The sequence below is a fragment of the Pelecanus crispus genome, chromosome 5 (genome assembly GCF_030463565.1).
Source record: "Pelecanus crispus isolate bPelCri1 chromosome 5, bPelCri1.pri, whole genome shotgun sequence".
Taxonomy (NCBI): Eukaryota; Metazoa; Chordata; class Aves; order Pelecaniformes; family Pelecanidae; genus Pelecanus; species Pelecanus crispus.
In genome coordinates this window covers 22495331-22629936 of record NC_134647.1, presented here as the reverse complement: position 1 = coordinate 22629936, position 134606 = coordinate 22495331, and the positions used below count along the sequence as shown (strand labels likewise).

Genomic DNA, 134606 nt, shown 5'->3' with positions numbered 1-134606 from the left:
TTTGGACTCCTATGAGACATACGATTAGTTTCATTTTTCCCTTCCAATCTACAGTAGATTGCATATCTTAGCACTGAAAAATCTGTTCTATCTAATCTGGGGAACTTCAGAGAGACCATTTTTTAAAATTCCCCTCTCTTTTCATAAACTGTGCTTTATTCTCCTGGATAATTTCCTAAATGACAGCCTCCTAGATAATTTCAGCTTCTTTTCTATTGCAGAAGTAAACTGGGATGATAAAAAGCAAACATCAGTTTCTTTAATACTTCTCTATTCACTTTTAGGCTACAGTTTCACAGTGTGACAAGTGCAAGAAAATTATGAGTTTGGGGGGATTGTTGGATAAGTTTTTAAAGTTATTTTAATATAGCCTCTTCTGGCAACTATGAAACAAGTCTGTTTGCTATAAGTTTTTTAAAACCTTATTTAAAAATGTATTTAGAGACCCCAGCAAGTCAAGTATATTCAATTAAGTGAAGGTACTTCAACCTTTCTTTAAAAGTGTATGGCAAATAACACTTTATTAGTTACCTACATTAAACATAATGATGTTGCTTTATTAATACATTAATGGGAAGATTCTGATGATTAGTACCACCAGATCGTCTGTGCATACCCTCCGTGTTTGATACCTCCTGGACACATCAGCCATGACAAGTCTTCAGTAACGGTTGTGTGAACAATCTGATCAAAGATTTCTTTGAAGTTGAGAATTAAGTGCTTTGCTCAACACAAAATGAACCGTTTGGCAGTGCTTCTCGTCATGAATATACTATGAAATACTTTTGTGAAGCAGGGTTAGCAGGGCTGCAACAACTGGCCACGTAAGTACTTGTATCAGAAGAGTGAGTTCCTTGTTAATTTTGGTTTTCAAAAATGACTTTGTTTTTTATTTCAAGTACGTTCCACTGGTGTCTCAAACGCAAAGATTAGCAAGCTACTTAAATGCTTGCACCCATTTATTCCTGTATCAGGAGGAAAATCTGTAAAAACATAGAACAATGATCACTTGATTCAGGTGTGAGAATAAGAACGGGGGACCAGAACTAGCTTGAAAGCCAAGAAATAAGAATTCATATCCTTATGTCTGCAAAAGAAACACGACATGGCCTTAGGCTAATCATTTCACATTGCTGTAGTTCTGCTTCCTCTCCAGCTGTTTAACAGGGATAATTTTAGTCTGCAGGACAGGAAAAAAGAATGCAAATACAGTCATTTCCACAGTAAATAGATAGTGTGGTAGTGTATAGTATTACAAAACTGGCAGAGTCCTTCAATTAATGGTCACCAGGATTCTTGGTAATGAGGCCTGAACTTTGGATCCCATGTGCATCCAAACCATCTTTGTCTGGGCAGAGTTCAGGCACCATTTCTAGCTCAGTCTCTCGCATTTTCAGAGGAGACAGGACCTGGCAGCTCACCTCTTCTGTGTTCTTACACGACTCCTGCAACCTGCCAGGACGGCCCTTAGATGTCTTTCTCTGACCGACAAGCTGCTTGACAGGTTTGTTCTCCTACAATATTAGCCCCACGTAGTAACTTGTAACCCTCAGTCATACCAGATTCATGGATCACGGCGAATAGTGGCCCCCCAGGATACTTGTCAGAAGCACTATTATACCAAGGGAAATTGATTCAAATAAACCCCCCACACTCCTCCAGAAGCACATAATCCAGTCAGTCTGCACTTACCTTCCTTCTGAGCTGGATCTGCTGATTGTCTTAGATGAGCAAACTCCTGAAACTGCCCAGCAGCAATCAGCTACTGAGAAGAAATGTATCTCTGAGAACATATCCTTATGCAAGCCAGTTATCACCTACTCTACACCAGCTAAAAAAAGGGAGTTTTAGCTTCCTGCAGCCTAATTTAGTACATGTTTGTGCATGTCTAAGTGCTCAGACCAAGGGTGAAATAAAAGCTGCTGTGATTCTGAGTACCTCAATGAACTTATTTAGTCAGCAGTAGCAATGGGGACCATGAAAGTACTGCAGAGGGTCTCACTTTTCCTGTGCTTCTCTTGCATGGTTTTAGGGGAGAAGAGGGGAGCTCTGCAGAGATCTCTAGAAAGGTGGCATTGGTCCTGCTGCCACTGCTGAGCCTTCCAGGTATGCAGCACATTCCTCTCCACCAGTTGACGCTTGTCGGAACTGACACCAAAGTGAGTTTGAATCAAAAGTCATTCCTTCAGAAGGTGCTGTTTCACATCCTCCCCTTTTTTCTTTCTCACAGTCTTCCTACAGCAGCTGCAGGCAATGTAGCTGTTGGTGTTGCTGCCAAAAGTCACTCAGGAGCCTAATCATTGATTTGCAACACTGATGCTGCTTGACTGTAAGATGTCAAATACTCATCAACAAGCTGCAGCTCATCTGCAGTGATCAACACTGTGACTTGGAGCACCATTCATGCTAGCATGGCATTAAAATGGCATCATGGAATTAAAAAGAAGGGTAATGGGATGGCCATGAAGGAGTTGCTCTTTATAAGTTTGACTACTCATTCTGGGATTTTGGAATATGGAACAGCTGCCTACAGTATTGACTTAACTAATAGGAAGACAATTCTTCCTATGAGGAAGCAATGATTTCTACAGTAATATGGAGGGGCTGGATGTATGGAATCAACTGCAAGATAACTACAGCTTGCTGCTAAATGAAGGTCTTTCAAAAAGGCAAGATTGCCCTTCAATGTGCAGGATGTATCTCTGAAAGCTGGACTGCCAAAAGAAAAAAAAAACCCAAACACAGGAAACTTCCATCTGGCTGATGATACTTATTTTCTTTGAGGCTTTGTTGTTTTATTTTCCTTTTAAAAATGCATTAAAACAGGGAAATCTAAAGTTTGACTTTGAATTCCACTTGCCACACTGTCTTTGGGGCCTGCACCAGTGGTATACCACATGCAAATGAAAGTGACTTCAGTGATGATTCTTTGTCAGTAATGTGTTGATACCAACTTTATAGCAATACATACTATTTTCTAAGTATTTTAGCAAGAAGCAACACTGACCGTTTGCAACCTATTAACATGGGAAACCAATTATAGTTAGTTTTTCCTTCCTTCCTTCCTTCCTTCCTTCCTTCCTTCCTTCCTTCCTTCCTTCCTTCCTTCCTTCCTTCCTTCCTTCCTTCCTTCCTTCCTTCCTTCATACGCTACAGGACAAATATACTTCAGGTGACTTTTAACATCCCTTCAACTTCTTGTATGTTCATTTGGTTTGTTTATTTGTATGAAGAGTGCTTGCTTTTCATGTGTAATAAAACTGTCTCAGGTTTGATCATCATAGAATCATAGAATCGTTTAGGTTGGAAAAGACCTTTAAGATCATCCAGTCCAACCATTAACCTACACTACCAAGTCCACACTAAACCAATGAAGGGTAGACTAGACTAAACCATGTCCCCAAGTGCCACATCTACCCATTTTTTGAACAGTTCCAGGGATGGTGACTCCACCACCTCTCTGGGCAGCCTGTTCCAATGCTTGACTACCCTTTCTGTGAAGAAATTTTTCCTAATATCCAACCTAAACCTCCCCTGGCGCAGCTTGAGCCCATTTCCTCTCGTCCTATCGCTAACTACATGGGAGAAGAGACCAACACCCACCTCACTACAACCTCCCTTCAGGTAGTTGTAGAGAGCGATAAGGTCTCCCCTCAGCCTCCTCTTCTCCAGGCTAAACAATCCCAGTTCCCTCAGCCGCTCCTCATAAGACCTGTGCTCCAGACCCTTCACCAGCTTTGTTGCCCTTCTCTGGACACGCTCCAGCACCTCAAATTCTGTCTTGTATTGAGAGGCCCAAAACTGGACACAGTATTCCAGGTGCGGCCTCACCAGTGCTGAGTCCAGGGGGACAATCACCTCCCTGCTCCTGCTGGCCACACTATTCCTGATACAAGCCAGGATGCTGTTGGCTGCCTTGGCCACCTGGGCACACTGCTGGCTCATGTTCAGCCAGCTGTCAACCAACACCCCCAGGTCCTTTTTTGCCAGGCAGCTTTCCAGCCACTCTTCCCCAAGCCTGTAGTGTTGCATGGGGTTGTTGTGACCCAAGTGCAGGACCCAGCACTTGGCCTTGTTAAACCTCATACAATTGGCCTCGGCCCATCGGTCCAGCCTGTCCAGTTCCCTCTGCAGGGCCATCCTACCCTCCAGCAGATCGACACTCCCACGAACTCCAGAGATACAATACTGGTCCCAGGTGCATTTTTTGATTGTCAGTAATCTGAAGGAAAACTGTTCTTAAAAATAAGACTTGGGTACAAATTGATGAGGTGGTATATGAGCCCATATCCCTGTGTTTCCATGTAATGCTTTATTGCGACCTGGACAGTTCCTCATAAGTCACAGTACGGAAGACATGGGGGCACTAATAATTTAGGATTCTATTAGCTTTTTTCACCCAGACACAATGTGCTGCAAATATTAATTAGGTCTCACTGGACCCCTTTAGGATAGCTCAATACTGTGAAATCAATTCCAATGTATCATAAGAGACATTTATATAGAACTATCTTCAGCCACTATTGTTTTAATATTTTGTTGTAACCATCAGTTAGCACTTCCTCTCTGAAGTATTTGTGCATTGACATGCATCCACTTATGCTAATGCTCATACATCAAGGTGAAAATAGACTGTGAGATTAAAACTGGATAGTTAACCTTGAATACTTGAGGCAGACACCCTCCATATTTTCAGATGTGTGAATTTCTCCTATTTACTGACAGGTTCTTACAAATATATTTTATTGACCATGTTACAATGCATATTCAGGGTCCTTTTAAAATACACATTACTGACAATCTAATTCAGTAGCTCATGTGCTTTATTACATATATCTATCTTTTTTCAATAGCTAGGGAGGATGTCTATGCTCTCATGGCTGAATATAAATGTTCTTTTGGAGCTGACACACATTGTTTTATTTGCAACTAACTAGGGATGCTGTACTGCCATATTGGTCATACAGTTCATGTATAAATATGTACCAAGGACACCTGTGTTAATTCATGTGTGCCCTCAAAACTGTATTTTCCTGATGAGAGAAACATCTTGTCATCTTCAGTAGATGGGACCTGGTAAGATTGAGCCTTATTATCTATGTGTTAAAAACCTAATGGTTTTCACTGAATACATATCTGAGTAAGAGCTTGAACTTAATGCCATTTGGGTCAAATGAAAAAAATCTCCCACTAACTTGAATGTTCAAGGTTATCATGTCCTACAATGGCAAACTTCTATTTAAGGAAAATTACTCTTTTTTTCCCCAGTATAAAATAAGCTCATTGATCTCAATATAGATATATAGCCTGAAAATGTATTTGATTTGAAAATCACTTAACGTAATGTTGGGAAATTCTCTGTATTCTCTCTTCTGTGGCATTGCAGTATTGGATCTATATTCAATGTTTAATATTTTTAATTAGGATCTGATTTCACCAGGATAGATCCTAATCCAGACATGAAATGGAGCATACTGCTGGGAAGAGCTAGTAAAAACACAGAAATGTGAATGGTGCTGCCTCATAGCTGTGGGTGAGTTCCTCTTGCATCTATCCCATTGAATTAGCTTTCACTATGAGTACCTTCTGCATGGAGCTTAGAAGCCCACATGCACACAGAAGGGGAACTTATACCTTGTTCTGAGCAGCTGGTTATCCTGAAGGAACAGCAACTTCCAGCGTATTTGAGATGGAACCTACACGTTTGACTTCGCCCATTTATAAAAAGTTGTGCGGAGGAGATTTCCTATTCTTTTCACATTCAAATCCTTGAAATTACTGCTTGCCAGGTCTGACCTATGGTCAGCAGCACTACTTGCATTTGGCCATCCATCTGGAATATCTGTGCTTATCTTAGTCTCTTTCTAGCAACTAACTTTTGAGCACAGCAGGTACCAAACCTCACTCTCCCTCCCACCAAATATTGTCTTCATATAGGAGGACTTGATGACTTACATCTGGAAGACTGAAGTACATGGGAAGTTAAAGCTACATTCACACAGACTCTTCCTGGGAGCTGGCATTTTCTGCCCACCTTAGGAACAGAGGTTCCTAAGTTTCAGCTAGTTTCCTTCCATTTTGTAGTGTTAGAGGACTGTGTAAGGGACAAAGACATCTTGCATCCCTCTGTTTCCTTTCATGGAAATCACGACAAAATACACCATTGATTACTTTCTGTAATAGACACACTTTTTAATACAGAAATATTTTCTTGCCAAGACACAGAATTTTACTTTTTCACAAATATTTTTCTAATCTTATTGATACAAACTCCTACATAACATCAACTTTGCACAATAGAATCGACTGTACAGGGACAGACAGGAGGCTAATTTTGTTTCTTTAGCTGCTGATGTGCTGCTGTTACCGCTTATCAAGAATTAGTTGTCTTTTCATTTCTTGGTGCCACTGTACAGTTCGGAAAGTCAACACTAAGATGCTTATATATCAAGGCATATGGAATGCCTGAAAAACGTAGGGCAAGAAATCAGCAGATTTAACTTCTCTTGCTTGGAGTAGAGTTTTGAAAACAAAGGGGGAAAGAGATGAGAGGGCAGATGCTCACAGGCTGGGTTGCTAAGGAGAGCTAGCAACAGAGGTGGCTAAATCATCTGTAGTGAAGGATACTTTTCCATCTCACTGGAAAGTTTCCTGGAGAACTGTACTTCACTAAATTAATGTCGTGGTTTAGCCCCAGCCAGCAACTAAGCACCATGCAGCCACTCGCTCACTCCCCCTACCCCGATGGGATGGGGGAGAGAATCAGAAGAGTAAGAGTGAGAAGCACTCCTGGGTTGAGATAAAAACAGTTTAATAATTGAAACAAAGTAAGATAGTAATGATAATGATAACAATATAATAATGATAATAATAATAATATACAACGCAAGTGATGCACAATGCAATAGCTCACCACCCGCTGACTGATACCCAGACAGTTCCTGAGCAGCGATCGCTGCTCCCCGGCCAACCTCCCCCAGTTTATATACTGAGAATGGCATCATATGGTATGCAATAGCCCTTTGGTCAGTTTGGATCAACTATTCTGGCTGTGTCCCCTCCCAGTTTCTTGTGTACCTGGCAGATCATGGGAAGCTGAAAAGTCCTTGACTAGCATAAGCAGTACTTAGCAACAACTAAAACATCAGTGTGTTATCAACATTCTTCTCATACTAAATCCAAAACACAGCACTATGCCTGCTACTAGGAAGAAAATTAATTCTATTCCAGCTGAAACCAGGACAATTAATAACAAAAACTACACAACAAGTAAAAACCAGTCCTACACATTATGTGCTGTGTCAGGTAGAGTTTTACATCACTAAAGGACGGGTTCTTGCAAATAATTCTTCACATAATAATTAAGTAGAATTTGGAAATCCAATGCAAATCACCAAATGCTGTTTTTACCTGTATTTACTTACTGTGAACTCTGTTTTCAGCTATAGTTTGGGCACAATATGGAGCCTCCAATTCCTTGAAAAATAATTTAAAAATCCTCAAGAAATCTGCATTCAGATATACACTCTGTTGGTTTTGGGGTTCTTTCAGACAAATCTGTTCCTCTGTATGGACTAGGTGTTGGTTCAATTTGTCGTCTCAAACCCAGAGGACAGCATTTTCTGCAGTCTCTCTGTCTCTACATGGTTATTAGTCAACATTTTCTGAACTAGGATGACCTTTTCTATTGGTATTGAGGCATATAAAGTGGATAATCATAGCAGAGGGAGACAGAAAAAATCTATTTGGTGAGCAAGTCCATTCTCCTTTAAGGACAGACTGCAGTCCCAGTGATGGATGTATCATTAAATTGTCACTACAATTTGATTTTGCCAGGCATCTGCAAAAATGATTTATTTATGTAAGGGAGAGCTTCAAGTGTAGAAAGGGGAGTAACAGCTCGCTCTCAAAAAACCAGATCACTTAAAATTGTTTTTTCTTATGGATGTTTTAATTCTTCTCTGAAAGAGTTAAAATATTTCAATGATCAGTGGAACTGCAGAGGTTCAGTGTCTCTGTATATCCAGCACAATAAGTACCCAACCAACAGCAGGAAGACAAAATAAGAGATAGAAATGACAGTTAATCAGGGCATAGACAATTAGGAATCTAGTAGCACCACATAATTTTTCTAGGTTAGTTGATCACTTTTCACTATGAGGGAAGAGAAAAATTTCCACCTTTTAGATTTGAATTTTTCTAGGAAAAGCCAAGGCTCACTTAATCTGTGAATTCATTACCGGAGACATAAAGGTTGATCAAAGCATAGAAAAGGAGGACATTTGAGACAGAGTGGAACAGCATATGACTGTCTCCTTGGCATGTTACCATGGATCAAATAGGACCAAATTGGTTAAAACAATAGGAAATACAGCCAAAAGCTTGCCCAAGCAATCACACAGGTAATGATGTAAACTGCCAGGAAATAAGTGATTTGCAGTATGTGATGGCTGCATCAATTGGCGAACTACCTGTTATTATGTAATGCAAGAAAAATATTTATTGAATTTTCCCTCTGTGATTTCAAAGATCATGCATTAAAAAAATCTGTATGTTTTGCACGTAGGAACTCTTGTGATAAAGCATCCTATCCAGTGCACTGTATGAAGTGGTATTTTGCCAGTATCCAAATAACAGGTCTTATTGATTGTAGATTTATCTCAAACAGTTTTGCGCTGCTGTTCTTTTGAGACAACTGCTTTTAACTGCATAGAGCTGGGAATCACTCTTCAGCTCCAGTCTCAGCATTAACTCTGTAAATTTTAGCACTTTATTTTTAGCCAAAGCCTGAAGAACTCACTGAAGAAAACAAGTATTCCACAAAAGTTGTAATACAAGAATGATAGGACTTTTGAACTGCTGGAATAGGGTTAGTAGAATATAAGAAGGAGTGTCAGTGGGTTTTGCAGAAAAAGACCAAGAATTAAAAAAATGTTGATTCAATAAGGAGTTCTGAAATGCAATCTGAAAGTACTTCAATAGTCAAGAGATTGGGTAGAGTCTTCTTCTCTTCCTTACATGCAGCTATAGAGGTTTGTTAAAATTGCAGTGCTTATGAGAAGTACTATGGTATATCTGATCACCAAAGAGACTACAGGATCCTTTTTTAAATCTGATTTTATGGAAAAGTCAGGTGGAGAGCTGGCTACCCTACTGCCTATTTCTTTGTGTGCCTTAGCCACTGTATCATTGTGCCTCCCTAAATTCCCTCTGCAATTTCAACATCAAAATGTAAAGTTCATATGTAAAAGTGCTTTACTGGATACTTTTATCCAAAAAATATAAACATTACATACTTAGAAATTTAATTTAATACATCAAATTCATATAAGCAGTTTTCTCTCCAGTACCATTGGAAAAAGGTATCAGAGACCAACAGCAGAGACGATCTTGATTACATATCTTGATTGCCTGGAGGAGTGCAGAAGGAGGGAGGGAACTACCTGCTTGAGTTCCCAGGAGGTCCCTCTCCATTGCTGTGGAGGTCAGGCAGGTGACAGCCATCTGTCTGCCACCTTCAGCCTTCCTCTAAGGAATCAGTTGATTGGCTCCCAACGGTTTGATTTTCATTGCAGAGGTAAAATGAGCACTGGTCTTAAAAGTAATCTGGGGCCTTGGATTAGTGTGGGAGAAGAATAGCTCATAAAGACTGTTATGACATGATAGATTTCAGGTGAGAAGAGCATCTGAAGGCATTTGGACGCCATCTGAACCAAAGATGACTAGACTGAGATTTGGAAGGGGTAAGAGGCTGGGGAGATACAAATACTTAAGCAGCAACTGGGGGAAGGGGTGTTTAGCCAGCAAGAATCAGCTCTCAGGATTTTAATGGGAAATTCAATAGCTGAACGCGTGACTGTCACTGTACAGGACATAGAGAGGTTGGAAAAGTGCAGCTAGAACTATTGAGTTAGAGAGCGTTATTCCCTTAACTGGGTGTTGAGAAGGAGAATTACATTAGCGCTGAAGAAGGTGCATGCGCATCTTGTATAAGAACCTCACTTTGGTATCACGCTTTGATCCGCTGTGGTCCTATCTGCCTTTTTAAAATAACTGTGTTATGCAGAGCAGTGCCCATCCCCAGGGTTACTTTCTGTTTGCCTTCCCAAATGGGGCCAGTGCTGGTCAGGAACAAAAGAACTGGTTCAGGACATGAGCTAGAGCCTGGGATTCTCTCAACAAATTCCTGGGACATCCCACCCCCAAAAATTGTATTCCAAAACCAAAATGCAGACAAATGGCAAGAGACAGGTTTTAGATAACCTTGGGGGAAGTTATAATAATGCTGATTAAAATAAATACATACCTTCACAACTGCAGTTTTGGAAAATTAAGTGATTTCCATTGTCTCTTCTTTCCCTCACTCTCTCCAAGACGTGAATCATAATAATGATGACTGGAACAGAAAAGGAACTCTTTTTTCTTTTTAAATTTTATGGCAGTCACTTAAGTTGTCATAATGACATTGCAGAGAGATTACCTGGTTGATTCTAAGATTTGTGGCATATGATAACTATGTCAAGGCACTTCTTACAGTAAAAGCCGTAACCAGACTTAAAACATACATGACAAAGAAAAACTGGGGACATAATTTTCAGAGTCAGCATTTCATTAGAAGTTGCTACTTCATTCTCAGCTCCTATTTCAATAGTTTACCACTTCAAGTGTTATGTGGTCCACAATTTCTGCTTTCTGATAGAGGATTTTATTAAGTCACCTAATAATGAAATAGATATAAATTTCAGCTCCATCATCCTAATTTAATCAGTTGCTTTGCCAAGGGACTATTGGTACAATCAGAGAAAATTACAGCCCTGCTCTGTTTGATAGTGCCAAGCTGGAAGACTTTCCTGCTTGTGGCAGCGCCTGGTGCGGTGCTGACACCCCTGTCTCAAAGAGACTGAACAAGCTAGGCAAGGGCATTCAGTGGGAGCAAAATCTAGCCTCCCCATGCCCCGAGCAGTAGCTCCCACAACCACTGGCATATCTCAGCAAGCATACCATAGGAGAGTGGTAATGGAAGGGCTTTTTTTTTTTTTTTTTTTTTTGGTGAATCTGTTTTATATTTGTCTCACTTGCCTGTGCCTCAGCTTGCCCCTTCCCCACAAAGGCAGGAGGAGTGGGCTCTTCTGGGAAGATCCAGGTCTCTCTTCTCCAGTCCTCTGGGCTCTGGGGAGTGTTTGAAGTCTGAGGGTAGGCTCTAGACTGGGGTATCTTTTTGAAGGGAAAATCAAAGCATTAGAATAGTTTAAACAAATCACTCTTCATGCCAAATACTGTGTTTGAAGAAAAACTGTGGAAGGACTTATCTTTTTGGTATGCCAGCATGATAGTGGGGTGGCTTTTTTTACACTTCCAAAGAGCTGTGCAAAACTATTTAACCTCCAAAGTGAATGTTAGGAACAGAAGGTTATAGGGTAATTCCAGTAACTTGCAACTTCTCTGAGTGCCTTCACATTAGCAGTCAATCTGGTTTTGCAGTTCTCTTACAAAAAGCTTCGTTTACTGCACTGTATACTAACCAAATTATGTTGCACATTCATTACGCATGCACATATACACCAGGGAATAAAGCTGGTGTGAATGAATACACTGAAAACTTGAACAAGTAAATCTTCAGCAATTGTCTCTCTGTTTGCTCTTCCTGTCCATTTGAATACAGACATAAATATCCTTTCTGATTAAAGGAAAATGTTTTAGACGGTAGTTCTCAGTACTCAGATTCTGCTGTTAACGTCTAAAGTTTTTTTTTTAAAGACAAGGAAAAGACAAGGAAAGATAGCTTAAAAACATGTGACGTGATGAGAATAGGATAAAGAGCATAAATAAATAAAACAGCAGCGGAGTGAATACACATTAGGAGAAACGTTATGTTGACAATGCAATTTGTGGCTGCCCTTCCCATCTCACCTGGTCGTGTTCCAGAGCTAGGACGCACCAGGCACAGCTATGAACTGTCTGGATCCATAGAATCATAGAATCATAGAATGCTTTGGGTTGGAAGGGACCTTGAGAGATCATCGAGCCCAACCCCCCTGCAGTAAGCAGGGATTGAACCTGTGAACTTGGCGTTATTAGCACCATGCTCATCCCTGTGTGTAATGAAAATTTTGAAAAATTTCACTATAATTACACAAAGGACCACTGACCAGTTTGAGCACAGCAACACAGCTAGTACAAAATGTTAACCTGCATCTGTTTCTCTTCAAATATTACAGCACTTGAGAGGTCCTGGTCCTAAAGTTTAGAGCTCTCTTAGATGTGACAGACCCATGTCAAGGAGCACCACTTCACCTTTGACTGTGGGTCCCACCAGCAGCCCCTATCCTTTACAAAGCTGAACTCGCAATGGACAAAACAGAGTTAAAACGAAGCTGCAGGACTGCCAGGGCCCTGAGTGCACCACCAGGCAATGTCCCCTTGCAGGCGTTTTGCTGCCTGTGCTCATGGCCCGCTTCAGTACAGTGTGGCTTGGCGACCTGGACCAGCCTGCTGTGAGAGCTGTGAGGTGCCTCGCCTGGGGCTTCTGGTCTTCGGCTTGGAGAAACGTGCCTAACCTCAGACCCTTGCCTGAGCTGCAGATTTGCCTGTGCCAGGCTTGTTCCTTCCCCATCCTGACCCTGCCTTGCAGCCTGGACTTCCTGACTCAACCTTCAACCTGCCCTGTCCCTACAGACTCGCCCGGCAGTCATTGGGCTGTCACCGACCCTGGCTGCCATCCCGGCGCCTGCCCCCTCGCCTGGCTGGGGTACTGCGGGACTGGCCACTGCTTGCTGTGGCCACTGGCCCTGCTGCCTCGCTGGCGCCCGCGGCTGCCGGCTCGCCTGCCCTCGCGGGGCAGCCCAGCCTTTGCTGCTCCCTCATAGACACAGCTTGTATGCAGTGACCTTCCAGAAAGCTCCAAGTCTGGGAATACAGCCAATGCTAAAACCAAACACAAGATGCATTCTCCCTTGCACACACGTAACTGCACGTTGGCTCGCCCCCCAGTCTGTGATAAATCCCAGAAATATCCCATGGGGAAAAGTAACTGAGGTATATAGAAGAGTAAGGAGTGGTATTGTAAAGCTATGGTGGGATAAAGATGAGAGATCACATCTTTTATAGAGCGCTGATACTGCTAGAGAGAATAAATGAGCGCTTGAACACACGGACTTTCTTCAGTCGTGGAAGAGAGTCACTAAACCTCAGGCAAAATACAGGTAGGGAGCAACTACTTGGAATTTAAACCCTTTAAACAAGTTGAGGGAAAAGGGTAATTGGCACGTGTGAGGCACAGACACCTGATGGCAAGGAGGGAGGCAGAGAAGCTGTCAGGGCTGTAGGATGTAGAGAGTCAGCAGCTCTGGAACAACAGCAGGCATGGTATGGCAAAAATTATCTGTACTGAATTTATGATTTTTAATAGGTAATGAAATTATGTTTTGCTCTTCCTAGACTCATCTCTGGAAAGCAGCCTGGGATGAGACTGAGAGGCCAGAGCCGCAGTGGCTGTTCCCTAAAAACGTTCTGAAGGCAAGGGGCGTTTCTATCCTTGCCAGCCATCTCTGCTTCTGACCTGCACCCAACTCCAACCTTGCTGCTTCTGCTTCAGAACTGAAAAAGTTGTGACCTAAAAACTTGGCTTTCCTCTTCATCCCCCCAACAATATCAGTTAGAATGATAAGAGATCACTCCCTCCCACAACTGTGTTTCTGAGAGTATGAAGATATATATAAGCTACAGTCTAACAAAACCTCTCTGACTCTGAACAGATTACAGATCTACAGACTACAGTGGAATGTATGCATCCACCTGCTAAAAATAATTCAAGCTTCTGCAAGTTGCTTAGATAGCTGAACTTATAAGCAAAGAGTAGGCAAGCATGGGAATTAAAAATTGACCTACGAATTTAGAACCTGACAGTCTGCAGGTGAAATAGGTCCATTGACCCTGATTACAGAGTGTACCTGGCCCTGTTACCTGGCTGACTGAGTGGCAGCTGCTTTGAAATCAGTTAATTGTCCCCTTGCAGTTTGGGGCTGCTGCTAAATGATGCTCGGTGACATTCTCTGCAGAGAGACTGAAGACTGATGGGGTGGTGGAGTCTGAGACCGTGTTGACTCTGCAGCCGGAGGAAGCCTGGCTGTCTGCCTGTGGTATTACTCTTCTTCCATTAAGCAAGTGGTTCTAGCATCCAGGCTAGCCAGCTTGGCAACTTTCAGGGGCACAAGGTTAAAAATACTTCAAAACTTGAGAAAACATAGGCTCTGTTATGAAATCTCTCATTTGAAAGTTCTTTGGTTTTGTCTGGCTTGCCTCTACAAACGATATGAACTTATAATTCATCAAGAGAGTGGAAATGTCACCTGAACCTTGCTGAAGACTATGAGATCAGCACTAATACAAATCAATACAGGTTACTTTCGTGATTCATAATGTGTGTGTCAGGTTGCAACTCCCCTGGCTGAAGGCAGCCTCCCTGATATATTTATCTAGTACTTGAATCAGTGCCCAGCTCTGCAGGATATAAGATTTCCATTTAAAAGTAATAGTGAGTTTTGAACCCTGAGGCTTGTTCAGAGATCTCACATTGTCATTGCGGAGCATAGGTGTTTAAATATGGTTGGATACGTGCCCTAAGAAAACAGTCCTAATGGTGATGGGGAGTGAGCAGCACTATTTCCAGCTCCGGGTCCACCACAGTCAGCAGGGGCAGTTTCCCGAAGGGTCTCATCATTCATATGCTGATGCTTCACTTGTGCTGATGCCAGTGAGCCTTAGACACTAGGGCTAAGTCCTGCACCTCTTGTGAGTCACCTTTATGTTCTCTGCAAACATACCTAGCAAATGTTTTTTCTTCTTTCTTTTTTTTTTTTTTTTTTTTTAAATCTGAAATATTGGTCAGTTGTGGATAAAAACATTTAAACGGATTTAAATTCTTCCTCCTGCTTTTTGACTAGTTCATATACCAGTGCTGCACAGAGGTTACACAGTTAGATAAATACTTTGCCAAAATTTCTAAGCAGCTTTGAAGAGGACTAGTGCTATCCACAGTGAAAATGCTAATTTAAGCAAACAAAACCGAAACTATTTTATTCATACTGCAGGAAAATCTTGTGTAAGCCTAGAGTGGTTACTTTACTTTACAGCCCCGCATATCAGGCACTAATTAAAAGTATAAGTCTTTATTATTTGATTTAAGACATTTGGCAGACAAGATCTGAATCTAAGAAGTAAACATCTTTTCAATTTCTATCTCTGTCTCTCTATATAGGCTGTTGTTTAATTGTGCAATACAGCATTCATACAGTGAACTCTATCAATAAAGAGAATATCAATAAATATGCACACAATTAGTGTGAAAAGAAACCTTTTCTGTTTGCCACATTAAAAATAGTAGCATTTTACCGCAGCAGAAGAAATATGTCTTGCAAATGTTATAACTCCTACATATTTTGAGTTTACATATTGCACTGTTTCAAGCAGCGAAAAATAACTCTTACATAACTTCAGAAGTATAACAAAGAGACAACATAAATTTGTCCCTTTAAGGGAGAGACAACAAAAAGCCCTTTACATACTGTCACTTGCTGGGCATCTTGGGAGAATTAACAAAAAAGAACTCGTACTTATTCCTTGTCTGACAAAGCAGTGGAGGAAATAATAATTTCCTTTCCCATTATTAAAGGCTACCATGTTTCTGCCTATTAGAGAAAAACTATCAGATGTAAAAGCAAGTATAAAACCTGTTTGGTCTTCCTTAACCATGGTATTAATAGATTCTTGGAATACATTCAGGTATCTGCTTGCTAAAAAGCTTGTAACAGCGAAGGAAGTTCCTGCCCTTCAGTTGAGGTGGTGTAAATGACCACAGGAGAGTCCTTAGCTGATTTTAGTGCTTCAACTTTCTTTCTGGAGAGCATTTAAAATATATGAGTATTTTTAAAATTTCCAGGTGATAAATGAAGCCTACTTAGATGGCTTACAACTTAAAAATTATGCTGATTCTCAGTTGAAATATCACCGCCACTGTTGATATGGAAAAATCATTTGTTCTGCTTCTTTTATGTCAGGGGATTTGGTGGTCTTGCCTCAGTTCTGCAGCAAACCATCACTCCTACATCTCATTCTGTTCGTGTCTGGTCTCCCTCCTTCCTGGGAGCTGGGTAAGGTGCCATATGTTCCTTTCACTGTCGCTGGCTGGAGATGACCTTCTCTGTCATCTCCGGTATCTGTGATGACTTATTTCCATTTTTGTCTTCTTTCAAAGAGGCATTAATTCTTAAGTACTCACCACCTTTGTTATTTGAGGTTTTCTATTTCTTTATACGTTTGCACATCCCATCTTTTCTTCTACCTCCAGCTTCTTCCATTATAAGTATTTGGGTTTGGAGTTTTCTATCAAAAATGTCCGCAGGTTACCAACAATGATTCACTGTTAGAGCTGTTAAATTATACTTTGCACTATTAAATAACAGGATATGGCATCAATGAAACTGAATCTGACACTGTTTCACTAAAATCCCTTTCAGTATGGGTGGTATTACTTTAAAATTACTTTCAGCTATCCCACTGAATTAAGGGAAAAAGACGACCAACTTGATTGTGACCTGCTCAAACTTGTGCCACGTAAACTGCAATGTAGAATATTTATCTAGCTAAACAAGTCTGACTTTGTCAATCAGCTGATTAGCTGAGATACTCCTTTAGCATATCTGCTCTAGCAAATTGAGAATATTTAATTATATATTTCTGCCATCAACATAAACAAGTCTATGAGAGCTTTTACCCATGCCCTTTTTTTTTGACACCAGGACATACTCTTTTGTCTCCACTGAAGTTGTGTCCATGGCACATCACAAGCCTCTACAGTTAATCTCATATCACAGAAGCTACAATGAGGCCAATATAAAATTTTACTAACTCTTTTGTTGGCTTTTTAAATCCACACATAGCCTATAATTTCTAGTACATTTTTCTCTAACATTTTAAAGATCAGCACTCTGCTGTGTTTTAAAAAAAAGTTGACACAGGGGTGGGCTCTTGCTCCAGAATCAGTAAGTGGAGCTGGGCACCTCCTGTCCCAACCTGTGCTAATGGCTTTAACTTTGCAGGCTCTGCTGTTCAGATATATTTTTGGCAATCACAGTCCATGCTTGTTCAAGTCAATCATCTGGTTTTTTGATCCAGTCATTACTGATCCAATCTGCCTGCCTTTTGCTTTTGTTCACTCATGGAAGCAAAGGCTTTCATGGCATTTCTTTGTTTTCTCTATGTTAGGTATTGCCCTCATTTGTGCTGCTACTGTTAGAACCACCTGCAGGTCTTCCTGGATTTTGAGCTCTGCCACCTTTCTCCCCTCAGGGCTGTGCTGGTCCTCAGTCCCACGTGGAGCATCGGGATGCCTTCCACCCTCTGCAGATTTCTTCCTAGAGTGGACAACTTTAGTTGTCTCAGCATGTCACCAAGCTAGCCAAGATTTTGGACTACTGAAAGACTGGGAAAGAAGTTTTTGTTCACAGTTCCATCCACAACGCAACCCACTGTAGGAAACCACAGTAGGTTCCTAAAGGAGCACAGGTTAGACAGGTTGCATATTCCCTTATAGTTCCACTTTCCTTTGGTTAAAAGACATCACACTTATGCATTTCAAATATATGTGTAGCGCATTGCTCAAGTCTTTGTAATACAACTTTGTAGTAAACTAATTCTAAGTAAACAGTGTCTGCTGTGCATGATGTGTTAAAGAGTTTTTAGTTACTACAGGAAATGAGGTGATACTCCAAGAGGGTTTTTTTTCACTGACACTGCAGATTCAGATGAAAGCTCTGTTTAAGTACCTTCCTGTTGTCTTTTGTACAGTCAGATACTCAGTTGTCACAGAGCTTCCAGGCACCCCATTCTTCCCATCAAATACTATTCTTGCCTTTCGGTTGTTACCCAGCAATATTAACCCTGGGCCCTACACATCCCAGAGCGAGCTGTGCCTGCTCCCCTTGCTTGTAGCATCCTCTTCCCATACAGCTCTCTCTGGTGCCACTCAAAGATCACATCCCAGAACTACACCACTTCAGCTGATGCTTTGTGTAAGTGGTATGACCTATACCAGTAAGTACTTTCACACCAGCACTGTGCCATGTGTTGGTGTAATCACCGGCAAGACAGAGCTGTGCCTATGCTAGGACTTGTTTGCCAACAGAGGAAAAACTGCATTTTACTGGCACTGTTTCCAAATATGTTTTCCTGTATATTGGCAAAATTAGGCTTTTATTTCAGTATAATAAGCATCCGTACACAAGCATAGCAAACAGAACTAGTCAAAGTATGGTTTCTGCTGCTATAACTAGTTTTGCAGGTGCAGTCATACTGGCCAGAGTATTGGGTCAGAGCTCTGACTTTGATCACTGTATTTGCAGAGGACACATTACAGGCTACCACAGCAAAACCTGCTTATAGCAGGGTTTCTGATTTTCACGGACAGTTGATTCTACTATTGGTAATGACACAAACAAAATTAGGAGTGCTTTCTTGGCATGCTATACCTAGTGGTATATACTAAATGCAGGGCTTTTATGGGTGCAGCATCTATGAATAATGATGTTTGCTGGGGGTTTTTTGTTTGTTTTAATGATATGCCAGTAAAACTTAAAAATAGGCTGTGCCTAAACTGCCTAATTTCTGTTTCTTGTCTATTAAAAGCACAGCACTGATGAGTTTAGGTTTCTGTCATTCATGGATAAATTAGATTTTTAAAGAAATCATAAAAACAATAAGGGATGCATTAGAAAATAATGTTGTTTATATCGCTACATTTAAAGCCTCCTTTTCTTCAATTATATAAATGGTGCGAGACCCAAAGCAATTATTAAAGGTCTTTTAAAGAAAACTAAAATCTAAATATTTGAGTCAACAAATATTTTTTTTTAATACTGTGAACATTCAAGGAGATTATTACTGTACATTTTAGCTTTTCTTACAGATAGGAGAGAAAGGAATTAGAGTGCTTAGGAATTTTAAATTTCCACATTGTTCTGAGGAAGAGAGATTTTTCTTTTGATTTGAGTTCTATTTTTAATGCCTTAACTGACATTTTAATCTTCCTAGAGTGGAGACTACTCATTTGTCACCAGATTTTTGTTTCAGACATTATTCCATAGCTTGTCTTCGTACCTGGAAGCTTTGTGAGCTTTAATTGATAAATAGGAAAGGATGGCAACTTCTGACGTTTCCCCTGTGGGTAGATTGCTGTATTTTAGCAGTTTATTAGAGTAGAGGGAATTAGAGCAATGGGCAGTTTCCTGAATCCAAATCTGAAGCTATGCTGACAGTACTTTTGCTCCGTCCTGCAACTCTGGAAATTAATGGTGTGTATGGCAAGCACTCCCAACAAGAGAAACACTCGAGACTTCTTGATGCTAAGCCCATGTTGCCAGGGCTCTGAGCACACCAACTGGATTTACAAACTCTTTCCCTATTTCTAGGGGTTTCGCTGTCTGTACTCAAGGCCAGCTCAGACATGGTGCTGCTCCGTAACCTTGGATCAGTTGAAAACAGCCAAGTTGCAAGAAAGAGCTCTAAGAAGCTTTGCCTGGGTCCCCTGCTGTGTTTCAAGCAGTGGTCCTTGCCTGAGCTCCGCTGTAGATATGCTTTGTCCTTGCCTGAGCTCTGCTGTAGTTATGCTTGGTCCTTGCCCGAGCCTACTACATTGCATAGAAACATAGAATCATAGAATCGTTTAGGTTGGAAAAGACCTTTAAGATCATCCAGTCCAACCATTAACATAACATTACCAAGTCCACCACTAAACCAGTTAAGGGTAGAGTAGCAATTTCATGTTTCCTGGCTTGGTGGCTGGATTATTTTTAATGAAAATAAAAACTAGGAATCATTAAGATTGGAAAAGATCTCCAAGATCATCAGTTCAATCATCAACCTAACACCACCATGCCCACTAAACCATGTCCCAGCGTGCCACGTCTACCCATTTTTTGAACACCTCCAGGGATGGTGACTCCACCACCTCTCCGGGCAGCCTTTTCCAACGCTTGACTACCCTTTCCGTGAAGAAATTTTTCCTAATATCCAATCTAGACCTCCCCTGGCACAGCTTGAGCCCATTTCTTCTCGTCCTATTGCTAGCTACTTGGGAGAAGAGACCAACACCAACCTCACTACAACCTCCTTTCAGGTAGTTGTAGAGAGCAATAAGGTCTCCCCTCAGCCTCCTCTTCTCCAGACTAAACAACCCCAGTTCCCTCAGCCGCTCCTCATAAGACCTGTGCTCCAGACCCTTCACCAGCTTTGTTGCCCTTCTCTGAACACGCTCCAGCACCTCAATGTCTTTCTTGTAGTGAGGGGCCCAAAACTGAACACAGTATTCCAGGTGCGGCCTCACCAGTGCTGAGTCCAGGGGGACAATCACCTCCCTGCTCCTGCTGGCCACACTATTCCTGATACAAGCCAGGATGACCTAGGCTGAGGAGCTCTGCCAGTCCTGTGAAAGCACAGCAAGCTGCCCTGAGAGATAGGAGCCTGAGCTGTTTACAATGCTCAAGTTGGACTGGGAATCTTGTTGAATTATGTGAGGGGAAATTTAGCCAGCAGCTTCGGACAGTTTAATTTCTCATTTGCAAGTCATAATGCTGGAAAGAAAGCATAAAATATGAGCAAGGTTTGGTTTGTTTTTAACTGCCATTTTGATTTCCCAGAAAGTGCTGCCCATTAGACCCCAGGTTTTCCATCAGAAAAAAAAAAATTGGAGATTTCAAATGTAATCACAAATTTTTGTTTAATGGTTGGGTTTCATATACAGGCACACTTATGGCATTTAGATTACAAAATTATTTCAGCTTACATCCCCAAAACTAAAAGGAAAACATTTAAAATGTTTCAATCCCAAGAACTCAAGCACTTTATAAATCTTGCTGAATTGAAGTTTGTAGCTTTCCAGTAAGGTATGAATTGTTCCTTCCCTGATCCTATAAATAGAAACTGAGGAAAGGCTAGGGTCATTACTCAGATGATGACTAGCCTTTTATAATTAAGGTATTGGGTTTGGACTTAGTGTCATTCATGACCATCTAACAAAGCTAAAACTGTACTCCTGCTTAAATGGTGGCATATCCCATTCCCTGCCATTGGCCACATTTTTCTCATGTCACTCCTGTTTATCCTCCCTATCACTTGTTTGGCTGCCCAGTCAACTAGCTAATGTTTTCAGCTGAACCAAACCAGGAATCAGCTGTCAGCCAGATTAGGTCCCTGATCTTGCTGAGAGGCTGTGTGAAATCCCATCTTTAGAAAGTATGTGTTATATTCCTAGTTTTGCTACAGACTTCTTGTATGACCTTTAGCAAATCCCTTAAGAGGTCTCTGTTTCCAGTTGTGAAATTGAGATAATTATATTCCCCAGCCTTTTGGTATGTGAAGATTAATTTATTAATATGCATGAGATGTTCATATCCTACAGTGATGAAAGCCATAGAAGTTCCTAGATCAACTCTTTTATACGTTTGAGTTTTATCCATTCACAGCTACAGAGAGTTCATTCCTGCTAAAAGCCTCAGTAAGTCAGACACCCCCACAACATCTTAACGACATTAAACTGGAGTTCAAAAGCAACAATAATCTTTAGTCCACTGTCATCTTCATGGTGACTGTATCCTAAATTCATTCAAATCATCATAGCTGAAATTGTGATTCCTGCAGGTTCCAAAAGGCGTTTGTTGCAAAAATGTATTCTTGCCAATACATGAATGGCTAGTGTGTAAGTATTCTAAATGTATGCACAGTTCTGAATTTTGAATGTTTGAAATGCATAATCATTGGTGTGCCATCATGATTCAGGTAATGAGCCACTGATGCTCATGGTGCTGGAATGAGCTAGTAATTTTTAAGCTGGTGACTTGTTTTGGCTGGTTTGGTAGCAACAGCAAGTTAACTGCAAAATGTGTTCTCATGGTCTCATCTGAAAAACTGGATGGGGAGGATGTGAAGACTTAACTACCTTAACAGTGGTTCCTACCATGCAATGCTAGCTGTGATGCTGAGGAACGAGATCTATTGAGACTGAGGCTGCGTCTGCTCTCCAGCTCTGCAGAGAAGCTCACTTAGGCTCTGTTATTCTTTTAAGTGATGTCGTCAACACGCCTGTCAAGGCCCGGCATATTCAGAGTGGCTGAGACAAAGATCTGAGCATTTCCTAGATCTGTGGCCTGAAAAATAGGCTGGTCAAATAAGAAAATACTTAAGAAAAAGGTTTGGTGTTCACGTGAAAAAGAAAGGCACTTCATTCTGTTTCTCATAGAGTCACTAATCACAGTGGCATGTATTGTGGCACTGACTGTACTTAACAGCAAGGCAATGGAAGTTTCTATTGCAAGGACCGGTAACAGCTTGGGGTATGGCATATAAGGAAATAATTAAAAGGCCCATTTGACTATATAATAAACTCTAGCTTAACGGTTACTGGTTCAACAGTCATTAATATCCAAAACACAGAATCTTCCTATCTGAGTTTAAGGAGTAAATTTGCTGAGTGGAACAGCTTGCAAAGGTTTACAGGGGCCAGGGGGAAGAAAAGAGACAAAGGCATCAAGGCCTTCGACCTAGGAAAAAAATAGAAGTGGTTTATTTTGTAAGGTCACTATGCTCTGACAGACATTAACTTCAGTCAGAGTTATTAAGAACACAGCTGACAGTGACTTCTGAATCAAAGGTTTTCCGGTGTATTAAGTAAGATGCTTTTTGTAATGTGAATTGCCAAGAAGATTCTCATGTCTTCTGCGTGAGCAGAAACTAATCTAAGCTGCAAGCTTTGATGAAAGCAAGCATCCTAGTGACAATAATGGGCATGTTACCTATTTAACTGTACATTCACTAGCAGAGAAAGGGAGGTTGAAAGCATTTAGTCCACTCCCATCAGCATCGGCTGCTATTGTGTCAGCCTTCATATCTCATGATGTCATTTAAAGCACAGCCGTCCCTCACTGCTACCAAATTAGAGGCTTTTAAACTTTACGCACATAATTGCAGAGGGCTGTGCTACACCATGTAATGGTCATAACTGCAATATTAAGCCATTTTTTGGGAGAGAAGATGGTTTTACTTCACTTGTTCCTTTGAGCTAGAAGTGATAGTGGAGAGAATAGTTCCTTCTCACTCTGGTTTAGTCTATCCTAGGTTATATAGCTGTTTAGGTTGCATCTGCTGCCTTTTTAGTCAGAATAAAAGGAGTGGGTGGATGCTATCCCTTGTGCATGCCACTAGTGTATGTACCATTGCTTATGAACCCCAGTCCTCATGCTTGTCTTTGACTTTATATAGGTATGTTAATGTTTAAAGCTAACTAATTGGTCTGAAATACTATTGTAAGCACCAATGTTATTTTTGTCTAAATCCTTCAAACCTACGAATTAAGTCTGAGTTATTTTGCTCTGAACTTTTTTTCCCCCCTTTCTCTCTGCAGAGGGTACTGCTGGGGACTATCGAAATCTCTGAACATTGGCTTACCCCTTCTCCCATGGTGGCCTACAGGGTTTTAAATATTGCCAGTTTTGATTGTAGCCTGGCTACGTAAAGCCTTTTTTCACTTCGGAATCAATCATCTGGTGACTGGACTCAGTGACCCAGACAATCTCTTGGAGTCCTATGTCTTCAAGCACTAGGAAAGGCCAAACCATGTTCAGAGAGGACCGTTCTGAACTGTCTTTAATTCGAATAGTGATTTTAAGTGAGCCCTAGCTCTTTCTCTGCAATCTCCAAAATCCGCAGGTTGCTATTCTTTTCAGTGTCTGAGAAGTCTTGTGGAAGAGCTACTGCCTGCAACGCTTCGAACAGTGGAGCCTGCAGTACCACAGGGCTCTTCTCCCATGTCTCCAGCAGGGGACCTGCTTTTCAAAGGCAGCCTGGCCTGCTGGCATGGACCAACTGCTTCAAGGTCTTGCTGTTGCTTTCTTTTCTATTATCTTACCCGGCTCTGAGGCTCTGATATTTCTCTTGAGTTGTACCCTGAATGCACAGAACATTTCCCACAGGTCCCACTGTTTATAAAATTGCTATCCTGGAAAGTTCTTCCTGTAAAAGCTGCTCATTTCAACAAATTGCAGAGTGCAGGTGCACTCCAGAAATTCCCGGAGTTGTACGATTAATGGGACAAATTGGGACAATAATCGGGACAAAAAATACTATCAGATGTAAAGCAGCAGTTTAGCTAATGATATGGCAGGAGCATCACGGAAATTGATGGCTCAGGAACTAAAACCACCACCTACCCCCCCTGCCACCACCCACAACAACAGAGTACAGATGGAGAAGTTGGCTGGTTTCCATCAATAGTGAGTAACCCATTTTTCTGTGCTGATTGATTTGGCCTGTGCTGTTGCTGTCTTACTATTTTTTTTTAATGCTATTGCTGGCAGAATGGTCTTCTCTACTAACAACAAGTTTGTCTAGTCTTGGCGTTAAGCTTAATATTGAATGACAATTTAATACTTCCTCTTCCAAGCCTTGCTGACCTTTGGTTTTGTGGCTAGATAATTTCTAATGTGTGTATATGAAAATATTTTAATCACCTAGCTTTTAAAAACTAGATTGAGAGGAATCATTAGTTCAGCACAAAAACATGCAATATTTTTTTCTACTACTAGAAGCCTCTATACCAAACTTAACTGTTGTATGTGAGAAAATGGAAGTTCAGTGCACAGATGAGTCCATATGTCCAAGCTGCTGATACACCTTCTGATGAAATGTTAAGCAGTGGTGAGGAGTTCATGCTTCATTCAGCTTCTCAGCAACAGAGCAAAACAGAGGTAACTTGCTTTCCTTTTTGGAATAACCTTCTATTAACTGAAAGTCTTAATTCAAGACGCTACACAAAAAAGTTTAGTTAGTAAAGAGGGTTATCCTGAACCAAAGTACGACTGAATAAAGTATCTAACAGGTTGTCTTATGTGTATCTTTTTATGACTTTAAATCACACTTCATCATACTTCCTAACAATTTATGAGATTCAGTCCTGCTTTTAATCAGTGCTGACTTTGAAAGCTTTCCTGCTCACATATTTTCATTATTACTTCTAATGACCTTAAATTCTTGCTGTAGTAGGAAGGGAGATTTTAAAATCTATGGGAATCTTTTCTTACTACTCTTCCAGATCTCCATAAATCTTAAAATACAAAGCATTCAAAGCAGGAATGAGACTGTAGACTGCACAAATAGCTATTTTATAAATTATTTCATAGTAAAATCCTGCTGATAAAACCAGTGACACTACTAAGAGGGTAGAAAGAAAAAAAAAAAAGAATTCTGTGCTGATATTAACAGCAGAGTTTCATCTAACCACAGATTTTTTTTTTTAATCTCATCTTATGTAATGGAAAGCAATAGAGAATTATCATTCTTGTCTTGAATATTTGTTTAAATCACTTGGTCCTGGTTAGCCAAGGGGAACATTTCTCATCTGTGCACAGTCCTCCTTGGTGGCACGAGCTGAGGCAGCGTCCACGCCGAGGTGACGTGGTGCGGCTCCGCTACCTTCCCCGGAAAGGGCCACTCGCGTCAAGTGGCGACTTAACCACTTTGCAAGACGGGAGCCCTCATCGCTGATGAAAACAAGTGGGGTTTTTTTCCACATCCTCAAATTTAAATACAAGTAATCTTGCAGCAGCGCTCCCGGCAGACACTTGTATACTTCAGAGCTGTGCTCCAGAGATGCCGTGCTTAACGTTACCGGCCTAACAGGTGCTCTCCAGCATCCCCGCCATGGGATGCGGCTTCCTTCAAGCCCTTCCCTGGCCGCCGTGCTCAGCCCTGGCGGGGCCCGCAGGGGCGCCGGGGGTCTGCCGGCAGCGCCGCGGCCTGCACGCGTGCAGCCCCCCGCCCGCCACAGGCCCTCGCAGCGCTTCCAGCCGCCGACAGCCTCCCACGGAGCGGCGGGCCGAGCGGGGAAGGAAGATGGCCGGAGGCGCAGCCAGCCGGCAGGCAGGTTACGAGGCGCTGGGCGAGGCGGCGAGCCCCTGGGGTTAGGCGGGGTTAGGCGGGCCGCCCCCCGCGGCGAGCCCGCGCTTCTCCCTCAGGCGGAGCCGCGTCAGGCGGCGACCACCGCGCTCTGCCGGCGCCGCGCCCCGACACGGGCCGGGGGCGGCCGGGCCCCGCCGCCGCGCTCCCTCTCCCCTCGGCGGCGCGGGGCGAGCGGCCGGGGCCGGCGGCGGCGCCCGCCTCTGCCTCCTCCCCCTCGTGCCCTGCCTCCTCCCTCCGCCGGGCGGCCGGCTGCGCGGGGAGGGCGGGAGGGAGCGCGGCCGAAAGGTGTTGCTGGAAGGGAAGTTTGAAGAAGGTCGTCGGGTGCCTGGGCGCTCCGGCAGCATCATGGCGGAGCAGGGCGAGTCGCCGGTCCACGTCCAGCAGCCGCAGCCGGCGCCCGCCGCCCCGGCCGTCGGCTGGCCCATCTGCAGGGACGCCTACGAGCTGCAGGAGGTTATCGGTCAGTGGAGCGGGAGAGCGGGCAGGGCGGCGGGGGGTGCGGCGGGGCGGAGGCGGGGGATGCCGCGGCGGCCAGCCGGCCGGCCGGCTCCGGGCCTACCGGCGCTCATCCTCCCGCAGGCTGGGGCTCGCTCACTGCGGCGGATGCGCCCGGCACTGCAGTGGCGCCGCCGCCGGCTGCTGCAAACTTTATCCGCCCGGCAGCGGGCGGGCGGCGCGGCCCCGGGGGGCGGCGGCTCCTTCTAGAACCCGCCGCGCCGCGCCCCGCCCGGTGCGGCCCGGCCCGGCCCGGCCGGGCGGGGGGTGCCGCCGCCCCGCTGCCCTGCGGTGCATCGTCATCCGCTGCACCGGCGGCTGCCGGAGCCCTGGCCGGCTGCTTTGCGCCGGGACCCCGGCAACTCCGCAAATGCGCTCTCTGTGCTTTGTGTGTGTGTCGGCTGTGGGTGCACACATGTGCGTGCATCCGCTTAGATTACTCTGCATTTTTCCGGTGATTTCATGGGGGAAGGTAGATCTCACCTCTAGATCTGCTACTGTCGTGGTGACTTCCTTTTAATTTTTTTTTTTAATAGGTATTCTTAAACCCTTTCCTCTTCTCCCTCACTCTTTGCTCTTGCCCCCATCTCCTTGTGCCCCGCGGCCCAGCTCCCCGTGCTGGTCGGTGGCACCTGAGGCCAGCGGGGGATTACAGCTTCCTTTCGCCCCAGCCAGCCTGCTTGTGTCCCGGCTGGCCGTGGGAGGTTTAACCCGCCTGCCGCCCCCCTCCCCACGCCCCCGGGGGTAGGGGGCTTTCTGGTAGGGCGCTTCAGCACTTCGTTCACGTGTCCGGCTAATGCAGATCAGATGTGTTCAGTCCTCATCCCCTATGTTTGGATTGGATTATTTTGAGTGTTAGCGTGTGAAGAGGTGACGTGTGATGGAAAGTTTGTCTCCAGACCTAGATGTTGCTTGTTGCTAATGAATTACTTTGGGAAAACTTGCTTTTATTCGTAGGTAACATTTTAAACCCCAGCAAATACTGCAGATGGCAAAGGCCAGCTCTTAAGATGGTGATTGCTGTTCCTTATGAACGAGGCCACGTACATGAAAAAAAATCCATGAGTCTTGCCTGCTGATGCTGTTGGTTATCTTCAGTATGACACACCAATGGCTAATTGTAGTCAGGCTGATGACAAGCAGAACTACATGTTACTGATCTGAGTTGCCAGTTGTGTGTACTCAGCTTTGTCAGTAAGCTTTTTATTTTCCACAGGCAGAAACAAAATAGTTGAGAAAAGTACTTCTTCCTTAAAACGGGGTGGCTTTCTGTTGCCCCAGGTGGTGCCTTTGTGTTTCTGTTTGCACTCCCTAGGCTGTGGAAAGGGCCTGAGGAGGGATGAGGGTTCAGGTGTTCAGGTCCCTGGAGGTGGCTGGCCCGGACCAGATGGGTGCTCAGTGTCAAGGGAGCGCTGCCAGCGGGGGCCCTGCCATGGGCGTGGGTTTACTGGCCAGAGGACTTTGTCTTAACTCGGTCTGGGGAATGGATCTAAATGAGCCAAGTGGAAGCGATTCTACTAGCATAAGCTATATCTTTGCTGAGGAGCAAATCCTTCTTCTAAGGTAAAAAAGGCCTCGAAGGTGTTGGATTAATCCTTGTCTAGGGTGTGACATGACTCAAATGAGTTACTTAAATAGTAGTTATTTTCTGTTGCAGTACCTGTAGAATGCCTGGGTGAGAGTTTCTAAATGAAACTCCTTTTCACTTTCTCCTTTCCACTTAAAAACTTGCATCTTTTGATAGGTGAAAATGTGTTTCTAAATATTTATATATAAGCACACATCTGTTGTACAGGTGGATGCTAAATCGGAGTAGCAAATACCTCTCTGTAGAGAAACTTTATTGCTAGTTACCTACTGGTGCTATTAAATGTTGATATTATTTCTTTAGCTAAAGTGAATGCCTAGTGAGGAAATTAAGGTCAGGTTATATTGAATGAGATTCTTTGACACACTGAACTTGTCTGATTTCAGCTGGACTTTCACTAAGCTTAGGTTGCTTACATGAGTTTCTCTCAAACTGAGATTTATTTTGTACCACTTGACTTAAAAATCTTGTGCTTAGTCAAATACGTCTGTTTTCGTTAACACCTTGTATTTGTTTGTCTTAACTTACAGGAGACCCACTGTGAGATTCAATTTAGTCTCAATACTATTAAAAATAGTAAAAAACCAAACACCATCCCCCTCCCTCCCCCCGCCACTTTCTCCAGAAAAACCCGCTTATAAATTCTATGCATTTGACCAAATGTGGATGTAATTTTGGAGATGTTGGATGAATGTTGTTCCTTTTAATGAACCTAGTGAGGGACTCTTAAAGCATCTTTTTTATACCTGAGGCAGGGGAGAATAATACAGTCTGAACTTGGTTCAGCAGCAATTTATATCCCTTTGCATCGGCCATGCCAGGGTTAATTGCATTGTGAACATGAGTAGTTACCACTTGCTGAAACAGAGCCCTTCACCTCTGGAAAGCACTACATACCTCTCCCTGAGGAGCTGGGTAGCATCTGCAGGGACGGGTTCAGTTACAACAGCCCTTTGCCAGTTAAATGAGAAAAATAACAACATATTGAAACATCTTTGTGGGCTTTGCAGGAGGAAAGGTACACAGGGTGAGGTACACCAGGATGGTTTATCACAATGCTTCCATCAGAACAGGCTTTGTATCGTATGATAACTTAAACACAGATGCAGAATGACTTCAGTGGCCTGTTTTAGGGGGAATTTAAAAGTTTTGGTGGTGACCATAAAATGAAAATCATTGTTAGTCGAGTGGGCTGTCTTCATCTTGTGGATTTAGCAGGTTGGAGAAGTTCTGCTCTTTTTCGGTGTGAGAACGTGAACTTTTCTTATCGCTCATCTGTGTCTAGCCAAATGCTATTTTGAAAACCAAGGCCTCATGATATGGATTGCAGATGATACAGCGTTTTTTCCTTCTCTGTCCGTTGCTTCCTTCATGATGGTTGGGAGATTCAAGTGCCTGTTAAAATGCTGGCTTTAAGGAGCGCTTCTTATGAGATGTTATTCCATGTTTGCCTTATTTTTAAGGTAGCTAGCCAGTTCTTCGTAAACTTTTGGTGTGCTGTTTCATGATACATTTAGTCTGCTCTAACAGGCAGCTGTTGAAAGGATCGCATTGATCTGACAGAGAACTAGTTCTTCTGCTGGGTTAGTTTTCTGTCGGATCAGGTTCCCTGTTTGACTTGCTGCATGGCTGCGTGATTGATAGAGCTGATGCAAGGAAGAGAATCTTCCTATTAATGCCTACATATGAATCTTTTCTGGAGCAGGAAGAAACCATTCTGATTGCTATCTGTAAATGTGTAGGTTAGACAGTTAAGAGGAAATTCTTACATTAATTCAGATTGATATAGGCTGCCCATACGTGTACCCATTTAGAAGTCAGAAGGGGATTCCTAACTTAGGAGGATCCAAAGCAACCTTCCGGTAGGAGTTACAGAGATAAGAACTGTAATTGCTATTAAGGGAGAGCCAGATTTAATTTAGTGAAGACCTGGGAGATCTCGTTCTGTGATTTTAATGCATTAAGTTAAAATGTGTAGTGGATTTTAATGTATGTGCTGGGGTTTTTTTGTAAGCTGGGTGTGACTTAGATTAAAAAAAAAGAAAGCTAATAAAAGCAATAGTGAGAAATATTCTTACTCAGTTGGGGTTTATAACCAAGTATTCTCAATAAAATAACTGAAATAGATTTCTCTAAATTTATGTCATTTACATATGCGAGGTTTTTTCCTCCTCAGAAGCAATAGAAATCTTCACAGAACAAATATTTAAATGGTAATCAATGTAAAAACCTGAAAATTGAATAGTGTTAAAATTGTATTTGTACTTTCAAATTGCCCTATGTTCATGGATAAGACAAAGCAGCATTAAATCTAGGTTGTTTTTTTGTTTGGGTTTGTTTTTTTGTGTTTTGATTTGTTTTTTGGGGGTGTTTTTGTTGTTTTGTTTTTAAATAGGTTTCTTAAATTGATATGGACAAGTGGCTTTGCCTTGTTTTTGGAAAACTACATTGGAGTTGATGCTCTTCTGCTAGATGTAACTTAATGTTTGTCAGCCTGCGTTGGTAATTTTGGAAGGAAGATTCTGTTACTGAGAGCAGTGGATTATCTCATGATTAGGCTGGGTGCTAGCCTTCATTATAAAATTATATTTTTCATCTCTCCTGCTGCAATTGACTTGGAAAATTATTTGGCTAGAAAACAGCCAGAATTAATTGGAAAATAAAGGGTTACTGCTATGCGATGGATTATCTATATTGGCTGCAACTCATTAAAAAAGTTACCTTAGTTGAACTGAGGCTTTCATGTAGTTTTGCCTTTCTGACTTTGAGCTCAAAAATATCTTGTGGTTTGTTGCCTCATAAGGTGCAGTGTTGCTAAGTCAAATGTGTTGGGATTTTCAGTAGAACAGGTTACCATTCGAGACTGTTCTGCTGATTTTATAGTTCTTACTGTAAGCAGCCTGTGAGACACTCTCGTATTAATGGCTCTGGGGTCTTTGTTGGTGTTTCTATGGAATGTTATTTACTTACTTTTTTTTTTTTCCCCCTCCCCTGCTGCATGTGTATTGCTCATGGTTCTTTGTCTGACAGAGAATAGACTCTCCTATATTTGTGGTTATCAGAGATCTTTGACTCTGTAGAGAGGTCTCTGATTATGATGCTCAGGAACTGATGTTCAAGTCTGTAAGGATGGTGTATGCTGTTTTGAAAAGCCTCTTTATAGTTAGAGGTAAAATTACAGTTCTCTGTTGTTCTGTTAATCAGATGCTTGTGTCTCATTCACACTTTCCAAAATTTCTTACCCCTGTGCTTAATCAGGATTTTTTTTTTGAGTGGAAAAAAACAGTTGAAGGGCTTTCTTTTGCAGTAGTTTTTATGTATATGTTGCAAATTAGATTGGTCTGTGCTCAGTGAAATACCACACCGTAGCAACTAAAGCTATGGTAAACTTTGATATTTGCTCTTGCAGAGATTTATTTCCAAACCCCCTGTAATTCTTGCATAAGAAGCTGCATAATTTGGTAAGTAATACTGAACACTACCTAAGATCGTTATACTAAAACTTTGTGTAAAAAGAAAGATCTGCCTGCCTTAATTCTGCTCCAAAACAAATCCTGTTCCTTACTGATCTTAGCAGTTACCGCAGCAGCCTAAGCATGTTGTAGATGCACATATTAAATATCATAACTTAATACATCTGTAGCTTGACAGGAAGAGTTTATTATTTTGTAAATTAATATTTTACAGTTTGGGAAATAATTGGTCAAGATTTTCTGTCAGCTAATAACCATTTGAAGACACTGTAGAAATGTTAAATCCCCATTTAGTATTTTTATAAGGAGTGGCTTTTAATTCAGTTGTCAGAATGAAGATGGTCATGGTGCAATTTAAAAATACCTTGTAGAACACTCACAGTGCTGTGCTGCTAATGAGGCTGTGCAGAGCTCGTAGTTGTTAATTATTTGCCTTGTCTCCACATGATAGTAATAGTGTTGAGGAAGGGAGCTCTGTCTTGGCTTTTTTGAACGAAAATAAACTTTCTGCATTAGAAATACCCAGATCGGAGACAAGGCTGTAGTTTTCATTGCTTCAAAGAGGTTAGGCTTAGCAAGCGATTCAATAATCAAACTTTGTTACATAATTTAGTGACTTTTTAAAAAAAAAATTAACTCATGCAATTGGCATTCAGGCTTGTCGGGAAGAAGATTAATTATATTTTACAAGAACCTGGATGGTGTGAAAATAAAGAAAATTATGTGTAACTTGATTTGGGTTTGTTGCGATTGCAAATAACCAGCAAGTAAAGCTTGTTTTAAAGTTAATTTGTTAACTGGGAGGGTAAAGGAGCACGTAATCAACACATGAGGCAGCTGGCTGGTGCTGTGTAATGATAATTTACAGAAAGTATGCTACGCTTTCCTGCTCTTGCAGTCTGCCTACCTCCTTTATCCTTAGCCCTCCTGTCCCTATGCTTTCTCTCTCCCCGCATCCAAGTTCTTCCTACAGATAAGGTCCAAAACCTCTATCCTGGCTCCGCAGGAGTTGCTTGAGTGCTAGAAGAGGAGCAGTTCTGCTAGTGAGCGTGTGGAAATTTGAAGGGATTGCGTGATTTTGATTCTTACTAAGCCTTACAACAGCAAGGCTTTGCATCTTCAAAGTGGGACCACTGCTTGTGACCAGCATTGTAAGGATACTTTGATAGCAGGGGCCAAGTTCAGACCTGGGAGAGCAATTTTAGGTTGGGTCATGTGTTGCTCTGAAACAACATTAAAACCGTTTTATTTTTTCTTTCACTGAGGAGTCACTTTCTCATAGGTCAGAGACCAGTTGTGGGTTTTTTTCAGAATCTGCTTGTCAAATGGAGCTTCTCTTTGTTAAATGGAAACAAAACCACATCTGTTCTGACTGGCTTGAGGGCCAAAACCAGTGAGGTTTCCATGCAAAGGAGATGTAGGTGGCTGATATAGTGGCTGCAAGTGTAGGCCATATTTCGTTTTTGTGTGACTCTTTTTGGTTTTCTCTTCCTCCTTCCCCCCTTCCAAAATAATCCAGAACTATAAAGCAGCAGTAGATAGAAGCTGGTTTTATTTCCAGTAATAATAATAATAATAATAATGATGATAATAATAATAATAATAATTCTTGGTGTTTAAAGAATGAACCTTAAAAATCAAGTTCAGTTAAGTTACTCTCATTAACTTCTTGGGTTTGCTGAAGTCACTGGGATACTGCTGAGCAGTAGCAGCAGAGGAGCACTCTGCTTGCAGAACTTGGAAGATAAATACATCACTAGGAAATTTACTGGTGCCCAAAATTAAAAGCGAGGTTTTTAATTTTTTTTTTTTCCCCTGAAGAAAATCACACTTGCCAGAAGTTGGTACTGCTTACCCTGTGTAAATAAATAATTAGCTTTTTTGAATGAGTGGATTTTTACTTATTTCTGCCTTTTGCAGCACAGCCTTGCTGGTAGGATGAAATCCTGGCAGCTCTGCTAGATTTCACTGTTTCTTGCTAAGTTCGAAGGTCTTTGGGTATGCGTAAGGGTTGCACGGTTGAAGCTTGTGGGTGTAATAACATTATCAGTCAGCAGTGGCAGAATGAAGCAAAGCTGGTATGAAATCACTGAGAGAAGAATTTACTTAAAAACTTTTCTTTTTCTTTCTGATGTCAGTCTCGATATGCACCGCACTAGGTTCTGTGTGGTTGCGAGACCAACTCTGTAATTGAAGCAACCAGTACTTGTTGAATGGTTCTCTCTTGCCTTCTTTTGCGGGGTTTGGCTGCTGTGCTCCTCCGCCCTTGCCTACCCTAGGGCAGTGTGGTGGCCATGCAGCTCTTCCTTCTCTCTGCCACCTGCTTCCTCCTGCACAGTGCTGGCTGGAGACCATGCTGTGGTATTTAACATGTGCCTGGGGGACTAGGAGTGCTAGGCTAAAAAGATGTGCAGGGGAAAAAAAAAAAAACACCTGCCCTGGGACAGAAGACATAGTAATGAGAAAAACCAGGGAGAATACACAGGGAGAAACAAGCAATCACGTGGTATCTGACAGTGCAGGAGCAACCTATTTTTTCCTGAAGCTGCTGTCAAGTCAGAGTTACTTTATGAGAGTTGGTTGTCTTTCAGGAGAGAATAGATAGTTGGGGGGTGGCAGTAAAGGGAAAGAAGCTTAATCTTCGTGGAGAAGTGTGCACGCTTCCTGGCATTTAGGTAGACTTCAGTTGACTGGTCACTGTTCTGGAGAAAGTTTCCATGGCAGTGGTGAGATGCTGACAGTGCTGATGAAGGTGGTGGGGTTTTAGAGCCCCTCTGAACAATTCTCAGGTGCAGTTTTCCAGGGTTGCTGTTTGTGACAGTCCTGCACCTTGCTCCCAGGAGAAGCTCAGTGAAAGGTTTGAACAGTGTTGTTTGTTCATTAGCTGAAATACTAAGTTTGTGGCGTTGGTGGAGTTAATATTTCCAGTCCTTTGCCCCTAGGTATTTGACTAAGTATGTGACTTTACTCAACAGTTTGGTGAAACCCCAGTATGATTAATTAGCTGTCTCCATTAATCCTTTGTCTTTACGATTAACAATTTCTGAATCATTTTATTAGCCTAATTATTCCTGTGGATGTCTAACTGCCTCTGAGGTATTCTAATCAGAAGTAAAATGTAGGTAAAACTTGAGGATGTCCTGTAAGGCTGATGTAGTGGTTATGTTACATAGCTTTTAAGCTGAGCTATGCTAATACACTTAAAGAAAAATGAGAACTAGAAGCAGACTAAAAATTGGAAGGTTTTCTGTGTTCCTAGTCATGCTTTCAGAAATAGCGTGAACTGAAAACATATGATCTCAAAGGTCAAAATCAATGTTGAATGTCTGAGGGTTTTCTTAATAGGAACAAATTGTTTTTATAGCTGTAAGCAAACTATGTGCCAAGTATACCTGCTTCTGGGTAGTGGTACAAAAATAGTTAATTTAACAGACCAGAAAAATGTTGTGTATTTACTTGTTGATCATGGTTTCTGTCCTGTTGGAATAATACAGACAAGATCATAAGCTTGAGCTATTGCTTTAGACTTCTGAGAAGAAACATGTTCAGAAGGATCACAACTGACTTAGAAAGTTGCTTTTCCCTTCTCACTTCTTTGGTTTGAAGACATTTTATTACAGAGACCGAATTTAAACTTATAATTTATTCCTGTTAGTGTCTTGTGCTTCCAGCCTCTGAGCCACTTCAGGCTAATAATAGGAACTTCATTAGAATTAGATTAGAATCACCTGATGAAAATTTAATGATATGATAGCACTTATATTGCTCCAGCTCTTCCATTGTTTCATGAGAAGCAGGATGAGAAATAGGTAGGTTTTTTTGCTTGTAGTGTGTGGCCACAATGGACTCAGATTCTAGCAGGCACGTTCTGTTGGGATGAACTAGCTGAAGATGCTTTGTAGCTCAACATTGCAGTATTAATTAGAGAAGCTCAACATTGCAGTATTAATTAGAGATCTTCATGACAGTGCAGTAGCAATACTGCCTTTGTTTTGGTAGATTGCTGTTCTTCATTCTCGGAAGAGAATGATGCACTATTTGGTGACATCCGGAAGACTTGGAAAATATTGCATTCATGGTATTAGAATTGTTCCAAGTGTTTACTTTCAAGCTAAATGAGAAACAATAAAATATGCCAACTAAATCAACACCAGCATTTGTTTATAATGCTGCTTCAGAAATGAACAGTAATTCTCTTTTAACAGCCTTTTTTTCTAGGCAGGGAATCTGGTTCAGCATAGCAAATCTTCAGTTTATCTTGCTTGTGTAAGGTGAAGTGGAATTAAGCAGAGTTCTGTGGAGTTCAGACGATACCCTGGTGAGGTAACTTTTGGTCCCACAGTGAATACCACATATCAAGTTCTTGTGTAGTTATGCAGAGCCATTTCCCGTGTGAGTTTTACCTTCCAGATGTCAGGATTTGTATGCACATTGAATGTATTGATGATGATGAAACAACAGGGAGAACGAAATGATCAAAATCCATGTTTCTTTTCTGAAAATATTAACTAAAAATTAGATCTTGCAGTTTATCTTAGGGGGGAAAATATCTGGCCATGTAATGTAATAGAGTATTTAGAGATTGTTGCGGAACTTACGACAGGAGAGGTGTTCTGTTTTTGTTTTGTACTTTATTAGGAAGAACTGATTCTGTATTAGAAGAGTGCTGGAGAGAGGAGCTTCCTTACATCTGTGAACTTTGAAGGAAAAGCTTTATTTCTGAGGCAGTGTCACGCACCTATATTTGGTATGATAAAATGCCTTTGCTGTTGTAGAGTATGATTCAAATTAACTGCTAGCTTAACTGTTTTCTTCCTTAATACAAAAAGGTAATTTATTTTGATTTTTTTTTTCCTTATAGATCTTTGTTGTGTAGACAGCTGTAGCTCAAAATAGCTGTTTCTTCCAGAGATGTTATTCAGAGCATGTTACTCTACGGCTTTTCTTTGGTATTCTGAAAACTCACAGCTGAATGAGGATTGGACAGGCAGGTAAGAAGGAGATGGGAAACAGTGGAAACCTTAGCCCTGCCCGTCATGTCTCAGCTTGGACAAACTAAACCTGTTCAGGGAGTCTCTCTTAACAGAGATTTTCCTCAGCTTCGTACTTCAGGTGTGAGCCTGCAAAACTTCAGCATGTCCCTGGCCACAGACATGATTAAGGGACTGGAGCATCTTTCATTTGAGGCTGAGAGCTGGGACTATGCAGTCTGGAGAAAAGAAGGCTCAAGGGGATCTTATCAATACCTATAAATACATGATGGGAGGGAATGAAGAAGAGGGAGCCAGACTCTTCTCAGTAGTGCCCACTGACAGGACAAGAGGCAGTGGACACAAAAATGATGAATCTCAGTCTTAACACAGGAAAACTTTTACTGTGAGGGTGATCAAACACTACAACAGGTTGCCTGGAGAGGTTGTGGAGTCTCCATCTGTGGAGCTTCTCAAAACCTGGCTGGACAGTCTGCTTTAGCTGACCCTGTTGGAGCAGGGGGATTGGACTAGATGGACTAGATGATCTCTAGATCAACCTAAATGATTCTATGATTCCATGGTTTGAAACTACATGGTGGTATCTTTGTGTGAAACAGCAGAAAAATAGTTGCTTGGGACGTTGTTCTTTCAAAGAGCATCTTAAAATTAGGAAGTAACTCTGGCAAAAGTGTTCCTGCTAACAGAAAGGCAGATTTGGAGAATATTTGTGGATTACAAATTGATTCCACATTAAAATTTCATGAGTATCTTAGTTATGTCTATGTCTGTACGTTTCTGGTGAAATGGGAGCAGAGAAGGGGAGTTAATCAGTTAATGTTGAGCACTCTACAATGTATTTGAGTTTGGAGTTTTTGAACAAGATACACACTAGTTCTGTGGACCAAACATCCTATCTGTCCTTGTTTTTTGAAAATATGCAAAGACTGGTCTGAACCATTACATCTTTCAGGGGTTAAACCATGTTTCTGCTGGAGCAGAACTTCCAGTTCAGGTTCCTCTAAAAGGATTTTATTTTGCATGCGCAAGAGATGCTCTGCAAAGCAAACTAAAGCTCTGTGAGGAAGATCAAGGAGAGGATATTCACTTCAAAACTGCCCTGTTTGCTCTAAACCAAAATGCAAATGTACAGGCAACCAAATAGTACTAAGTGCAGGTTTGTGCTCTTTTTTGAATTTCCCTCTAATTTCAATTACTTTATTCTCTGTTGGTTATTTCTCTGTTTTTTTTCTACTCTCTTGACATTTTTAATTTCTCTTGTGTCTGATGGGAGACTTTGCCCTTGAGTAAGAACTGCATCCTGATGCATGTATTTCTGAATTGCATTGTTGGTCTTTTTACTACTTTAAGTATTACTGTTAAGATTTTCTTGTGAAACTCTTGTATTGACTGTTCACGCTAGGATAAAACTCTATAGACATTTGAAACAAATTTGGATACAAAATTTTTAAGGGAAGAATGATGTCAGCTTTCCCTTTCTCTTCTAGATAGGCTTCTTTGGTTTAAATTGAGATTTATTACCTGATGTTCTTTTGTTGTGCAGCTGACTGATAAGGACGTTTATTTTAGCAGCTTTTCAAATGAATGTAGAAAAAAAGCTACTTCTTGTGGTGCATGTGTCTGAGTGAAGGGTTTATGCTGCTTCAGATCAGTGAAGGAAAAATGAAATGCCCCTGCTGGTATGCTTTCTGGAGGGCTAATGAGGTAGAGGAGGATCTCTCAGATTTCTTGTAGAAGCCCCCTCTTCTACAAAAGCCCTGGAGATTTTGCTTTTTCTTTTTGGTAACAGATAGTTTGAAGACCATGATTTAAAAAAAGAAAGTGTTTAAAAAAGTATATTGCAAGCAATGATGTGAAAAATACACTTTTGGATAAATCTGGTAAGAACAAATTTATTATTCCCCCAAAATGTGAGCAAAATTCACCTAGTTTTATCAAACCCTGTAAAAACAGAAACTGTCAAGACCTCTTACATATACTTCAAGGTTTTGGGGTTTTTTTCTGTGTAACACTGTATGAATGATGAGAAAAAGTTTAAATAAAAAAAAAAAAAAGTGAGACCTGTTAGGTCGTTGGTGTAGTCTTTGACCTAACTACAGCATATTAAAATAGCAAGAAACTGTCTTTGTTTTACACAAAGGTTCTTTTGTATGGCTTTTGGTTCTGTGACTTTGATTGCAAGTTTTGGTACAACTGTAAATTAAAAAAATCTGAATAAAAAAATTTATGTTACTACCTGAAAATCTGACCTACATTGTGAGGATGAATGGATAATAACATGACAGACAAAATCCATTTTAGTATTTGTAATAAATTCTTAAACCAAGTTGTATCCTTCACTTCAACTCTTTTTCACGCCTTTTGTTGGGAAATGCAGAATGAATAGGGATTTGTTGGATTCATTCACGTCAAGTATAGTACATCCACATTTCTTCTCATCACACGACAGCCCCGATGTGATTGTACAACAGGAGCTGACTCCTGCCTGCCCTGTGCCAGTGGGGTGGCTGTGCAGCACAGCTGTGCTGCTGACCGTGCTGCAAGAGCAGCGGAAGTGGGGGTGAAAAAGCCTGCTGCAAGTTCTATGGCTGCTATTTTTTCTGTTTCTTCTTCCCTACCAAATTTGCAGCATGAGTGAAGTTGGATTCTTTTGTGTTTTGCAGGAAGCCAGTGAAGATCTGATTACAAAACTAATGTTAACTGGAGAAGGGCTCGGGTGCTTCAGGGCTTTTCTTCCCCCTCTTCTGTCTTGTGGGCTAGTTTAACAGATAATAATACATCTTACATATGTGCCTTTATGACCTGTGGCTCAGTTCTTTGTTTCGGTCTTCTCAGGAGTTTTTTCAGAGAACCTTTAAAGACGGTCGAGGCTCCTGTCACCATATTCTTTCACATAATCTAACCTAATGACAACCTAACAGAGTAGGTAGTAACAGAGTAGTCTTCCTTTTTTCCCCCTAGGTGCAGGGCTCAAATGGATTTATTTATTTAGTTAATTATTTTTCATCATGGCCAAAGAAAAGTATTCCTTTAAATCTCTCTAAGGAATGGACTGTTATGTGTAATGGTACTCATTGTTCAGCGGCACACGTATCTTCTAGACCTTAAGTTTGGTGAATTCACAAGTTACATTTATATAGTGATGTGAAAGTGGGAGGCATTTTAGGCATTTATTAGGTGAGTACAGCTAAGCAACCTCTTTGCTCTGAACCAATACATGCTATTTCTTGGTGGCATTGAATTCACAATTCCTGTTCTGCTACTTTTGTAAATAAGAGTAAAACTAATATTGAAACGGAGTATAGCTTATTTTACTCTTATGCATAACGCCTTGTTTAACTTTTTTCTTTTTAACAATGGCAGTTCAGATGGAGGGTAACATGATTGAGAGGCGAGATCATTCCGGGTATAGAACTTGACTTTTCACTGCTCAGTTCAGTTTCATACTCTTTAGTTCATTAAGCTCTTAAAATGCAGTACTTCATATCACTTCATAATCACAGCCTTGGAAAAATTACAGTGAAGGTATTGTAAGTGGACTAGGTATATAGAGTGATGATAAGATACCCCAAGCAGACCTGAAAGCCACAGGACTTGTGAGGAAAACCTAAGTTCTGCAAACTAGACCAGAGATACTTTCTTTGCATTTCACATTTGATGCCCATTCAAACTGATACATTGTAGGTTTTAAGTAGCATATTTTATGAGATATTCAATGTGTTTTGGGGTCAGAACTGAGTGTTTTTAGCTTGTTTACTTGTTTGTTTTAGGTTGAGCTGTATTTATTAAGTTGTCTCTGTGTGTTGGTTGTTCCCCCCCTATACCCTTCTTTTTTAGCACACTTAAGCAGGATAATTTTGCGGTGTGTGAGAAGTAAATTCTGCACCAGAGAATAACATCTGTTTACTCCCAAGAATCTGTTAATCAAGCTCACCAGTTGTCACCCGACACTAAGGGGACAGACAGGTTCTTTTAAGGATCCTTGGCAGAATGATGATGGCACTAAAACATAGTTACAATTAAAGCTTTATTTTCTTAATAAGGTATTATGATTAGTATAATACAGAACTTATGATTGGAACGGCACAGGATTTCTACAAGCAGAATCAGTATAGTACAATTTATAAGTAGTGTATTACAGAATCTATAATACAACTTAACTTAGTATTTCTCATCACCTGGATCCTCTGCAGATCGGGTCAAATCTTAGTACATGGTTTGCTGTATCAGTATAACAATCACAATCTAGACTTGAAAGTCATATAAAAGCATACGAGTCACTCAGTCCTCGGAGGAAGCAGATGACGGTGGAGGCCTCCCTGGCCACCGGGGGTCACGGGTCTCGTTGTCCAGCAGCAGCTCTGGTCCAAGTTCCCCACTTAGGACTTGGAACTGCTTGATTTTGTGGGCAGTGCTCTGTGTGCTCTTGTGCTTCCCTGTCCTGTGACAGGGGCGTCACCACCACTGGGTTGGCTGGGTGCCTGGGACCTTCAAGGCCGGTAAGGAAGGGAGTAATCGGCCTGGTGCCCAGGAATCTTTGAGGCCGGTAGGGAGGGGAAGAAGAAATCTGTTTGGCTTGTCTACTTGGTTCATAGGACCTTCAGGGCCTGATAATGAGGGGAAAGGGAATGAATATGTGACCTACCCAGTTACAAAGAATGGCTGCTTGCCTTATAAAGTGGTGTTAGTTATGCTAACCACATTACCAGGGGTCAGGAGCAGGGGGTACTGGTCACACCAATCTTACCCTGACACCTCCACAAGGCAAATTCCAGTTCAGATGATTGCAAATTCTGAAATAGTGGTGATTGTGGATTTTTTTTTTTATAAACACTTTTTGACTTACAAATGACGCTTCTTATGAAGGTATTTGAGATGTGGAGCAGAGCAAAAGGTAGTGTTTATATCTTGGGCAGTGTTTGTAATATGGGGTTTGCCTAGAACAGTCTAATTTGGGTTGCTATAGTTCCCTTTCAACTTTTTTTCTAGATGACTTATCTTCTCCCTGACTTGTCATTTAAAATGGATAACACCTGCTGAAAGTGGACTGCTTTTGTTTAGGTTTTCCTTACCTGCTGTGGTGCTGACACTTCCTTGGTGCGGATTGCTAACGAATGGGAAGATGCTCTCATACCAGATCTGGAAATGTACCAGGCTTCCTGTGAGCTCCACAGCTAGTGTGTAAGAGGACTCAAGGCCATGGAGTACTTGGTGAAAAGATAATTTTGGTGATGACACACACAGATGGGCATTAAACTGTCTGGATGTTTGGCATCACTCCACTTCCCTTTGCAACACATCTACACCTTTCTTTCAGTGTCAAGTACCAAGGTGTGCTTGGAGTATGTGCAGCTTCCTATTCAAAGGCAAAAAGAGAAGCATTGTCTTTACTGTTTCTGATGCACTTCTAAAAGTTGATCCTCAACTTCATAGCACCTTATCTTACCCAAAAGACTTGAATTCCTCTGTAGGTACCCTCTTAAAAAAAGAGCAGGAATGTGTTTTTGTCCTGTGCCTTTTCTTATTTTTGTGATTGATGGGGCTAAAAGTTTTCCAGTGTTGAAATGCAGGGCTGTCAGGTAGGTTGCTAACCATGTCTCTTGCTATGGTGTTGTCACTTTGAACACTAATCATGATAGTACAGGGGGATAAAACCATGTTCTGCGCTAAATATAGTGTATTGGATTGGAAAAATGGTATGCTATACTACTGTAGCTTCAACGGCAAGACTGTGTGCAGTGTTTGACATGACTGTATGGGGTAACAGGATGTATTTCTCTAGTAGTGAGGCATGGCTTTATTTCTACCAAGCTTCAACAGAAGGTGTGATTTTACCCCCCTAGGCGTTATTGTTTCTTCTATGTGCTTAACAAAAACAGTGCCTGTATTTTTAGTAGTCATTTATTTTACTTGTTTCAATAGCGTTGCACCTGAAAGGAGGTTGTAGTGAGGTGGGTGTTGGTCTCTTCTCCCAAGTAGTTAGCCATAGGACGAGAGGAAATGGGCTCAAGCTGCACCAGGGGAGGTTTAGATTGAATATTAGGAAAAATTTCTTCACGGAAAGGGTAGGCAAGCATTGGAACAGGCTGCCCAGAAAGGTGGTAGAGTCACCATCCCTGGAGGTGTTCAAAAAATGGGTAGACATGGCACTTGGGGACATAGTTTAGTGGGCATGGTGGTGTTGGGTTGATGATCGGACTGATGATCTTGGAGATCCTTTCCAATCTTAATGATTCCTAGTTTTTACTTTCATGAAAAATGATCCAGCCACCAAGCCAGGAAACACGGGGTTGCTACTGTACCCTTAACCGGTTTAGTGGTGGATTTGGTAATGTTAGGTTAATGGTTGGACTGGATGATCTTAAAGGCCTTTTCCAACCTAAACTATTCTATGATTCTAAATAAAAGCTTTCTGACAAGGAAAAAAAAAATATTCTCTCAGGCTGGGGTTTAACATCAGCACTTCTTGTTGGTCTTTCTTGAGAGAGTTGGGATGGGAACAGAGGGAGGGGGCAGTCATGAGGTGGAAGGAGGTAGTGGGCATAGTCTCTGTTTTTCTTTCCTCCCTTTCCAAACTGTGTGCTTATTGCCAGGTTTACTTGAATGCCCTAGACATAGTTAATGCTCATCCTTGGACTTTCCAATCTGATCTTAATGTGTTGATGGCATTGTACCAAGCTGACAAGTGCTGAGCTCTGTATGGCCCTACACAGAAGTGTCCTTACCAAGAAAGTGTCTGAAAGTGAAAAGCCATCACTTAGGCTGATACTTTATTTCAAAGCTCAACACAGTCACTATTAAATAAACCTATGTCTAATCTAAATATATCTGGTTTCACTTTCCAGCAACAGATTTCTTTAATGCCGTTGCCAGTCAGAGTAGAGCTCTTTTTAACCATGACTGGTGGTGATAGCTGATTATTTTTCAGCTAAGACAGACATTTCAGAAGGGTTCCTGCAATATAGTGTGTCTGGGCTCACCGGTGGAAGGAAGGCAGACTTTTATGTTTTCCACATCATTGGTATAGGTTCTCCACTTTCTTGTACAGTATTGATTTGTCTTCTTTCCTAAAGAATTAGTTTGTCATTGGTAGTTATTTGCTGTACTCTGATACTAGAAACCTCTGCATTCAAGAAGGTAGATTGCTGTTCTCATGTGCTTTTGGCAGAGGAATTTCTTTATTCTGTTGTGCAGATTTGACAAGGAGGGAGTTGTAACATAGTACTGCACAGCAAACCTCAAAATATTTCCTATAATTTATCTAGCCAAAACATCTGATATAACCAGTCTTTTTACTATTTTAGTGAGGGTGGGGGGAAATAAAGAGGAGAGTTCAAAAAGCTTAGTCATTCCCTTCTGCCCCTGTTTTTCTTGTATGTAGGGTTTTACTGCTCATTGTGAATCCCCCTCCCTTTTTTTTTTTTTTTTTTTCTGTGTGGAGAATATGATGTCTGGTTAACGCTGAAGCTTGCTGTATCTTAGGCTTAGTACAGGTTGGCTCAACACTTGCACAGAAAATACCTTGTAGATTTTCTATAATGCATAATAGTTTTGATATGGACATTTAGGCTACTTCTCTAAGACTTCAGTGGGATCACAGAAGTGTTTGTAGACCTTTATCATCTTTGTAGAGTTTTTTCTAGATTATTTATGCAACATAGTTTTGAAAAGTAGTATGGGATAAGCTAGACCTCAGAGATTTTGTGTAAGCTATTCTCCCACAAAAAGGTATAAACAACAATTGAATAACCCTGTGATTCTGTAGCCATAATGGTGATGTTTTTAAATGTCCAACTGCAGAACAAATTAATTTTGTATAGCTCCATGAAGAATTAATGAGATTAATTGTTGAATGATAAAAATGCAGAAGTAGCAGTTCTATGTATTTCTCGGAACACTTAGTGTATTTTAAGTGAATTATGTCATCATCCTAACAGCTAGGATAAACAAACTAGTATCTAGGTGAGTTAGAGGGGGGAGATTAGATCCCAGCATGAATTAAGAACACAAAGTGGGCAGGAATTGTTAGTAAATTGTATTTATGTGGTTATCCTGGAGTTCTTAAGAACACAAGCATTTAGGTGGTGTGAAAATGGAGAGAGAAATCATGAGTTCGTTTTCTGAGAAGTTTCTGAAAGATTTAGAGTTTAGTATGGTGGTCTAAATGAGCTTTAATGAGCTGATTTATAACTTAATCAATGGAAGTAATATGAAAGAAAATGAGTAATACTGAAAGATCTTTAGAGTATTGTGGGGTAAAAGCTAGAAACCAAAAGAAATTAAAGGTTCTTCATTCTCTGTTTCTTAATCAAAAGTATTGCTTTGCCATCAACAGAATTGATTCTTTCAGGACTGAAGAGACTAGTTCTGCACAATGCTGCCATGGAGCATGTTGAAGTACTGATCAGTTCATAACACATACATAGTAATGCTGGAAATATGCTACACAGTATTGCATTCAATATAGAACATATACAACATAGCTTTCAAAGCTTCTATGTAAGTGCAGATGCTTTGCATGTTACATAAAAAAACCCACATGTTTTTTATGAGTGGAAACCTAAGCTAGATGGCATTTGTGCAGGCACAGTTTGTGTGCATTCTGCTCTTTGCAAAAGGAATCCTGCAGTTACATTGCATATAAGAATGCATTTAAGCATTACTGAGGTGACTGTTCTTCACAACTGGACTGTCTGAAAGATTAAATAAAAATACTTTCATAGCTTCTTCATCCATTTTCATAGATTTTATTCTACTTAGTACTGGCTTCTTTTACAGACAGTTACAATTCTTGGATTTGAGGCTGACTTAAATTTTTTCTGCACTAATCAGCTACATCTAATAGGAGGTTCCTATATGTTGGGGGAGCAGAAGAGGTGTATAAAAATGCAGATGGTATAGGTTGGTATGTAAGAGTTTGCATAGGTTCTGAGATAACATATTTAGTGTTCTCCAATTACGACTGCTGTCTAACCCTTCAGATAGCAAGAAGACTTACTGTTACCAACAAATTGCATCCTCCTCTTCAGAGATTAGGTAGAAGAACCATGGGGTTGAGGAAGATGTCTTTGGGTAGAGTGTCTGAAGGGACCTAATGAATGCAGAAATATTTAAATGAGTTTTGTGTTGGAATACTGTAGAGTAACACTGAGCTACTAAAAAAAAAAAAAAAGACTTGGTGAATCATTATGGGATAATGAGGTTACTGACTTTTGGTTTTGAGAAGAAAATTGAAAGGAATAGTTCTAGACCTAGAACTATTAGTAGTAGAGTTACTGCACAGTGATGAATGAGTGGAGAGTGTGAGACCTTTATACATAACAGGGAATAAGCATATGACACTTTGATGAAGAAGGATGTGTGCATGTGCAATGTGCAAGTGATATGGTCCAGCCATCTCACCTAACTGCCTGTCTTTTTGAGACTTGACTAGTAGAGGGTAGATAAAACTAAAATGTCAATGTCAGTTGTTGATCTTGCTTGTTGATCTTGCTTGTTCAAAGATCCTTCTTTTCTTTGCCAGCTGGAGACAGGTTCTGCGAGGGTTAAACTCCGGGGCAGGGCGGAAGAGAGAGAAAGAGAAAGAAAATATCTTTATGTCAGATTTAGAACAACTTGAAGGAACTTACTCAGTTAGGCTTAAATCCTGGATAAGTTTTGTGTTTGTGGGGTTTTCATATGCTTTCCGTGAAGCATGTGCAAAGTGGAATGCAGAAAACTGCTTTTACGTTATATCCTTTCAGAAGTGAAGTATGGCCATATGTAATAGCTCTTGAGAAGGTTTCTATTGCATGAACCAAAATAGTTAAAAGCAGTTCTAATGGCTTGCTGCACTGAGGGCACGATGTTAAGGAATGCATGTTTCATAGCATGAAGGAACAGGTTGGCTGTAAGGGCATGCTTACACTAGAGAGAAGGATGGCAGCAAAAAATGTGAGAACAAGATGAAACTCTCTGACTTGATGCCTACTACTCCCATTTCACAATAGGCAACTTGATGTGGACTGAAATTGCATTTTTTCACTGCTAACTTTTGAAATTGGCAAAGAGAACTTGTCTGTAGCAGGAAAACAACTTTTTCCAGTAGTAGAAAAAAAAAATCTTTCTTACAAAGCTGTTGGTTTTTTGAGTCTGACCACTGGTAATCCTTTGTTTTGTTCTTCTGCAGGAGACAGCTGGATGTCAAGGCTTCATAGTTTACCCAACCTGAGCTTTTGTTACACTAGATCAGTTTTCTAAATAGAGACTGGATGCTAAAACCAGTCTGTGCTTTAGCTGTGGTGTAGTTAGTATGCTCTCTGCTGTGAAGGTTAGGTTTTGGAAGACTCGTAAGTAAGGTTCAGCATACCTGAAGAAGTCATGGCTTCTGACAAGGAATGGTTGACTGTAACCTGTTCTATGCAATCATTTCCTGTGACCCTAATTTGTTATGCTGAATGGTTGTCTGTGACAATTTTGTTTTACTGTATGGTAGTGCATTACTCATGTAGTCTGTTATCTGTTGACTGAAACGCTTATCTAAGTTGTCCTGTTTATAACAGATACTTTGCTGGAACACTTCACATTTCTGCTTGTTTAGTAGACTAGAAAAGGGCATCTCTTTATTGACACAAAAGGAGTCTTCTGACCAGATGGGAAAACTGCAGATTTTCCTCATCTTTATCCCCAGTTGTTCACCTTGTGAGCCAGAGGAGAGGGGAACATCTTTTAAGAGGAAGAGCCACTAAGTGCCTGGCTCCTACTTCAGTACTTGAAACTGCTTTTTCAAATAGGTTTTATATGTAGGTCCCACTGAGAAGGCAGGCTGCACAGATTGCCTTTACTATCAAAATACTATATTGTGTAGAGTATTCAAAAGGCAGGAGAAAGAAGAAACCGAGGTAGATTGGCTTTATTCTGAACATAGAAAGCTTTTTACATTGTCAATGTATCATATTCTTGTGGTGAAGAATATCACACTGCAAGTCATCTCTGAGGAGAAAACACAGGGAAGTGCACTGAAAGGCTTTTCATATAAATAAACTTCAAACTCTAGGTTAATGTCTTAAAATCTCGCATCTCGTCCTCTTTCAGTAGGCAGAAGAGGAACAGATCTTCAACTTGTGCATAAGGATAGCTCAGAATTAATTTTGCAGTCAAGACTTTCTAAATAGTAGTAAGCACATAGTCTTTGGTTTGGGGTCTCACAGAACTTAAGCAAGTGATATAGTGGGGTGGGGTCAGGGATGTGACAGGACTCTTTTATAATCTAATTTTTCCAAAATGTTTTGAAGTGTTACTTACTGTCATTTTGCTTTAACTTGAGGAAGCAGTCAGGATTTCATCCTGCCGTTGGCTGAAAAATTTTTCTGTGTGCTTTTTCTGTTTGTCCTTTATATGGCCTTTGTATATGAATCTATTTTGAAAGTGAAGATCTGGTTGTTTCCTTCAAGTAGATAAAACTACTGGCATAGATGAAAAAGATACATCAAGGAAAATCTTGGTCTTTGTTCCTGTATCCTTAATAGCTAAAAATTTGGTTTCTTCCCCTGCCTCAACCTGCAGTTGTGTATCCAAAGTAACAAGAGGATTTGTGTCTTGATGTCTACCAAATGAGAACTTCATTAAAGTGATGTAGATGAGTCCTGTTTGAGCTGAATTGTGCTGACTTGGTGATTCCTTCCTTGGGATGTCTTATTTAATTTTTAAAATCTCTTAATTCCTTTGTTACTTACGTTATTGGAATTTTTAAAGGCTTTGATCTGTAAGTAGACAGAACAGGACATGTCAATATTTGTCTGTGACCGCATCCTGCAAAAAGATGACTACTTAGTCCTGTTGAGACTTTTTTTTTTTTAAGATGAGCTCAGAAGTTTGTAATGAAATTCATACACTGGGGTAAAAAACTTTGTGATTTGAGTGAAAACATCGTGTGAACAAACAATGCATGAAAATAGCTAAGCAAACAGCAATTAAAATACGGACAATAACTTTCAGTCATGAGGTATTGTCGGTGCTGTTTTCAGATGTGCAGAGGCAAAAGCTCTCAATTGTTCTTAAGTCGGCTGGTAACTGAATCCACATTTGTAGAGCTTGACAACAAAAGGCTTTTTGTTCACAGTTTGTATTCATCTAGGATGTGCCAATTACTGAGCATAAATAGAACATAGTGTATGAGCAGGCCAATATAACACGTTGATCAATTTGTGACTTACCAGAAATCTGTAATTTATGTTAAAATCATTAGAATTACAGGTAGAAACTACTCGTTGGGAGATTTTAGATTTCTGCATGAATGAGCAAGATGTGATTACTTGGAGGAAGCGCACACTGCTGTATTTGATGCGGCAGCAAGATGTGCAACCCGGGCAAAACTCTTCCTGAATATTACTTGCAATCATTTCATTAATTTAGTGAGGCAATACTGCCTGGGGCAAAGCCAGTAGGTGCTTGATAAAAGAAGCAACAAGACCTTTACTCCTGCTGTTTGCAAATGAAGCATACTAAAGAAAATTATTCTAATGCTTTCCCCAAAATTTGTTCTATTCCACCAGGCTTTGTTATCAGTGTAGTTGTATGACCAAATGTGATTTGCATCATGACTGACTTTCTCTGCTGGGCTATTCAGCAACATGCATCATCTTATTTTTGTTGTGATACTTATGCCTCCCACGTTTTTTACAAGAATCAGCATGGGTTTTGTAGGTTGTTGCCCTAATCATGATGAATGAGCAGGAATGCAGGTGAAACTTTAGAAGATTTGGCATGTACAATTCTACCGATATTTTTGTGTTCATTGCATAGTGGGAACAAAAACCTGGTTAAACAGGGACTGACCTGAAAGAACAGAAAGAAATAACATTTGATAAAGCTCTGCCCCACTCTAATGCTTTTAATTTTGTGAACTGTGCAAGTCATGTTCTTGATTAAAACAGATGTGTCCCAAAGACAAAAGTCTAATGGTTCCCAAACTATATGAAATGCATTGAGGTGGTGGGTGTGACTTGATAAATAAGCACATGATTTTAAGTTGTTGGCCTGGGAATTTTTTGTGGTGTATGGAACAGAAACTTTTGAGGTTTTTCTCCTCCATTTGAGAAGTGTGCAAGCTGTCTTGCTAGTAGAAAGGTATACGTGTGGAGAAAGCACTGAAAAAGGATAAACGGCAGATTTTAATTTCTTCGTCTGTGCGGAGTTCTTGTGTTGGTTCACTGGTTTAAATTCCTGTTATATTAAGACTCTGTTCCTTTTCTGCCCTTTTTCAGGTAGTGGTGCTACAGCAGTTGTCCAGGCAGCGCTATGCAAACCCAGGCAAGAACGCGTAGCAATAAAGAGGATCAACTTAGAAAAATGCCAAACCAGTATGGATGAATTACTTGTAAGTAAATCAGAGGGGAACATATTACATGGAGACTATCTTCTGTTTTTATTTTGTTTTTTGCTTGGTCCAAGAGTGTGGGTAGAATTTTATACAGAATAATAGTGAGAAAAGGATTTGAAAATAATCTGAAAGAAGTATGCCCTTCCCCTAAAAATATATTTTTACTAATGTATATTTTCTAATGCCACAAAACCAAGAAGTGCCAGTTTGAATCTTGGGATAACCAACTGTTGAGAACTGTGGGAAGAACCTTACCCCTTGTTTTCTGGAGACTCGATTTTCAAGAGATTACTGTTTGGTGGTCTGATTTTTCTTAACATCAAGGAAAGATACATTTTCCTCTGGTTAAACACCGATTAAAAATATAAAGGTAAAATTTAGTAGGTCTCCTTAAAATGTCTAAAGCACCAAAACATGGCAAAAAATTTTGGATTGTTTTGTAATGATAACTTTTGAGGGGAAAAGTAGGAATGGCTGCACTGCCATCTACACAAGGAAACTCTTGTTAAAGCTAGTAACACTCACTTATCCAATAGGCCATAACAAGCCATTTGAGGAATGCTGTTTGTTTGGGTCACTGATCAGAGGAGGAAGGGACCTGTAAGAGGCCCTTTGTAAAAGGGACTGCAAGAGTTTTTCCTCTGCACTGGTTACGGCAATCCAGACAAAGTCGCAAAGAACAATTAAAAAGTGAAACCTGTTGCTTCCTAATGCTCCTAGTCAGGTGCTTAGAAGACTAATGTGTATTTATATGTTGGCAGCATAACAAGAGTTGAAGGACACAAAACCATTCTAAAAGTGAGAACGCTCTCTTCTGTTCCACAGGTTATACTACTGCCTAGAGACTGTGGGCTTTTTCTAATGCAGAAATTCCTGCCTCTGAAGGAAATGATCTCCTCAGCAGGGAATTGCCAGTGCAAAAGATATCTTGAATTTGATACAGAGGGTATGGTCCATCCAGTTTCTTCAGATAAAATGGCTTGTTTACAGTGGAGGGACCCAAAATGCTCTTCCCTTGGTGATTGATGGCATTCACCTTCAGTTTATGTAACAGCTTGTATGCGACATTGTTGTGGTTTTTAAAAGAGGATTGTGGTAGTGGAAGCTACCTCTGAGGTAGTGAGACTTCTGTCAACTAAAAACTGAGAAAATAAATTCTGAACTGCGTTTAGAAAGAAAACAGGCCAAGGTGAGATGCTGTGCATGATGTATTAATGCCTACAGCCTGTAAAGAACATTTCTGTAAAACCAGAAATACTAATCATTGTCATATAAAATGGTCAAAATTTGATCTTTTTTTATTAGAATTTAAACTAATAATGGGAATTAAGAATTAAAAAATTACAACAAATAAAACCGGACAAAACTGCCAAAAATCTGCAAGAGAGATCCAGGTGGTCTAGAGAAATGACTGCAGTTATTTACCAGCTTGTACAAAGTTACCTTAGCAAGTGCTTGAGTATCTTTACTGCTGACATGCCTCTGCTGTCTGCCAAATGAGGCAACAGGTCTTGAATTTTTGGTCCCATATTGCTTTCTTTTGGTATGAAGACAACTGTCCATACCGTCTTTTTAACGTAAGTCAGTTTCTGCTTTTCTGTGTTCAGATTTTGTGTTTCTTTTATTTGTTGATCTGTTTTGAGCTGAACATAAATTCTAGCTTTCAGAGTTCCTGGTTAGGAGGGTTAAAAAAAAGAGGGGGGGTGTGCATGTATGATTCCTTTTATTTTTATATGTGCATACACACATGTGTATGCATACACATACATAATTAATTTTTTTTTTCTGTGAGGGGAAGTATACTTACTCCAACTCAGTTCCAATAGTTAAAGTTTTGTTTAAAAAATAGAGAAGTTATTCTGGAAAAGGTCATCATTGACCTCCAAAACTCCCGTTACAACTGTAGTAACATTTCTATTTCAGTTGATAATACTTAGAATGCTCTTGCGTTTCACAATTTTTAACACCGTTTTTGAGTCTGCTCAGTTTTCAATCACTTACTGTTCTGATCAGTTTCCATTTGCACAGGGATGTTCTAAAACTTTGTCTGCTCTCTGAACATGCTGTTCTGTAAAATCCTGCTGCTGAGTGCTTATGGGTGGTGTGCAAAGGCACCCTTCACACATTCTCAGCTGTGTGGCCTCCAGAGAAGTGGAAAATGCAGCAAGCTTTGTGCCCATGTAAGCAGACTTAGGATTTGGGCCAGTGTCAATTAAAATAGAAAGGCAGTGGGGGAGGGAGTTGAAATAATACTAAGGTTACACAAACTGCCAAACTCCTGAAATTCAATACTCTGTTTCCTGCAATGTCCTGTGTTCTCACTATTGTAAGCTAAACGTAACTTAACCCCATGAGCCAAGGAAAAAGTTCCTGTCCTTAGTATTGTCCTGACTGGGTATCTTCCCCTATCCCCTTACCTCCAGTTTTTTAAAACAAACAAAAAACTCAACACTACAAACCAAAGCATCTTCTATAGAATGGCTTATTTGATTGAACAGATTTGTCTAAGCTGTTTGCATTTCTGCTCTGGGTAGCCCTTCAAGGCAGGCTCTCTGGAGGAGCCCCTCGTGCGTTATGCCCAACCCCTCAAACAGCTGTACCCCGGGTGTCCGTGGAGGAGGCCCCGGGGAGGCACCCACGGAGCTGTGGCTCCTGCCTGGTCACTGGGAGCTGGACCCGGCCCTGCGGGCACTGCAGCTGAGCACCAAAGGAGCTGTCTCGCAGTTGCTTATTAACTGTGTCACCCACCTGCCCTTAGGCTGACGTGCATTTTTGTGCAGCTGCTCAGTGAAACTGGATCAGGAATAACCTGGCCAAAAAGAAGTTAGCTTTTAACCTGGGCATATTTGCTGATGCAGCGCACAAATACTTGTGCTAGCACAAGGGAAGGAGAAACAGAGGGGTGAGGGAGAGACTTTAAATTTTAAGTACCATTATGTCTTTGGTGCTGTCGAATGTCTGAAGTGACGTGAATGTGAAGAAGGTTCCGGGGTGTTCTCCTGGATGTCCTGCTGCAAGCTTTTTCTTTGATAGTGTATTTTAAGTGAATGCTTTTCTTTCTCACCTGTGCATATCATGGGCCTCGGCCAAATAACTGAATTTTGCGGAGGTTTACCATTCTGTGTGTGATAGGGGCTCTCCAGAACTGCAAGTCTGAAATTAATACTTTCTTGACTAAAATGCAATCCCCTATCTCTCATGGGGTGACTTCTGTTTGTTTATTTTTGTTTTGCAAAGACTCTCTTCGGAAAAAGTCACCAAAGCTGAGACCCAAGGTGCCTTTGCCTATGGTTACTGTGATAGCTCAATTTTTGCTGATAGCTTGATGCAGGCAGACAAAATATTCAAAGCACTTTTCAGTTAAAGATTGTGAAGCTTACCACAGTCAATTAGTTACGTTTCTGCACTATTAATGTGTGAGTAAAATAGATGAGGTGTGGTTTTGCACAGTAGTGGCAGGTAAACTTTTTGAGCTATTGTTATATTACCAGCATAGGAAAACAATAAAACAATATAAGAAGTGAAATAGTAATAAAGAGTGGGAGAGTTACAGTTAAGATTTGGTATGGATTGCTGAATTAAGAACTGAGGCAGTAATTTGACTTGTGTTTAAGCTTACATGTCTGCTGGGAAAGGGAAATCTGCCCCACATGTATTTCTTCTGTTTTCCACCTACTACTTCGGGGGGTGGGGGTGGGGAGAAGCGATTGTGCAAATTGCTCAGTTATTCGGGCTCATTGGATGACTATCTAGGCATTCATCCTTCTGTGGTTCAGGGCTCAGAAGTTGAATAGGGAGGAGCACTTTTGACAACAGGACTAGCTGAAGTGTGTGTCAAACTACAGCCTGACTTAATAGTCACCAACAGGCGTCACCAGATTAAATCAGAGTCTTTAATACACGCAATTAACGTTTTATTAGAAACTGTCGGTGATCTCAAGTACATTGCAAATAACAACAACAAAAAACCCCTCTTTCAAACACTTGCTGAATTGAGGTTGAAAGTTGAAAATCGCATCTGTGGCAGCTTTCATCAATCAAAGTGGGACTGCCATAGTGCCTGCCTTGTGCCAGTGCTGGTGAGTCAGTGTGTAGCATGGGCCCACCCGAAAGCAGTTGCATTTCAGGGAGGGAAGGGAGGTGAAAGAGTTTGGTTTTTAGCTGGATTGGCTCCCTGACTGTCTCACTCTCCAGGAGCATGGCACCAGGGATGGATCAGGGCTGTGTGGCCGGAGGTGGAGGGGGAGAAGTAGGATTGTGGGATCTTAAGCTGGTGTGAGGCCAAACCCTCTGGTACAAAGGAGGCCTTAAACACTCCTGCTTAAAGGATTGGCAGGATAATGAGAGCTGCCAGAAAGGTGTTACAGAACAATTATGTGAAAGACTGAATAGAAAAAGGACTCTGCTTGAAATAACAGATACAAGGCAGTCATTCTTAATGTGTACAGCTGTGGCGTGTCATAGATGGTGTTACTTGGTAGTGCCATGTTGTGCATCTGTTGGTGACTGTGTGCTCCTCTAGTCAATTGTTTCCTCTGACTTTTAGTCTGTAACATTACTTTTTCCTCTCCTGTTTGATTGTGTGGCTCTGGTGTGCACCTGTCCATCCCACGGTAACCGAACCAGTGGTCCTTTGTCCAACAGCTTCCTTCCTCCTTTCTCACCTGCTCCCATTCTACTCTTTTCATATTCCTTTTGAACAGGAAAGGCAGTAGGTTTTGATCTTTCCTTGCATTTTGTTGTCTAGCCTGTACCCACACCTTCAGCTCTTGGAGACTGCTCACTCTTCACTGCTTACTCTGAATTTGGGACTGTAACAGTAATTTCTTTGCTGCTTTCAGAAGAAAATTGATGTAGTTATGCCTGTATCTCCTGGCCAAACCTACCTTGTGTTCTTTGCAATAATGTTTTGTCTTGCATTTAGATCTATAGGTAAATTTAAATGTTTTGGTGCCTTGATGCATATTGTGTGCAAGACTTAAGTTCTGTTATAGTATTTCACTTTGGAAATGAAACTTTCTCTCTATACAAGCAGAACTGATAGCTGGCTGTGTTACGCTGGGCTCTGTATTTCTTACAGAAAGAAATTCAAGCAATGAGTCAATGCAATCACCCCAATGTGGTGACCTATTATACATCTTTTGTGGTGAAGGATGAACTTTGGCTGGTTATGAAGCTGTTAAGTGGGGGTAAGTTACTCATTTTACTTGTTTAGCTGCAAGGAAATTGTATTATTTTATCCTAATGTACCTTCTTTGAGTTAATTGACCTAAACCAAGTAAGGAGCGGGAAGAGAGACTACACAGGATGAACCTTGAGGCATAGGTGTGTTATAGCAGGATAGTGCAAGCTTAAAAATTTGTATATGTATATAGATAGTACAGGCTAAGAACTACCGAGATAAATTCTGTAATAATAATGACTGTAATTTTTTATTCTGAATCAATACATTAAAATTCTCTATTAAGGCTGTGTAGGGAAAACTGATGAGAATTAAGTAACTTCTGCCAGTGTGGCCTGTTTTTGAGTTTCTCTAGAATACACTCTATTTCTGTAAAAATGCGTATATTCCTGATTTCGTAATGAGCATTTCTCATTCCTTACTCAAGGAAGATTCTTAGTAGGACAGGCATTATACGTCACATCCTTTTTATTGCTTAAACTAACCAAACATTCGTTACAGTTTTTATGATGATGGTTGACAGTATAAAAATCTTATTTGTTTCTAGGAGAGGAAAAAGGGGCTGAACTGAATGTGGTGCTTGTGGCTTACAAATTGAGGCTCCAAAATAAGATATGGTGGTCCTGGTTGCTACATGCTGTTCTTCAAGATTAGTCTTGATGGCAGCAGACTACTGCACCATCATGCTAGAAAGCAAGGGCAGGAAGTGCTCATAAAGTAACACTTGTTGTGTTGCATTTGGTTGAATTGTTCAGTTCAATCAAAAGCAACATAGACTCTGAGAGAGTCCAGTAATTCATGACAGGAATTTATTGTGAGCTGTTGAAAAATGCTTGGATACAAAGAAAATGTTGCTATTAGATTCCTTGAAATTTATAATAACTGAAGTTCAATGTCAAACTGGGTGTCACTAGGGTTGTTGTCATCATTTAAATGTTTGCAGAGAATGTCTCCTTCCAGTCTTGCAGCTGTATGTTTACACTGTGAACACATGAACCATAATCTAGCTGGATAATAAACTGAAACCTTCGCTGTACTTGTCTGTTTAAATGTGGGATACTCCTGAATTTTTAATAAATGGTAGTTTAGCAAGCTGTTAGCACGTCTTTCTAATTGAGTATTACAGTATACTTGACAAAAACCAGTGCTTTGTTTCTTGTTTGAATGAGGTAGCAGTATGCTTTATTCTGAGAGGTAGTTACATGAGGTCTTTACATGTGCATGCAAAGATTTAAATTGCAGTAGTATAGAAAGAATGAAGAAATACAATTTTCTCAAGAATCTGATATGATAATGCTATATATATGCTTTTTTCTTTCCTGGACTTGCAATATAGGTTCAATGCTTGATATAATAAAGTATATTGTCAACAGAGGAGAGCACAAAAATGGTGTCCTTGAAGAACCCATAATAGCAACAATTCTTAAAGAAGTTTTGGAGGGCTTAGACTATCTACACAGGAATGGGCAAATTCACAGGTAGGAGAATATACACAGGGATAAGCATTTTCAAAGTTGTGTGTATAGTTTGTTGATACTGGTCAGCTGCACTTGCTTGGCTAAGCAAATTGTATTGCCTCTTTCGCATACTGTAAATGCGATCAGTAATTATCAAATGATGACTCTTGGGCACATGCTATAATCTTGACTGCAGTTAGTCACTGATACTTAGTACTTGCCTGGTCTTTACCCTGTCTGTGTCTTTTACAGTTATGAATGGTCTGTGCTGCACTAAGTATGCACTCCTGTGCCTGCTGGTACTCCAAATATCTAATCTGAATCTAGTTTATGTTATATGGTCTGTGACTTGGTTGTTGTGTTGCACAGTAAACCTGTAATCTTGCACTCGGGCACTGCTGTATAAATGTGAAATATATTTTTTTCCTGCTAATCAGTAATGTGTATTACAACTCTACAGACCTCTCTTTATGACCACATGTGAAGCTGGGATTGGTACTATGGAACTGCATCTTGGTGTATATGCATCTAGTGATTGTTCTCTTCCATATAGTCTCTCTCCACTAACTCCTTCAGTGTAAATCATGCATATCCCCCAGGGTCATCTATACATATCTGCTGTAGCAATCCACAGGTTGCTTCCACTGTTTGGATGTTGGAAGTGCTGTAAATTCTGACCTCCCTAATTAATTTTACTGAGGTGAATTTGCCTTTTAAGGAAGGTGCCTACAACAGGCTCTGTCTGTTTCAAGCATTAGCCTTTTATAAGGGAATCTTTTAAACAAAAACAGATTCTCTGCAGACAGAAGTCTGAGAATGGAGGTAGTGCAGATGTAGCACAGTAATTGTTCTTTATGTGTACTTCTTGTGTCTCATCTTATAAATGAACTGCCTCTGATGTAAATCAAGAACTATTTCCTCCTTTTGCAGAGAGAAAATTGAGATAAATGGAGAAATAAAGAACAATTATCTTGACTTCTGGTCTGGAATGCCAAAGATCTGCCACAAACCTTAATTCATAGTCTTTTGTTAAGCTGATATTGTTGGAAGGAACATTCACTAGCTTTTAAGTGTATAACAGGGCCCTTTGAGGTCGGATTTGGGAATTTCTCTTGTCTATTCTTAAAGGACCTTAAAAAGATAAAAAGAGAGAGATCTATTTGATACATCTGAGATTTCTCCTTTTTTATGACATCGAATTTGTAAACTGCACAGTACCACAGAAGTCCTGTTCAAGATGATACAGTGCACGTTCCTTTTCCCATCTGTGTTGTAGGTCAAAGCTGTGGTAGTTCAGGGAGTGCTGTATCTGGTGGTATTTGTCAGTTGGAGATGTTTCCAAAATTGTTCAGGGATTTTGTTCTGTTGTTTTGATGCATTCATGTTTATGTATAAGGGAACAGGTTATGTTACCTTTCAGTAGCAATGTGTTAATTATTTTCAGTAAATCTTGGCAAGATTCATTTGCTCAAATTATTAATGTTTATGATATATTCTGTATGAAAGATTTATCCTGTGCGTTAAGAATGGGATGCACATTTCTATATATATTAAAAAAAACCCCAACAGCCAGAAAGGTTTCTTCTTAACATTACGTGTGAATAGTGTGTTAAATGGATATAGTTGACTGTTAAGCACATGCTGAATTTTTGACAGATTCAGTGTCAAGTAACTTTTCATCATGGTACCCTATAGCAAAACATGGTTGCTATTCCTGAGCTTTAATAGCTTCATTGGGTAGAAATCTGCAGTATATTTACCTTTCTTGAAGATGGGTCTCTTCTCTGAAGAGATCAGAGAGGAGAACTTTTTTCCAACTTTTCATTAGTGGTGCAGTTGGATGTGAGAAAACATTCTTGCTTTAAAGCTCTGAAAGCTCTCAGTTTGTGAGAATATATTTATAAAAGGCAGTAAAATGACTTTGGACCTAAATATTTCTGTTCTCAAAATCTGTCCCTGAAGTCTGCTCATTTTATACCAAAGCTGCATGTGGTTCTTTTTATGCGAGAGAGAGTTTGTGAGAGTTTGAGTTCTGCACTCTGTTCTATTGTAAATAAGTTATATTTTATACTTCGGTTCCTGTTTCTGTCTTCTAAATTTTAAAATGCTATCTTGTGAAGCTAATTAGTATGCAATATTTATTTATTTACATAAAATGTGCACGTACATACTTTCATACATAAAAGTAACCTCTGTTTGTACATTCTAGAGATTTGAAGGCTGGCAACATTCTTCTGGGTGAAGATGGCTCTGTACAAATAGCAGGTAATGGCAGTGGTAGAGTAATGACTAAATAAAAGAAAAAGGTAATTGCAGGTGGATTAGGGGCAACAGATGCAAGTTTTTCGGTTGGCTTTTAACTATTCCTTTTGGAGTGCTGTAGCTGCAAGTTAGCCAGTTTCAGGATTCTTGATTAATGATACATGATTTAGAAATTAGTCAGTATTTTTCTGTGTCCCATTAAATATCTAAGGAAACTTTTTAATGTCCTCTTAATGTTTGCTTTTGAATCACCCATGGACCTTAAACAGTTTGCAGATGGTAGCAACTCATATTTCTGTTCAAGTTTTTAATTTATTTCTGCAAGTAATTGTAATAGTTCTTGGAGTTTGAAAAATCTGTGTGTACTGCCCTTCATGAGGACCTTGGCTGTAACTTAACTAGTCACTGGGATGCATGAGATATATCTCACTGAGAATTATTTTTGGCATTTCTACCATTTGTCTTGCAATGGTATTGGTTGGATACAGTTTAGCATCTTAAATACCTTCTGAATGTCTCTATATGCTTCTTGAGTGGTAGTCTGTAAGAATCAAATGATTTGGTTTCATAAGAGCTTAAGTACCCCATATCCCATCTCTCAAGTTAATATCAGATATCTGCAAAATAGAGCAAGCAGGTGGTGATACCTGCTGCCTCTCCTAGAATACTCCCAGGCCTTTCACAGTTCATATATAGTTCATGACCCAGTGATGAAAACTTTGTGCTTAATAGCCCTCAGTAATAAAAATGGCTATAGCCAAAAAGTTCTTCTTTATATAAACAATGCTTTCAAAGTACTGTGTATACATATATTTTGAGGGCTTTAATATGCCAGTATCTGAAGTCTATGAAACTGGACAGGAAAAGATTGGCTGGCAGGTGAACCATCTACTAATTGGAGCAGTTTTAAGCCTTCTGTTTTGAGTTCGAGACTTTTTAAGTAGGTAGTCAATTTTACAGACTTGAATTTTAATAAGATACTTAATATTTATTTATTCACTTGATTATACCCTACAGTTGTGTTCACTTTGTATAGCACTTTGGGCAACTGCTGAGATTCTAGGTCTGTGTTATTCAAGTATTTTTTGGATCTTCTGATATTGTAAGGAGTAGACAGACAACCAACTTAATTAAAAATAATGATAATAACTGAAAAGTTGAAAGATAAAATCTCATGAGCCATCTGAAATAAAGCTGTTGACTTTAGATTAATACTTTCACACATAATCAAATCTACTCTCCCAGTAATCAGATAACATTCAAACAGCAGTTTCATTTATCCCTTTCTAGTTCAACTCCAGGGCTTGGTTTCTGGACCTTTTCCTCCTTTTTGCTGTAGGCATCTTAATCATTAAGGCTTTAATTGTGCTGCTAGGGCATTCAGTGCATGTGGGACTGAGGAAGTTCAGTGGGTGGATAGATATGTGGAATATCTCTTTCTGTGATACATTATTTCAGTACCAGCTTATTTCTGATCTTCAGGTGAAAAGTGCAGCAGTGTCAAACTTGTTTCTTTGTTGGTGTGGGGCTGTTCTGTTTGGGACAGCTGAACATTGCAAGTTAACTGAAAGCCAATTTTGAATATCAAAGAGGCTGAAATTCATCCTTTTGACATCTTTTTGCCTTGACAAAGTAAAATCTCCTTTCATCTTTGAAGAACAGATGCCTGATAATTTTGCTGCTTATTTGCTAGAAGAACTTAGGTTCGACTGCTCATTCTCCTGCACCCTAAGCTTTTATAACGAAAAGATGTATCCATAGTACACACTGCTAATATGTATGAAGACAGAGTTGTCCATTAGCATTTCTGGGTTCTAAGGGGCTATGGCCTACTAATGAAGCTCAAACCAGTGTTTCTCCGACAAAAGATTTTGTGCAGATATAGAAGAGCACAGATTCTTCAAAGAATTGGGATAGCTCTACAGAGACCTCTGATTACAGACCTCAGAGATTCTGCACCAAGAATCTGCTCAGTCTTTGATGGGAGAGATGAAAATATACATCTTTTTGCTTCGTTTAAATTGAGGAGACTTATTTTTAAAGTACAAAATTCCTCTGTACAGAGCAGGAAACTTTCGACTTATTCACAAATACAACATTAAATAGTCATTGCAGTTCCTCAGCTCCAACATTCTACTTAAAACTATTGGGATTGTAACATCTGGTGCTTTGAGCAAACAAGATGATTGGTACTTCCTCAGGATTTCAGCCTTCTAAGCCTGAATTGCCTGGTGAAGGACAAAATATCAAAGAAGCCAGTAAAGGAAGAGGTATGTGAGATGAGGTAAGGAGCATATAGCAAACAGCAATCATAAGCAGAGATTGGTGGAAGTGTAGAAGGTATGGGCTGTAAGATATGATTAGTCCATACAAGAAATGACAGTTTCAGTAAAACTTGTCAGAAGAAGAATGGGCGTTTTGAGGATTCTAGGCAGAAGATCCTGTTCTTTGGTTTTGTGCATAGGTGGCTGTGTGAACTTACCCATTGCATCAGTGGTTCTCAGGGTGTTCACTCCTGTAGTAATCCATACCCACAGAAATATTTGGAAAAGATCTGGTTAAAGATAGGCAAAGCGTATGCCTCAGATATGGAGGACAGAGATTTATCAGGGACAATGGTTTGGCAGCCCAAGCTTCCCTTGGCCAGCCCCATTCTCACAGGAGCTTGATGCTTTATTTCTCTCCCAGTCTTAACCGTAACCCTACAGATGGGCTTGGCTGAGCCTTAGGCTGAAGTCAAGGTGAGAAGGTTAGGGGAGAAATGTCTTTGTAGCCTGTGCCTTCCTGCAGCAGCTGCTTTGCAGCTCTGCTGCCATGGAAGCAGTGGCTTTGTCTTTCTCCCAAGCCTGATCCTGACCCTAGAGCTTGGTTTTGACTGAGGCTTGGCCAAGAGCGCCAGCCCTGGATGAGGTGAAAAAGCTGTCAGGTACAAAACGCCTTTGCTGCCTGTGCCTTCCGTTAGCGGGCTCCTTGCAGCCCAGCTTCCTTGGAGGCCAAAGGCTTCGTCTCTCTCCTAACCATACACCTAACACTAACTCTGGATGTTGGTCTTGGCTGAGGCTTGGCCAAATGCCCAGCCCTGGCTGAGGTGAAAAAGGTGTTAGGGATTAAATTATTTGTAGGCTGTGCTTATTTGGGCAGCTTTGATTCCTTTAATTTCAAAATGCTTTACTAATAGAGTTAAATCAGGGCTCTTCATTAAATTTGTTTTTTTTCTTTGATATTAGCTGTGACTTTTAGTGCCTAACACTGTTGAATTGTTCAGCTCTTTCCTTGTAATACATTTCACTTCCTCTTTATGGAACTTGTTCTCAATAATACTTTGTCTTCTGTGTGATAGGAAACTTGCCACTGTAGGTCATGTCTTTTCTTAAATAACCTGTATTTGTGAAAGCTATGTCTGGGATGGGAAATTAAAGTCTTGTTTTTATTGAGTAGCTATCAAAGCATTCTTTCTCTCTGTAAACATATGACTGTGTTTGACTAGTATTATAGTGAAATGTTCACTTGACTTAAATACTTACCACATCTTTCTTAGTAAGATGTTGCAATATTTCACTTTGAAGCTTTTGCAGGAAGAGATTTTACTTAGTTTATGGGTTGTGGTTTTTTTTTTCATTGTCCTCCCTCACCCACTTATATTTGTTGTTTGTTATCGTTTTCAAAATTAATGTTCTGTTAATAGGGAAAAACAGCAGTAGGGGAGCAAAGTTTAAGTCTGGATTTTAGCTGTGTTACCTCAGTTCCTGAAAGGACCTGTGAACAACTGTCTAATACAAAGTATCTTTGGAACTAAAAGGACATAATTTTTTTTCCGTAGCTCTCCTTTATTTAGACATTTATTTATTTATTTTTGATTTCTACCTATTCAGCATTTCCTTATATGCAATAGTTCCTCTTCAGAAAACTGTCACTAATACCAGCATTGATTTTTAGGACATTAAAACCTTAGAAGCAGGTGTTTCTGAGGCTGTTCATGCTTCTCAGAAACACAAACAAAACCTCTCTATTCTATAACTTAGAGATTTTGGAGAAAAAAATATTTTTTTAATTCATCATGCAAGCTGCAGGGAAAATTATGGTATACTGCTTGAAGCTTGCTTCTTACTTGTCTACTGTATTTCTGTGTGTTTTAGCGATGTAGAAGAGGTCCAGAATTTGAGTCTGTGATGCTTAATGTTTGTTTAGTGGAAAGTAATGATAAAACTACATTTTCTGTAGTTCCTGATTTTCTCCCCCACCCCCCAACCTTAAAGTCGGGGAACAATAGGAAGACAATAGGAAAATAAAAATTGAAGTAGGCCTATAGTAAACTACTTGATTTCAGTACAACTGGGTTGTAAATAGCACAGTCTAAAATACTTGTCATATAGCTCCATTCAAAATGACAGTATTTCTCCAAACATTGGTAATCTGCTCTTCTTTCTTCCGTTTATCCCCTACCTCTCCCATGAAGCTGTCACTGACATAGAGGCACGTTAACAGAACACTAAGGTTTTGCTATTTTGGAATTTGGAAAAAACTATTCATGTCATAGCCTACTATTAAATACATATATTGTTGATCACTTTGCTGATTATCTTTGATTTGTCAAATCTCTGAAAGTATTTAAGTTATATATAGTATTCCCTCTTGTTCAAATTGCGTTCAAATTTAGTAGCCATGCAGAAGTAGCTCCTTATCTTTGAACAATAGTGGATGCAAACCTTTCAAACCTTGGCTCAAAGTGCACATTTGAAAACCTTAAGTGACAGACATACTGGAGTCCTTTGTAACCATATTCAGGAAGATGCATACTAGGAGGTTAAACTTGAGTGTCCTAGTGCAGATCTCCCAGATAAAACTATGCCATCTATTCCATAGCATTTCAAGAACAGTGTCATGAAACAAAGGTAAGCTCTGCAGCGGGGAGTTTCTATAAGTAGACCTGTATGAATTAACTTCATTTCTAAAGTGTAAAACTTTTGCTCTGTTATTGGTAGTTTAACAGATTTCGACTTTTTTCCCCTTTCCCAGATTTTGGCGTTAGTGCATTTTTAGCAACGGGAGGTGATGTTACTCGTAACAAAGTAAGGAAAACATTTGTTGGTACTCCATGTTGGATGGCCCCTGAAGTAATGGAGCAGGTATTCCTAATATTAAAAAAAAAAAAAAAAATTTTTTTTCAGTCTTTAATTTTTGGAACTTGAGACATCATCACCTTGTTTTTCCTTTCTGGTTCTGTTCCAGGTGCGAGGTTACGACTTCAAGGCTGATATGTGGAGTTTTGGGATAACAGCCATTGAATTAGCAACAGGAGCAGCACCTTATCACAAATACCCTCCTATGAAAGTAACAATCACTTTGTATTACTTAACACTTTGTATTACTTAATGCTGTTAGCTATATTATTAATGCTGCTACATAGTTAGCACTACTTCATTTTCAATAGCAACTCAAGATACCTATATACATATTCTGTGGAATATTTATTCTATTCTAATTTCTACATGTTTTGAATTGGTTTTGCTAACAGTACCTCTTTTTTGGGTTTACTGTAGGTGTTAATGCTGACGCTTCAAAATGACCCTCCCACTCTAGAGACAGGTGTAGAGGACAAGGAGATGATGAAAAAGTATGGCAAATCCTTTAGAAAACTAATTTCATTATGCCTTCAAAAAGATCCTTCCAAAAGGTAGGTCATTATTGCCATGTACAGTGGAATTATTACAGTGTTTAAGCATCATCTTTAAGTGTATGATCTGAATTTTGTAAGTAGCAGCCTTCAGTCATCTTCATCTGGGGAGAAGAAATTGCATTTTAATGGTCGCTTAAGTTTTCTTCTTCTGCGTTGTTAACCTAATTTATTTATATTTAAATATACTGTTGAATTAAAATCTGATCAAACAAAAGTCCTTGCTCTACATCTCAATTTCTCATCTGAGGCAAGATAAAAATCTTGATATTGTGCATGAGTCTAACAAGACTGTTCAGATTGAGGAGACAGAACTGTTGGTAACCAAACATATTAGTCTCTTGGCCTTTAAAATAAATTAAAAATAAATAAATAATTTTATGTTGATTTTTTCCCATTTTGTGACATAAGCTTAGTATTGCCTTTAACTTGGGTATTTCCAGAGAAAATTGCTTATTAAGAAGTATTATTTTTTACTGTAAAGTTAGGGGCTCCAAGCTTGTTTAGAGTTTTCCTCATGTTTATGTAGGCAGTTGCATGTCATAGTATCTTTGTGATTTGTTTGTTCTTGCTATGCTTTGTGAATGGGATAGCCAAGATGATGAAAACATTAAACATCTATTCCAAAACCATTGCTGAGGTCCCAAGTTCCCAGAACGATTAATTTATTTATCCTTTATTCATTTTTATGCAGACCCATTTTTGTAGGTTTCTTTTGCTGAAGAGTTGGAGGAGGCACATTCTAATTAACATTATTTCCTAAGGGTATTTAATACATCACTTTCTTGAAGAGTTTCAGAGCTCATATTTCTGGGAAAAAAGATTGTTCTGAGTGAGCAATCCTGATTGAGTACTGTGTGGGTCTTTTATGGTGTGTACTTCACTGATGTTACACTAGCTTAAGTCCTGGATACTGTTGTAGGGAGTCAAGTCGAAAAGGTGACAGCAGCAATACTAGAGAACAAGTAAAATTAAGAAAAAGATTATGTGGCAACATCTTTATTCTTGAAATCCTTTAAATTCTTTTTTTCACTGAAGGATCACTTGTGTACTGTTTTCAGATTCCCAAACCCCTTACAATTGGTGGTCTTAGTGGCAAGTCCTGATGCTTTAAGCTTAGCGCTGCAGTTTGGCTGCTTCCAGCTAAGAATGAAATGTGTTCTGGATAATCAAGCTTCTTTCCGTTTCCAGTGTCCAGCAATTTTCAGGGCAAGTTTAAATTGGTATGAAAACATGAGAAGTAAATAATTAAAAAGGTTTTCCTTCTCTCCTTGAATACATAGTGTTGAGTTGCCTGATCTGTAGTTATGACGTCAGTGTTGAAACATTAGTGTTCAAACTAATTACACTAATTTATTACACTGATATTTAAACACATGCAATATCTTTGTACTCAGAATTGCCTTGAATTGAACAATTAGACCAGCAGAAAGTTGATTAGATCTGTGTGCCAGTTACTCTAACCGAGGAGTGAGTGTCCTTATATTGTGTGGTCATTGCTATTTTTTTTATTTCTCCCAAGCCAGGATTTAATTTTGCATCGAGATACTTCTGTAGTTGTCATGTCAATTGTGGGAAAAGTGCCTGCTCTTTGTGGCAAATTCTAGGACTGGCATTGCACTGATGTTGTCTCAGACCATGATGTTTTTCTTTTGGGGATCTGTGTGTGGGTGTTTCTCTCTCTCCCCAGTGCCAAGGATGCTGCTTACAGTCCTCAGCTGCAATCCACTGCCGTGGTCTGTGTGGAAAACAGGCCCGGAAAGCATGTCCAGACCAGTTCAGAAGTGTCTGGCATAATTAATGGTAGAGGAATGGAGAATGCTAGTTTGGATAAAACTTTACTAAGACTCTAGCTTTTAACTGTGCATATCCCTGTTAAGTGATGTGATGGTACTGGATCACTGAAATTTGTCTTAAAATTAAGAGTTAATTTGAGATAGAACTTTAAAACTTTGATACAGAAACCGGATGTGTTTTGTTTGTTTGTTTGTTTTAAAAACATTCCCCTTCCTTTTTGCTCATCCAAGGTTTCTATGTGAATTACTGCTAAGCCTGGTGGTCTCCACAGTACAACTACTAAGAGCTCCTTTATAGTAGAGTTTGGTGCTTTGGAGGGGAGGAAGAATAAGTGCTCTGTGAAACTACTGTCTTGTGTCTAAATTGGATGCTCTTTGTTGATGTCAGGCATAATTAATAGTAGAGGAATGGAGTAATTTCATTACTTCTAGCAGGAGTGAACCGATATATACATAAACACGACTTACTACTCCTCTTTTCTTCACTTACTCTTCAGAGGTGTCCTCAGAGAAATAAACTAGTTCAGATTTTGGGGTTTTTTTGAGACAGAAATTTTCCAAATTGAAGCTTTCCACTGTCTTACCAAGTTTGTGCTATAGCCAATCTCTTGCTTTAATTCAAATGGAAAACTGTAGCAGATGTTGCTTCTGTTCATTTAGAAATGATGAATCTTGGAGATTTTGACTTCCCTAAATTTAGCTGTGTCAAAATTAGTCTTGGATAGGTATGGGCTCCTAATGGAAAGGATGAAAAGAACCTGGAGGGTTTTATTTCATCCCAAGAGATGCTTCGCTTTATCTCCAGAGTCTGCTTCAGTACCACAGTCTGGCTTTGGCCAGATAAGTAGCTTTTCAGATTCCTGAAGCTAGGGGAGACAAATCCTGCTGTTGGAATCACTTTGGTAGCTGTGAGATTGTGATTATCTGTTGACAACATCAAAAATATAAACTCGACGATGTCGGGAAGAAAGAGACTTGAACAGAACTGCAAGCAAAAGTGAAATGTCTAGGTTTTGACCTTACAACTGTTGCTTTGATTTTTATTTGTCTGTTTGGTTGGAAGATGCTCCTGATGACTGTCTTTTTGATTTATGCATCATGTTAATAGTACCAGTATAGTTTCTTGTGAATACCTGCTGACATCAATGAAGTAAAAGAATGCTAGTAGCAGGTATTGATACTACTGTTTGGAAAATGTAATTATTCTTTTATTGCTGTGGAGCAAAGGTCAGTTGCATTCATAGAGTCACCTGGGGAAGAACATGATACCTGACTTTTTTTTGTTTGGTTTTTGTTTGTTTTAAGGGTAAAATGCATTTGTGATGAAAGAAAAAGGGGGAAAATTGCCAACTTAGAGACTGGGGTTTTTTGGGTTTTTTTTCTTTTTTTTTTGGTATTTTTGCCATAGGGAGGCTTAATTTTTTCATGTGTGATAAGTGACTACGTGTGAATTAATTCAGTAGCTATTATCATTCATTCCCCATTCATACAGTACTAATTCAGAAGTATTAGAGACGTACCATTTAACTAACGTCTTGTACTGTATTCACTGAGAGGGGTCTTTGTTTTCTGTTCTAATTTATTATTGATCTTTCAGGCCCACAGCAGCAGAACTTTTAAAATGCAAATTTTTCCAGAAAGCCAAGGTAAAACGTTTAACCCTACAAGTAAATTTTGCTCTGCCTTAAAATCTACATGAAATTTTTTCTTTCCTTGTATTGATTTTTAACTTACTACATGTTGGTTTTGCAGAACAGAGAATACCTGATTGAAAAGCTTCTCACTAGAACGCCTAATATAGCACAAAGAGCAAAAAAGGTGAGTGTATTCACATCTTTTTCTTGACTGGTATGCAAGAGAAAGCAGGGACTGTTCAGTTGCCTTACATTTTAGTTGACTGACTGAGCCTTTCTCTTACGCAGTTCTTCAAAGATAGTGTCTGTTGAATGAATGGTTTCTGCAGCCTAACTTTCTCCGGGAAGCCCTGGGGCATTTTGAGTTCCTTTGTGGCCTTGCCAAAATGATACACAGTATTTGTCATCATACATGATACGATTTTTTTCCTACTCCCTTTTAGAAAGCTGTAAGTGAAATAGTTGTGCAAATAAAAAGTGATCTGTGAGCATATAGGTTCATAAACTGCAGAATTCATATCTTCATTGATCACCTAGAGACAGGGTGAAGGAACTATAAATGGTATTTATTGAGTACTGCGTGGTTCTTTGGATTATTTCAAATGTAATGCCCAAATGTATGGAAGTTGGGTCCAAGCTCTGCAAGCGTGCTGCTGAGTTATTCAGACCAGTGGAGCCTTATCCCACAGGTGATGGAGTTAAACCTACAGCTATGGCATATGCTGGTATTTTTGTGGTGCCTTTGGCACTTGTGTAAGTGAGCTTACCAGGTCATGTGCAGCAGAGCTAAAAAAAAAAAAAAATTCTTAACAGGCTTAACAGGTAAGTATTTTAAAACTTAAGTATGAAGCAAGCTACTGTTCATAAGAGCTAATAAACAGGAATGAATGTAGACTCCTGCTTGTTGTGTGTGAGAAATTACGGAACTCGCTTTCCGTGGTGACTTAACTCACCATGTTTCTTCAGTATGAGGAACCTGCTCAGATTGCGGAGCCTCTGCAGGTGACAGGGTAGTGTGCTGAGTCCAGCTTTCTGAAAGCGAGCTTTCTGGGAGGATGTTTCGAGGGCATTTCAGGAAGGGGACTGTTTCAGCCTTTGTTGGCACATAATTAGGCTTCAGTTACCTGGACTGGCAGTCTCTAAGATTTTCTGTTGTCTTTGTGAATATAGGTTTGGCACAATTCTACAACACTGAATTGTTCCTATAGCTGGTGGCCTATACTTGGAAGAAGCTGTCAGCAAGATCTGAATGCTTTAAGTTCCTTCTAATCTTCTTTTAGGTGGAAGTAATTTGGGAAATCAGTGGCAATGATGGGGCTTTGTGAGAGGCTGGAGTAGAAAGCTGGAATGAAAGGGCTTGTAGAAGGGGTAGTGTGCTGAGCAGGTTGAGTTTGCAAGGTGCAGGGGAAGGGTAGGCGTAGTTCAGCTGTTTGGCCATATGGTGGCAGCAGTGCCCACATAAAAAAATTATCTACCTGGGCGCAAAAAATCATAGTCTTTTGTTTTTCATTTCACATTTTGGGCCATACAGGATTAATTCAGACATGTTCTGATAGGGCATATGCCTCGTGAGATTCGTCTCCCAGCTGTGTCCTCAGGTCAACTTCAGAGACTGCATGTTAACCAATACATACATGTATGTATACTTATTTCTTTAAATAATTTAGCATCTGGAATTGCAAAATGAATGCAGGGTAGCCTTCCATACGCCACCAGAAATAGTTTTCTGAATTACTTTTTGGACAATTCTTTCTAATTTGGAAGAGGAGTGATTCTTAAGAAATCAAAGCTGTACAGTGCTAGAGACAAATTAATAGGTCTTTTAATTACAGCATAAATGGAAAAAAATATTTAGGTTTTAGCTAGTGAAAATGCTAAATTATTTATATTTTAAAAGGACACAATATTAAAATTCATCAGGGATTTAAAATTTAATTCACTTGTTACGACTTTGCATGTAGCTGCTGTTTTAAGGTACCATAAAATATAAATGTATTTTAATATTAAAACTGTGGGGTTTTATTTATAAAAGCTTGTGTAAGTAAAATTTGGTTGCTCAAACATTAACATGTAAAATGTCTGAGAGGTCACTCTTGGAAGAAGTAACCCCTGTAAACGAAAAAAGAATGTCACTAGGGCAGGAGATGGGAAGGAGCTGGTGTCATCACTGCTTAAATTATCTTCCATAGCACTTGATGTGAAATGCCTATAACTAATGATCTGTAGCGCTGCTGCTAGCACAGATGTCGGATCTGCCCTGCAGTAATTTAATTTTTCTTGCATTTACCACATGTATAATTACTTTGCCTTATTGCCCAGAACTGCAGCCTCAGTTTAGTTTTAACTTTTTAAATTATTTTCTCTTGACATAGAGGTCTCATGTTTTGCTTCTGCCTTTATAGCTTATACTTGGCAACTATTTTGACTAAATATGAGTCCAGGTCTGTTTGTGAAATCCTGAAAGTGGATACACATGGTCTTGTATGTGTGAGGAAAACACTCGATGCTGTGAAGATAGATGTGTCCTGTGTTAAAACCCAATTTGATAATTAAACAACACCTACATTGTGTGTTTAAAATACTTTTTAACATCAGAGTTGTAAACTACATCTTTGTGCACATATTCCTTCTGCCCCAGTGTTTCTTCATCTGCTTTTAATTCTGCTAATTTTGAAATGATGCCTTTCTTCCTGGCCCTATCCTAGTAATTAAGAATAACACTGAAACGCTTCTGGAATTGACTTGCCCAGGAGGAACACGTCTTGCCTCTTCCTGTGCAGAACGTGCTTAAGTATATACTAGTACTGATCCACAGAAATGAGTGTTACACCGCGCAACTTCTTATTGGCAATTCTGGGTTTTGTTAATGTGACTACTCACTTGCGAGAGCATTGCTGATGTCAGGAAGAACTGGAGAAAAGACTGTGGTGAATGGTCTGAGCTCAGTGTGGTCTGGTAAGCAGGGACGTGCTCTGAGGCTGCACTTCTGCCATTGGTAGAAATGTGGGAGCCCCGATTGAAGCCTCTGCCTTGTTAGGTGGCGTGACAGCAGAGCAGCCTGCCCTGTGCTGCTTGGATCAGGGCTGTGTACACCCTTGTTATACAACAGCTTAGCAAGAGTTTAGGTACACTATTTATTAACACATGTTGAAGTAGTTTTAATTTTGAACTGAATGGTAAGTCGTTTCATTTGTGATTAGAATTGCTATATTGGAATAGAGGAAATTTGAAACTGTTTCAAGAATGCCACAGTCAGTTTTGAAATCTTGTCACACTAAAAAATTAATTATAACTGTAAGTACTCTGTATGCCCAAAGGCCCTGGGTCAATTTTGTGGTTTTATAATCCCGTTTCTTTAATTTTGAAAATCTTCTGCATGACTGCCACTTCTAAAAAGTGGAACCATGTGTCTGCATTTTATTTTATTGCTGTCTGAAGTGCTGCTAGTAAAAAAAAAAAAAATAAATCTGAGGAATAATTGGGCTTGAATTCTATTTTTGGGAAGGTGGTATTGCTCTGCACTGTTAATAGAAACTCTTTAGAACTCAAGAGTTGTAAGTTACTGGGAAAAACCTGTGACAACATGAAGAGATGATTAGTGTGAGTGATACCAATTTTTATTAAAACTTCAGTAGAAATACCCTTACTGATGGGTTGGAATTCTAGCTCTGCGTACAGCTAATTTAGGGAAATAATCATGTTACCTTATAGGAGAAATTAACAATCTTCTGCATTTAATGAGGAAAATAGCATTAGATCCCAGATTTCTTGGACAGCTCTAACAGCATGATTGCGCCTCAGCAAGACATACATATGCAACATTTCCTTGTTTCAATAATGGATTTAATCTGATAGATACACCTCAGCAATGATAAGTGTTAGTACAGCCGGACTCCAGAGCTTTAGTAAAGCAGAGAGCAACATTAGTTTGAGCTCAGATTATTAATAAAAATGTATATTCATTGCTAAGATTCTTTACACTTTAATAAATGCTTATTTCTTTAATGCTGATGTATAAAGAGAAGGGACATGTGCCATACTGGAACATTTCTTCTGGAAAACAGCAGCTGAACTATAAGTATGTATTTGGCAAGACTTTGTGTCGGGGAGGCCCCTCCATTTCAGAGGATTAATTGTTCAGTTTACCCAGAACGCTGCTACAAATGAAAAAAATAGTGCAACTGTTTTTATATTGTTGGATATTACTAGAAAAAAATAGAGGAGAAATTAGCATTTAGACCTTGTTGGGGGTTTTGTTTATTTTCAGGAAGTTGTTGGAAGTAAAACTTAATGGAAACGCTTTTCCATTTCCACCATTTCCATAAATTGTAAATTTGACAAAAATTCACATAGTCAGAAAGTAGTGCCTGCGTTAGTGGGTAGCAGAAGTGGAAGATGTTTTAAGAGGCAGATGCAGTTGCATCAGCTTTGTTTTAACATTTCAGATAAAGGAAGAAGATTGCAATTAGCATTTCTGCCAGGTGTACTGAAATGCAGTTGTGCCGTAAGATACAAGGAACTTTATACAGTATATGGGTTTCTCCATCCTTCTTTCATAGGGTGCTTTTACCATCTGTACAGAGCTTGTGAGGTTGGATTTTGTGCCCTCTCAAATGGAGCTAATCTAGTACAGAACAGATGAACTTTAAAACAAACTATGGAATAGTTGGCTCAGTTGAGTGTCTTTTCTACTTCAGATGGCCATAAGCATCTCTACAATAACTTGTATTACTTGTTTTGGCAGGGTTTAAAAGCTCGCACATGATTCATCTTAACTGTTAAAAAGTAACCCTCTCCTGTATTGGATAGTGTTTTCCAGTTCATGGGCTATCATGGTTCAACTTCAGAATTCATTCATGCGGTGAATGAGTCACTGTCTCTTCTGTAACAGCATTGATCTGCTCATTAGCTGATGTTGCGTTAGTGACCTGTTGACTTGTTCAAAAATGTCTAGAACGTGGACTAACGTGAGGTTGGTGTATAACGAGGACTTTCCTCATTAGTAGCTTTAAATATTTGGCATTTATCTAAGCTGTTGAAACTTTCAGTACTGAAGGAGGATTTCATTACTGTGAAATGCAAGTGTACTGTATTCTTAAAGGTGCTGTTGAAGGAGTCCTGGTTAAGGAATCAAGACAGGATAAAGGAAGTCCACACATACATGATGCTGGTAGATTCTTTGATCAGGAAGTAAGTCTTGTAACTTACCAGCAGCTAATCCTGTGTTATTGCCCTGTTTTTTAATGATTTGCTTTTCTGTCTCATGCTGAGAATGTGCAGGAAGGTGCTGGTTCTACCTGTTTGCCTTCTGAGAAATGAAGCCTCAAACCCTTAACTCGCATGACATCCAAAACCACATTGCCTCTCCTGGATTTGAAATGGTGTCCTAAGTGGAAAGTGACTCAATGGAATTAGTTGTTATTAAATCTGTTCTCAGTCTATAGGTCAGATCAGTATTTTGTCAATGCAAGCAGCCACAGCTGGCTTGCTAGGGTCACCTTAGTGTCACAAGGCTTCCCACTGTGCTCTCTCAAGCAACGTGGTAGAAGAAGCCTTTCTGCCTGCCTTTGTTCATAAAAGTAACGAGGCATTTTGGGAGGATGTGGAAGTGTGTGTTACTTGTGATTTTGTATATTTTTGGGAAGCTTGTCAGGAAGGTCATGTGGGGAGATGAATTACAACGAGGATTCTGTAAATGCAAGGTAGCTCAAAAGCATGTTGCCATCTGTTACCAATTGCTGAAAGACTAATGGAATAGCTATGTGAGAATTTTTGCTTTCGTATGGAGAAGTTAAATCTTTAGCCATCCTAGTTCTAAAAAAAAAAATAAATTGAAGGGAGAAAAAAAAAAAAAAGGAGCCCAGGCCCAACACTGAAGAAAGTGAAAAGTAAATACGTTTTCCTGGGTAGACCTTGTAAAGCTTTTAGAAGAACAATACAGAAAAATTGCATGCCATTTGTTTTGACACTTGCCACCCCTGCACTTGTGCTTGGTACTGGTGATATACTTGAAGTTCCTGGGGAGAACTGCAAGGGAAGTACAGGTGAAGCTGGACATCCTTGAGACTGTGCTACCCAGTGGTATTATGCGGGACTTAATTTAGCTGAAAATTGCTCTTGGCTCAAGAAGTAAAAATTATGGCCGGAGCTGAAAACTTCCAGGTTTTAATCAGAACAAGTCGTTTAAGGCTAGCAGAGCAGAAAGATGGGCCAAGATAGAAATAGTTTGTGTGCAGAGTCCAGTTTCTGTTTTGCACGGAAAAGCAGCTCCATGAGAAGGTTATTCAAACTGCATCTGCAGGTAAACGTAAAGTTACATAGTATATTAAGTGAAAGGGGGAAATGGTTAACTGGATGACAAAGATGTGTGCATCCCAGCTGTGCTGTGTGGGAGTCATAGACAGCAGAGGGCAGCCGCATCTAACACACAGTGCAGCGAGCAGGGTTCAGTCCTTCCTGAACTGGGAAGCCACTCTGGCTAGGAGAGCATTGCTCAGTTAGGAGAGGCTCTAAGTCTGTGATTTTAAATGCTATAGCCTGGTTGAATGCATGCTGCTTCTTGATACCTATCTAAAATATAAACACTGACGTTTTATAAAATTGGATTTTATAAACATTGCAGATTTATGTTTGTTACTGTCATGTTAATTTGTAACTTTTTGGAGGACTGCACTCAAATTTTCATTTTGATTGACTTAATTTTTTTTTTTTAAATGTCTTGAATAAGCTTAGGTCTCTAAAATCTGGTGGAATGCAGAATGTATATTACAGTAATTTCTCTTATGTGCATAAATAAATGGAAACCTTGTAGAAAATAGAAAAGGGAAGAAATTAGAATTTTGTCTTGTAGTGGTATTTTCAAGTCTTTGAGCTTGAAAGTAAGTGAAAATCATAGTAAAGTCTTCTTTGAATTCTACAGTAGTAGACTGTTTTCCTAAATATTCTTTAATGTGACCATATTGCTGGCAGTGAAACCCACCTTATAATGAGTCTTCTACTACTGAGTAATGAAAGCTCTGCATGAGGCTGTATTTGTCTTTTTTCTTTTCCCCTCTGGCTATTTTAAGCAATTAAACAGCTTGGATGATAGGAAAGGATGGTGGAACTGGAAAATGCTGATTATAAAAGGAGGATCCAGTGATCCCTCTAACAGAAAGCCTTTTAGTAGTGGTTCACCATCGTGATGCCCATTTGTCTGAGCAGCCAGGAAAGGTAACCAGAAGCTCTAAAAATATGGATCTGTATCTTTCTTCTTCATCTTTCATAATATCAAGTTACTTTGCCAATTTGCTGTATTTTTGATTGGCTTCCTTTGATTCCTGCAGGTACCTTCTTGGCCTTAGCACCTTAATTTGATTGAGGGGGAGGAGGGGGCCAGGCAGGGAAAAGAAAGAGGGTATAAAAGAGCCTCTCTCTGTATGTATGAATTAGCCTTCAGGTCATGCCTGATAGCCCATTTGAGATTCCTTGGTTTTGAGGTGAAGTGTTACTTTTTGAGAAACAGTGCAACTTCTCTGCACAATTAATTGAAAAGATCCTCAGCACAGGTACACATTCATGCCTGAAAGAACTATTGTTAAAATGTGAATTAAAGAATTATTTGCAGTTAATAACATTCAGTAATGAAATTTATGTAGTGGAACTAATAAATGGAGAAATAATATCTGAAAATCAAAAATCATACTGAATTACGAAACTTGCACATTTGCCATGTTACTGGGATTTCAGCAAAATACTACAATTTCCCAAAACAAAGTCAGGTTCAAATTTGGGAGCAGAGATAGTAAGTATGTTGCAGTATTTATGTAAAACCTTATGGTTTTGGAAAGCAGAATTGGGAGTGCAGGGAATTACCTACACTTCTTTACAAGATGTTTATTTGACAAAATAGCATCTGTAGTTTGAGCCGCTACATTTTGCTGTCTCTAAGCAGCATTATCCCAGCAAGAGAAGACTGTGAAGGAGTGAAAGGAGGAGGGCTTTGGAGAGGGGATCCCCCAGAGTGGGTGGGGAGTTGGTACACTGAGCATCTGCACCTATTTTTCAGCATTTCCTCTAGAGATGTAGGAATGTGCTCCCTCCTCTCCTCTCCCTTCAGCTTTTAATGGCTTTGTTTTCCTCTCACTAATCGCTCCACTGTATTCCATTTCTAAACTATGAGTGTAGGTAAGATTTCATGGCAGTCTTCTCAATTGATGGCCCTGGCCTCTGGTGTCACAGTCATCACCATGTGAGCATGATATTGTTTGTGTTTGGCTATAAAAACAAACCAGCATCATAAATATTTAAAGCAAATGGTCTTTGGTTTTTCTTTTAACAGATTTCTATTCTTTGTTGACTTGTGCTGTGTTATCCCTTAAAAAAGGGTGCTCTTCAAGAACCAGTAGAGAGCTGAAGAAGTCCTATTCAGTGCAGAATTGCCCATCTCCTGTATGCAGTATTCTTTCATGAAAGAAAATGTAATGATCTTACATTTCTTGACTTTAAGTTGCCAGTGTAATTGATTCCAATAGTGAGTAGAAGTGGTAATTTACACAAAAATGGTGAAGATTCCTGTATTTCCAATTCTTAAGTGACTTAGGTGCCTTTTCAGTTTTTGCAGTATTTTGTGCTGCATTAAGGAAGAAACAAATATTTGCAAGTTTGCATCAGTGACTCAGGTTTTTCCATATTGACTTATTTCATTGAAGGTAATTATGAATGTTCCATAAACATGACATTGTGCACTTCAGAGCAAACAATAAATAGCTGCTTTGGAAGGATGTGCTGAGTAGCTGTGAATATATATTTTAATTCCAACAGAGGTGCAGTTGAAATTTTTGAAGAAAATTATTGTGAGATCAAAACATGATTTGTGAAAGCTTGACCCCAAAGTAAATGAAACATTTTATGGCCATTATTCTAATGTGAAATTTTAAATGGGATAACAGTTGGGATGACCCCAAAACAGTTGCCATGTTTTGCAGACACCATTTGCATTTGACTTGGAATTGAAGAATTCAGTTGGAATTGACTTGGAATTGAATGATTTGATGTTCCTATATCTTTTTACTGAGATAACAGATATATATGCGAGAATATTCTATGCTCTTGCTTTTACTGACTCCGCACATACCACCTGAAATGCTTATGATGCCTCATCTCCTCCCACAGTAAGGTCACCTTGGAATACTGAAATTCAAACACTTCAGACTGAAACTTTAGGGCATGGGAGATGTGTCACCAAATAACATGTTTGCTTCCTAGGAGCTTCCCTGTGTTCTTCAGAGAAGAAGTTCTGTTGTTTCACAATATACATACCAGAAATGTCTAAAGACATTTTTCAGGAACTGCAAAGCCTTAAATCATCTGTGTCCTTTCAGTCAGCAATTTGGACAAAACCTAAGCATGATTGTGCAATGTAGAGAAGCAGTAACAATTAATTTGATGTGGAGTGTAAATGGGTAACTTCTGCAAATTTTCAAGGTTCAGGCCCAGCCCTACCTATCTTTTTCTGCATACATGAATTTTTCCCCCAGGAAATTTCTCTGGCATGTGGTTGTGGGCAGTGAAGTAGAGGACTTGGATCTCTTCGTACCACAAAAGGTGTAATGCAACAAACCTCCACAGTTCTTGCAAAGGGAGGGGACTTACGTTGTCCTGAGTGATGGTTTGTAGTTCTCAATTTTTACTGAGATGAGAGTTTAAGATTACTGTCTGGTCCTGAAAGGCCAGTTGCAGTTATCCCAGAATTAGTTTCTGTGCCAGATTAAAGTCTTGCTGTCAAAGAGTGTCTTAGGCCTGCCTACACTTTAAAAAAAAAGAAAAAACAAAAAACAAAAAATAAAACCACACCAAAACCCCCCAAAATCCCAACCAACCAAACAAAAAAAAAACCCCAAAGACACCCCCCCCCTCCCCCCCATGTTTCTGCATATGAATGTGAAACACTTAAAGTTCTGTCTAACTTCTTTTCCAAGTAAAAAAAAGACTTAAGAGGAAGGGTTTTTTTCCCTGGCTGAAGAGGAGGGGATGCTAACACCAAATTACTGTGATATCTTAACACCTTTTGAGCCCTACAAAGCAGAAATTCCAGGGTGTTATTTTAGAAAGGTAGTGGTACATCCCATTAATAATGATAGTCTGCATAAGTCGTGGTGAGAAAAGACAAGGTTCCCAATTGCGTAAAGCACATTCAGGTTTGCAGAATTTTTGTGGCTTCCATAAGAATAAAAATAAGACTTCACATTATAATGAACTCAGGGGAATTTAAGAATAGCCAGCAGTGAAGGGATTAGGATGTTCAGATGACCTATGAAACTGGGTTGGATGGGGACTAGCCTTTTCTTGAGGAAGTGCCTCAACTCTTGAACAGGAGTTGATGTGTACAGGTGGGAATTCATGCTCTGTCTTGGACCTCAGATTCCGCCCCCTCCCCCCCCACCCCCCCCCCACCCCCCGCCAATGTAATTACAGTGTAGGTGTTCTTATGCAAAAAAACTGATGTTCTTTTCCATGAAAATATATTGTAGAAAGTGACTTCTCCATGGTCTGCCTTTTACCTCAAGTGCTAAGCCGTGATTAAATCTGTAACTGTTTTAAGCAAAAGGCTTGTGCCATGATTGGATTAATGTGATATGCTGATTTCCTTCATTGCATTGGAATGCAAATAAATGCATAGGTGTGGGGATTGAAATTTGCTTTTGTATCTTAGGAAGCATTCAGGAAAGGCTTGCAAGAGGGTTAAAGTTAAAAATTATAAAATCTGATTACTCCACAGGCTTAAGATGTGTATGGAAGAAACTTGTGTGTGTTTTTTGGGTGGTTTTTTTTTTTGAGAGAGAGAAAGGCACAGAACAAAATGTTGTGCTAAAACCAAAGCTGTTTTCAATAATGTCCTGTTTCTCATCGTTCTTCATAACTGGCATGGTAACTGGCATTGTAAATACTTCTCATGAAATTGTATGAGCAGTGAAGCTCTTGGGACTTCTGATTAAAAAAAAGGGGGGGGGGGGCCTCAAAAAAAATCACTGTATCAATTACCAAGTAATATTGGCACTTTGAAGAGTAATTCAGTGTATCTGTTCTCTAAGAACTTCTGGGATTTGTGTAACAGGAGTCTTGTCTCCTCTAAGAACCATTACCACAGTCTTAGGGAAAGGTGAAGATAATACAGCATCAGTTGACCGGTCTTTCTCTTTTCTGCCTGAAAGTCAAATCTGAGCTCTTACTAGGACAGACTGAAGAAAATGAAAAAGATGAGGTGTTTAAATAACCACCTTGTAATTCCTGCTCTCTGGGGTAGGTGGGATTGTGTGTATTTTGAACACTGTACTAGCAGATGTGGCTGAAGGGCATCAGTGGTTAAAATAAAAGACAACTTTATCTCCAGAAAAAGCTAAGCTAGTTGATTCGTTGCACTTCAGTGTTTCCAGAAGGATGTGTGTTTAAACAAGAAAAAGAAAAAAAAGATAGGGATTGCCTTCTGTAGATATGCAAGTACAAAAAATGGAGAACAGCAGTGACTGTTCTCTAGTTAGAAATTAATAGGGACCATTGTCAAGGTTCCACAAAGACACTTGCAGATGTGTTTTAAGTGGGTGGGTTCTACATATTTGCCTCTCTTTAGGAATTCAGGAGCAAATAACATTTGGGCTCTATAAGTTACACTATATGTGGAGGGCGACGAGGCACCTTCCATGTTACTGAAATATTTAATGCTCATTAATGCCTTCAATTTTGTTTATACAAATGCATCTTATTTACCATACTTTCAGGTCACTGTACTCTTTTGTGAAGCAGAGTTAAAAATGGTGTTTTAAATCTACCTAGGACTCCATCCCAAATATTCAGTTGCCAGAGACTTTAATAGGAATAGCTTAAATAATTGAGATAGTGGGAAAATCAAGATTACTAGTTCAGCCGTCTTCCTGTAGAATGAGGAAAAAGACAATAGGTGCATAACATTACCCTTACTGAAAGAATGGCTTTTTAATGTGGTCTAGATCATGTGCTGTGCCATGTATGAATTGCAGTAATGTTTTATGCATGTATGCATTGGTATCCCATAGTGTATCCTTTTTTATGGTTTTTTTTTTTTTTTTTTTTTTTTAAATTAGACACTGAAATAAAATACTAAATCTGTAAGCGGGCCCAGTTCTTTGCTGTTTTGCGCAGTTGTGAATAAGGAAGTAGAAAGATCTTAATATTCAGAAAATGTTTGTTCTCTTCCTTGTCACCCTACAAAAATAAACTTGTAAAGAGATTGCAGAAGCAAAAGAATCAGTGATGAATAATAGATTCCTCTTTCCCCAGTCTCTAACATCTACATACAGCAAGCACATCAGTGCCTAGAAGACAACAATTTATGTTTTGCTTCCTTATGCTGTAGCCTGCTTTTCATCAAGCTTTGGGAAATGTGGGCAGCTTTTGCATTCTGATACTGGAGTTCTCTCTCTGTCAGGCTGGTTTGGGCTAACCTTCGATGGACAGGATTTACAGTTGCCCTGTTCATCTCATTAAGCAGACATTCTCCTGGAAAGCTAATGCATGCTATTGTTGGCTGGGAACGTTAACTTATCTGTATCCTACTATAAAAGGGTGAGGACAAATAGTTCTGTCAGGAGCTTAATTTATTCTTAAATCTTGGTGACCCTGGTGTAAACTGGAATAAGCTTTAACCAGCAACAACATATACAACAACAATAATAGTATGATGCTTAATATTTTTGTGGTAGTCATGATTTTTTCACTCACTAAATTGCCCAAGCATCCTCTGTTGCAGCTGATGTGCATAACGTCTTTCTTCCACAGCTGTGGTAATGTTGTCAGTGGCTTGTTAAGTTTTTCCTGCTACAAACTGCTTTTGGTTGTAGATTACAATGTTCTGAGCTGCTTTTGTGTTGGGTGCAGTTTAAATGCCAGTCATTCAAATTCATTTTTTATTCCCTGTGTGCTCTTCTGTTTTATGTGAAATATGTTTTCTAATATGTGCTAATTTGTCTTTGTAAGGCTGAAGGCTTTCATTGTTTTCTTTATTAGCTAAAGTTATGATTTGGTTTAGGTCCTATTTTGGAAGGAGCATTTAGGTTTTTAAAACAATAGAACACAAATCAGAATTGAGCATGTTTTAACTTGTTTCTCTTTCCCTCTGCAATATTTACTGAGAGAGATATAATCCTGGCATAAAGAACTATTGATGCTGTGTATTTTGACTAAAGCTGATGGAGAAATTGCATTTGTACAGCTACCGCATGCAATGAACTTCCTCCTTATTTTTGTAGAGATAGAAGAAGTTTGTTTCAGTTCCATGCTCTGTCTTGTATTTGTGTTGTGGCTTTGGATATATCACTTCATTTGTCTGCTCCTTTATTTCCTTCTGTAAAATGGGAGGCCTGTAGCAGGGCATCAGGAAACATATTATCAAATAGCCTCAACTGCTATAATACTGTAATCGTTGGGGTGAGATGTAAGCATGCTGCATTTGATATCAGTCTTCTAGTAGTACCTCAGATGTTAACCAGTAATGAAATTCCAAGTATTTATAATATTCCAAATACAACCCCTGTTGTATATTCTTGCTAGGAACAGTGTTAAGACTGTTGTTCTTACTCACTTTCCATTTGCCTTTTCTTCCTGGTTCATCCGGCACTTCAGAAATTGATTTTGGTCCTAGGCTAGTACCGCTCAAGACAACCCTTTTTACGCTAGCTTGTAAGAAAACTAATGAAAGGTCATTTACAATTTGGTTGGAACAAATCAATCTGAAGCAAACTGGATCTGAGTGAGAATATGGAATTCAAACTACCTATAGCACTAGTTGCTAACGTCATTTGAGGATGAGCATCCGTTCTCATGTTGCTGGACTTTTCTGCCAATTTCCGCACTGACAAAAGAGAGATTGGGAAATTGGACTGAAGTCCACTGACAATTTTAGGCTTGCATATGGAGGTCTGCAGAGATGTCTTCTCTCCAGCAGGGTTGAAGCATGAACTTGCAATCAGTATGTCATTATGATAGAAACCATGGATGTAGTTTCCAAATGATGTTTACAGTCTTAAAAATCCCCCCATAGAAAGAAAACGGTGACATAGAAAGAAAACTGTCTATATGTAAACAACAGGAGTTTGAGATAGCATGAATCAGGAAGAACATAGTGCATTCTTTGAAGGACAGGTCATATGAAGGAAATGCTATACTTGATTGTAAAATAAAGTCAGAAGAAAAGAGAAGTTTATCTGTTCTCTCAAGGGTAAAGTGTCATTGAATCTTGTGGAAAGCTGATAAACAGGGTACTAAGCCTGGGCTTGCTTTGTTTCTTGATTGTATGGTGTCCTTTGAGAGCTATGAGGCACTCATTCCTAAGTTATGTCTTCAAGTCTCCAAGATAAGCATGGTTTGAACTTCCTTCCTTCTTGTCTTCAGGTAATTGTTTTCCCTCCCAGGGTAATAGTAGAAGTTGGGATGAACACTCTGTCTTGCATACACTTGGCATTGTTCATTTACATTATTTTCTTCTAGCACTTTTATTTTGAGGGTAGAAAAACACTTAATGTCTGTATTTGTGAAGTGTATCTTCCACATACATTTCGAAAAATGCTTCTGTTGAGAAGAGCTGGGAGCCTTAACTCTTGTCAGAAATACAAGAGATTCTTTAAGTGGGACTTGAGATGCCCTCTGAGGCGTTCATCATGTTGCCTTGTCTCTCTGAATTTGGGCAGGAATGTCTTTGCTGTTTGAAAATTTCTTGATGATGTTATTGCTGTCTGTTTGTGTGATCTCTTCGGATGTGCTGCTGTTTCTATCAGTTTTTCCACAGGTTCCTGCAGTGACCCACTGAGGCTGAGATTATTGGCAAAGCATAGATGAATACTTTCTGCAGTGGTGAACACAGCTGTCTACAACCTTATGTCAGTAGCCATCTAGTTTATTTTTTAGATAACAGTTGAGTGTTATGTAGGCCAACAAGTCCCCATGAACTCTCCTCACCGTTTCTATGTAGTGATTTTTGTGTTGGCCCATTGCAGTGTTTTCATTAACTTTTACAAGCTGCAGCATTTCAAAGAGTAGCTTAAGCTGCCCACTGCCAAAGGAAAGAATTTGTAAGCTTTGCCATGGGGGACTACGGTTTGATGAGAGAAAATGGGATAATCATTTCCCTCCCTCTCCCCCTATGGGTATACCGTAATGGGTTTGCTACAAATGCTTGACACCTGAGGCACAGATTCTCATTGTTGTATTGCGCAATCCGAGTGCTTAACAGGCTACAGTTCAATACATGTATATATATAACTATTCTTCAGCAAAATACTTCTGTGTATTGCACACCTGTTCTCGTACATTGAAAGGAAACAATCAAAACAGTAAAGTATGTGGGAATGTCGTATAGAGAAACACCGTCTTTGTTTCCACCCTGATGAAGATGCATTTTTAACGGAACAATTCTGGCACCTGTGCAGTTCAGTGATTGCTTATCTTTGTTCCTTTTTTTCCTTTTTTTCTTTTCATCTCCTCACAGGCCTGTTATAAAGGCCCTTAGTGTACTTGCTGGAAAAGGTTTTTCATGTGTTGAAGGTTGTTTAGGCCTGTAAGGACAAAAGGGATACAGAGCTTTACCACACTCTGTGACTACCACTTGAGTAATCTAAAAGGTTGGAAAGACTTGATTGTGATGAAGTGAAAATCTTCTGAAGATTGTAGTATAGTGACTTGGCATACCTTTCTAAAAATGTACTCACTTTAATTCTGTGGTGCTTTGTGAGACGGGGGAAAAAAAAAGGGTTGGAGCAGAAGATACATTGCATCCTAGCACACTAGGACTTGGGGTAGCACAAAAGACCAGTGTTTGGTGGCCAAAGACAAGCCCTGTTTAAGAAGACAAAATTGCTTTAATTTTATCCCGTGGATATCAAAAGGTCTTAGGACTTTTAACGTTGTTTAAAGTGTCTTTGTCTCGATAAAGCAAACATAATATGAAAAGAGGATTACTAGAAATTGGGGGAATAAATAAAGTGCTGAAGGGTTGCCTTCACACTTACTTTTTCTTTTCTAAGCCAAGATACAACTGGAGCTTATTGGTTGGATTGGTTATGACTGTTCTTAAACTCTTACAGATGATCATAGTCTAATAAACTGTACGAACGTTACAATGGGTGCTGACCCCTACAGCTTATTCATAGCTAATGTGGTGCTACTGTGGTCTCCAAACTCTGCAGTTGTCATTACCATGCTTAAATGCTTATCCTACATGCATCCCTTCTGAAAGTACAAATAATATGTTGCTATAATACCAAATTAGTTTTTCCTGAAGTAAAAATGTCTTTTTTACTTAAATATTTGATACCAATGGAGTGTGTATCCACACTATAAAATTTTTTTCTATGCTACTGTTTCTGTTCCAGAACATAAAATAACAGCATTATGCTATTTATGTTTTTGTCATGAAAAAAAGTGGTATTTATATGAGGAAGTAGCATATAAAAAAAGGTACTGGAAGCAGGTAGTTTGACTACCACCACCCCCGACTCCCCTGCAAAAATGTGTGCTGATGTGCAGTGTTGATTGTATAAATTAATTCATGATGAAAAAGCTGCAAAGATACTTAGGAAAAAGGGTTTTCTTAATGCTGAAAAGACAACAATATGTTTATAGTGTTTGCATGTAGGAAGGGAAGAAAAAATACTGAGCCTAACACTGAAAGCCTAGTATTTGGGCTGCATAAAACAAGAGCAATGACAAAAGATTGTGTGACATTTAAAGAACTTAAACTAGCATGTCCATGAAAGGGAACAGAGACAAATGTATGCTGTGTCTGGATATATTTGGTCCCTGTTCATATTTATGTCTGTATCACTTTTGGGGAATTTACAATGCTTTCTTACCAGACATGATTGGGGCAACTACTGAAAATGATATTCCAGCTCCTCCTCTTGTGCAGGCTCTAGCACTCATGCTAGCTCATGATAAGCTAAATTAAAAAGATGATTTGGCTGCAAGCTAAATGTGTTCCACATTAATTTTTCAATTGGGTCACCTGCACAACTGTAAGAGCACAAATGAAAACTTGAGGAGACTTGGTGTGGCAGATTGTGCACTCCAGTAGTGATACTGCATTGTAAGGGTTTTGGAGTATGTGATTTTGAGGATCCTGAGGGATTTCTGCTGCCAAAACAAGATGATGCAACTTCTTTTTCACTGCTGCTTTTGTTTCTGCCTCTTTGCTTACAGTCTTTGCTATTTGACCTCAAGATGGGCTGATTTAACTCACAAATCTTGCAAAAAAAACCCCAAAACTTGTTCAGAAAAGAAAAAAAAGACTAATTTTCTCCCAGGCTGGTGGGTTGAATCTGCTCACAGTACCACCAGGTAGGTCCTGGTGCAGCCCTAATGGATGTCTCGGGATTGTCTTGTCCCATGGTAGCAAACTAGTAGATTGTCTCAGTTGTCTTGTTTTAGCCCTTTAAAGTGGTTCTCTGGCTGTGCCAGATTCAAAGCCTAAAAAGCTTTAGCTGTTTAATATAGGTTTTATTCCTTTACTTCTTCTGGTATATTTTTGTTTTTTATTAATGTGAGTTGAATATGGTAAAATGCTAGCTGTCTCCTACAATACTTCGCATGTGTTACTACCTATATACATTTAATGAATGTGCTCTGGAAATGACAGTAAAAAAACCTGGAGAGGAGCAGCGCTGTACTAGTATCAAGACTGTTATGATAAGTTTCTATTACAACAGAAATTTAAGGTAATATGCTTCCATCCAATATGTGATATTAGCTCTGTACAAGGTTTATGATGAATGAAGAGACAATTAATTTATTTGCAGATGTGGTGCGCTGCTCTTCCTCTGTCCTACACCTAGGGTCCATGCCCTCTCTATGTGACTGAGTCTTTGTGGCTTTAACCAGAACTGAGCCTGAGCAAAGCCACTGTTAATCAAAAATTGTGCAAATTAATTTGCTAAGAAATGCAAGTATTAAGCACACCCACCAATAAAAAAATGTCATAGACAACAACTTCACATTTTTGGAGGTTGTATAGGTTGGGTACTTTGCTATAGCTGAAATTATGATTTCTTTCCTGTGAATACGTGTGCTGGTGAGAATCAGTCTGATTGAAATAGAATAAAAGTCTAAACTTTTGTTTTTCTGCCTTCAGACACCTTTCAAGAAAATAATTTAATTTAACAGGATATTTTATTTTGCAGTAACTTATTTTCTTTTCCTTGAGCCATTTGTTTATTGCTTATTAAAAGGCAATCTATTTAAAAACTTGAAATGCACTCCATCTTCATCAGTAAAGCTTTCTCCCATAACTCTCTGCCAGCATCATTAAGCTCCATTAAAATCATTCTACTCCGAATAAGTCTTCAGAACGACTGAAAATGGATGCAGAAGAGATTTTGATTAGTGCACAATGTAGTGTGTGCATGTGTCTGTAAACCATTCTATTCTATTTTGTTTGAAAAGTGTGCTTTTGGTTGTGGTTGATGTCCTCTCGTCGGTTCGTGTATAGCTGTTGGGAAAATGCTTGTGCTGCTAAAAGCCTGTGTCAGGACTGTTCCTTGATGGATGATAAATTATATCGACAAGCACCAGGCAAATTGCCTGCTAGATTACCTTGTATCTGTGCTAATCCCTGATGATGTAGACAGTAAGAGCCCACTGATTGTGCCTGGGCTGATTGCAGCTGAGTAAGAAATTGCTGTGCTACTGCTTCTGTTGACTTTTGCTTGGTCCTCCCTCCCAAACACACACGAGCTTCTTTCACCAAGCTTTGAGGCAGCTAGAGCTAAAACTGGTGAATTAGGAGCCTGATATGGGAAATGGGGAAAATAGTGCAGAATTTATCCCTCAAGTGATGGAGTAGGATATTCCCCTGCTGTCCTGCATAGGTGTCCCCTCTTCTCAGTTCCAAAGGAGTACAGAATATGGAGAAACTGAGTAGGGCACTCTTACTCAGTTGTGCCGGGAAGAAATACAAGGGAAGAATATCATAAGGACTGAAGAAGGTACAGAAATGTGCTGAGGTTCTAGAAACTTCACCCTTTCCTCTAGTTTAGTTTTATATGGGCAAAAGGGAAGGGAGAGGATCAGATGGGTGTTTGGGGAGTGAAGGAAGGAAGAGGGGTAAAGAGTGCAGACAGACACCAAGACACCTGCTTGTGTTTGCACAGCGTTTTGAAAGAGGGCTCCTAAGTCCAACTCTTGCAGTTGTGGTGTCAGGCCAGCCAGCTCCAAACTGTGCTCGGTCCAAATCCAGTAGAGAAACAGCTTAAGTTTCCAGCTTTCTGTGAAAAGCTGCTTTGGAAAAATTGTGTTAATATCTGCATCACACAGTTTTCTAGAAGCTCGTGTGCTCAGACTTCTACTGTCCTATACTGTTTTCATGCCACATATTTTAGTGAAGTACTACCTGATGGGGTTTAGAAGCAGCTGGAATCTGTCACGTGCTGCATCTCTCCCCACATTGTGGTTTGCAGCAACTGGAGGCGTTTAGAGTAAGGTTAATACCAGTTTAGTCATTATGTAAATTTCGTTATGTTGAAAAAACAGTTATTTTTCTAGTCAGAAATTAGATTTTTTTTTTTTTAATTTTTTTTTTTTTTAACATCTTCCTGCTTTGTGAGGTGGCTGTTCTGGCAGAATGGGTTTCTGTCACTGCCACCAGCCATCCGAATGGTAGAACCAAGTTAATCAGTGCTCTCTACACTTCAGTGCAAGACATCAAAACACTGCAGACAGGAATCTGTGAAACCAAAGCTGAACCAGGCCGTTTTATGTTACTGTGGATACTTGCAAACAGGATGTACAATTCTGAGCTAAGACCATCTAGTTAATTTTTTTTTTTTTTAAGTTATTTTTATTAGATGCCTTCTCCAGTAGTTGTTCTTGGCCTGAAACTGCTTTTCTGCCTATTTCTCCCTTTTGTGAGCTGTGAACACTTAATGCTTTGTTCCTTTCATTCTCTTACCAATGTACAGGCTGTTTTCCCGAATAATTTTTTTTCTTTTTTATAATTCAAAAGGATATGCTTTAAGCCTTACAAATTTATAGTGCTGGTGAGCTTACCTGTAAGAGCATTTGAAGTTCTGCAGTGGGAACTGTGTATCGGTTCAGTAATGTGAAATAATTAGAGAAACTGATTCTAATCTAAACACCAGTGGGGCTGCTGCTTATTGTGCTGTGCTTCCAGCTATCTCATGAGTCTCATAAATGCATGCCAAGGTGTGGGAAGAATTGTTGGATGTTCTTTTGTTTTGCTCAAATAGGCTGAATATGATCCGGGGAAAACAAGCGTGTTGTCAGGCTCTGAAAAAGAGCAGGATGGCATCAGAAGAGTATTTGATTTTCAGATTTAGCTGCTGGATACTCCTATTAAGCCTCGTTTGATCTACAGGAGTTTGCCCAATTAGTTTGGTGTGGTGCGTGCCTGCCTGCCTACCTTAGTCTGCATACAGCTGTGGTTGGTTTTGTTTTGGTTTTTTTTAAATAAGGATAATTTTACTTTTAAAGTATCCTTAATGCCTTTACACATTTTAAAGCTTTTTAGCAGAACAATTATAAAGTTTTTAAGACTTGTTCCCCAAGAACAACCTTGTCTGTGTAACTTCTGCTTCCTTGAATAGCTTCCTTTCATTTCAAGGGTTAGTTCATAATAAGCAGTTGTCATCTACTTGAGCTTGTTCCTAAGCAGTTGTAAAATATATCCAAACCCCGTTTCCTTGTATGAATTTTGCATAGCTTAGCTGTTCCCACTGGCTCATGAGGTCAGATATTCCAGTATGCCAGTGACCCTTCCAGCAAACTAGTGAAAGCATATAGAATAAAAATAACGAAGAACTGCTGATTAACCAGAACACCAATAAAGACTAAAGTTGTCTGTGTAATGGTGAACACTTAATATTTTGGTAGGTCAGACGAGTACCAGGTTCCAGTGGTCACCTCCATAAAACAGAAGATGGGGACTGGGAATGGAGTGATGATGAAATGGATGAGAAGAGCGAGGAAGGCAAAGCTGCTGTTTCTCAGGAAAAGGTAACTTTTGTTTGTGACATGACATTTAACCTCTGCAAGATATTCTGTCTTAATTGCTAGTATTCCTGGTTCTTTAATGCATAAAGCCGCATAGCTCATATGTGACTGCATTTGTTTTTCAGTCACGAAGAGTGAAAGAAGAGGAGAACACGGAGGTAAAAATGTCTTTATAATTTTTTTTTTTTCTTCCAAGCATTTGAGTGAAGGGATTTCTTTTTCATTTCTGCTGTTAAAAATGTGAATTGAGGTGGGAGTGTTGTTCTGCAGCCTTGCGTGGCAAGTACTTGTAAGGATAGAGCTGTATGCATTTGGGCCTGTAACAATTAACTTGAGCCCACACTGGATAAAATTGATAGGAAATTTAAAGTCATGTTATGTTCGTGCCCAGGAGAATTGGTTAAGATAGGTAATTTGGCTGCTTTTAATGAATCTTCATAACTGTATCACACTAATTGCTGTCTTTTTGTCAGAGTAATGATGGCTGTTTCAGAGTAGCCAGAAGATCACCAAATAATTTTTCATTCTTAGGATTTGTATCATGACATGTAGCTTGTAATTAAAATGCTTCATCCCATATACAGTAAAATAGTTCAGTACTGTGGCATAGTAGATTAATTCAGAGGAATAAAATACCGTATTGAGTTTCATGGCCCTGTGCTGAGAGTGTGGGAAGCATCGCTGCTATAAATAATTGCTTAATAGCATTACTGGCTTACAGCCAAAGTGGTCTTTTAAAAATGTGTATTCTTTGGGTGGATGTCACTTGCCACTTCACCTGCAATTTTAGATTCTCTGATTTTCATTGGTGTCATAGAAATCTTCTAAAAGACTAACGGCTTCCTGCCAGGTTTGGTCCTGTTAGCTCCTGTGATGACCCCAGTCCTTCCATTGCAGAGCTAGCTTACATAGCGCTTGAGCGTCTGAGATGTTTTATGTAAGCTGAGTATGAAAAAAAAAAAAAGGGACTTTCACCAGACAGTCTTTTTCTGTCTTAGAAATTGAGAGTTCTGCAGTTTATGACTCAGTTTATACAGGTAACTCTTTTATTATGAGTTGTTTAGTTTATGAAGGAAAAAAAAAGCCTCTGCTTGAAGTCTTCTGTTGATTTTTGTTTTCCTAAATGCCCCAGAAGATGACTTGGAACTGAGACTAGTGCAGCTTGTCACTGTCGGTGTGTGCCTGTTGGTCTTTGGGCTGCACATTCCTATACACTGAAATAACAGGTCTGTTACGCAGAAATAATAGTAGTAGTTTATATGAATGGAAGGAACGTAATTGAAGTAGAAAAAAATCTGCTCCCCTTTTAGTGATTGAAGTATTTGGAAAATTATTTAAATATTTATTAACTTTTGTTTAAAATACACAGATAGTAAAATATAGATCTTGTGTAACACTTTTTAAAAGTAGCTTTAATATGGGAAAACTGTTGGAAAACAACCAAATGAGATTTGTGAATCAAGTCTTTATTTTGGGAGGACTTGACTATAACCTTTGAACAGGCTTCTGTGAGTGGTGACAGTATGCCCAGTTGGGTATGAAATCATAGTAGGGTAGAGGACCCTGAGGTACTCTGTATGTAGGATACACTTTTGCTTGAAACTTGATATGAATGTTAGTTGAGGGCTGGGGAGTGTATCATAGCGTGAGGGAGGAATGATAGTGTGAAAGAGATCCATATTGCTGGTTTTACTCTGTGAAAGACATTCTCCAAGCTGTGATGCCTGCTTTGGTATGCTGCTAGTTCTTTGCAGATAGGTAGATGCAAGACTTCCTTAACAACCAAAACTGTTACACAAAAATAATGTGAGTAGTAGTTTGGTATTCTCACTCTGTGCCTATTATTTAATAGGTTATTGGAGCTTTGGTGCAAGGTGGATTAAAAGCTTTTACACTCGGTGCTTTAATGCAGGCCTTATCATTTGTATCTCTCTAACTGAAATATAGCAGTTTTACTGGTATCAGCTATATTTTAGACTGTGTTAGTGAAAGCGTTTAAAAGGTTTTTGAGAGTTAAAGGATGTGTAAAATATTCTGTGCTAACTTCAAACTGTTAGCATGGCAAGTATTTTGGGATTTTTTTTTTTTTCCTTTGGCACCCTTTATAAGACTTTCTGCTTTTTTTTCTTTAATAGTCTCAGCCTGCTGTTACGGATGAATATAGTGAAGTTCCATGTGCAGTGAATCTTGTCTTAAGACTAAGGTAAGAGATTCTTCTATTTATTTTAGTGTTCCTTTTTAGTTGGCTGTATTATTCTTGATCTCCATCATTACTTTCATAATATTAACATAAAATAAGTGTTAACTTCTTTAATCTCCCAGTATGACCAGTATGAATAGTGTTTCTGTGACTAATTGCTGTCTTCTAATTGCTTACTGAAATAGTGTAAAATGAAAAGCAGAGTATGAATGTGGCTTCAGGCTAGGTGTACCCTTCATTAAGTATTTTCTTTCTTTTCTTCCTTGCAATGCAGGATCACAGTGAGAGATTTTTAATGAGTTTCTTTCACACTTCAGCAGTCAGCCTCTGACAGAAATAAACTATAGCTGTATTACAACTTGCCTACTCAAAACGTTTTTCACTGGCAAGTTTGATCAGCCACTGTGGAGAAGTGACAGATATTTTAGAAAATGGATACAAATATGTTGTCTGACTTAAATTTATACATAGTTAAAATGAGTCAGATTGCTTTTAATTAAAATCAGTTTATAACTATGATTTGAACTGTTTAATTATGCAGTCTAGTTCTTGGATAAAAGTATTTTTTCACAGAAGCTTTGATAACTTTTTATGTATTTACAGCCATTTTCCTTAAATCACTAACTTGGTTAAAAAACTTACTGCCACTCACTTTAAAACTTGTTTACATCCAGTTTGTATTGACAGGATATCTACGTGAGGTTGTAAACTCTTTATTATTGCTATGGGGAAAAGTTAAATGTTATGGGGTTTTTATGCTAACAAAAAGATCAAAAGTCAAATAGAGAAGTATTTACAAAATTACAACCAGTATGTTAGAAACAAATAGCAGATTTATGCATAACAAGTAGCTTTAAAACAGTAACATCAAAACCTGTTAGTAATCAGAAGAAAAAAATACCCTACACAGAATGAGTGCCAGGTTCCAAAATCTATTATCTTCCCTTTTCTTTGACTACTTTTCTAGTATTGACAGCTGCAAAAAATTTGGCGTGGCTGCCAAAGGTTGTTTACTGAAGGGAGGAGTAATAAATTTTATTGTGGGGAAAGAAGAGACTTAGAGATTATTTGGAATCGGTTTATTTGTCCGATTTACATAACTGCCCAGTTATCCTATCAATATTCTTTTTCATTTCTCTGCTGACAGACAGGTAGATGAAACCATTTACAAAACAGACCAATTTATACTGCTATGTGGATGTACTAGTGAGGTGCTTTGGGTATTTTTAAATTACAATGAAACCTATAGAGTGATTAGCTTCTACCCAGTTACTTGCAGTGTTGGCATATCCACAGGGCAAACATTTTAGTCCTGCAAGTACAGTGAAATGTCAGGGATTATGCTTTCAGTTTTCTGCAGCTCTTAAGCCAGAAGTGAAGGAAGATTGATCCTAGGAGACCTGAGTTTCCAAACTCCTATTTGCACAATGAACTTTTGTTCTTGTTAAGGATTCTCTTAATTCATGGGTGAAAAAATTCCCTCCCTCTCCCTCCTTAAAAGCAAGTCTGTTAGTAACTAGATTAATGTGTTACAATTATGAAGGTTTAGATGGTTGTTGGTAGAGAGGGAAGAAACAAGAATTTCAATTTTAGGAACCAGAAAGTTTTCTTTAAACAAAACAAAATGGTCTTGAACAGCAGATACATTCTGGGGCCTGGGAACACTGCTGGTGGTGTCTTGAAAAAAGAAAAATCTGATACAGAATTTTGCAGAGTGAATGTTGCTAATTTAATCTGACTTACTTTCGAGGGAAAAATGCTCTGCGGTGCAAACTCCTGGCCTCATGTGAGCTCTGGCTGTGTCTTGCCTCAGTGGTAGGAGGTGGGCTGAGTTATGCATCCTTGCACTGTGTGTCTGGGTTTCCTTCTGATGGAAACCTGAGCATGTGAGTAGGGTCAGAGCTAGCGCATAATCAATGTGTGCGTGTAGATGGTTGGGGGAGTATAGGAGTCCGGGGTATACCAAGCAGCATTCTTCTCCTTTAGTTGGGACTTTGCAAAGTGCGTATCTGAGAACAAAGGCTACAAACTCCCTAATACCTCTGCCCAGTGGTGCAGATTCAGAGTTAGTACTTAGGCATTTCTTTATGTTTGCTACTTTAAAGGCAAGAGTTATTTTGTTGATGGAACATTCGCAGAAATTCAGGGCAGCTGCTATATATGTTGTGTTAGCAAAGTACCTCTGATGGCATTTGAATAGTTGTGCTGACTCTTCACTGTTGACCCCAGGAGGGGAACATCTGAGGCTGCTGTGAGCATGGCAAGGCTGTGTAGTCTGCTGAATACTTGTCAAGAATTATATTTGAATGTCTTGTTCTTCAGTAAATCAACAGAAACCTTATTTGGGGAAAGGTGCTGATGATTATTTGTTAACTTTTAACAAGATACTTACGTGTCTTCCATTATCGGATTACCTGTGGCAAGTTACCTCAGCTCATTTCCCTGTCAGTGTCAAGTATCTGTCAGTATATTCTGTTAAATGCTTTTCATCTTTGACCTTACTGTAGGCACATTAATAGTGGCCTTGGCCTGGCAGTGAGTGGTTGGACCCGAGAGTAGAGGACTCCTGGGTTCTTCATTTTTGGGTCTAGGTCTAGCTGCAGTGAGCAAATTCAGAAAAGCCAGCTCTGGAGAAATAGCAAGTGTGGTAGCAGTATAGTGCTGCTTCATGGGCATGGGAGCCTTCCTCCTAGCTCCAAAGTGTGGACCTTCCCACTCTGCTAAACAAAGGCCAGAGCAGGTTTGAGGCTGGCATTCCAGTGAAGTATTGACAAGTTTGTACCACACAAGGTAATGTAAGTGACAAGCTACAGAAGTGCTTTTTTGGGAAGACAGTAGTGTTCAGAATATTAAAGTGATAGTGCTTGAAAGATTGCTGTCATCTGTTTTGCTCTAATTCAGCTGTTTTTTCTGTTTTGTTAGCAGAAGGGCAGTGGTATGGGGTTCCTTCTTAAAAGTTTGAAAAATAAATTTCCTGTATCGTAGGATGTAAACCTGGAGGCCCTCAGTCACTCATGGTCAGTCCAGGGTTACAGAGGAAGCTGCCTTCTCCATTCCAGCTGTGTGCAGCTGTCCTTATGCTGGGATCATTGCAGGGTGAATGAGCTTACATTTAGGGCAGCTGTATATGGAGAAAGATCCTCTGGCCCCTAACTGCTCTCTTTTGTTGTAATTAACTTACTGAGTAAACATTTCTTGAGCATCTGAAAGTAGAAATACTGCTAGTTTTGGCATTTGTAGTGAATAAAAATGGTGTAGGTGACTTGCTTTGTGTCATTCAGCATTCCCTTGGGATTGTAAGGTAGTAAACAGCTAATATCCTCACAGGGATTTCTGCATTTATCCACCTCCACTGTAGATTTTAAACTATTCTGTTCGTGTCTTTTGGTGAATTGATCATTAAGTCATATAGCTGATAGAGACTTGAGCACATCAGAGGATTTTTATGGGATTTGTTAAAATGAACCATAAGTTGTGAACCATATTATTATGGAGCAAGTTAGCTACAGTGTGAGGATAGAAACAATTTCCTGTGATGCTTCATCTGCTACTATTATATAGCTTTTAAAGTATAGCTTGATACTCAGATAAACATTGTGAACATTAGATGCCAGACTTGAAGACTCAAAGCTCAGTATATCATCCAAAATGTTGGAAGCTTTTTCTTTTAAAATAATTTACTTGAGGCAGTCAAATTATGTAAACTGCAGTAGCTTGATGAGTTCAGAGCACACTGGTTTTAGATGCTGAGAATTACTGTTTAAAAAAAAAAAGTTCAGTAGCAATGTGAGTAAAAATGTAAATACCAGCAAAACACAAGAGGAATGAATTGTCTGATGGGGAGGATGAGAGGGGAAGGGAAGTAAACGCATCAAGAGAAGGCTCAGGAAGGTCTCATCTCTTCACTGCTTTCCTTTTGCTTCCCCAGAGAGGGGCCATGGGGTAAGGGGACAGCAAAAGGTGAGCATCTCAGATGGGAAGGAGCTCTTCATATGTGATGGAGGCTGGCTGGGCTAGGACCTGAGGGGAGAAGGCATTTCCCCAGGGTTTGCAGGCAAGAAGGGATGGTGGAGAGAAAACTCTGATGGCACTTGTGGTACTGCTCAGTCTTTGGCTGGGGAACTACCTTGGTTGCAGAGAGTTTGTCATGGAAGTTGATGCAAACACTTAGAGCCTGATGGGCAGAGACAACTTAATATGAGTCTTCAGAGAGTGGGCCAGAAGGTTTGAAGAGCAGTGCCTGGAGGTTTGGGACAGGGCAAAGCCTAGGGAGATGGGCAGCCTTCATCAGGAGTGAGGGAGCTGGGCAGACAGTAAGCGCTCCTTTGGCTTGATTTTTCTTTTTTCCCCCCTCTTTTACAATGAGGCTATGCTACACCAAAACCCATCACACTTTAGATGATAGTTTTGCATTTTTTCCTGGTAATATGTTCCAAAAAAGGTTAATAGTACCCATAAAAATTAAAAATTACCTTCCCAAAGGAGGAATTCTGGCAGAAGAATCAATGCATTTCAGTAATTCTTTTACTGGATGGTCAGGTTCTGTTATTTTTGCCAAGCAGAGCAGGGTTGGACTCATTCAGTAATTGAGTAGGGAATGCCAAATTAACACCAGCCTCTGTTTAGTGCAAATGCCTTGTTGTGGATGAGAAGCACAACTCACATTCTGAAATAATCTTTAAAGAATCCCATGGCGCTCTTTATACAAGTGCTGGTGTTTAACTCTCTTAGTCTGGATAGTTTCCAACTTAAGTATCTGATTTTTCCATCCTTAACTTGTATTTAATACCTTTTTGTTCTAGCATTTTTCTCAGTGGGACTAACTTGTAAAAATACTCTCTGCTGTCAGAGTTGCTTCTTCAGTTGGAGATGGCATTTCCAATTTATTTTCTATCTTTTGCGCTGTTGTGTCTTGGAGTATGTTGCCCCAGAAGTAAAATTAGCAGCAGTGTGTTTTAGGTAATTCCATGCGAAGCTTTTGAAAGGCTCTAGTATTAAATACTTAATACAGACCATTAGTATTTTAAAGCTCAAGTTTAATTAAGAGACTGTGCTTGAATTTTGCAATGAACTGAAAATACTGGTTCTCAGTTGTTGCTTGATCTGTTGCCATGGCATGTAACTATGACCCAGACTGTCTGAGCGATCGTTATGTTGAAATGCTGATGCTTTAGTATCCTCAGCCTCACAGAGGAAGAGGAATTTGAGAGTGGGGAGGAATGAAGTCTGTAACCCAAACTTTCTCCTCTGAGGCTGTTCACACTGTGTGTCTTGGCAGCGGACCCTGGCAGGAGCTCTGCAAAGAGAGGTTTAAAGCAATTGCCTGTGATTTAGTCTTCCGACGGGACTGTTCATACCACCAGGGAAGGGCGGTGGGGAGGAATTATCACCCTTGATTTGAAATTTCCAGTCTAGCCACTGAGTTGTTACAGTTACAGATTTAGGAAGGTCACTGTCAGAGGCCTTGACTATTTAGATTAATAACAGAGACATTTCATGTTAAATTAGGAGACTTGTTAATGGTTAATAGTTAAGAATTGCAAATTATCTGAAGCAATCTAAGATGGTTAAATTAGCTCCTATGACAGGAAGATAATTTACTGATGGTAATTTGGAATGTCCCAGGACCTAATTTAATACAGTTCCTGCGCACTAGATGAATTAAGCCTGTGGAAGAACAAAAGGGGCAAATGGAAAATTTTTACTTGATACACTGGCAAATAGGGTACTTCTGTTATATTATTGCATATCTTATTGAAAATAGCATGTAGAGAAAATGCGAAGGCGGAATTGTATGTAATGGCACTCCGATTCTGTTATTTACAGATAAATGTTTGTGCGTGTCTGTATTTCTTAAAAAAAACATTTCTTCAGTGAATATAGCTGGCTTATCACACTTTGAAACTGTGTGTTATTTGATCCTTTCTGAGGAGTATATCTTCTGGGGAGCTGGACAGGCAGATGCAATTCAGAATGACAAGTCAAAGGAGTACCTAGTAGCAGGCTGTTGCCTGTGCCACACTACAGCAGGAGAGTTGTTAGGACTTCAGTGAAATGTGATTTCTTCCACGTGCCAGAACATAGATGATGAGGTATCACTTGCTAGTCTGAGCTGAAGCTCAAGTGCTAATCTTCCTGCTTTCATGTAGGCCTGTTTCTTTGACCTCTTTCTTACAAAATTTATTACATGTAAAGTTACAGAAAAAATGTATTTGGCTGGAGGTACCTAGTAGAGCTATTCTTATGTTGTTAATATTTAAGCTTGAGGCTTAGATTTTTAGAAGAAAAGCCCCTATAAATAAGCAAACCCTAAAATCTGCTTTGGCTAGAGGTGGAATGAGCTTGATAATTGGCTCAGTAGCATAACCCAGAGTTCTTGATTCTCTTTTTGGTTTGTTTGGGTTTTTTTCCCCCTTGTTTTTTTGGTGTCTTAAACTTTTGTCATTCCAGTCTCTTTTGTAAGAAGTGGGGCTGATGTGTATCCTTCACCAAGGGCAGGTATTTCTCATCATTTTTGCGATTTAGAATGGCCTCTGTTCTCCAGTGTATTAAATGACAAAATTCATAAACAAACTCCCAGCTGTGTGGTAGGTTTGCAATTGGAAAGTAACAGAACTTCTCTATAGGCTGGGAATTGATCCAGTAACAAAAATTGTAAACAAAACCTTTTGTAGAATTCTTGAAATAAATTCTTGAAATAACCTGTGATTACAGTATTGAGCACTGCCCTATATTTTACTTTGCCATCACCTCTAAGGCCTTGCCCTGGGAATCAGGGAGGTGTGGGGACATGGTTACTGAACTGAATTTTATTTTCACAGCATGGAGACTTCATTTAAGTAACCTGTTTAATCATGATTAAATCATGACTGAATCAGTAAGCAGGAACCCTTGATTAAACTACTGATTCAAATCCTTCTTTCCGTTTGTACCTCTATTATTTCCTTCAAAGCTTGCTCTTTAAAAATGGTAAATTATGCATTTCTTATTCACTACTTAAGGATGTTTTTATGCCTTGCTGTATTTTTATTGAAAATAAATCAAACATTTAAAAATTTGGTGTAATTATGACCTAAATAATCCTGGATGCATTTGCTATACCATCACTTATTTAATAGAGAACTGGTATATTTGTTTATCAAAACAACTTTTGTATGTGAAATTGATAGTTATTGATCCAAGAAATCAATATATTGTTTCTGCTTATTAAATTTAGGTTATCAAGAAGATTTGCATGTCTAAATATTTAGATGGCAAGGAATTAGGCATTTAACCTGCACAGCTGTGGTTGTAAATTATGCAGGCAATTGCATTTGGGGATGTTGCTGATACTGAAATTTTAAAATCACTAGAGCTTTTTTTATTCCATTCTGACTTTTTATTATATTGTTTACAAAATAAAGAAAAAAAGAGGGGGAACAAAAAACAACAAAGAAACCCAAACACCACCCCCAACCTCCTTTATGTTAAAGGAAATAGTTTAAAGCTTGAATTGAGCCTCAGTGTTAAAAGTAATTTTATTTGTATTATTAATGGCATGTATGTTAATGATCAACTGTAATATGGCTTCCATTTTGATAATTCAAAATTTAACTTTAATTAGATATTTTTCTAATAGTTTTAAAGACATCGCATTTACCTTGAGAGGCCACACTGTTTCATCTTCATCCATCTGCTTTAGAGTTGCCTGTGAATGTGGTGATGTAGTACATTTGGCAGGGTTGAAACCATTTGAAATAATTTTGTCTGGTTTGGCTGCTTGTTCCCACCTAATGTTCTGGTTCTCTGTCTTTCATCTTTACACATGTAGGGGTGTTCCTGGAACTGTATTGGGTCACTATAAAGAAGTCAGGTTTTGGTTGGTTGGTTTGTGACTTCTGATATTTTTGAGGGGAAGGCAAAATTAACTGAACTCATTTCATTGATCCTGTTTTGCTCCACAAAGCAATTGTCATTGCTGCGGTAGTAGAGCCAGTGAATGGCCACAAGACATGCACTGGGACTCAGGTGGGACAAGAACTTAACATACGAGCAGGCTTTGCTAGTGAAGCCTATTTATTGTAAAGCTACTTTTGAGAAAGTTTGGCCCATGGCAGGAAAACTAGATGAAAACTTTGAAGATTTGAAAACAAAGCTTAGACTTTTTGTCATGCTTCCCACTCTTCTTGATAAGCTAGTTGGGATCCATGAATTTTAGACGGATGTTATGCAGATTGTTGTAATTTTATGGTGGCTCAGATGTCTTTCTGGTTTACCTGCAAGTCAGGTTGTGATGGTAATGTACTGATAGATCATCAGGAGTGAAAAACTCTGAGCCAGTGGCATTGAAAGGATGCACACATCCAGGGAGTTTTTGATTCAACATATTTAAAAAATTCTTTGCTTTGGGTAGGGCAAAAAGTTTCTTTGAGCCTTTCCTCAAAGCCTGTTTTGTGCACTTGGGGACTTACACGTCTCTATTAAAACAATACATATTCCTGTAGAACTTGTTGCAAGTCTTTTGTCTTGATTTTATAAATGAAATCACTTTTCTAGAGCTGTATTCTGAAGTACCCCTAGCCTCCTGGCAATGATCTGCCTTTCACACTTTCTGATTTAAAGAACTGAAACTTTGCTTCAAGCATTTTGGCCATTTTTACAATGCTGTACTTGGAGAATTTGTCACTGGACTAACAGGTTATAATATCTCTTCTTGTGCACCAGGCATGTAGAAGCATACAAAGTAAGCCTTTGCATGTTTAATCTGTTAGTTGCTCTCTTATCAGTCAGGCAGATGGTGTATCGCTTCAGTCATGCAGCTAATACAGGTTTGACTTCCTCAAACTGTGCACTGATCAATAATGTTTGGTATCAAGAAATACTGAGATCTTTCAAAGGTATACTCGGCAGGGGTAAGTTCAACTATTGGCAAATCCAAGAAAGGCAACATAACCAAAATGTGCTGTAATGTTTAACAAAGTGATCAAATTATGTGCATTGCAGTTGTCCTCTTTGTTATTGAAATGCTCCCACCGAATACTGCAGGGTGCTTGCTTTTTAACATAATTAATGTCATCGGTACTTAATTCCAGTTCTTTCTAGGAACAAGTCAGTTTTAGATCACTTCTGGTTTTGACCAAGCACTGAGATTTTACCACATTAATAAATTCTCGGTATAACTGCATACTGCCCTTCATTATATTTCAAGTACTTGTTAAAAAATATTGATGCTTTTCACAAGTTAAATCTCTACCACTGCTTTTTAAAAAACTTTTGTGCTAGTTCAGGAATAATTTTAGGGAAAAAACTTATGATTAATATTGCCCCCTCTGCAGCAACAGAACTGATAGCTCTTTGTCTAAGTTGTTTCCACCTGCTGATGTGTGAGAGCAGGTAGGAAGTGCAAGCCTCAGAAAAGAGGATGCAAGTGAATACTGCTTTTCACTGCCTATGCAGAGAAATGGGTCTCCAAGAATTGAGGTAAATAAAAATATTGTTTGTTCCAGAGTTTGCTGTTTGACTTACCTGGGAATGAATGTAACAAGTTAAACTGAAGGGCTTATAATGTTCTTTTGATTTAGCTTCTGGCATCAGCAGTTGCAGAAAGAGAGAAGACCCTATTTAAAAGCATGTTTAGGTATAGATATATCTGAAATTTCTCTAGTTCTAACACTTCTATGTCAAGGAATGAAGACTTGGGGCTGTAAACCAGTGGATGGAGTGGAAGGACTTAATGTTCATATGTTGCCTCTAAAATGATAAATACGGTTTTGCATACTTAGCTGGTGGTACTTGCGTGTATCAGCTACTCTTCGTGTGTTTCTTCTGTCACACAAATTGTGTATTTTCTTAGTTTTGCTATCATATCCCATCCATTTTTACCAGATTGAAAGCACTCTAATTTCTTTTAAGTCTTAAGCAACTTGGGACTGGTCAGCTATGGATAGAACTGTCGTAAAGTCCTTTCCTACTGGAGGAGCTGTCGACTACCCTGGAGCTGTGGACAGTGTTCTTAGCTGATCTAATTGTGACCATAACAATTCACTTGGTGGCTGCTTTTTGTAATGTACACTTGCCTTTTCTATATGGTAGATGGCATACAAATGGTAAATCTTTAACAGGTAACTGCTGTCTCACTCCAACAGCTTAACAGCCAAATGACAGTGTTTCATTGTGACATTGGCTGGTTTTCAATCTTGAAAGCATCATTTGGCTGTGTTTTGCCATTAGTATTGCTGCTACCTCTTGAAGTATAGTGATTAACAAGTGTGTTGCATCATTTCAGGGGTCTGCCCTTTACCTAAGAACATGTAAAGATTAAATGGTAGTGGCAATGTTTTGTATGTTTCACTTTAGTCCTATAACTTGATCTTGAAGCATCATATGCTAAACTTATTTCCTTCTTCCAGTAATGTATATGGAGGGGGGCAAGTTGTAAAACCCATGAAGTTTTTTCAGAACCACTGAAGTAAATGGTAAAGTTTTAATGACTTCAAACAACTATACATTTCAGGACTACATTCTACTAATACAGAGAGATTTTAGTCCCATTCTACTTGATAGCAATCTGGAAGCAGGGCAGACTTCAAGCATGTGTTCCGCTCCTGCAAAAAGTTAACAGAAATGCCCTTCCATTTAATCTAGAATTGACCTGAAGTCATTAAAAATAAGTTGAGAAGAACATCTCTCTCCACAATGCTGAACAGACATGATCTGCTCTTGACAGTGGGGTAATGTGTAATGGAGGAGCCTGGATATTGATTATTAAATGACAACTGAGCGTGGAAGTGTTAGAGAGAAAGGGATTTACATAAACATGTGGTGAATCCTCAGGAGGCTAATGCTTCTCTACAGTAAATGCTCTCTTCTCCTGTGTTTATGTGATCCCACAGGAGCTTTTAAGTTCTGATTCACAAAATTGCTTTAATAAACAGACTTCCTATTACTACTGTTTTGGTTCTGCTGCATGCAAGGTACCATGACTTCAGAAGAGAAAAAAAGAGGGGGGTGGGGGGGAAGAAGTGAGCTGTGATTTTTGTAGGGGTAGGAGAGTGTTCTTGCTTTCCCTGCCCTAGCTGAATGGATAAATTCCCACAGCTAGTGTATAAGAAAATTGCAAGGCAAGGAAAGTAAAGGGACAGAAGATTTAGGTACTAGGCCAAACTTCAAATTTAGGACCAATGGATACATTCACTTTCAAAGATTCTCCTGCATCCTCTTTGCAATACTGAAAGTAAAGCACCAGTTTGCATTTCACTGTTTTCTGTATGTTAATTGTGTTCTGTAAATACAGGTGAAACAAAGATTTAAATTATCAAAACTGAGGTTAGAAGCAGGTACTACATACCTTCAATACAGGCTATTTAATAGACAATACTTAAAAAGGGGTACTGCATCACTTAATCAGGATTTTCCTTGAATCAAGGTCTATAGCTTGCCACAAAGTAAATTCTGCTGTTTAAAAAAAAAAAAAAAAATTAGTAAGTTATTGCCCACTGAGAAAGTAAACTCAGAGTTGTTTTCATGGAGTGGTGCTCTTTCCATCTCTTTCATTGCTACTGTATCTAGTTTTCTCCATGTATAATACAGGGCATTGACTGAAAAACACAATACTTGTGGAATAAACTGATGCTATAAAGGCTAGGTTACAAAGGGAACCATGTTTAACTTGTGCATTATGCCTTAAGTACGTGAAAGTGAGAAATGGATGACAAGTTATTTTGAGAAGGAAGATGACCTTTTGAATTTGAATGACATTTGGTGTGGCCAAATAACATTTGTCCCTCCAGCATTTGAATAGCAAGGGAAAAAATGTGAGCAGAATTTCTTTAAAAAAATGTGCAAGCTCTAGTCTTCTGTGTTTCTTGCTCAATTATATTTCCTGCATTGTACACACAAAGATCTTGCCCCAGAGATGTACAATGAAAATTGCATGAGTACAGCTCTAGGATGTACAACCTACCTATCACTGATTAGTCCACTCCATTTTGATGTGAACTTCTGCTTTCTCTGCAGTCTAAATAAACAAGTCATTTAAACGCTTCTGTGGTTTAAATTACACCAGCAACTACAGTTGAGGCAGTGCAAATACCATACTGCTTGCCCTTGTTTCTTAAGCTATGCTGTCTTGTTTTTTCCATTCTAACTTAGTTTGCTTCTGTGGTAAGTTTCAATGCAGTTCAAATTTTGGAGGGGAGGAGCATCTGTGAGACCTAAGTTTTGTACAAGTATGATAAGTGTAATGTTTATTTTCAGTGTGTGTTTTTTTTTGTCAAAGAACACTGAGTTAGACTTGGCCAGTGTCACTAGTCCCTGATGGTGGGGGAGATTCTGTTCTGGTGCGAATAGGGCTTGTAGGAGTATGGGGATGGGAAAGGCTGTTTGGTGAAGGGCGCCGTGTGGCACTGTGTGTTATGGTGCCATTCATAATAAAGTGTCTCCAGTTTTAGTTGAAGACTTAATTTATTTCTGGTTTCAGAGAAGAATATGTATTCTGCTGTTGTCTCTTCTACTAACCAGACTTGTTAGGGTTTGACAAAACTAGCCATGGACAAACTTCTCCATTTTAGGGAGCACACACGACGCGCTTTTTTTTCTTTTTAACATGTAGATCAGTTCTGTTGCTAAGTTATAACTAGTCATGATCTGAAAAGTGGGTGGAAGAAATAAGCGCTCTTCTGACTTTCTTCTGAGAATGCTTGCTTTCTTATGATTTGGTTAATTGGACCATGGCCCTCCTCAATGCTGGCAAGGCCCTGAAAGTGCAGGGAGTGCCCCTTTACCAGGTGACCTGTTCTTTACAAATGGTGCAGGCACTCTGGCCTCTTAACTACCTCCCGACATAGGCAAACCAAGGACCCTTGCCTGGGCAGAGCTTTTATTTTGTTGACCATACCATAAAGCACAGCTTTTGGTTTTTCATTGGGGTTTGTTTGTTTGTTTTTTAAAATGTTTTCACTTACTTCTCCTGGACTGGTAATGCCCTCCAGGTTCAACTGGAGCTTGGGAAAAAGAAGATGAAGAAAGGAAGATATGTATATATAGATACATCTTCCTTCTTATATCTATCTATATATAGATAGATAGAAGATATATAAATAGAGATGGCTATAGATATATATCTCTTCTTTCATATATATATAATATGTATTTAAATTTAATCATGCAGAAATATGGAAAAATAAGTGAAAGAGAAGGTAGAATGTGTCCCAGGCCAGAGCTGCAGCATCTGTATGTTGGAGTCTGTTAAAATAGGTTCAGTGGTGAAGAAATGGGCTAGTAAGAGTGAATACTTTTTGCTCCAGCAGAGCTCTATCTTTTGTTGCTTCCACTTGTCAGTCCATAGAAATAGTAGAGAATATTCCTATGCCTTGTTAGGACTGGACAACCATAATATAGAAAAATGATATACTAATGAAAAGAATGGTTAGCATCCAAGATGGATAACGTTGGTGTAGAGCAGTGTAATTTTACATATGCAAGTGGACAAGAATGAGGATGATGAGAACTAAGATTTTGGATTAGTTTTCCATTGGAGGGATGGGAAAGGATGATTAAACAATTGAATTAAAAAGTAGTATTTAAGAAAATAAAAAAAGCTTCATGGAAGGGGATGTATTTGTGAAATGCCAGCAGGAGTAAGTGACCATGGGTTGAAAGCATGGATGTCTACAGTGCCTGTAGTGTTGTCTAGACAGTGCTCACTGTCTACATGACATAGTGATGGAACAGGTGGCGATGGGGGAGTGCCTGTGATCTATGGTTTCTGACTCCATCTGAAAGAAGAGAATAAAAAAACCAGGGAATCTTGCTTCTGCTGTAACTCACCAAAAGCCATAAATGATGCAGTTTCCATGTGATGTATATGTACTCTGTACTGTTTCACAAGTCACCTTTGTTGATTACCATTCTGTTATCACCTGCGTTCTTGGACACTCAGCTCCATATATCAGTCTTTGTAAACCACGTGTGATGATTGACTAGCTGAAGTCTGAAAATTCAGCAAGCAATGCAGAGACAAAACTTGCGTGTTCTTACACGTGTGCGCACACCCTTCTTTTGGCTTACCTTTCTTGAGAATTTTTTTCTTATTTTGGGAAGGAAGACTATACGGTTACTCAGCTACGGTAAGATGCATCTCATCCAGGAATACAGACTCTTCCTAAGGGCTATATGGAAAATGCTGAATCTTGTGGGAAATAGGAGCTGATGTTTCAGTTTTAACTGCAGCATAAGAAGTGGTGGATAAATTTGTGGGGGAAAAAAAAAAAGTAGTAGTAAAAAAGAATGAAAATCTGCTGCTTGATACATAATCAAGCTATCCCAGCATGAGAAGACCTTAAGTTTAATTCCAAGACATCTAATTTTCTTGAGTCTCACTTACATGATAGACATCCCGCATTTAAGGACAAAAGAAATAATGACATTTAATGTCTCCAGTTGCATCATTACACAAACATGATTTCCTATTTTAATTCAACGATATAGATCTTTCATCAAGCATGTGGAACATAGTTGACTCTAGCAGGAATTACACTATCATTAGGTAGGTAATTATTTGAAAGGCTTTGTCTTTAAATGCAAATGCCTGAAATATCTTTCATGTTTTAGGATTTTTTCAGTAGAACCATGTCAATCTGAACAGCTGCATAATTTGTTTGTTGTCTAATCCTGATTTTTGTAAATATCAGTGTTGTTCTGCAAATCATTTCTTTCAAAACAGAGCATCTTTGTTTCACATCATAATGACAGGATGGTCTAAGTTTGTGGGCGAGGTGCTAAGTGATGAAGTTGGCCCATGTGCTTTTTCTGGTTCTTTGAGGAAGCATTATTCCCTATAAAATCAGATCTAGCAGTCTTAGTGTGCACATCAAGTGGTCTTGACGAAAACAAAATTATAATGAATATTTGCAAAATATGCTTTCATAAAGCATGAAGTTTTAAATTCTGAAATTACTTTGCAAGAAAGATAGCTGCCAAAAGGTCTTAGCATGGCATGCTTTGGTGTCACCCTTATTCAAAGCAGTTCTGTGGAATTCCTCCTGTTGGAGGTGGCTGCATAATGAAAAGCAACCTGCAGGAAATTAACAAATTGCGGTGTGCTACAATACACAAAAGTATTTAAAATTTACTACTTTTTTTAAAAAGATGGGCTTGTTTTATCCGTGATAATCAAGGTATATTAGTCTGTAATGGCACAGAGCAAGAAGCAAATAAGAGGTTTTATAAGACATGGCAAAAAGGTCTGAGTTTGCATTTTAAAATAGAAGTAAGTTTTTCAGAAATGCATTAGAGAAACTAGGGACCATTAAGAAATGATGAGGAAGATAAAATTATTAATCACAAAGATACTAAGTGCCTTTCTTCCAATCCTGTTTCTATTTAGCGGAAATAAAGTCTGTGTGTGCTGCTGCATGATAAGAGTGTAATGGATGTAAGCGAAAAGAGAACTCCAATGGAACAAATGAAACGCTGTTTGGAAACTCTGCCTACAAATAAATCAACAAGTCTAAACAGTTGTCACCAAAGTGTATCAAGGGAACTAGCAAACTAATTTGCAGTAACAGTGACAGTAACTAGAACCAGAGAAGTGTCTGAAGACTGGAGAAGAGCATGAAGAGCTTTTAGGGGAGAAGTCAAGTGCATCTTCTATTTGGTGGAATATATAATGGAATAAATAATTTATGGAAATCAATAAATGTCTGGAAGGTAATGGGACCGTAAGCAGAAGCACTTACAGGCTTCTAGCAAATTAATCTCGCCAAACTTCCTTTGTTTTGCTTTCTTGAATAGTAGTGTACCATTAAAGAGAAAGCAGCAGTGTCTTAAGTTCAAAATAGTTCACAGTGTAACAATTCCAGACAGCAAAGTTGGATGGCTGAGTACATATCAACTTTCCTTGAATTTTCACCTTCACTTAAATAAGCAGGTTTGACTCATTAACTTTCTATTTGGGATATTCTACAATTTGGAGACAAAGTAAAACACACCCAATTTGCATCCTGCTCAAGGAAAGAGTCTGTATCAGGAACAGCTGGTCTTTCACATAGCTGTAGAAGTCTGTTAGAAAGCTGATAATTTTCCTGAGAGTTCATAATTACTTAGTGCCTTTTTATATGGTGGATGCTCTACTTATGGGAGGTGTGTGGAAAGATATAATCTGAGAGCATAATGTATTAGTTTCTAGGTAGATTAAGAATGTGAAATCTACAGAATTACTTCTCAGCTGGTTTTAGTGTTTGACTCTGGAAAAAGATATGTAGGCTGGAGCAATTCAGTATAGGTGCTAATAAGAATCAAAACTTTCTGGTTTACTTCTGCAAAGGTGTGAGATAAAGTTTTTATTCCCTTGATTTGCTGCTTCAAAAGTGTGTGCAGGAAATGAGTACCGAAGTCTGAGCTGCATCCCACCTTCAGTCAAAACGTATTTTAAGAAGAATGCTAAATTCCTGTCCATCTTCCCTCTTTTGGAAAGCGGCAAGTTTAACAAGTTTATTAGATATAATAAATTTCAGCAAAGAGAAGTGGATTGTCAAAACGGAACTCATATGGGTCGTATCTGGTGTGGTGTCTGCGGTTGTGGGTTTTTGGGGTTTTTTTTTGTTGTTGTTGGTTTGTTTGTTTGGGGGGGGGTATTTGTTTTTTAACAAAAAGTCATCCAGGTTTCCATCAGGAAAGAACTGAGATTCATACTAATTCTCTGTTGAATACAAATAGAGTGTGTAATATTCCATATAATGGCAGCAGATTTCTACAACAGAAATAAATGAGCCTCGTAAATCTGTACCTGGCTAGCTGCATTATCTGCAGCTTTGTATTAGTGGTCTTAAGCTCCCATAATTTTTTATTTTGGATAGAATTTTGGGAACCTGAAACTCCTTCAGCTTTGAAGCATTCAGTATATTCAGTAAATGAGTACTTTTCATTTTAAGCACTGCATGTGGCATACTTATTTTTCAGGGTTTGCTATCTGGCTCTTGTCTGTATTGCCAATCATTTTGGGTTTTGTGTTCCTGCATGTTGCTGTTTTTTGACTCTGTAATATTTTTATAAGTATTTAGCAAGTGATAATAGCTGTAAGTCACAGCTGAGTATGCCTGCCTATTGGATTTAGTTTTCCCACAGCAAGACTTCATGGCCTGGTAGGCTGAAATATGAGCTTGCATACAGTTTCCTTGCTGAGGAGAAGAATAATGGACTGCAAAACACATTCTGTTGCTATTAGCTTTTCAAGAGGATTGAGCTATTCATTGGAAAAAGAGTATGCTACAGCAATTAAGTTCATCCCTGTGCTCAGTTGGCTTGCCGTTTCCAAAAATGAGATGGACATCTATTTTGCGAAGAGGCTAATGTTTTATTGATGGTAGAAATTATTAACTAAAACTGAAGCTGGAAACGTGCAACGAATGGAGGTTTGGAGAACAGTATGAGAGTGTAAAGGAATTCTTCAACGTAGGTATTAAGTCCCTTATGACTGTGTAATACACTGAACTGGTTAAAGCAGTCTTTGTGACAAATGGGAAGGCAGGAAACCTTTGGCTTTCACACTCTGCTGCTTATTTTATGTGTAGATAGAACCTTGCTGCTGAGACAATGGTGGTCAGTGAAAGAAGTTACTCGTTTCAAAACAGCTTTATAAACACTGTGCATCAAACACTGCTTTTCAGCATTTAATGTTTACTAGATACTTTGTCTCTTAAACAAGCATCTCTATACATGTGATCTCAGATAGGGAGCTTTAAGTCCAAGTGAATATTGTGTTACTGTTGGAGAAGAAGGGGTAAAACACACTATTCAGACTATGTTGAACCAGTAGAGTCAGTATGGCAGAGTGTGTTTTGAAGATAAAAAGGAAGATATTTATCAGAGGACCTTATTTGATTCTCTAGGTTACTGAAAGCAGTTTTCAGCTTAAGCATATCTTTCTGTTAGTTTTCCCCAAAATACTGCTGTGAAAATGCAGTGGAGTCTCTCCAGTCTGGGCGCTTTGGGAGAGCAGTGTTTTTCAAGTTGATGAAATTCACACTACAAAAATTTGCTTGTTAATGCCGTAGGTATTCTTTGGGTGTAGGAACTGAATAGTTGTTCTGTTCTTCATTACATTTTAATGTATACACTGAATGTTTTTCAGGAACTCCAGGAAAGAACTTAATGACATACGGTTTGAGTTTACTCCAGGCAGAGGTAAGGCTCCTTCCATTGAATCATTCTCTTATTGCTCAAAAAGGTATTTTGGAAATTGGTTACTGCTTATGGTTAATATAAACTGCTTCTCTGGAATGTTTCCTACTGCGCAGAGCTTTAGATTGGACTTCACTTGAACAAGAATAGCAGATGTATGTATATTCTAGTGACAAGGTTGCATAATATATAGTATATATTAGACGACTTGATCCACAGTATACTTTATCAATTTTGTTTCTTATTGAAATGATGTATGTGGTATATAAGATCTTGCATAGCAATATTTACAGCTTTGGAATTTCCATTTTCACATTTGGAAAACATCGCCAGGAAACGGAATATAGTAGCCATAAAGGTGTTTGTGGTGATGGTGGTAATGCTTGAGTTCCTTTCCCCTTTGTAATAAAAGAAGTTCTGTTAATGAGTATGAAGTGCATGCCATTTTTCAAGTGCTGTCTTCAACTGAATGTTGAGTTGCATCTCTAGCTTTGGTATCATCACCAGAAAGAAATTCTGGCATTGAAACTTTAAACTCTACTGCATGCTTGTAGAACTGTATTGGCTTTTCAATGCTAAGAGTTGTAAGAACTCGTAAAACTTACTTTTATTTGAAGAAAACTAAGTATTACTGGGATAAAATGCACAGGAGGCTGATACACTGAGTAGGAAGGTATCATCCTTGTTACATAAGCAACCTTTGAACTATGAACACATTTTATATTTCTCAGAAGTCAGTATTCACTATATTTAGAATAGCCTTCAAAGACCTTCCACCTAAAAATGAATCCAGATTGGAAAAGGTGTCTCTTTTCCTATAAATCATAGTATCTTTCATGTGCAGTAGTTCTGTGCATGGATATACTGTTGTCTACCTGCATTTCTCACTGATTCTGGCAATGGGTAATAACAAAAGAGATCTCTTACTTAATTGGGTACAGAGCATCCTGGTTTAGTCACTTGTCAAAAGAATTACTTAAATACTCTCTAAGCAGTTACATAAACCATTTGAGAGTTCTTATTTGGTCAAAACATAGAGGATACGGCATAGTAAAGTACACCAGGACTGTTCCTAGTCGTCAGTCACTGAGGCAGCCAGAAGGCGACTATGATTCTCATCTTCAGAGGTCTCCAGAAATTGCAGCTAGCTCAGCTATATTGTTTTTCACCTGTGTGTGTTTCTTGGGGAAATGATGCAACTGTGTAACTGCCTTAAAGCATGTGCTCCATGCAGATGTTTGATGCTGAGGCCATATTACAGTTGAGACTTAGCTGGAATTTAGGCTTGTTCCTGCTGTTTCTTCCCACTTACCTCTAAGCTTTCTAAAGTCTTTATCCAGGAGCAAGTACTAGTCATAGGGACTTAGGAATTAACCCACTTGGGTATAACAGTTGATGCAAAATTGATCTAAAGCTCTGAATTTCCTGGGTCACAGTACTGAAAAGCTATTTTAAGCCTAAAGCTCAAAATAATGACTGTTCATGTAACTCCTTTGCCCCACTGGTAACAAAACAAGAAAGCCTATACAGCATGTCTCTATCTAGATATGCAGAACAATGGAGGGGATAAAGAAAACAATGAAAACAACACCAAAACATAGTTTATTTTCTTGGTTGTGAAGATACTGAACTTGTAAACTGTGTAGTACATAGTTAGATAATAGAGGAGAAATGCTAGTGGCCAGGAAAGGTCTGTAGGGGGTTTGCAATGAATCAAGTCATCACCTCATGCGATTTGCTGTGCAGAGGCTGATAAGATAATTATCTTTTTTCCTCCTAATTAAAGATAATTTTGAATTCAAGCCTGCCTCCATGGGTGTTTTGGAACTAAAATATATTTTTGTTAAATTGCATTGGATGACTGATAGCTTTTGTTGTTTTTGTGGGCTCTCATACTTATTCATTTCACCTTTTGGACAGACACAGCAGATGGCGTTTCTCAGGAGCTGTTCTCTGCAGGCCTGGTTGATGGCCATGATGTAGTTATAGGTAAATTACATTTTTGTTTGCAATTACGCTCTTGTGACAAGTTTGTGTTAAATGGATGTGAAAAATGTTTTCTGTAATGCTGGGTTTCACAAAATCCTTTTTGTCCTAATTTTGCTTTCATGTATGCATAGTTCAATCAACAAGCCAATTTTGATACCAGTCCAAGGATTGCTTTTGGAAGTCAGAACTCTTTAGTGGTTTGAGAGGGATGATATAATATAGATCTCCTGCAGGCTTATTTACAATTCAATGATTGATCATTTTTGTACTAACTTAATTTTTTTTGTTTAACAATAAAATGATTTTTTGGTAGGATTTTGCAAAGTGTGCTTTGGCAGCTCTGAAGTTAGTAAGTATTCTGCTTGGGTTCATGGAAGTAGAAGCAAGCCAGAGTTCAGGATCTATGGAAATTGCACCTGGAGATATTATTTCTATGGTAGAAAAAAAAAGATAATCAGAGATGTTTTCTGGCTGCTGACAGGAAAGATACTTCTCTATTTTTTTCTATTCTGTGCTTCAGTAATTTTTTTTTTTTAAATGAAATTCAGTGCCTGGCAAAGATGGTTAATCTGGAAGTGCTTAGTTCCCTGCAGTTCCTCCTTTTCTTCTGGTTGCTCCAGACCAGTAGATACATAGTTACCAAAATCAGAGGAGGGCTAGTATAGGTGCTAAATGTGTGCAAAGGGAATCAAGGAATACTAGCAAAGCAATCTTTGTGTTGCAGTCAGAGAAGTTCCTATCAATTGGTTTGGATATCATTACCAAACTCCTCAGTGATATGGAGAGTTTTACAAATCCATAAGTTCATGTGACTTGCCTGGAAGATTATCTAAATACATTCTCAGTGCGTTTGCAGTGTACCTAAAGTATTTCAGAAAGAAGCCAATACTTTGTGCTTTTGTATGTTCAGAATACAGGTTAATCTAGCTGATCTAAGAAACAAAAGCCCTATCTATGCTTTTATTTTAATTTCTTAAGAAGTATTTAGGGGAGGTTCGCAGACTGTACAGGCTAGCAGGCCCTCTTGAGTCACTTCTACTATGCTGTTACTATAGGGGTTCAGGGGAGAGGGGTAGCATGTCCTTAGTTTGCTGACTTTTAAACATCTGGTATGAAAAATGTCATTACCATACTGCTGATGATGTTTTTGTTAGGGTTTTCATTGCCACAAGGTACCTTATTTCACTTAGAAATAATAAATAAATAATTTTTTTTCCTGGCTGAGAGAAGAATTGTTTTCTCTTGGCTATCCCACCTGCCTGGGGAGGTAGCTGGCACTCTGTGTTGCACAGAAGTCAGAGTCACAGCTGGCAATCCTGCAGTGCAAGTCCTGGGACCCAGTGAGACCCCTTTTCCCTGCTTCGCTCTTCCCTTTGCTGCAAAGTTATCTTCCAAAGCAAAGTGCAAGTAATTCTGTGGAAATGGCACCATGAATGGGATTTGTTACCATCTTTCAGAGGGAGTGATGGGGGAAAAGCAAAAGAAGATAGATATCCCTCATGGCTTTAGTCATGGGACTTTAAGTAAGTTTTCCCTAGCAGGGTTAGAGATACTGTCTAGTTAATAATAAAAGCTTATTTCCTTGCTTAGTTCATGCTTTGAATTGCCTCAGACTTTGATTTTTAGCATTATGATGGTGGTCCTTTCTGTTCTTTGCTGTTTATCTTTTTATTGTGGTATTAAAAAAAAGGAAATAATTTTTTATATATATAATGAAAGCATTCCATTTAAATTTAATTTCATTCATGTTGTACCTTACCTCAAGTTCTGCAGGCACAAATTTTTGCATGACTTTGTACTGTAATTTTCATTTGTGTCTGCTTCACCCGTGAGGTTGTTCAAATTTTCAAAAGTGTTTGGACATAGTTATCTTCTTAGAAAATTACTTTAGATTTCATGTTTTACTGAAAGACAAGTTCTGCTAAATGTGATTTTACTTTTAATTAAAATAAAATCAAAGTTGGACTTAAGTTAGAACATGTTTGTGATTTGCTTTGGGAGAACTGGCTAAATGCAGATTATTGCAAATTTCAGAATTTCACTGTAGTAGTGCAGTCCTAAGAAATATTTCATTCCCTTAGTTTAAAGCAATAGGTCGTGTAAGAGAGCAGATGGTGCTGAAAATGTAAATCTGCTTACAAAACTAATTTTCTGTGTAAAATGATTTTGCCACCTTGTTCACTCAAAATTAAAAGGTTTAAAATCTTCCTATATAGGAAGAAGGAAATAGTGCAGAAGAGCCTGGTTAACCTTCTTCACCAGAAGAACTGATTCCACTAGCTTCCAGACTGAAAGCAGCTGACAAATTACCTTTCACTTTTCAGCTGAAGCATGCAGAAATTCAGCCTCTATAACATGAATGAAAACCAAGTTCTGAGACAGTCTCATAAAAGTTGTTCCTGTAGTTTCTTCTAATGGATGTTGGAATGTGTAGAATCTGGGAGAAAAAAGAAAGGTGAAAATACCTGTGCTTATGTTGAACTCAACAATTTGTTGGCGTAACAGCTGATTTTCTGAAAGGACACTTGAATAGGAGTCAGCAAAAGCTGTTGTGGAAAGTACAGCCATGGCATACGTGAGCTGAAGCTGTTAGTAGGGACCATCTGACATGTAAGTTCTATAGAATTTGCTGCTAAGCATCAACACGCTTCACCTTTTGAGTCTTGCTGGATTTGCTTCACTTAACAGAGGCTTCCCAGGAAGATTTCCATTCAGATAAGCAGTAAGTTCAGCTACCTGTTCTGCAGAGAAGCAAAAATCCCATCTTGCATGTTGAGTTCTGGCTACGATTGACTGGTCTCTGTTCTTATTGACAGTAGTGTTGTTTCAGAGGAGGTCCCTAGATCAAGGAAATCAGTGCAGAGTATTTTGTTTAAAAGCAGTCTAGAGTTTGCATTTGCAGAGGGGAATGAGTCTTGGAGCCTATATGTAGGCATTGGTATCTAGCTGATGAGGTATTTTTATGTGGTGCCAAAATAGCTGTGTTAAATCATATGAAAGATCTGGAATGTTTTCAAAATACATTTTGAGATGAAATATGTCCCTGTGTGTATATGCAATATATGTATATTAGCTAGTAAACATTCATCTAGTAATGCTTTATTGTATTTTTGGTACCATAAAGGAAACTCAAATCATATCAACAGTCAATTCTCTTAAAAATCACATAGTTGCAATCCTGCTTCACTGGTGTATACAATGTGCATATAATTTCAGCGATGCCTTAGGCTATAGTTAATCTTCTAGAGGCCTTGCTTAAATTTCAGAACCCAAAGGTGTATTTACAGGTGTTAAATTGCAGTGTGTGTGTGTGTGTGTGTGTGTATATATATATATAAAAAAAAAAAAACCTTCCCTTCCTGGAATACTGCTTAACTAAAACCCTTCATATCCATGCCATCAAGATATGTGCAGTTGCCCTTCACTATATTAATGTACCCTTATTTTAGGTGTTTTTGTTCAAAAAGTATCTGTGAATACCTTGAGCATCATGGAAGATGTACCTTCACTTTTAAATACACAAGGCATTAACTGGTGGTAAATGGATATCTGTCTGTGGTGCTGGAGCCAGACCCAGGTATCCACTTAGTAACCAGAAGAACAGCTTTTAGTTGGTCAAAACAAAAGCTTCCTGCTGAAATGCCTAATGTCTTTAGAAAAGCCAGCTGAAAACCCAATATATCATATTTTGAAATGAGATTGTATTTTGAAAATAGCAAGCTGTTTCATCAACATCTTGAATGTTTTCTTAGAAGTGTGAATACAATAGACGCCATAATAGTTTGACTAGGGTTTTGGGGTTGTTGGATTTTTTGGGGGGCGGGGAGGGTGGGGGTGGCACAGAATAGCCTGTCTATTTGGTGCAGTTACTGTGGTAAGTAGACAGGGCTTAAGTTGGCATCTAGAATTAAAAAAAAAAAATGATGGCTGTGAACGGGTTATTTGGCCCTGAGTGCAGAGAACATGTATCTGAACAAATCCAGAATGTCATTATTTCAAGGGATGTTAAACAGTAAGTGATACGTATAGTTCCCAATTAATCACAGTATTAAAGCATTTGAAATTGAAACAGCTGACTGTCTTTACAGTGTCATGTCTGCTGATGCTGAAGGTACTTTCATACTGAAATGGAAAGATGAAAAAGCAGAAGCCCAGTTTGTTAGAATACTGTCTGCAACAACATCTTAATTCATAGTGGCACTGATAATCCAATTCATAGAAAAGCCTTTTGCTTTCCTTGGTTTTGCTCTGCATTTGCTTATACCTAGTTTACTTTGCTGTCTTGTTAGATTAATCATCTTTGAAACTGAATGAAGTGATGCCTGTTGTTCAACTAATTCCGGCTTATTATCATACTGTAACCACAAAATGGGATAGTGCTGCACGAGTAGAAAACATATTGCATTAATTTATGTCCTCAAAGAGCAGTAATGTTGCTATGGGTAGGTGACTTGGATAGCACTACCATTTGAAGGCAGCATAGGTTTGTCATTTATTATCAGTAATGTTTTGAGATGCACTGATTTTTGTAATCTCTGAGGGAATTTGTTGAGAAGTTTTGTTTTTTCTTGTGTTGGTTTATTCTTGTGGTTCAAACTGAGTGAAATAACTGAACTTTTAGTTAAGTGTATCACATTTTTATATGTTCCAAAGCTCAGTGTACCCATAAACTTTCTAATGAGAAAATGCCTTTATAGACCCTAACGATTAATTTCAAACAATAGCCTAAATACTTTACATTTTCTTTTTAATGTATTATCCAGGAAGGAAACTTACAGATTGAATGAAAACCTGACTGTATTTTAAGGCATTTTGTAGAAACTCTTGTGTCTTCAACATGTGCACGTAACTCCGTATCTCTTTAGCGAGATACGCACATGCATTACAGATAGGAGAATATCTCTAAAATCCCCAGGGTTTAACTAAGGACTTAAATATTTCAACACATCTGGCTCATTTAGAGCTAATGCATTGAAGGGTGACTCATAATGACTAGACTGCCAGGAGTTCTGGAAGCTTGAGGTACACCTGCAGGTAATCAAGCTTTGCATCTAATTGCACCTTCAAAGTTATTTTAGCTATATGTGTTGTATACAAAAGGTGCACTTGAGAAAGTATATTGTGTGAAACTGGCTGGTTTCATGCAAGTTCCCACCTTGCTGAATTTTCAGTGTGGTGAAAACTTAGAGGTTCAAGGTGAAAAAAACAGTGTTGTGTTAGGTGAAGAATCAGCGCTGCTGTAATGGTGGTTGTGGCAGAACTATAAATACATGACTTAAGAAATTCTCCAAGTGTGTAAATTGTTCTCTACACATATATGTGTATTCATGTATCATAGTAAATGTGCTTGTCGCATAGCCGTGATCAAGTAAATAATAATTTTTAGTTACTTCAAGGGAAAAAAAAAAGGTGGAATTGGCAGTTGCCTTCAAAGGAAGTTCCTTTTTTCAGCATGCAGTCCACCAGTTCCTACTTAACTGTGCAAATGAGGAAGAAATCCATCTATTTATTAGTGGGATTAGTTTGGGTTTTGCCTGATAACAATAGGTGATAAACTCTTAGGCCTGAAGTGTGTTCCCTGCCCTCATAGGTCTGAATTGTAGTTTGAGGTCTTTCCTTTCTAGTTTAAAAAAAAAAAGCAACCAAACAAACTAACAAAAAACCAACCTGTGAATTTGAATCAGAAATTGCAAAGACAGCCATGTAAGTAATGTTCCTCTTTTCGATAGTAATTTAGTTGCTGTTGTTTCTGTCCTGCATTCACTTCTCTGCAAGTGGTTAGTATGTCAAAATAAGATTTTATTGAGGTTCTTCAAACTAGAGGTAGTCTGTATCAGAACCTAGCTCCTGCACATCAGCGAGTCTTTTCTAAATATATTTTTCCGTGTTTCAAGTTTCAGGTATAAGGTATTGAAGTAGCCTGGCTGCTATTTCATCATCTTAATAGTTTTGTCAGAACAATATCTATAATTCATAGCAGAACTCAGGACAGGAGGAGTTGTGAAGATCTGATGGGGAGACAAGATTACAAAGTAATGCATAGCAGAATGTGACCTGCCTTATTTCTGCATAGACCTACATTTCAATTCTAATCCAGCATGATGAAGATATTTGTTAGAGCTGTCTTCAGTATCTTGATGACTATCAAACTGTTGTCAAAACCTTTGTCTGAAAGCTAGCACTTGCTTTCTACATTCAGTCACTGGCAAACGATTTTTTCAACCTTGTACTCTGACTCATTGTTTTGTATAGAGAATTTATGAGTACAATTTACTGTAATATCTCAGGCTTGTTAAATATCCCTACTAGCAATGTTGGGCAGCAGGTCTGAATTTTTATTTTCAATGTTCATTTGAGACTAGACTGAGGTTTAGAATGCTCAGGATCGTCAAAATGCTTTTCTCAAAATGAAGGGGAAATTGTGAAATCTGTATATACTCCTCCCTCATCTTCCTGGATAATCTACCCCATTAGATACAGGCAGAATCAAGGTCTGAAATAGATAAGCATTTAAGTATCCAAATATATTCTACTTACCTGTTAATAACACTTTGTTTTAAATGTGCGGTGGTTTGCCTAAGGGTTGTTCACATGCTCTGGGGAGAAAAAAATCAATCTGAAATATCAGCCTTCTGTTTTTTCATGAGTTTCTGGGAAAAGGTACAATTTGCCAGTTATATTCATATTATTCATATTTTAATGTAATCAATAAAAACAGTTACCATTTCAGTCATCTCCCCCCCCCCCCCGCCCCCGATTATAGAATGTAAAACATTACCTTGGGATCAGATATCCATACTAAAAAACTGAGAATCTGGGAGTTTAATAATGTGTTATTGGAATTGAAATAGGTAGATTTCTAGCACTAACTTATTTCATTTTCCATTTTTGCTCCTGTTTCATAAATGTGGTGCTTCTGTTGGGTGGGAATTTTTCCATCAGTTACCTAAAGAAAAATGAAATCTTGTATATAACTTTCAGTCCTCTGTTTTCCAATTCCTGTCTGTGACCCCTGGGTATTAATACCCCATGTTAATGGGTCTTAATGTGAAGTCATTTGAAGTCTACTGTTATTCCATACACTTTTATTTTTTCAGTTTGAGCAAGGATAAATATTTAAAGTCGTTATTTGTCTGTAGAGGTCAATCAGGAGTATATGTCCCTGATGTCTCTTCCATGCCTTTGCCTGTTCCACTTTTGAATAACTGGTTAGTTGTTAAAGCTTTGGTCCCACTTTCCCTGCCCACCCCCCCCCCCTTTTTTTTTTTTTTTTTTTTTTTTTTTTTGGAACAAGATACCCTCATGCCAAACTACTAGTTAATGTCCTTTAAAATGTCTAAAAATATATGAACTAGCCTAAGCCTTAGTTGTCCATATAGAATAAATGAACTAATACCTAAATTAAATCAGCACAGATTTCGGTACTCACTAGGGGGAGCACAACCTGCACCTATGAGTATTCTGTCAATAATTGAAGTATTGCTTGCCTGCTTTCTTTACTATTGCTGTATGTTGGGCCATTCTTCAGGAGGTGAGGATGGCTTTATTTGGTACCATTCTTCCTCATGCCTGGTACTTCATATACACATACATTCCTGGGTTTACCGTGTTTACAATACTGGGGCTCAGAACCCATATGAACCACAGGGCTCAAGTGGTTTTAATAATTACTTTAAGCTGTGGGAATTGCACAGTGAAATTTTAGTCCTGTTCATAAGGATGCTGTAGGAGACCTTTTTCAGCCTCCCAGTGTGCCTTTCAAGGGAGAACTGCTTTGGCCTTAAGAGCTGTCCTCTTTAAGCTGTGTTTTCTGGTTGTGAGGCTGCAGATCAAGCTGATGGTTATTAAAGTATCAAATGATGAAATGGAGATAGTTCTCACTGCCTTTATCGATACCTACTGATTCAGCAATGTACTTTGAGAATTGTGACAAATTTGTGAGCCTTAATCTCCCTTTGATAAATTCCTAATGACAGCCTCTTCATAAATAATACATTTCTAAATGTTTTTAATGTTTCTGCTTTATCAGTGTCCAATAGCTTCCTCAGAAGAGAAGCCAGGCTTGCTGTTGATCTTTTTATTTTCTTTTATTTCTTTCTTATAAGAATCATGTCTAGCTCCTTGCAGTCCTCTAGCAATAAACACTTGTTAGTTAGCTGCCACAGATCTCAAAATGCTTTAATATTTCCCTTGCTACTGTTCTCAAGCAACATAAACAAAAGGGATTTTATGACTACCATCCTGAATGGGTGAACTAATGGAATCATGCTGCACTTAAAAGACCTTTTTGACCTCACTTTGAATCTTTCATGCAGACAGTTTGTGAGCTATTATCTAATATTATCTAATAAGAAAGTCAGAGATCTGGAGGAATTGTTACCAAAAGCTCTAAAGGTTGATTGCTTTGATTGTTTGCATAACATACTATAATCCAGTGCTAGCTAGGCTTTAAAACTTAGTTTTGATTTTGTTATGAACTTGCAAATGCATGAAAACCACTGTGTAGTATGAAATATAAATGAATGTATACATTGCAATGAACTTCTTGCACTATGTGAAACTACCTCAGGAGCATGCATAATAAATTCAGCCCTTTGGAGGAAAGCCCTACCAGCAGCTGAATTTTCAGGAGTGATAATTCCATTGAAAAGTATTCCCTGTCACTCAGGCATCCTGCTTCCTAAGACCCATACAGGAGAATACAGCATTAATCCTCAAATCAGCAGACTCCCAAGGCAGTTAATTATGTAGAACTCTATGTGTCAGATGAAAATGGCAAAATAACTGCCTACTGTTGGGAAAGAGGTAATATTTGAAACAATCAGGAGGAAAGCAAATAAATCTGTGGAGCTTTGAGTTTGGCCTCTCTAACAGCAATACTGTTGATGAAGTAGGGAGTAGTTGAAGGTGGCTATTTCTTATAGACTGAGTTTTGGACTACATAAAATTATTTCACTTTTCACTTACTAAAAATATTTTTCATTTTCTCAGAGCTTATAATTTTTCAGGGTTTTTTGTGGCAATAATTTTGTGCCTGAATAATGTTTTCCCTTTCCTCATATCTGAATTTCAGGATTACAATATGCAATAGCTTTGCAAACTGTTGAACCTAGCATACTGTCAGAGGTTCCCTATCCACTCTTTTCAAAATGGAAAAGCAGATGAATCATTATTCTTTTGAGAGCACCCCCAAAATACCATCTCAAGTTTTAGATTCTGCTTGTGTCTGTGTTTATGCCAGATGTCTCCGGCTCAGTTGGCTGGGTTGGCATTGTACTGGAAATAGTTCTACTGTACTTCATATAGCTTTATTTACTGTCTCATTAATTTTAACTTTTCCAGAAGTTTTCCCTATTCAGAAGCCATTTCATGCTGTGTTAAGAATTTTAAATAACCAGACAGAGTCCTGTCACATTACAGGAGCAAAACAGCTATTTGAGACTGCCCAAAGTATAGTTATTCTCTCTATTTATTTGTGATCTTGAAGATGGCCTTTTTTGTTCTGTTACCTCAGCTTATATTGATTGCTTGTTTAAAAATCATAACTGATGTCATTTGGCCAAAACTGTCATATAGCAAAGAGTTATTTGTAGTATATTCTACATAAATATGCATGCTAGAGGACTGTAGTGGGGGGGGGGCGGGGGGTATCTATTTATTACATCTGCAATTAGCAGCCTGTGTTGTGTGTATTTATATGCTGGCTTTGACCTTTTATCCTATTGCATGTTCCACAAGTGCAGACACTTATTTTGACAGAATGGCACAACCATTTGTCACTGAGCAAAATCTGCAAAGGAACCTGGAATGATTTGTGGTACATAAGTTGATTATATGTCCTTCAGAAGCCTTCTGAAGAAAGCAGAACGACACCTCATTTATTGTTGTAAACAACAAAAAGCCTATTGTGCTAACTGCTGCTAACGTTTGAAGGGGGCTTTTGCTCCAAGGCATGATTTGAAGTATACTCTATTTACTTGAGGTTACTGCTGGCAAAGGTTTTTCCAGCACCACTTAATTTTTTCCTGCAGTTATCTTGTTCATGTTTCTTCTTCTGACTTTTATAGGAGCATGGCCATAACATCTTGAGAAAACACTCTGAAAAATACAGTTGAGTCTAGTATATCCAGGCCTTGTAGAAACAGTGAGTTTCCAACAGAATTTGAAATTGGCAATTAGTGCTGCTTGCAGGCAAACTAATCTACTAAGAATTTCAGAAATACAACATCCAAGGCATGACTTCAGAGTACTTCAAAGAAAAATGGCTTTGTCAATAGGAACTGTGGTATACTTAACTTAGAGATAAGGTGTCAAGTAGAATCCAGAGACATACATTTTACAACACTCTCCACTTTTCCAAATAATTTAAGTATCAGTGGAGAAAATGATTCTTACCTCTCTAGAAACTCCTAATGTGAAACTCCTTTTCACTTGAGAATGAGCATTACTGTATTAAATTGACTTTGTTCACTAACTTGCAGTAGAAGAATTGTTGGGAGCGGGGCGGGGAGGAGGAGGTGGTGAGAGTGGGATGGTTATTTTCCTCCGTAGTGTTTGTAGATGTGGTTGGGTTCACCTGCATTTAGAAACTTTAGGCTCATTTTTTGTATTTAAGCAAAATTTAAATTTTGTACATGAACTGTACTAGGAGGGTTAGTAAGTTTCTTCCTAGTAAATCATTATCCTCGTTGAAAAGAGCCTAAATTTAGTGTCTGGGGGAGATGTTCATCAGTAAAGCCTAATAGCAGTTCCATTTAAAAGTAATTGTTTTTCTTTCTTGCCTGATGCAATCAGTAATTCTGTGTAGGGCTGAACAGTATCAGCAACTGCTTGTATGTGAGAATATTGTTTACTGGTGTGAGTATATGTCTGCCATCAATTTCTCTGTCTTTCAGGGGACTTTGCATACTTAGTGGTCCAAACTGTGTAGGTTTAGTAATAGTCCTAAATTTTTAGAAGTATATTTGTAAGAGTGGTAGGTCAGTTATATTTAATGCAACTGATAGCTTAATTTAATTGCATTTAACGTAGGATGAGTATTCCACTCTAGAGTATGTTGTTCTACTTGTAATTTTGAGTATGTCTTTACTGTAGTTAAGATGGTATCCCCAAACATTCTGAAGAAATAATTGGAAGGCACTGCAGGCTGGCTTTCAGGAAGGACTTTCAACTGCTTGGATGGCTTCTGCTGCCTGTGCTGCAGGCTCTATTTCTAAAGGCAGTTAACAAAACTAGAGATGCTATGGACACCTGCAGTTCATGGGTTACTGCTGTTTTTTCTAGCTGACTACAGGCCGCAAAAGATTCCAGTTACCAGTTGAGCCCAGATCTTCAAGGTGTTTAGGTACAGAGAGACATGACCAGTGCTGTGTACTCACTGAGGTCCTAGAACCTTTGGCTTGCACTAAGGTGAAAAGGATAATTATTGTCTCATCCCTAAAACAAAACAAAACAAAAAAAACCCAACCATATTTTAAGTAGTTTCCTGAAAGGCAGACTTAGGTATCCAAATTCAGACAGCTGCCTCTAGTTGTTGGCCTTGCAGTCTAAATAAGGACAAGACCTAGCAAAACAAAAGCACGGAGTTAGAAAAATGAAAAAGATACCAATAGGACTGTATGGTTTTGCTAGGTAATTACGCACACGTCCTTGATTCTTAGTTGATGTTAATTATTTATGCTTTCAGATATTGCAGAAAGAGCAGGCCTTTGGGGGGATTTGCATTCATGGTGGCTTGATTGAATGGGATTAATGACATTATTTTGGCAAAATAATTTTTATTGCCATTCTATAAAGACTAGAAACTCTAAAACATGGAGTACCAAAAGTCACAGGTGAAATGCTAGTTTTACTTGAAAAATGCTGAATGTGTATAATTGAAATTGGAAAGATCTCCCTGGAGGAAACTGCAGGTGTGACTATTTTTTATGTAAACTTGTATTCTAGTATTAAGGAATCTTTGCAGGTCTGCTTTCTAATTTTCAAGTGTAGCCTGAAAACATCTGGCATTACTCCCTTAAATCCTCTTAATCTTCTGTTTGATTAAACATGTCCCACTCTAGTTATGGTCCATCAGAGAAGCAAAAATAAAGCATATTTCATATGCTTGCTTCAGAAGTTTCTCTAGCATTTTATACGTAAAAGTTTTGGCTTATGTTCATGTTAAAAGTAAAGACAAGTTAACAAATAAAACTGTGTCCCTGTAGCCTTTTAATGAGCACTGTTCTTTGAAAAGCAGTTTTCTTGAAGAATGATGTCTATCTAAAATATCACTCCTTTCTGTTCTGGTGTTTAATTAACAAAAAAAAAAAGTAATTAGAATTAACTATTTACATATATTGCTAGTTTATCTTTTGCTATTTTTGCTTTGAAAATTTTAATTTCTCCCTGGTAAAGAATCAGCAGGAAGGTTAGGGTTTTTTAAGATGTTGACACCACTTGTGAAGTCCTCAGTGCCGCTTTCCACTGTATGATAGTTCATTAAAACACTTGCTGATAATGGGCTGCTGTTTGCAAGTGCAGGAACAGTAACTTTGCCTAAGGGCAGCTGAAGTTTTTACGTTCAGGCAAAATAGCCAAGCAGCATGCTGACTTGCCTTAGTTGTTCTACAGCTGCTCAACATTAAATGAAAGGCTGCCCCTCCTGAAGATGAGCGTGCATTTGAAGTGTATCTTTTTGTAACATTTTATAATAGGTGAAGTTAAAAATCTTTGGATTTAGGACCCAACTCCTATCTGGCTTTGTAGGACTGTGGCTCCATTTCAGTGAAGCCAGCTAACGCTAGCTGGATAATTTGTTCTTTCTTTTTTATTTTTTTTTTTTAAAGACATGTGTTACAGGGATTTGGATAAGCCAGAGCTGCTCTTGAGTGCATGATCCTATTTTATAGATTTTTTTTTTTTTTTTTAAAAAGACATAAAAAATGGAAGCTATTCTATCCTGGCTTCAGGAGCAATGAGGCTGAACACTCTTTTTTGCCTATGTATGAGGTTCTAAGTATTAATTGTAATGAAAAGCATTATCTGTATTTGCATGTATTTTATCAGGTAGGAGGTATTGCAATAAAATTGACTTATTGATTGTGGAAGTTAATTGTGTGATAAAAATAAAAACTGTTTTTACTGACTAGAATAAAGAAGATTATGAATAATGAAGCTTTGAAAACAGAAAGACTTTCTATTGTAGTGCCTGTAGTTGAGTTCATTTAACACTGAAGGCTGATTTTTTTTCTTTCCAAAAAGTGTTGCCTACAAAATGTACCTTGTGGTTGCTTTTAAGGCTTGTTTTTAGTTTCAAACACCCTTTCATTCCTGGTGAAATTTGTTACAGGTGTATAAACAATCCTTGATGCCATGTCAGTGGTATAAAGAAAATTAGATCCCCCCAAATTAATGTGGATTTATCAGTGGTAGATTGGCCTAGTTTTTTACTTCTCTAAATTCCCTTGTCAAATACTGTACTTCAACCTGTGTGGCTAATTTCTGTTACTACACAGTCAATCATATATGATCAGGCATGATAGGAGTGAAAATCTTATCATCACGATGTTAGAAGATGGAGGAAGTAGGAACCTGACTTCGTAGCAGTAGGACATTCAACATGCAAATGGTTGCTGTATATCTTCCACCTTATGAAGTCTGTGGAGTATTATTTATGGAGAACATCTGGTTTCTTGAATCTCTGCTTTATGGTACTTACCCACTCGGTGTACTAAGAAATGTCTGCTACTCAGTACCTGTTTATTTCCTTTTTAAAATCTCGTCTAAACAGCTCTGCCACGTGTGGAGTCTTTATCTCATGCTGATGTCCTGTTGATGGCATCTTGTGCTCATAAGTCAGTCTTCAACAAAGGGTCTCAATGATTTGGTCTGAGTTAACTCGGGATCTATGACTGCAAAGCTGGGGAGCAAGTTTAGGAAATGTACAAACCTGAAAGCAGCCAATTTTTTGGTCAAGATTAGTGGTAGCAATATTGTAAAAAATAGACCAATTAAAAGTGTGACTTAGGTGTTTTGATAGAAAAAGGGCTTATTATTTTCCTGTCTCCTCCTCTGTTTTCAAGGAGTAAATTATTCCCTTCCTGCTACTTCTGTTAAGGGCATACAGCTTCCTTCTCTGGACGCTCGGGCTCTGTAGATGTAGTTAAATTGTTTATTGCAGTTACATCACAAATCTTGGTCATGCTTACTGAGGGAGTAGTTTGAAGATCAGCTTGTTTTGTATCACTCTCTTATTTTTGCTCATTTTTCTTCTGGTAGTGAGCTGTAACAGATCACCAAGAGTCTGTGCAGGTACTAATGCCAGCCCAAAAATGGGACAGAAGCACACACATAAAGCCAGGAGTAACAGACGTTAGAGGGGACAGTGAGCTCAGCCTTCTCCTAGAAACTTGTGCTGATGGTGGCCCTGGCTGTAGTAGAAACATGGTATAAATCATGACAGCCATCAGCTTATCCTCGGCTGTGTGATTCTCCCAGTTTCCTTGCACTTGCATTTGTGTGATTGTTCATTATTTATGGAATAGACTAAGCTGAAAATTAGTAGGTTTTTTTTTTTTTCTGTCATTTGGTTTTCAGGCAGATTTTTCCCCTGAATCAGTTAACATAGTCACAAAGTATCAGTGACTGCAAAAGAAAGGAGGCAGGAATTATGGTAACCCAACTGCCCTCTGACTTTCAAATGACAGAGAGTGATTAAATGATTCAAATGGTGACTTAAAGACACATATGTGTGTAGAATTTAGAAGATTTAACATGAGGCTTGATGTCATGTCGAATGTAATTTTCTGTAAATCATGGGTTTTTTCATACTTTATTTTACAGTTGCTGCTAACTTACAGAAGATAGTAGATGATCCAAAGGCCTTGAAAACATTGACTTTTAAGTTGGTAAGTAAAAGCATAAAGGGAAGAAACAAACTAATTATCACAGTATTCACACAGAGTATGGATTTTATCTCATTTACAGCTATTTCGCTGAATAAATGTGTTGACAGATAAGGTGATTGAAATTGCCATGTGTGGGAGAAAAAACCTAAACCCTATTTTGACAGGACATTAGGGATATGTACAGTCACACAGCTCCATAACTGTGCAGGGAGAAGGAGGTTCAGTCACATGAGTTCTGAGGAAGTCTGACGTTTAAGTGAGAAACTACAGGGAGAAAACCGCTGGGAAGAATTGCAGGAACAAGTAAAGCAGAGAAAACTGTAGTTGTTAGGTTAACTCCCCCCGCACCCCCACTCCCTCAGCTCTGCCCTGGCTGCAGTGTCCTCTGCTAATGGACATTTTGTTCCAATCCCATTTTTTCGAACACCTGCCACCATTTTTCTTGTATGCAGGTTGCCCTCTCTGCTGCTTGCTTCTTCTTAGTCTTCCCTTCAACCTTCTTCCAATTGACCATTCACACTTACAAGCTGATCTTGCTCCCACTGTATTTCATTACTGTTTCTCCCTCTCCACCTCTTTCTGTCTTCTGGGTATACAACATCAGACCCTGGTTTTGGGCGTGGGACTGTTTTCTGTGCTGCATTTTGTGCCCTGGACCACGGGTCCTAATTTTGGTCAGTCTCGATGCTATCACAATAGATCTAATATAGTATTAATAACTTTATATTGCAAAAACTTAATTCAGAATTGATGTGCTGTATTTGTTTTTATTTCTTGCTAAAATTAAGTTGAAAAATTTACATACCTAAAGTATTGAATGATTAGCTATGTAAATACCAAACTCTTACCAATTAGCTTTCAGCACCCCTTGCTGAGAGTGACTCAGCCGCATATGAAAAGACTAGACTGAATGTCTGTTAGATAAGTAGGTCTCCAGAATCACAGCTTTGTTTATAAAAGCAGCTGCTTCAGATGGGCTGTAGAGAGCCATTTTTAGAGAGTAAGTGACCTAGTTGATGATAATGTATTGATTCAGGATTGTTCTTCCCATGTCATTTTTCAAATATAGATTTGAGTAGCTTTAACTGACCAAATCATTTGGACCCGTTTTTCCTCTACAGTCCAGTAAAATCACCAGGACTTACATGTTTCTTTTGAGAATGGTTTTGGGTGGGGGAAAAAGGACATGTAACTCAAATTGTTTTATTTCTGTGGCCCTTACTATCTAAATATAGCTTAAAGGCTGATGTTTCTCTTTTTGCAGCTGATCTGTGTTCTTGCTGTCTGAACATCTGACTTAGCTTTATTGTGTAGTCAGTGGCATCTCACCAAGAGCATTTAGATACACAGATACTCCAGAGGCTTGGTAGAAGTCTGGGTTTCTAGTTCACACACTTAAAATAGAGGCTTGAGATTCCAAAATGTAATATCCCATAGTATCCAGCTAATCTTTATATACGTTGAAAACAAGTCCACTTGAAAATTTAGGTTGGAGTATTTCTGTGATTCAGTTGGATTTATTGCTGGGATGCAGTCAATGTCACATGGTATTTCAGATTCCAATGAGTGAATGCTGTTATAATCCTAGTCCTTACCATAATCAGAATTAATAGACAATCCAAAATCAATGTCTTTGTCCCTTCTCAAAGTAAGTTTCATTGGCTAGGTAACCATTTCTGATGTTAATTTTTAACCTAAGTTTCTTCCTGACATTTTTAACCTAGGTTTCCTGCATTAGTTTCCTACTTCCTGGGAAAAGAACATAACCCCAAGAAGTATCCTAATTCTTATCTTTGGATTAATTTAGTATATGTTCCATTTCTGCCTGTTTCTATATTGTGTAGTGGAGTTGCTAAATGAATTGTTGCTTACGAGAACTCTGTCATTTGTTTGTATGCCCTACTGAGTCTTTGTTACCTCTTAGCAAGGTCTCACTGAATTTGAGAGCACTTGTAAACAACTTGATTAAAACACGTTTTGTTGGTAAATATTTCATGGGGATTCCAACTCTAAATGTACCTAATCCTATATCCATTCAGAGAATTCAACTGAAAAGTTCTCTTTAGTCTAGGATTAGTTACTACTATTTGTGGACTAGGAATCTGGGTAGTAGTATCTCACTGCTTGCAGATTGCTTTTGCTGGTATCTTGCTGGTATATAATACTTCTATTCAAACAGCAAGCATTTTCATCTTTGGGGAAAAAAGAACAACAACTTATGTCTTAACTGTTCTTGTCTTTAATTATTGCGAAAATGGTAAAGAAAGTTATTAAAGTGAAGTGTCTGGATGAATCTGTCTTTAAGGTTGGATCTCCCTCTTGCATTTTTTAACAGTGCATCTTTGATCTTACAATGATTCATTGTACAAAACATATATGGTACTAAACCACCCTTAGTTGTCTTGGGTAACACAGAATGATGACTTCCCTGCAGGATCCAGCTGTCCACACTTTGGAAAGGGGGCTGCTTTAAAACACAAGTAATCTTGGCAACACTCAAGGAAACACAGATATTGTGCAGCATAATTTGCATTTTATGTAAGGATTTTTCATATGAAAAAGGGAGGAAAAAAAATTAATGAAAGAATGCATTCAGTCACTAAACAGTGAATTGCAAATACTAAGAGCTTTTCTTGTATGTTGCAGTTTGTGTATAGTAGTTGTACTTATGCTCAACACAAAATATAAGCTAATAGGTTCCAGGTGCATTAAATATTAGACAATATTTATTGATAAGGAAGGCCTTTAAAAATCTATACCCATCTAGGTATGTTACTTAGCATTGCTTTGAGGAGATCGATAGCTAGAGTGTAGAATGATGTTAATAATATTAGCTCTTTTTATCATGATATTTGAAATGCAAAATTCAAACTCCATTTTTTTTTTAGTAAATTCCCAATCCAAAAAACCATTGAGATATCTTAATAGTAATTATGGTGATGATCTCAGACCTTTAACTTTCTGCTTCAGTGGAGTAAGACCTGTGAAGTACTCTGAAGAGAGAACTTTTGTTCTCTGTGTCTGATCAAAGTAAATTTGAAGGAGCAGCCTGATGTAATGCTTCTGCAAGTACTGAGTGAGTTATTTTTGGTCATGAAAACTCAATGGATAATGTCAGTTGGCGCACTTTGTGTTCACAATCTGAGAGCTCTTTTCCTTGTATTGCACATACACAAACCAGTTCTACTAAAGGGTTCAACTGCTGCTAATGCATAAAAGGATCAAGAGCATTTTTATAGGGTGAACAAATTGTTCTGACTTTTTTGGGGGGGGATATGCCAAAGAGTCTGAAGGCATCTGTCATAAGTAATTTACCATTACATCCAATTGTATTATTATTTTGATTTATCTACCACACAGGTGAAGAATGCATAAAAAACTTTATTTAAAATGTAGTCACTTCTGTCCTACAGAAGCAAATTTTGTATTTAAAAATCAAAACATAAAAATATTTTGCCTACAGTGTGTATAATTTTTTTAAAGCAGACATAAAGTAACGGTTCAGTCCTGAGCAGGGTGGTTTTATATTCTTACTGTTATCTGCGAAAAATGAACTAATTACTTGTGTGAGTTTGTACTGTGACGGACTTTACTGAAGAATCTCAACTATACAATTTTCAGTACTAGATTGTACTGTCAGAAAGGAGCTGTCCTTTTGCAAATACTAGTATTTACTCTTCGTTGACAGCTTCAATCTCTTGTTGAAAAATTCAGTGGATTGGTATTCCAAACAGACTTGATAGCTGGATTTGTGAGACATTTGGTATCTACAGCACAATGGTAAAAGGTGGATTCTATACATGTAAGTTATTTGCTCTTCATGAGTGAAAACAGCATGCTCACATGATAAAAGCAAATTTGGTTCCAGTCTGGAAAGTTTGGGTTGAACAATTTCAAAATGAACAAACAAGTGTTCATTTCCCAGTATTTTTTTCATAATTTTAATACTGATTAAAAGAGTTTGCTAAAATTAAGGATGCAGTTGGCTGACACTGGCAGAGGATACACCAAGCAGTCTGAAAGCTTTCCTTCAAGCAAGCTGTTTGCTGACTAGGTGATACGGGGAAAATTTATAGCCTGGCTGTCAAATCCTCCTTTGTAGTGTGATACACTAAACATTTCTGTTTGTACTTGCAGGCCTCTGGCTGTGATGGCACTGAGATTCCTGATGAAGTGAAACTGATTGGGTTTGCTCAGTTAAGTGTCAGCTGATGTCTGTCCCTTGACCCCAAGCCGAATTGTGAGATTGCGAAGAGGCCAGCTTAGATGCAAAGGAAAATTAATGCACCACACACTGAGTTCTGCTTCATTCTCTAGCAATTCACAAAGTCAGAACAAGCAAAGCCCACAGCTACACCGCTGCTGCTAACATTCGAAATGCTAATAAATGTCTCTTAGCAGTTGATTTGGATTCCCCCTAAGTGAAAAGCCTGTGGAAATGCACTCAGGTGGCTGTATTTATTGGTTACAAAAGGAATTTTCTATCAAGCTTACTTCTTTCATAAACTTTGAGTGATACTATTTTACCTGTACTTGTGGTTGATAATACTGCCTCTGTTCTGTTATATTTAGAAATTAACATAAATATAAAAGTTAAGAATTATTAGCCAAACTTGAATTCTAGTTTTAAAACTGACTGTGAATTTTATTTTTCATATATTTATGCATTACACATCCTAGTAATAAGAAAATTATTTGACTTGATTATGTGCTATTTGCAGTTAATCTCCCATTATTTAAAAAAGTTTCAGGTATATCTTTGAAGTATTTGGTAACTTCTAGAGTTTTTTTGAAATTAGTTAATTAGGCATTAGCAAGCTTTTGTTGGTTGTGTGTCTAAAAACCAGTCCACAAACTGATTGTTAAGGGAGTGGGAGGTGCCTTGCAGATATTAATGTTTTAAGAATGTGCCTGAGGCTGCTTAAATAAATAATCTCCATTTTCTAGAAGTACCATATGTATGGTACAACATATATAAATATATATAGTTATCTGAGCAAGGAGGGGATATACAGTAGCAAAGGTGTTAGAGTATTTTGACTATGCTTTATTGGGGGGTCTATAAGCTAGAACTACTTTGAACTGTTGTCGTTGAAGTAGACTGCTTACTGTGTCCATCTCTGATCCGACTTATCCTTAATGATAGAAACCGGTTTTATACAGGTGATAAAAACTTGAAGAATGGAACTGAAGCTTTACTTGAAGTTCTGCAAAATACCAAGGTGGAGTGAAAATAATAGGGCTTTGTGCAATGATCAAGTAAAACTCTGTTACAAAGAAAACACTTCTGACCCAAGCAGTCTTATGCTTAACCTGTGACATAGATGTTATGGAGCTAGTGAACCTTAGAAAGACTTTCAAATTTGGAGACATGTTTCTCGGAGGTCACAATTTAAACTACTTCCTAGCTAATCCTAGATAATCGGCAGCTCTTTAATGTACTGAAAACGGCAAATATATATTATTAAGAGAAGTTATTTATAATGCCTTGTCATAATTGTTGAGGTGTTCTAGAGCCATTTGCGTACGACTCAATGTAATCCCATCCTACTGTTTACATGATGATTATTCCAAGATGACTGCAAAGTTTAAAAAAATAAAAGTGTATTGCACAAACAGATTTGTATTTTGAATTTCCATGCTCTGCATGCATTTCGAGGGCTGTGCGGCAGGGTGCTGGTGTAAATGTCTGCTGCCCTTATGTAGTTTACGAGCAGCAGCTGCGCAAGGAACCTGGTTCCTCGTGTTGGGGAGGAGAAGGGGAGAAAACACTGCTTTCTCGCTCATGGGAGAGAGTTGCTCTTGACCTCTTGCTTTCCAGAGCTTTGCATAAGCCATTTTAAAGACTCCTAAATACTTCAGGAAATCATTCAGATATTCGGGGCAGGACCGGTATGCCTGTGGGATGCTGGTTTGTGTGGGAAGAGGGCGAGAGGGGCCCAGGGCAGGGATGGGGCTGGCACTGGCTGCCCCCAGCCCAGGTGCGGGGCTGGTGGCCACAGCTGAGGCTCCTTGGGGCAGTTCAGGTGCTCCTCGGGAGATTGGTGCCCTCTGGCCCATCACCGCGGGGAGCCCCAGCCCTGGGGGAGGGTTTTGGCAGGGGCTGGGTGCCGTGCCGTGCCGTGCCGTGGGGTGGAGTGGAAGGGCCCTGTGCTCTGGTGGGGCCTGGCCTGCAGCGGGGTGAAGGCAGTGAACAAACATGGTAAGTGTGCCTTTCCGCAGTCACCAAAACCGGCGTGTCTTTCCTTAGCTTTGGGATGTCTTTGAAGGTGTGGCATTATTGATAACATGCTCAGTATTTCTTCCACATCAATGGTATCCTACCTCATCACTCTGTAATCACCCATTTCTCTCTTGCCTTGCTCTGGTTCATGATTTGCCTCGGTCAGCTTGTGCACGCTCTGCACCTGGGGCCAGCCGGAGAGGAGCTGGGCCGGGGACTCGTGGCAGCCAGCGTGGGCAGCGCGCTGAAGGCTGTGCCCGCGGGCACCCGCCGACCTGCGGCCGGGGAGCCCCCGCCTCGGCCGTGCTGCGTGAGATCAGAGGGTGCTGTGCTGGCTCTGGTCTTAGGGGGCAGGCTGCAATTTGGCAGCTAATTATTCATTCACAACCTTTGCGTTGGAGTAAATGAAAAGGGACCTTAAATGTGTGTCTACCAGTGAAACAGTTGATAATCTGCAACACTGTGATGGGGTGGCTGCTGAGCAGGACCCAAAGGAGTTAAGTTCAGAGCACTGCTGTTAGGTTATTTTTGTTATGCACGCTATTTTTGTTACGTACGTTAATGTAGGCTTCTAGAAACGTTGCACCAGTGTTGACTAATCTACCTGCAAAGTAGTTAGCTGGTTAGCTTTCTTTTTCAGACAAAGAAATGAACATTCAGGGAAGCTTGTTGTTTTCACAGTTCTATAAAAGAAGTGGGAATATATAATTGGATGAAAATCGTGTTCCACTTGCTGTACGCCTCCCTGAAGGCTGGGGAAAAGGTGTTGGGGTATGAGTAGCAACTGTCAAAAGTGCTCATCTGCTGTACTGGTTGGGGCTGCAGGAGGTATCTAAATAAAGAAGAATGTAATACTTTAATTGAAGCAGTCAGCAATATTGTACCAAGATAAAGCTGTAACAGCTGTTGCTCACTTGCAGTGTGATGCAGAAACATGCCAGTGCTTCACTGAGCTTCCTTGGTTCAGTGAGACAGCAAATTCATGCAGCAGGGTTACTTATTGCAGCTGTGTTGGGTTTTTTAAAAATTATTTTTTTGCTGCTGCTAAGGTGTTGTGGATAAATACAATGTGAGCAAAACGAATTCAGAGGGACAATGACCTGAAAGAAAAGACAGTTAAAGCTTTAGTGTCTGTTAAAGTGAAGTTTATAAGTAGTTTATTCTTGCAGCTGTATATAGGTGGGAAAAAAGGTAAAAATATACAGTAGGTTGCAGTAGAAAGTAGCGTGCAAGTGACTGTAGAGTAGAAATAGACACAAAATGTATTAGGAATTGCTTCCCGAATAGTGTATTTGCATCCTCTGTTGAGTAACAAGGGAAAAGAGAAAACCAGCAACTATTCATTTATTCATGTTTACGTGAAAAGCATTTAGGAGATGGGTAGAGTTCTCTCCTGTCTGATGTGCCTCGCCCCCAAGCAGTTGTGGTGCTCCGGTTAGGAGGGTGTTGCTGGACAATACCTTGGGCCTGTTGCTGGCTGGAGCACCTGGCTGTGTTTGAAGGAAGAGGTCTCTAATTGAAGCTGGAACAGGTGAGCTACCATAGAGCTGTCCCTGAGGCCAGGAAAATAGGGCTTAATTAGATGGTTCTAAAAATATAATCATCTGCAGCAATCGTTACATGCCAGTGTTTGCAGCTGGGCACTTGAGGCTCTGTGGGCTGATGAATGTCAATGTCCATGGAGCCAGCCCTGCCAGCGCGCTCAGCTTCAGTGTGCTGAAAGTAGCTCTGTGCTGTGGACTGAGATGGAAGTCAGTTGATGAAACACAGTTCTGTAATTTATTATTTTCAAAGTGTTAGAAAGGATGAATATAAACATAGAATTTAGCTCAGCACAAAACTAGGTCCGGAGAATAACTGGTTTGTGCATGTGGGAGAGGAGGGATGCTTCCAGCCTTTTACCTCCTGGGACTCCAGCATGGGCTTTGTGCCAGGAAAGCTGCCTCCTGCTCTGGCAAAGTTTGCTTTTCATGCCTGGAGAGTGGGAGCGCGTGTCTCTTTCCTCTGACAAGTGCTGACCTCGGATAATCCCACTGACACGTACAGAGAGTTGCATTCAAACGGCAATGCAGCGAGCTAGTTGTGATAATTTTTGCTTTCTAGAAATACTATCCCGTGTGCTACCACAATTTTCCTCTACAGACCTCCCTGCCCCAGAGCGCACTTCTGCTTTGTGCGCAGAGGTGGAAGGGGGAGCAGGGAAGTAAACCGGGAAACATCATTGA

General features: G+C 39.2%; 1 protein-coding gene across 1 annotated transcript; it reads left to right on the top strand.

The window, feature by feature from the left end:
- The first annotated feature begins 26155 nt into the window (after nt 1–26155).
- STK39 (serine/threonine kinase 39) lies at nt 26156–130370 on the top strand. Its single transcript, XM_075710886.1, has 17 exons — nt 26156–26461; nt 49793–49905; nt 54989–55097; nt 56427–56568; nt 58757–58812; nt 63826–63935; nt 64039–64140; nt 64350–64483; nt 67877–67925; nt 68032–68097; nt 88803–88925; nt 89048–89080; nt 91058–91125; nt 109232–109284; nt 111202–111270; nt 126094–126158; nt 130296–130370. Exons 1-17 carry the CDS (start codon nt 26347–26349, stop codon nt 130368–130370), a joined length of 1482 nt encoding a protein of 493 aa, XP_075567001.1. The 5' UTR covers nt 26156–26346.
- The last annotated feature ends 4236 nt before the right edge of the window (nt 130371–134606 follow it).

Coding starts and splice junctions, on each gene's coding strand:
- STK39 (XM_075710886.1), top strand. CDS start 26,347: ATGGCGGAGCAGGGCGAGTCGCCGGTCCACGTCCAGCAGCCGCAGCCG. Junction 56,569..58,756: donor AGGAATGGGCAAATTCACAG/GTAGGAGAATAT, acceptor TGTACATTCTAG/AGATTTGAAGGCTGGCAACA. Junction 58,813..63,825: donor TGGCTCTGTACAAATAGCAG/GTAATGGCAGTG, acceptor CCCCTTTCCCAG/ATTTTGGCGTTAGTGCATTT.